Raw genomic sequence first — 144,179 nt, 5'->3', positions numbered from 1 at the left:
AGGTCCCATTTGTTTATTTTTGTTTGTATTTCCATTTCTCTAGGAGGTGGGTCAAAAAGGATCTTGCCGTGATTTACGTCAAAGAGTGTTCCTCCTATGATTTTCTGTAAGAGTTTTATAGTGTCTGGCCTTACATTTAGGTCTTTAATCCATTATGAGTTTATTTTTGTGTAGGGTGTTAGGAAGTGTTCTAATTTCATTCTTTTACATGTAGCTGTCTAGTTCTCCCAGCACCACTTATGGAAGAAGCTGTCTTTTCTCCATTGTATATTCTTGCCTCCTTTGTCAAAGATAAGGTGACCATATATGCATAGGTTTATCTCTGGGCTTTCTATCCTGTTCCATTGATCTATATTTCTGTTTTTGTGCCAGTACCATACTGTCTTGATTACTGTAGCTTTGTAGTATAGTCTGAAGTCCAGAAGCCTGATTCCTCCAGCTCCGTTTTTCTTTCTCAAGGTTGCTTTGGCTATTCAGGGTCTTTTGTGTTTCCATACAAATTGTGAGAAATTTTTTGTTCTAGTTCTGTGAAAAATGCCTAGAGGGGTGGGATGGGGAGGGTGGGAGGGAGACTCAAGATGGAGAGGATATGGGGATATATGTATACATACAGCTGATTCACTCTGTTGTACAGCAGAAACTAACACAGCATTGTAAAGCAATTATATTACAATAAAGATGTTGAAAAAAACAGCTGTCTCTTCTTCTTATGATAAGGGTACCCTCATTGGCTTTGCAGCATCACCAGTGTCCCTGCTTCCTTTCCCATTCCAACTGCCTCCTGGATGCATAGCCATTTGGCAGTACCCCCTCCGCTGAAGATGAGATCTCTTCTCCCCAGAAGGACTGACATGTCACTTTGGAGTTGAAATTAAATTTTTTTAAAAATCTCTATCTCAGCCTTCTGGGCCAAAAGGAAAAAGAAAAATAATAAGGATACTTAATTTAGCTACACCATATTTGACTAAATTTTAAGAGAAAAGAAGTGGAAGAGGAAAGCAGTATGAAGGACATGTACAGGAAGATAAGACAATAGACACACAAAAACAGAGAGATAAATACAAAGGAGACAGAGGTTCATCAGATCCTGCAGTATATGTTAATTAGTTTTTAAGTCACCCTCTGGTAGTTCTTTAGCTCTGAGTCACAGAATATTTAGCCCCTCAACACACTCCTCTTTGAAACTGCTAATCAATCAATTAGCCATTGTTCACAACTCTTTAGCTCCTAGTTACATGCTAGAAAGTAATTTTTCCAGAAGAGCTTCTACCCTTTTTCTGTTTGTCACTGCATCCTTGTGCTCACTACAATGTCTGGCATATGGTAGGCAGGCATTTAAAACAACTGTTTTGAATTAATAAATGAAGTAATGTACCCTTCAACCTAAAGGGAAGGAAGTTACACTCTGATCACTGTGATGGAGGTACAATAATATCACCAGATGAAATAAGTTAGAGGTAATATCTTGCCCACAAGCTAAAGGTATATTCATTCCTTTTAATTCCCCACACTTATACTGTGCACCCATTAAATAAACCTGAATTTCAAAATCCACCTTTGCCTTGGGGGAAAAACTAGTATCACAGTAATACTCCCACAAAGTACAGAAATTCTAGTAGTTTTAACAAGTACAAGTCTAAAAAATATAGAGTCATACTGCCTTGCTTCTAATCCCAGCCAGCTCTATAATATGGGATTATTATAATGTTAATTGTTAAGAACTTAGCCTTGTGCCTAATACATATTAGGTATTTCACATGTATTATCTATAAACATTATTTCACTTTACCATCTGCACAATCCCTAGGGATTGTTTCATGTGTTTGCAAAAACATGACCCTCATAAGCACAAAATGAACTCTATCCTTTCTTCCATTTCTTCTGTGTACCTGTATTAAGTCAGAGTTTAGGTTTTCATTGCCCCCAAACACCCCCACTGGTGTCTACCAGAAATGCCAACACTGCCTGGTAATGTATGCACCAAGACTGCCAAAGTCCAATGTTAGCTTATGTCAATATTAAGGGGGCTAATGACCTTCATTTATAAAACCCAAATGTTCTTATAACCATGGGGCAAAGGTCTAGCATAGTTCCCTTTCAGAGTAGAAGCCATAGGCATCAATGTTATTACACAATTTTTTTCCCAAGAAAAATACAAATATAGGACATTTGATGTTCTTGTTCTCTTTTTATAGTCCTTTATCCTAGAGTTCAAAAATAAATTCATGATGAGAGGATATTTGAGAAAGTGATATTATTCTTTGCTCAGTTACTTCATTGGCAGGATTTCATTTATTGACCTTGAATCAAACTTATGAATTTTAGTTCTTTCTTCCATTAGGAAGTGTTCCCCTTGAACTTGAAGTCTCAGAAAGAGTCAACGTTCTAAGCAACATCCTGGCCCAAAAATTCCCCATAGAAACTGTTACCCAGACAAATGTCTTGATTTCTAAAAGACAGACAGATGTAAACGACCTCAAAAAAGATGGCTTTGGGCCAGTGACTTAGACTGTCCATCTCTCTTAACTTTTTCCAACTATCCTATAAAAGTCATATATGTGTAGCAAAGCTTTCTTAAAGAAATAAAGTTTGGCAAATCTTCAATACTATAGTACTATACTCTCAAGTAAAAGATTCATTCCCTGAGAAAGTAGCTAGAAGACAAATGCAATTTTTAGAAAATTACTGTGGAGTAGATATGGATATGAATTTATTCTTTTGAGTAATATTTGCTCTCATCTTTAAAACTGGTCACAAGGCTGCCTGTCAATAGTTTAAACTATAAAACAATTAAAAGGCATTAATATTTATTCCTCATGATACTCCTAGGGGAATTTTATAATCCTTTTGAGGCTGTTTTCATACCTAGAGTTTATTTATTTGTTTGATTCATAAGTGGATACACTTATATAGCCTCAGGCTTTACAACATGGATATAAACCCATAGAAAAATGCAGCATCAATGTCAGCAGCATAAGGTACAAGTTGAGATTTTAGCATGATCTATCAGTTAAGAGGCATTCATTTACAAGCAACAGAAAACCCAGCTCAAAGTGGCTTCAAAAATAAAGGGCATTAATTGGCTTTAATAAGTAGAAGCAAAAAGAGACAAACCTTTGGAGTTGAGTTGATTCAGGGGTAACAGAAGGTCAATAAAGACACAGCTTTGCTTCATCCTTCTTCTTTACCTTCAGTGGTGTTGTTTATCCCCAAACTGCCACTCATCTTAATGACAGTTTCAAGAACTATACACTTCTTTCTTCACAACAGTGGAGGGCGCGACACTCACTGACAGAAAATTACTGATAGAGCTTTTCAGAAGATGGCAAAGAGTAAGATGCGGAGATCACCTTCCTCCCCACAGATACACCAGAAATACATCTACACGTGGAACAACTCCTACAGAACACCTACTGAACGCTGGCAGAAGACCTCAGACCTCCCAAAAGGCAAGAAAGTCCCCACGTACCTGGGTAGGGCAAAAGAAAAAAGAAAAAACAGAGACAAAAGAATAAGGACAGGACCTGCACCAGTGGGAGGGAGCCGTGAAGGAGGAAAGATTTCCACACACTAGGAAGGACCTTCGCGGGCAGAGACTGCGGGTGGCGGAGGGAGGAAGCTTTGGAGCCACAGAGGAGAGCACAGCAACAGGGGTGTGGAGGGCAAAGCGGAGAGATTCCCTCACAGAGGATCAGGGCCGACCGGCGCTCAGCAGCCCGCGAGGCTTGTCTGCTCCCCCGCCGGGACGGGCGGGGCTGGGAGCTGAGGCTCGGGCTTCGGTCGGAGCACCGGGAGAGGACTGGGATTGGCGGCGTGAACACAGCCTGCAGGGGTTAGTGCGCCACGGCTGGCCGGGACGGAGTCCGGGGAAAAGTCTGGAGCTGCCGAAGAGGCAAGAGACTTTTTCTTACCTCTTTGTTTCCTGGTGCGCGAGGAGAGGGGATTAAGAGCGCTGCTTAAAGGAGCTCCCTCTGGAGCGCGAGCTGCGGCTAAAAGCGCAGACCCCAGAAACGGGCATGAGACGCTAAGGCTGCTGCTGCCGCCACCAGGAAGTCTGTGTGCGAGCACAGGTAACTATCCATAACCCCCTTCCGGGGAGCCTGTGCAGCCCGCCACCGCCAGGGTCCCGGGATCCAGGGACAACTTCCCCGGGAGAACGCACGGCTCGCCTCAGGCTGGTGCAACGTCACACCGGCCTCTGCAGCTGCAGGCCCGCCCCGCACTCCGAGCTCCTCCCTCTGCCCGGCCTGAGTGAGGCAGAGCCCCGGAATCAGCGGCTCCTTTAACCCCGTCCTGTCTGAGCGAAGAACAGATGCCCTCCGGCGACCTACACGTAGAGGCGGGGCCAAATCCAAAGCTGAGCCCCTGGGAGCTGTGAGAACAAAGAAGAGAAAGGGAAATCTCTCCCAGCAGCCTCAGAAGCAGCGGATTAAAGCTCCACAATCAATTTGATGTACCCTGCATCTCTGGAATACATGAATAGACAACCAATCATCCGGAATTAAGGAGGTGGACTTTGAGAGCAAGATTTATGATTTTTTCCCCTTTTCCTCTTTTTGTGAGGGTGTATATGTATGCTTCTGTGTGAGATTTTGTGGAAGCTTTGCTTCCACAATTTGTCCTAGGGTTTTTTATTTTATGTCCTTTCTTTATTTCCTTCCTTCTTTCCTCCCTCCCTCCCTCCCTCCCTCCTTTCTTCCTTCCTTCCTTCCTTTCTTTCTTTCTTTCCTTTCTTTCTTTCTTTCTTTCTTTCTTTCTTTCTTTCTTTCTTTCTTTCTTTCTTTCTTTCTTTCTTTCTTTCTTTCTTTCTACTTTTTCTCCCTTTTATTCTGAGCCGAGTGGATGAAAGGCTTTTGGTGCTGCAGCCAGGAGTCACTGCTCTGCCTCTGAGGTGGGAGAGCCAACTTCAGAACACTGGTCCACAAGAGACTTCACAGCTCCACATAATATCAAACAGTGAAAATCTCCCAGAGATCTCCATCTCAACACCAGCACCCAGCTTCACTCAACGTCCAGCAAGCTACAGTGCTGGACACCCTATGCCAAACAACTAGCAAGACAGGAACACAGCCCCACCCATTAGCAGAGAGGCTGCCTAAAATCATAATAAGGCCACAGACACCCCAGAACACACCACCAGACGTGGACCTGCGCACCAGAAAGACAATATCGAGCCTCATCCATCAAAACACAGGCACTAGTCCCCTCCACCAGGAAGCCTTCACAACCCACGGAACCAAGTTTAGCCACTGGGGACAGACACCAAAAACAACGGGAACTGCGAATCTGCAGCCTGCGAAAAGACCCCAAACACAGTAAGATAAGCAAAATGAGAAGACAGAAAAACACACAGCAGATAAAGGAGCAAGATAAAAATGCACCAGACCTAACAAATGAAGAGGAAATAGGCAGTCTACCTGAAAAAGAATTCAGAATAATGATAGTAAGGATGATCCGAAATCTTGGAAACAGAATGGACAAAATGCAAGAAACAGTTAACAAGGACCTAGAAGAAGTAAAGATGAAACAAGCAACAATGAACAACACAATAAATGAAATTAAAAATACTCTAGATGGGATCAATAGCAGAATAACTGAGGCAGAAGAATGGATAAGTGACCTGGAAGATAAAATAGTGGAAATAACTACTGCAGAGCAGAATAAAGAAAAAAGAATGAAAAGAACTGACGACAGTCTCAGAGACTTTTGGGACAATGTTAAACTCACCAACATTCGAATTATAGGGGTTCCAGAAGAAGAAGAGAAAAAGAAAGGGACTGAGAAAATATTTGAAGAGATTATAGTTGAAAACTTCCCTAATATGGGAAAGGAAATAGTTAATCAAGTCCAGGAAGCACAGAGAGTCCCATACAGGATAAATCCAAGGAGAAATACCCCAAGGCATATATTAATCAAATTGTCAAAAATTAAATACAAAGAAAACATATTAAAAGCAGCAAGGGAAAAACAACAAATAACACAAAAGGGAATCCCCATAAGGTTAACAGTTGATCTTTCAGCAGAAACTCTGCAAGCCAGAAGGGACTGGCAGGACATATTTAAAGTGATGAAGGAGAAAAACCTACAACCAACATTACTCTACCCAGCAAGGATCTCATTAAGGTTTGATGGAGAGATTAAAACCTTTACAGACAAGCAAAAGCTGAGAGAGTTCGGCACCACCAAACCAGCTTTACACCAAATGCTAAAGGATCTCTAGGCAAGAAACACAAGAGAAGGGAAAGACCTACAATAGCAAACCGAAAACAGTTAAGAAAATGGTAATAGGAATGAACATATCAATAATTACCTTAAATGTAAATGGATTAAATGCTCCCACCAAAAGACACAGACTGTATGAATGGATACAAAAACAAGACCTATATATATGCTGTCTACAAGAGACCCACTTCAGACCTAGAGACACATACAGTCTGAGAGTGAGGGGATGGAAAAAGATATTCCATGCAAATGGAAACCAAAAGAAAACTGGAGTAGCAATTCTCATATCAGACAAAATAGACTTTAAAATACAGACTATTACGAGAGACAAAGAAGGACACTACATAATGATCAAGGGATTGATCCAAGAAGAAGATATAACAATTGTAAATATATATGCACCCAACATAGGAGCACCTCAATACATAAGGCAAATACTAACAGCCATAAAAGGGGAAATCAACAGTAACACAATCATAGTAGGGGTTTAACACCCCACTTTCACCCATGGACAGATCATCCAAAATGAAAATAAATAAGGAAACACAAGCTTTAAATGATACATTAAACAAGATGGACTTAATTGATATTTATAGGACACTCCATCCAAAAACAATAGAATACACATTTTTCTCAAGTGCTCATGGAACATTCTCCACGATAGATCATATCTTGGATCGCAAATCAAGCCTTGGTAAATTTTAGAAAATTGAAATTATATCAAGTATCTTTTCCAACCAAAATGCTATGAGTCTATATATCAATTAAAGGGATAGATCTGTAAAAAATACAAATACATGGACGCTAAACAATACACTACTTAATAACGAAGTGATCACTGAAGAAATCAAAGAGGAAATTAAAAAATACCTAGAAACAAATGACATTGGAGATACGACAACCCAAAACCTATGGGATGCAGCAAAAGCAGTTCTAAGAGGGAAGTTTACAGCAATACAATCCTACCTTAAGAAACAGGAAACATCTTGAATAAACAACCTAACCTTGGACCTAAAGCAATTAGAGAAAGAAGAACAAAAATACCCCAGAGTTAGCAGAAGGAAAGAAATCATAAAGATCTGATCAGAAATAAATGGAAAAGAAATGAAGGAAACGATAGCAAAGATCAATAAAACTAAAAGCTTGTTCTTTGAGAAGATAAACAAAATTGATAAACCATTAGCCAGACTCATCAAGTAAAAAAGGGAGAAGACTCAGATCAATAGAATTAGAAATAAAAAAGGAGAAGTAACAACTGACATGGCAGAAATACAAAAGATCATGAGAGATTACTACAAGCAACTCTATGACAATAAAGTGGACAACCTTGAAGAAATGGACAAATTCTTATAAATGCACAACCTGCCAAGACTGAATCAGGAAGAAATAGAAAATATGAACAGACCAATCACAAGCACTGAAATTGAAACTGTGATTAAAATTCTTCCAACAAACAAAAGCCCAGGAACAGATGGCTTCACAGGCAAATTCTATCAAACATTTAGAGAAGAGCTAATACCTATCCTTCTCAAACTCTTCCAAAATATAGCAGAGGGAGTAACACTCCCCAACTCATTCTACGAGGCCACCATCACCCTGATACTAAAACCCGACAAGGATGTCAGAAAGAAAACTACAGGCCAATATCACTGATGAACATAGATGCAAAAATTCTCAACAAAATACTAGCAAACAGAATCCAACAGCACATTAAAAGGATCATACAGCATGATCAAGTGGGCTTTATTCCAGGAATGTAAGGATTCTTCAATATATGCAAATCAATTAACGTGATACACCATATTAACAAATTGAAGGAGAAAAACCATATGATCATCTCAATAGATGCAGAGAAAGCTTTCAACAAAATACAACACCCATTTATAATAAAAACCCTGCAGAAAGTAGGCATAGAGGGAACTTTCCTCAACATAATAAAGGCCATATATGACAAACTCACAGCCAACATCATCCTCAATGGTGAAAACCTGAAAGTATTTCTACTAACATCAGGAAGAAGACAAGGTTGCCCACTCTCACCACTCTTATTCAACATACTTTTGGAAGTTTTAGCCACAGCAATCAGAGAAGAAAAGGAAATAAAAGGAATACAAATTGTAAAAGAAGAAGTAAAACTGTCACTCTTTGCAGATGACATGATACTATACATAGAGAATCCTAAAGATGCTACCAGAAAACTACTAGAGCTAATCAATGAATTTGGTAAAGTAGTAGGATTCAAACTTAATGCACAAAAATCTCTGGCATTCCTAAACACTAATGATGAAAAATCTGAAAGTGAAATCAAGAAAACACTCCCATTTACCATTGCACCAAAAGGAATAAAATATCTCGGATTAAACCTACCTAAGGAGAGAAAAGACCTGTATGCAGAAAATTGTAAGACACTGATGAAAGAAATGAAAAATGATACAAATAGATGGAGAGATATACCATGTTCTTGGATTGGAAGAATCAACATTGTGAAAATGACTCTACGACCCAAAGAAATCTGCAGATTCAATGCAATCCCTATCAAACTACCACTGGCATTTTTCACAGACCAGAAGAAAAAATTTCATAATTTGTATGGAAACACAAAAGACCCCGAAGAGCCAAAGGAATCTTGAGAATGAAAAACAGAGCTGGAAGAATCAGTCTCCTGACTTCAGACTATACTACAAAGCTACAGTAATCAAGACAGTATGGTACTGGCACAAAAACAGAAATATAGATCAAGGGAACAGGATAGAAAGCCCAGATATAAACCCACACATATATGGTCACCTTATCTTTGATAAAGAAGGCAGGAATGTACAGTGGAGAAAAGGACAGCCTCTTCAATAAGTGGTGCTGGGAAAACTGGACAGGTACATGTAAAAGTATGAGATTAGATCACTCCCTAACACCATACACAAAAATAAGCTCAAAATGGATTAAAGACCTAAATGTAAGGCCAGTAACTATCAAACTCTTAGAGGAAAGCTTAGTCAGAACACTCTGTGACATAAATCACAGCAAGATCCTTTTTGACCCACCTCCTAGAGAAATGGAAATAAAAACAAAAATAAACAAATGGGACCTAATGAAACTTCAAAGCTTTTGCACAGCAAAGGAAACCGTAAACAAGACCAAAGACAACCCTCAGAATGGGAGAAAATATTTTCAAATGAAGCAACTGACAAAGGATTAATCTCCAAAATTTACAAGCAGCTCATGCAGCTCAATAACAAAAAACCAAATAACCCAATCCAAAAATGGGCAGAGGACCTAAATAGACATTTCTCCAAAGGAGTATACAGACTGCCAACAAACACATGAAAGAATTCTCAACATCATTAATCATTAGGGAAATGCAAATCAAAACTACAATGAGATATCATCTCACACTGGTCAGAATGGCCATCATCAAAAAATCTACAAACAATAAATGCTGGAGAGGGTGTGGAGAAAAGGGAACACTCTTGCACTGCTGGTGGGAATGTGAATTGGTACAGCCACTATGGAGAATAGTATGGAGGTTCCTTAAAGAACTAAAACTAGAACTACCATATGACCCAGCAATCCCACTACCGGGCATATACCCTGAGAACACCATAATGCAGAAAGAGTCATGTACCAAAATGTTCATTGCAGCTCTATTTACGATAGCCCGGAGATGGAAACAACCTAAGTGTTCATCATTGGATGAATGGATAAAGAAGATGTGGCACATATATACAATGGAATGTTACTCAGCCATAAAAAGAAATGAAATTGAGCTATTTGTAATGAGGTGGATGGACCTAGAGTCTGTCATACAGAGTGAAGTAAGTCAGAAAGAGAAAGACAAATACCGTATGCTAACACATATATATGGAATTTAAGAAAAAAAAATGTCATGAAGAATCTAGGGGTAAGACAGGAATAAAGACACAGACCTACTAGAGAATGGACTTGAGGATATGGGGAGGGTGAATGGTAAGGTGTGACGGAGCGAGAGAGTGGCATGGACATATATACAGTACCATACGTAAAATAGATAGTGGGAAGCAGCCACATAGCACAGGAAAATCAGCTCGGTGCTTTGTGACCACCTAGAGGGGTGGAACAGGAAGGGTGGGAGGGAGGGAGATGCAAGAGGGAAGAGATATGGGAATATATGTATATGTATAACTGATTCACTTTTTTATAAAGCAGAAACTAACAAAAAAAATAAGGAAAAGAAAATTCCTGATAAGACAGAATAAACTTGTTTCCCATTAGACCATAACAAACATTTTATCCAGTGTTGTTGCACCTGAATCAATGGTGTCAATTTTTTTCCCATGTTTTCAGATTATTGTCACTGAAAATATTTGATAAACTATTATGATATATGTCCATTTTAACATCTTAAGGTAAGAATTTCACTGTGCTGGAAAATAATGACCTTTAAGTATGAAGATAGTATTTTGATTATAAAGGAGAACATTTCTGCTACCTCAGCCTTTAAAATGTTGCCACATTCATTAACTTCTCAGGTTATAGAAAGCACATAGAATCCAGTTCTTATCCTTAAATATGTTTATATCTACAATGCATGAATCAGATATTGATGAATGTAATAACTTGTGGAGTTATTTAAACATTAAAAATTTCGAGTAGCACAATGATTTAAAATCAACCAGAATACTCCCTCAAAATATTGTTTTATGTAATTTTCTGGCCAGTTCCATAATAGCAAAGTAAAAATGCTTATACTTTATTAAGAAATTAAAAGAAAATATTTCACTTTTGCTGCTCCTTTGAAAACACCATTATTAGTGCTCAAATAAAGAGGGAAAACTTTTAATTTGGGTGGGGGTGAAATCCCTTATGAGTAAAATTATCAACTATATCTCAGTTTTATAATAACTTATTTTGAAGATAAAGAGATTACTTTGGTTTAAAGTATTACAAAATATATTATGTTACAGGAAAAGTGAAATTTAAAGTTAACATTATTAGCAAATTGAACTAACATAAATCACTCACCAATGTATTTTACTCTTTTTAACAAATCCATAATATGGAACATAGTTTAGGAGAGATGTCCTTTTTCCAAAAATTGGTCAGGTTTAGTTTTGAATCACTAGGCAAACCACACAAATCTTTGAGCCTTAGGGTCTTCATCTACAAAATGAGAAAACTAGACTAAATGCACTTTAATATCCCTTCCAGCCTACAAATTTATGTAGCAATGTTATCTTATGTAATCCTTTAAGGAATGAAGATTTCTAGATATATAAAGCTCCCCTTTAAGTTGCAAACTTTACCTGAAGCATTTACAATAAATGAATTATAATACTTAACTGTCACCCTAAAATAATATGAGATGACAGACAATCTCCTAAGTTCTGCCTCTCGAAGTGGCTGGTTGATTGATCAGCACACAGGGATTTCTGGGCCTTGGTTCCAATTCTCTGCAATATTGGGAAGAACTCTCTGAAAATGAGGACACCAGAACTTTCCCTGTCCCTGTTTCACTGTTTTGAAGACAAAAGAGATACTATGCATCGAGGTATATACAAAAAAACAACAAATCACTGTAAGAATGCAAAGAATTATTATTGTGGTGACCAATTTTGACTTTCTCTTGATGAAAATATCTGGATATTATATAAAATATATCTTTTTTTAGAAGATTTGTACATTTATGGCTCAAATCTTTCAATTAATTTGACTATTCTGTAGTCATTTTGTTTCATTTCTAATTTGCTGCTTTATTTCCTAATTATATAGGGCTTGATACTCTGTTTCTCCCAGAGTCTAGAAGTTTGAACTTTTAACAGTTAAAGACATACACCTACAGATCTCTCTGTCACTCTGGCAAATTTGGTATCACCATTCACTTTAAAACAATGGCCCCCTAAACTGGGAAAGGTTTTTTTGTTTATTTTTGTTTTTTTGAGATTTCTAGGCTCCAGCCTGAGGTATTCTGATTCAATATGTCTGGGCAAGACAGGAAAGCTCTGCTTCTCAAAATCCCCCCCAGGTAATTCTGAAAAGAGTTAGTTTGGCAACTACAATTTTGTCCTCAATTTGTAGCTGCTGCTTATGTTTTATAACAAATATAAAATTTTCCTCTGACATTGGTCACAAGCACATTCAGAGAAAATTTATAAATATCTGTAGAGAACTACCTGTAACAATTTTCTGCAAGAAATTTTGAAACATTATATCAATGGTAGAGCTAAGACACTTCAAGAAGATGGTGAAAAGTGAGTGGAGTTACCCTTAGGAGGAAATTGTTTTCTGTTTTGTTTATAATCATTCACTGGTCAACAGAAACTATCTCAGAACAGTTGTCATCACTAAATAAAACATGGAAGATCTCTATATAACAAAAAGGTGGCTACATAGTTAATCAGCATTATTGAGAAAATGTTTCTCACAGGCTTAAATGAAAAGTATAAAATAAACTGCACAGTTTCCTGTAGAAATTCAAAGATTTTCATGCCTCTGGAGTTTACCACAAATAAGATAAGTTAACCAAAACTACTATTATAGAAAAATAAATTATATTAACTCCAAAAGTTTATAAATTATATTAACTCCAAAAGTATAAGTGTAAAATAGGTACAACTTCATCTTTTGGGGGGGTTAAAGCATATATAGATTTTACATTCTATTCATTCTACGCAGAATAGTTAATTATGACAATGAGCTATAAAATGTTCAGTACCAAGAATCAACACCACTTCTTCCAAACTTAATGCAAAACCACATTTGTTTTTTCTGGGAGTCCTAGAGTCCGTAGCCACTGCAGAATGTCTTTATGTGCTTTGGTTATCTTCTTGGCAGACACCTATCATGAGCTTGATGGTTGGTGTTGACATGCTTGCAGGCAACTGTGTTATATGCTGGGAAGTCTTATATAGATGAATATAACTGTTCCATTACATTCTAGGAGACATAGCTTAAGTTCTCCTTGAAATATTGTGCAAGATATCATATGGGCAGTCTATAACGTAAATCAGCCAGGGTGCTACTCCAAGTATCACCACAGGAGGCTGGAATGTAATTAAATACAATATCTAATTACTTAATGAACTTGAAAAGAAGGGTAAACTACCTTTGTCAGTAAGGAGTTTCATGATTGCTCCCATGCCTTCTTGAAAAGTTCAAACCCCATGTGAGAGAGATGGGTGATATATAAACCACTTGTATTGGCTGTTCTGGTGATTTTATGTTTGGTTCAAGTTTGTTTCAGAAGAGGTAATATAATACAAACCACACAGATTCTAGCAGTTTCATAGCCATCTTTAATAATGTTATCTATTTTGCAATTTGCATTAAAGCTTCCATTTCAAAGATATGAAATTATTTTTCTGTTGCTACCATACAATTAAGAATAGTGAATTGAGTAACATCCAAAGTAAAATACAACTTATGCAGAAATATCCAAAAAGTACTGAACATTCTGGCTAGTGATGGGGATCTTCCCGAAGCTCTCCCTACATTTAATCACACTTGGAGCCATGCCTACTTCCTGTTATCTCTTCTAGATCCTTATCACCTTGACTGTAAAAAGATAAACGTTTGCATCTTCAGCATTTTCAGCCTTGAAAAATCAGGCAATTCCTGAAGACTCGATTATAGTAGCTCTGTAACTGTTGAGCTGATGGTGTTCTGAGATTATCTAAAAGAAAACATTTCTGTAATTATCTTCTCCCGTCTATCAGGCAGCCCTTGCCTCAGAAATGGGAATGAAGTCTCACCTTCCATGGATCTGACGGTCAGAGAAGAAGCATGAGTACAAGTCCAATGGACTGGATAGTACACTGGGTACAGGGCCAGAAGGAAGAATACAAGTTGCTGGGGCCATCTCTTGAGCAGAGAGATTCAGAAGGCACAGCCTGGCGGCACCTCCAAGGTCCCTGCAGCTGCCATGTGAGCACTGAAACCTGCCCCTGCAGCCCAAGCCCCAGAGGTTTGGTTGCTGTCCATTTTCAACTAAGAATGTGTCCAGGAGATGAGCTTATGCTGAAGTATTTTGGCGTGAGCTATATGCCTCATTTTCAGAGTCAGGGAAGGTGTTTATTTTCCCCAAAACGTGAATTCTTAGCAGAGAGAATCCTAAAATGAAAACCAGTACTATTGCCAAAAGACAAGGGAATAGATGAGAGGTTAAAACAATTTATGCCAAAATGAGGAACTGATTTGCAATTGGGCTGAATATAGAGTAGGGGCTAATCATAAAACAGTTTTATTTTTCTCCTACCAGTGCCTGAAAACACACTCTGTAGTATCTAGCTTATCTACCTCTGGAGAGCATCTTGGTCAGACCTCCATCCACTCTGTTACTGTATCAGGGCAGTCCAAGTCAAAGGTTCAACTTCAGCCTGACCTACTGCTCTTCCCCTCTTGATCTGCTTAGGCCTGACAATGGCTTGTAGAATTACCTGTGGGAGAGGGAGGTATCATCTTGATTTTATTTTCCATTTAATTAAGTTTTCTACTCCTTCCCCCACTGCTCTTATGCTTCTGACCGTCTGGAATTGGGAGCATTGGAAAAAGGTCTTGGAGGAAGAAAGGCAAATGCTTTATGTGTCTAGTTTGTTTGTTTGTTTAATGTGGCTCTTGTTGCCCTTCATCATGGGCACTATCGAAAAGTTGACTTTCTTTTTCAAAGTCCATTTTTGTGTTTGGAACATCCTCCTTCCCTGCTCCCCTGCAGGGATCTTCACACTGTCCTCTTCCTTGACTCTTTGATATATCCCCTGCACAGTCACATACACCCTCTTCCATCTCTTGTCCAGCAAACAAGAGATGGCAGAAAAACCTAGCATCTTTTTGCTAAAGCCCTTCACCTCATTGGCCAGCCCTCTTGGGTGAGTTGCTTTTAAGACTGCCAAGTCTCTGATAGTACTTAGTCCTTGCTAAGTTTTCTTGCCTTATCTGGCTGTAATAAGATGACTTCAGCCAATCTTCTACCTTTAAATTATGCAGGCAGGAGATAGCCACCAACTTCTTGGTTGGCTTAAAACTCACATTTCTGGGATTTTGCATTTATTTAGAACTCTTTTGCATTTATCTCCAGTGGCAGCATAAGGACTAAGATTTGCAGCTCAACAAGCATCCAGTCCAGAAATAGGATGCCTTCCCTCCTTCTTGTAGGCAGTCCAAGTTTTGGGAGTGATTCTCTTGGGATCCCTTTACTCAGCTTTAGTTAATGGGAAGGGAAAGGAGCATTCGCCTCCCCTACCTGGAAGGAGGGGAAAATTCACAACCTCTTATTCCTGTAAGTATCTTCCAAAGCAGGTTTTCTCAGTGTCTCCAGTCGAATCCAAATATTGTTTGGAGATAAGTAGTGATAGTGCCTACACTTGTTGTAGCAGTCTTTAGAATGCAGATGTTCATGCTACACATTCTCAGCTAAAGAATTTTAGGCTAAATTCTGAGACAATAGCAGTTTAAATAAGAAAAGTAGAATAGGGGATAAATTTTCTGATTTATTCTGCCACCCACTTAGTATTACAATAGCCAAACTAGACAGCTTAATATTCTTTTCCCTACCATGCCCATTTTTCTATTGGCAGATTTTAAAAAAAGGTGGACCGAGAGAAGGCTAAAAGGAATGAGGAGTACTAAATATATAACTGCTCCTATTATCCTACCTTCTGAGATTCAAGACTCTTGGTTCATGAAAGGTTAACCACATTCTGTGATAGCAGTATAGAACATGTGTGATTCCCTTTTATCTAAAAATAGAGTATTCTAAAGAATGTAGAACTATATTATTATTTTACTATTTAATCCTGTGCTCAGTGAGATTCTAAAAACCTGAGAACTTTCTCAACACAGGAAACATAAATCAAGGGCTTACATTTAATATCCCACAAAGCAGAAATAATCCCCCCCCCACACACACACAAAAGAAAAAGCACTCTTATAGATGTAGAACATTAAGCAGATGCACGTAGTATTTCTCTTCAATGTGAGCCATTGAACGAGTGGGAACCATGATTTAATAAGCTTTGTTTTAAATCATCATTAGATAGAAGACACCAAAAGCAAATGTGCAATCTTATCAAATACAGCAACAGAACTTGAGCTTAGCCATTCAATACTAGAGGCACTGAAACTCATAGAATATAATTCCATTTTGATTATGTGCACAGATAAACCAATGTAAAATTATTTTCAATTTATACAGATAAAATAGATTTTCTTTTAGGTGGAACTCATCCCAATGATGAAATAACATTTAATAAAGAAGAGAAAGGGCTTCGCTGGTGGCGCAGTGGTTAAGAACCCGCCTGCCAATGCAGGGGACACGGGTTCGAGCCCTGGTTCAGAAAGATCCCACATGCTGTGGAGCAACAAAGCTCGTGCGCCACAACTACTGAAGCCCGGTGCCTAGAGCCTGTGCTCTACAGCAAGAGAAGTCACAACAATGAAAAGCCCGTGCACCGCAGCGAAGAGTAGCCCCCGCTTGTCACAACTAGAGAAAGCCCGCATGCAACAACAAAGACCCAACACAGCCAAAAGTAAATAAATTAAATAAATAATTTTTTAAAAAAAAAGGAAAGAAAGAAAGATTTAAATACTATTATGCCTGAATAGAGGAACTAAATGTAATCTAATAAATTATTTATTAAGAAGAAACTGGTAATTAAAATAAAATTCCAAACCCGATATGCTTTTTAAATATTAGCTGCTTTTAAAATAGTGTGTGTCCTGGGAATATTGCATTCAGATATTTTTAATATTCAATTATTTTTTAAGATCATTGACTATTATGACAAGAAAAATGATATGATTCACATTACAGTGTTTATGAAAATTAAAAATATAGTGATTACTGGAACACATCCTTTATTTTTATGGAGAAATTCATTATTCCCTAATGCATCTGGAATGCAAAAAAAAAAAAAGCTTTTTCTTTTAAATTAATTAAGTCAAGGGTTAGAATTTCTTTACTTTGCTCAGTTTGTAGAGATGGAATAAGGCTCTTAAATTAAATGTCCCCAGAAATAGAAAAAGAGTTGAATTATCAGATAATCATAAAAACAAACTCCAAAAAGAGATTGTACAGTTAATAGTCTAATCATTTTGATGAAGAGTGCACTTAATTCTTAACCACATTTCTACAGTGATGACAACTAATGGAAAAGCAATTACCGTGTTAGAATTATTCCTTCACTTGCTGAATCTGACCCTTTATGTTTCCATAGGGAATCCAATGGGGTTTGTGATAAATTGAGGTGGGAAAGTACACTAACTTTCTTTGAAGCTAATTGTATTGCCTCATTTACCAGCATCTAGCACAATAATTATCTGACCAAGCATTCTTTGTTATGAGCAATATGTACAAAATGTGGGCAATCAATAATAACTAGAAAACTGAGCTGGCAAAAAGAAATCATTATACATGAGTTGGAGTTATACTCAATTGCATAATAAAGTATTTCTACAAGAAAACTTGTGTTAGTACAAAGTTCTGTACAAATATGAAGTTGTACTGTAGTGATAACATTTCAGAAAATCAGAAGAAAATGTATCATTATTTTTTAATGTTAAATAATAAAGCAACCCTCCCCATGTAATGATATGAGTTTTCAAACACATATGGAATCAATTCCTCCTTAACACTGTGTAGAACATTTCTTGAATAGTAACTGTTCCTAAAGAACAGTTCATAAGACAGAAAATCAGAAATCAAATTACCATATATATGGAATATAAAAGACTTGCTTGCTCTCTCCTTTTTCCGTATTTCTGGGGAATTTGAGTGGGGATGAGGGTACCTATGTATGAAGCTTGAAAATGAAGAGGGGGATTTTCCATAATCCAGGCTGACTCCATCTTAGAATAATAGATGTGAACTTTTGTAATAAATTAAAAGAAGGAAGGATAAAGTTATATTTTGTTAGCATAAAAACATAAACAATCATCCCAACCAATGTCATCAGGCAGTATGAAACTCACATTATTTGGGGGATATTTGATCCTATGACTAAACTCATTTTTTATCCCCCTTATCCATTCATTGAGATTCTAAACTCTCCTGGGAAACATCCAAAACTAGGAAATAAAACAAGACAGATACGTAATAGAACAAAACGATTGACAGTCTCAAAAGCCTGGAGGGCAGGAGGCAGATTCCAGACCAAGATGCCTAGGGCAGAATGGGAAGAAAGAAGTGATTGGAAAGAGGGTGATTTGAGGTGCTGTGCCAGTGATGGTGACTGTAAATCTGTCATGCCCACTGAGGAACAACTGGGCTGAGAAATAGGATATTTCTCTCATCCTTCACGTTTTCTACCCAAAGTGGATTCTTTTTAAACTGCACAAAGCAATGTGAAACGGAAACAATGAATAGTGAATGAATACTGAATAAATAAATAGAATAATGTATTTTTCTAGAATCCGTGTGTGACAGTATATTAAGAACTCTCACATTAAGGAATTACCTGTGATTGGAAACATAATTTATTATTTTTCTCTTTCTATCCGTATAAAAGCAGCTCAAGGTTGTTCTTACTGGAACTCTTAGCACCAGTGTGTGTGTGTGCGTGTGTGTGTGTGTGTGCGCGCGTGCGCGCGCGCACATCAAGAGAAACAGGATGCCATAAACTATTGTCAAGTCACTTCACATGAATTATTCTCAGGCCTTTCTTTCTCTCCCAAACCCACTGACTTGAGGCTGTGAACAGCCTTTATTTACACCCCTAAAAACGTGAGGAAAGTCACCCTCTAGGAGTTGAACCAAAACCTAGTGAAGCATCTGGAGACTGAGATATTGAATTAACTTCTGATTTTCTAGTTCAAAACATTTTTTATGATTTCATTTGGCCAGCTCCAAATGGCACATCAAACACTATACCTTTATTTTTACTTTAGCTTAGAAACATTTTTTTTTTTTTGTCAATTACTAGTCCATGAGCTCTTTGTGAAATTGTTGGGTTAATGTTCTGATTACTTCACATATAATTCAGTGACTTTTTATGGATGGAGAAGGGAAAAATAACCCCACTCAACAAAGGGTTCTTTTTTTTTTTTTTTTTTTAGTGATTAGCTTTCACATGGCAGCATCCTTCTTGAGTTATACCAAAACTAACAAACAAAAAAAGGTTTTTGTTTGTTAGTTTTGGAGTCTCACTCTTCTGTTAAAAATTTTAAAACTGTCAACATTAATTCATAATGCATATGAATCTATTATTGGTGAGTACCTGAACAGTCTCAGAGTATAAGACACAGCTAGCTCTGTCTCTGAAGAATCAGTTACCCATGGTTAAGACAAGTACCTTGGGGTCAAGTGAACCTGGATTCAAGTGAAATTTTCACCATTAACATCAAGTACAATGTTGGGTAAACTCTAAGCCTCATTTTTTTTTTCACTTGTAAAATGAGAATACAACATCAACATTGTCAAGATGTTGTAAAGGCAAAAAAAAAAGTCTTTTAATTAATTTCTCTGGTAACTTTTGAAAGGTCACCTGCTCTTTTTCGTACAGACTCTTAGCTCAAAACATGGTAAATAGAAAATGCTCTCTGAAAGAGTGTGTGAAGGGAAAGAAATTTAGTGTATGAACTTGAGAAGTTGGTGATGGAATTTTTATATGTGTTTGTGTTACCAGTTCTCTGGATTGTCTTTCTTCATTAAAACAGTTTCATTTCCATTATGTCTTAAAGCATTTCCTTAGAATTTCTAATCTAAGCCAGGCACAATTTGCTAGCCTTATATTCATTTTTGCCTTTATTTTCCTCATTTTTTGTGGAAACTTGGGAGAAGAAGGGGGATATTTGGGTAATATTACTCTGCCATGTTGAGCTAGAAATCTCAATTTATTTTCTAAATTAGGTGACATATATCTGTCCATTTCCTTGGATTTTGAGTACAGTTGTAATTTCAATTATTCCCTGCCCTTGAAAGCTATCAGAGCTTGCAAACAAGATGACAAGACTTCACAAAGAAGACCCTCTGTGGTAGGCTCCTATGTTTCATGAAATTTACCCATCTTGCCAGAAATAAATTGTGGGATTTTTTTTCAAAAATGGAATCCAATGCATATATAAGGATATACTTTAGCAGTTAAACCTCCAATTGATAAAATATGGATGTTTGATCATTAAAAGTTGAATGATGGACATGCATTCCAAGAGGAGATTTACCAGGTAAAAAACAAATCTTTAACGATAATAATAATAATATCAGTAGCCTTAATTATCCCTTCGTAATCAACTATATTCCAATAAAACTTTTTTTAAATTCCTTTTTTTTAGTTCTGGAATTCTATCCTTTCAGATTCTAATAAGTAATCAATACAATTGATCAGCAGTCCAAATTTCCATAAATGTATTTAATGCCTCATATGTCTAAGTCTTTGTGCTAGACAGTATGAAGAATATAAATAGGAAAGGATGTAGCTCTTGTGTGTATAGAGTTTACAGTCAAAGTCATAGAGCTGGGTATACCAAATGCAGTACTTCATAAAAGGAGGAATTAATAAATACTGAATGCATATTTACTCCCAAAGCCATTGTTCTCTCTCTATTTCACTGAAATGAATATAGGGGAAGAAATGAGCCAAGAATTCATGGAAAATGAGACAAATGCAATAGGTAGAGATGCAAGACACAGAAGTGTGTAGAGAAATAGGTTGTATAAGTGTATCCGGGCAGGAATCTGAAGACCATTATAGAATGAGAGGGACACCTGCTGACTGTAGGCCAATCAGGCTTGTCTTTGAACTGTTTCTAACTTCTAACTTCCTTCCCTGTGAAAGGGAATATACACTCTTTAAAAGATCAATGTTACACCTTAAATATACATATATGTAGCATTTGAGCTCTAGGAATAATACCTTAGTGTGCCATTTTATGCTGTAAGAGCCATAAATGTTTTGAACTTGACTCAGAGGTGAAAAGGCTCTCCAGAGAAGCTTTTAAATGTTCAGAGTTGAAGACATATTTTTCCTCTCTCTAAAAGTGAACAAAAATCCCTAGGGAGAGAAACCAAAATAAACAAATCAGTAGGAGGGTGGGAAAAATAGTGGACCAGCTGGTAAGATGGTGTTAGGAACCTGGCAGTTTGATAAATTCAATTTTCTGAGCAGACACAAGAGAGAGTAAGAACGAAAGGAGCAGGCCAGGGAGAGCAAGCTTCAAGAGCTATCATAAAAAAAACATATAAGCAGAGTAGTGTTTATTATAAAACTAATGGAGCTTAATTTTAAAGGTTCTTTTTTTCTGTTGTCACCTTCCAGGGGCCTGGGAGGGTCTCTAACGATGTGTTCATGTGATAATATATCTTGAAAAATTTAGAAAGCAAAATAAGTTATTTTAACCAAAGTTAGTTAAGATCACTGTCTCTTTCCTCTCCAATTTATGCTCTGTGACAGGTCCCTTCCTATCAATTCAGGCAGCTTCAGTATGGCCTCAATTGTTACTGGGATCTAGCTAGAGGTAGGCTGAGTTGCAGATTTTTATTTTAGGAGGATAGTATCTGATTCTCAGTTACTTCTTTGTAATCAGTTAACTTATTTCTAGCCCTCTTGCTATAGCAATTACATCCAGCATCTTCAACCACCTATTGAACCAACTGAGTTTTGTTTCCAATTTTTTTTTATAATTTTTATTGGAGTATAGTTGATTTACAATGTTGTGTTAGCTTCAGGTGTACAGTAAAGTGAATCAGTTATACATATACATATATCCACTCTTTTTTAGATTCTTTTCCCATATAGGTCATTACAGAGTATTGAGTAGAGTTCCCTGTGTTATACAATATGTCCTTATTAGTTATCTATTTTATATATAGTAGTGTGTGTATCTGAATCCCATTCTCCCAATTTATCCCTCCTTCCCCACAGTTCCCCCCTGGTAACCATAAGTTTGTTTTCTACATCTGTGACTCTATTTCTGTTTTGTAAATAAGTTCATTTGTACCATTATTTTTAGATTCCACATATAAGCGATATCATATGGTATTTGTCTTTCTCTGTCTGACTTACTTCACTCAATATGACAATCTCTAGGTCTATCTATGTTGCTGCAAATGGCATTGTTTCATTCTTTTTTATGCCCAAGTAATATGGTATTTAAAATTTTATTTTATTTTGCTTGAAATGGGTCCCCAGAATTGTATAAGCTTCATGACCCACAAAACCCTGGATGAAACATAATTTTTGTAATGGAGATGTTGATCACTGACTTGGAGGCAGAAAAGAGATCCCAAGAAATACATGTGGTAAATAAACTGATATAACATGAGAGTATTAATAACTCTGGGTTGGGAATGAGGAGACCTAATCTCCTACCTCAGAACTGTTGAATAGTCATAATAATTTCATATAACAGGAATAATAATTTCATCTCTTCTGTAGTATCTGTAAAAAGGAAATGGTTAATCCAACTCATGATTCCCAAACACCCGTCCTTGAATTGGTAATAAAGTTTGAATTCATAATAACGTTTTTAAGGACAACTCATTCATTCACACCTGACTAGAATGGTCATTGAATATCTACAATATGTCAGAGACTGCTAGGTACCAGGAACACATGGACTCTGCCTTCCTGTAGCCGAGAGCCTAGTTTTTTTGTTTTGTTTTGTTCTTTGTTGGTGGGGCTGGAGTGTGGAATCATTAAACAAATAATCATGGAAATCCATACAAAATTACATATTGTGTTTAAGTACTGTGACAATAACATAGATGCAGGAGTGTAAAATAATTAACTTCTGAAAGAGATTATTTAAAGCTTCTCTAAGAAAGTGTCATTTAAACTGAGATATGGATAAGCAGGAGGTAAGTAATGACAATGAGATTAACAGAGGAGACGGAGAGTTTATCAGGCAACTGGCAAAGCACAAACAACATCTTGAAGTGGGACAGAAACACAGCTCAAGAAAGCAGTGGTCTCCACATTTTATTTTGACCATGTATAATCGGATTAAAAAATTTGACTACACTACGATATATGTTTGTTATTTATTTATTCATAAATAGTATACACATACTATAGTTTTTATATTTTGTGTATAATACAAAAATAACAAAAATATAAATGTTTAAATATCAACATGAATGGTAGAGAAACCTTTCCACCTTAGCACTACTAATTTGTAATTTAATTAAGCGCTGTTAATCAAGTGATATGACTAGATTATGCACCTTTACTTTTGAAAATCTTGGCTTAATGCTTTGTAATATAGTAATTAAAAGTCTCTGTTCTATGGCCAGTTTATTTTGATGACTAATTTTAATGGCTTTAAATTATAGCTTTAAAACGTAATAATCCACAAAAGAGCAAATCTAAATAAGAAAATTGCATGGTTAGCTAAATTTACCAAATTATGACTTTGGTTTTTCAACACATTAACCAAGTAAGCAAAAGTTTTTATTAAAAATTGCCCAGCAAATTACAATTTTTTGGCATCAGTTCTGGGTAAACTAATCAGAGTGTTTTTCAGTTTTTAACAAAGGAATCTGATATCCACAGAATTCTTTATTAAAAAATTCTAAGAGATATGAAACCTTGTTTCCATGGACATGAAGTGTGCAGAGATGAGAACATTTATAGATGATGCAATCACACAACTTTCAGCCTGTATATCGTAATGACGGAAAGAAACACTTCCACATATTTGTCTTCCAAAAAGCTCTATCCATAAAAAGAGTTTCTTTAAAAGAAAGTATCATTAGCTCTTTCACTTGTTAAAGTTATCACGGTTACCTCAAATAGATTAGGCAATTTTAGTTCCAAAAAAATAACTAGTAGGTTTGAAATTGAAAAGAGCCATAGGACAGAAAAGATAAGCTCATTTTCTGAAAAGGAAAACTTCAGAATTTGTCTTTAAGTACAACAATTCTTCTAAGAATTTTACCATTGTTAACCAGCAAAACTTTGGACATTAGAGATTTTTATAGTTGTGGCTCATCTTATTTCCAAAGGATTATAAACACTCTATCCTATAAAGCATTGTTTTTAAAAGCCACTTCAGTTTAACCTTAGTAAAAGAGTAAAACTATTTTTAAAAGAAAGCCTGTGTTACATGAACTGCAGTGCTTTAAAATACTCTGAAAGGTGACAGAATAGCAAGGGTGAACCCATTTAACAATCCAAGTTTTCAAGCACCCACTCTTTCCCAGAGAGCTCCTCCATTCTCTGTGATGGTTCACCTTCTGACAAAAGTAACAAGCAAGTAATTCTTATTGAAAATAGCAGTGAAGTCCACTTTTATAATTTTGTACACAAATATTAAAATAAATCATAATACTTTCTCTATTACCTCAATGTAATATTATCTTGGGACCCCCTTTGTCTTTCTTTACCTCACTTTGTAAACTCCTACTTTAGAGGAACCAAAACAAAGTCAAGGAGGCTGGAGGGCAAAAAGCAAGGTGAGTGAGAGACAATGCAGGGGCCAGATCCTGCAGGACCTTGGAGAGCATGTTCAAGGTCACCTCATGAACAATAGAAACCGCAATCAACTATATGGTGGAATTTTTTGGAAGTGGAAATGTATTTACCAGATCATTCTCTATTCTCTGGTTGTATCATCATTAGTATTAGAGTTTGGTGTTAACTTTTTCAAATAGGTTATAATCATGGTATTTTCTTTTAAATTTTATTTTATTGTGATAAAAACACAACATTAGACCTACTCTCTCCATAAATTTTTAAGTGTCATTATTGTTGACTATAGGTATAAAGTTATAAGGCAGAGCTCTATAGCTTATTCATCTTACTGACTGAAATTTTATGCCGCATTGATTAGTAACTCCCTAATTCTCCCTTCCCACAGCCCCTGGCAACCACCATGCCACTCTTCGATTCTATGAATTTGACTATTTTAGATACCTCATGTAAGTGGGATCATGCCATATTTGCTTTTTGGTAACTGGCTTATTTCACTTAGCATAATGTCCATACACCACATTTTCTTTATTCATTCAACTCTTTTTAATGTGTTTGATTCCATGAAAAGCTGTCCAGTCTTGTTTTCTTCCACCTCAATGATTGTTGCTATTGTTTTAAAATTTTAACGGTCTGTGTAATCCAAATGTCTGAGAACCACGGGCCTATATAAGATCTATGATCCCTTTACATAAAATCTATGGTCCCTTTAGTCTCTAGAATTCTGGGATTATATACTTGAAGAAAAAGATGGAAGTCCATTATGAAAACAAGCCAGGGCATTTTTGTTATTGTTTAAGAATAGAAATAAACTGTCTTTGTATAAAATGGTTACCTATAATTAAAGATGCCACAGAGATGTGTCCCAAGGGTTTGGACAACCCATAGATTATATAGCTCTTTCCAGTCAGTTTCCTACCAGCTATTATACTGGATATATTATTAAGCATCCTTCAGCAAGTGTGCTGATAATTACTGGAAGATTTTAGAAAACCATAAAGTAACTATATACAGGCACTCTTCAGAGATATTGCAGTTTAAGTTCCAGACCACCACATAAAAGCAAGCATCGCAATAAAGTGAGTCACCAAATTACTTTTTTGTTTCCCAATGCATTTAAAAGTTATGTTTTACACTATATTGTAATCTATGAGTGTGCAATAGAATCATATCTAAAAAATGATGTGCATACCTTAATTTAGACATATGTTATTACAAACAATGCTAACCATTATCTGAGCTTTCAGCAGGTCATATTCTTTTTGCTGGTAGAGGGTCTTGGCTCATTGTAGATGGCTACTGACTGATCAGGGTGGTGGCTACTGAAGGTTGAGGTGGCCGTGGTAATTTCTTAAAATAAGACAACAAAAACTTTGCCACATGGATTTGACTCTTCCATTCACGAATGATTTCGCTCTAGCATTCAATGCTGTTTGATAACATTTTATCCACAGCAGAAGTTCTTTCAAAATTGGAATCAGTCTTCTCAAGCCCTGCCACTGCTTTATCAACTAAGTTTATATAATATCCTAAATCCTTTGTTGTCATTTCAATAATCTACACAGCATCTTTATGAGTAGTCTCCATCTCAAGAAACCATTTTCTTTGCTCATGCATAAAAAGCAACTCCTCATTCCTTAAAGCATTATCATGAGATTGCAGCAATTCAGTCACACTGAGTTAGACTCCACTTCTAATTCTAGGTCTCTTGCTATGTCTACCACATCTGCAGTTACTTCCTTCACTGAAGTCTTAAACCCTTCAAAGTCACCCATGAGGGTTGGAATATACTTCTTCTAAACTCTCGTTAATGTTGTTATTTTGAGCTCTCCCTATGAATCACAAATGTTCTTAATGGCATCTAGAATGGTAAATCCTTTACTTTTCAATGACTCTGCCCCGATCCATCAGAGGAATCACTATCTGTGGCAGCTGCAGCCTTATGAAGTGTATTTCTTCAATAAAAAGTCATGAAGTCAAAATGACTCTGATCCATGGGCTGCAGAATGGCTGTTGTGTTAGCAGGCATGAAAACAACATTAATCTCATTGATCTCATTGTAATTTCCATCAGAGGTCTTGGGTGACTGGTACATTGTCAATGGGCAGTAATATTTTGAAAGGAATCTTTTTTTCTGAGCGGTAGGTCTCTCAAGAGTAGGCTTAAAATATTCATTAAACCATGCTGTCAACATGTATGCTGTCATCCAGGCTTTGTTGTTCTTTATAGAGGACAGTCAGAATTCAGATTCAACATCATTCTTAAAGGCCCTAGGATTTTCAGGATGGTAAGTGAACACTGGCTTCAATTTAAAGTCGCCAGCTGCATTAGCCCTTAACAATAGAGTCAGTCTGTCCTTTGAAGCTTTGAAGCCAGGCATTGACTTTGCTAGCTATCAAAGTCCTAGATAGCATCTTATTCCAATACAAGGCTGTTTTGTCTACAAGATGTTGTTTAGTGCAGCCACCTTCAGTAACACTCTTAGCTGGATCTTCTGTATAATTTGCTGTAGCTTCTACATCAGCACTTGCTGCTTCACCTTGCACTTTCATGTTCTGGAGATGGCTTCTTCCCTTAAACCTCATGAACCAAACTCTGCTGGCTTCAAACTCTTCTTCTGCAGCTTCCTCACCTCTCTTACCCTTGAATTGAAGAGTCAAGGCCTTGCTCTGGATTAGGCTTGGCTTAAGGGAATGTGGCTTGTTTAATCTTCTAGCCACACCACTAAAACTTTCTCCGTATCACTAATAAGCCGATCTCACTTTCTTATCATTCCTGTGTTCACTGGAGTAGCACTTTTAATTTCCTTCAAGAACTTTTCCTTTGCATTCACAACTTGGCTTACTGTTTGGAGCAAGAAGCTTAGCTTTCAGCCTGTCTCAGCTTTTGACATGCCTTCCTCAATAAGCTTAGTCATTTCTACCTTTTGATTTAAAGTGAGAGACATGCAACCCTTCCTTTCACTTGAACACTTAGAGGCCATTGTAGGGTTATTAATTGACCCAATTTCAATACTGTTGTGCTTCAGGGAATGGGAGACCCCAGGAGAGGGAGAGAGTTGGGGCAATGGCTGGTTGGTGAAGCATTCAGAATACACATATTTGTTGATATAGTTCATGCTTGTGGCACCCCACCCCGAACAATTACAATAGTAACATCAAAGATCACTGATCACAGATCACTATAACAAATACAAAAATTTAGAAATATTGCAAGAATTACCAAAATGTGACATGAAGACATGAAGTGAGCAAACTGTTGGAAAAATGGTGCCAATAGATTTGCTAGACACAGAGTTGCCACAAACCTTCAATTAGTATAAAACACAATATCTGCAAAGTACAATAAAGTGAAGCACAATAAAACAAGGTATGCCTGTAACATACTCTAGAAAAAAAATTGAAACATCAAATACATTTTTCAGGTTTCCAAAAATGTATTATTTTAGAAGTGAGAAATCCTTAGAATTGAATGAAAGCTAGACTTTTTTTTTGCACATTTATTGTCATATAGACACATCCTAAATGGTAATGATTTTGTAAAATATAAATCTGTAAATGGCAATCATTCTGTAAAATATAGATCTTATTCTCTGGTTTTATCCATGAAAATAAAATCGCAAACTTGCATGAAACTTGTTTTTATCATAGCTGATACTTATCAAATTGCCAAGAAAAGCAAAAAAATTAAAATAAACATAAATAAAAAACTAAAATGTTAGACTGGTTTTTGTTTCAATAAATCCACAAATATGGTACTTCTCAGTTTTCTTCCATCTCTCAGGCAGGAAAGATTTCATTTACACAAAGCTAGAATGAGGTCTCATGCTATTCAGACCTCATTATTTTTACCAAGTTATCTGTGACATCTGTGATATGTACTTATCTAAATGATATCAGAGATAATTAAAAGCAAGCTTCACTTGTCAGAAAAGATATTCAAGGTAAAGTGTTTCATGACGTCATTTTCATTTTACAGAAACAAATATAGGAACCAATATGAACTGTCTTTTTTTTTTTTATGAGTGACTATGTTTATATTAAACTGTGATTTTCACAAAGCTTTTCACAGTTCCCATCACAGATTTTCCACAAACTGTGTCATGACTAAAGTATAAACCCTTAAAATTTTAGAAGGGGCACAAATCTGTGGTGCAAAAATTTTTTAAAAAGATAAAGGTGTGTATTATTACCAGGTACACTAATAAAGACATGATAGGCCATATCTGGACAAATAGCTAAAAACCCAGAGTAAGTTGTGAGCCCTACTAATGCCTTCCATTCCAACTTTCATTTTTTAAAAAGCCATAAAAGAGAAAAACACTTTTTGTCTCCTATCCAATTATGGACTCAGAAAACAGTATTTGTTAACTTTAGTAATAAAATACTTTAAACAGGTTAAATAAAAATTCCTTTAAAATATTTAGTATTTTAGAAGTAGTAATATGTGTTTGATTGGCATACATTTGAAAATCTTAAATTCTGTTACAAAAAAGTCCTTGAATGCTATACTTTTTCCAATGAGTTTGTAAACACAATAGAATATAAGCATTAGTTTTTAGGGGAAATGAATACATTTTTTTCTTAACATCACTAATGCAACTAACTAAATTCAAATTACCCAGTTCATGGATTATCCTCAGTGTTAAATGTTCCATTTCACAGGGAGATGAATTATTAATCTACCCAGTGGTAAACTCCATAGTTCTCTTTAACCTAAATTTCCCTTTTTAATTGAATGTTTCAAGACATTATAAATATATGGCTAAATATGTGGATATGAACAAGTATATCTATGAAAAATTATCTAATAAGCAAATCTCAAATTCTGTAGCATTTCATATTTTACATTTTTAAAAATTCAGATCCACAATGGCAAAGTCTTACAATTATATGAAGCTGGGACTGGTACTAGTTATGGAAATTAAAGAACAGAAATAATTTTTACCAAGGAGAACAGACATTTAACTGCTGAGTTTTTAAATAGTTTTTATAGTCTTAATATAAAATTGATCTTGTCCTGAGATCATCATATTTTTCCCAAATGTTTAGGGATATTCTCCATCTAGTTCCAAACAATACTAAAGTTTTCCTTCCATTTGGTTATATTGATCTTCATTGCTTCTGAGGACAGTATTTTGAAGTACAATTGAGTGAGCAATGCTGCTTGAGGACTAGAAAATTGCTTAGTAGTAAATTAAGTCTTATTCAAAGCCAAGGAATTTTAGCAATAAGTAGGTTAAATTTCCATTCTTGATTATGCAGGCATTTGAAACAACCAATATTGATGCCTGTAAATTAATGTATTACCAGTAATTGTTAATGAAGTTGGACATGCAGGCTATATAATTTATAATAATATAATCTTGGAATTCAATCCCAGTAGAGAAATACTGAGGGCACTTACCAACAGATGTATGATGCCTCTCTTGTTCTGGGAATCGAAGAGCCTGTTAAATGCGGTCCATGTTTTAAAGAATAAGTCTCACCACTTAAATGTAACTCTCTCCTTAAAATCAAGAACAATATTTTAATTGCTAAATCTAGTGACTTCTTATCGATTTTCCTCTTTTTTGGTCTCTCTAAAGGCTCTGGCCCTGTTGATCGTTTCCTCCTTCTGGAAATTCTCCTGTCTTCCAGGATGTTACTGTCTTCTATTCCTTTTGCTTCTTTGATCATTCTTTCTCACTTTCCTTCATTATCACCTTTTCATCTATATCCCTATTGAATTACATTTTCCCTATTTTTCTTCCTTAGGCCTTAGTTTATGTGAGCTCTATACATTCCACTTGGTGTGTACATAAATGTGGAACTTTTAAGTTATAGGTACACATTTTATAGAATATACTACCTGAATATATTATAGGTAATTCTAATTCAATAGACCCAAATCTTGCCACATTATGTGTTCTCAACAGCTCTTCTTCCTGAGAATTGATTAAAGACATTGCATCTAACAGGGTTTTATTACCTCTTTTTCTAGTTAATTGAAAAAAAATATCTATGCTGTTTATCTCTAATCTTCCCAGACAATCTTATTTCCTGCAAACAAAGTGATTTTTCTGGAATACAAATCTGACATTGTCACACATCTATTTAAAATATTTCAACTGTTCATCAAAATATAAAGGTGATTTCTGAAATCTTTAGCATGGAATTCAAGACTTTTCATAATGTAGGTCTACTTCTCTCCATTTCATTCATTCATTCATTTTTGCCATGTCTGTCATTCTGATAGGCACTAAAAATATGAGGTCATAAATAATATACTCAGTCCTTTCCCTCCTAGATCTTTTAGTGTCCCCCACTTCCAGTCTCCACTGTACCCACAGACTGTTCTACCTTTTAAAATGTCTTGATTTTTCATACATCATGCCTTTGTTCCTGAAACGTTTTCTTACTTGAGTGTCCTTTTATTCTTTGCCCATCTCACAGTATCTTACCTATCTTTAAAACTAACTGAAATTGCAGCATCTTGTTTCAAGCTATAATTTCTCTTATGTATAAGTTCCAATAGAATGTTCTCTAAACTATTGATTAACTGTAATTATTTAATATCATAGAGAAGCTAATATATACTATTACTTTAATGTATAGTACTATGTATCATAGGAATTAATAGAAGGTCTTTGAAGTTAGTAAACTTCAGTCTCACATCCCGACTCTGTCCTTTATGATACGTGTGATCCATTGTAGGAAAATTACTTAGGCTGTCTGTGCTTCTCTTTCTTGGTATATGAAAATGGCTCACTAGATCTAGTTATATATCTTGATCTAGATGCTTAATCTATGCCTCCATCTCTACAAATCCATTTACTTCTCTAATATGTCATTGGTCAATTCATTCTAATTAAGAAAGTAATTCTGATATGTAGATAATGTATACACTGTTGATTCAATGTATTTTATAAAATGCATACCAATACCCATATATGATTATACCCAGGGCCCTGTCTTCAACATTGTCCACTTTTCTTTATTAAGGTACAGACATTCATAAGAATGGTTTGGTTAAATAACTGGCAGTCTTTATAATTAAATAGAACATGTGCTTATAAAACATTTTAATCAATGACTACCTGACATTAGGCAAGTTATTTAGCTGTTCAGAATTTTAGTATCCTAACTTCGAGAATGAGAAAGTAGTGTCATAGTGCTTTCCAGTTCTGAACACTCATTTCTGATTTTCCATAATCTATAGAACTCTGGTTACAAAAGCAGTACTGTATACTAGCAACTTTAATAGTGCTTCATTGATTTTAAAATTTGTATATGCTTTATCTATTTTACTCTAATGGTTTTGTGAGATGAGCAAGTCGTTACTATATCTTTTAAGGTGAGAAAACCAGTGATAATGCTTAAATGACACTGGCATGACACATAGTTAAAATTAGTTCTTCTGTTTTCCAGTCTAATGTTCCCTTTGCTACACTAGTAGTTCCCAGCCAGTGGGCTCAGGACTCCCTGTAGGTCTCAGAGCCCTGAGTTTTAGATTTCATAAGCCTTAGTAGAAGCATTCACTCAAATTGCAGTCATGTTATACAAGGGCCTAGGAATGTTTGTTTTAACATTTTGTTCTTTTCAATCATAAAAAATCTATCTATCCATCTATTTATCTACCATGGATATTTGCTTTATAATTTTATGACAAGTGTTATAATGCAATTTGATACAAAATCAACAGACCGAGCATCCAAGCAGTTGAATAACCATCCCTCTGTTCTTCCTTCTACTTAGATATTCTGCCTCTTATCTATATCAAATTCCCCATGTGTAGAACAGAAAATAACAGCTACTCAATCAATTCTCCATGTTGAAATATACATATAAAAAAGGAAAATAGAACAATCCCAAAGTCCTATTTGGCCATTAATTTCAATCCTGTAATTTTTTTTTCAAACCTTATCTTATGCTGCTTAAAGCAGTAAGGATGGTATTTCATTATGTAAATTAAGGTTCTTACAGATTCTGAAAGTGCCAAAACCAGGCAAAGAACTGAAATGAGAGAAGCCGTGGCAGGAAATTGAGCAGCCATGGGTTGTTAGTTAAACTGCAGAATGAGGCCATGCCAGGAGCATGCCTTCATGATGTTCTCATGTTCTCATGAATAAGGATTTTCTGAGCTGTTACACTATATTATAATTTCCTTCAGTAAGAATCTGCTTTTAATTTATCTTTATGTCCATTATATTCCATTACAGGACCTAGAGTAGGTACGTAATAAATGTTTTGGAGAAGCAGGGAGAATAGGGAATTACAGCTCTGCTGTTTACATGTGCGAATTTGGGCAAAATACTTAATTGTATCCATTGTAACATGATACTAATAATAGTTAATTCACAGGATTATTTTAATTATTAAATGTGCTTGGCATTTATTTAAAGCTGAGTAAATGTTAATTTCCCTTTCATTAACCTTGAATGAATTAAGGAATAATTGCTATTTTAGGCAGGATGAAACTACAGGAATAGAGTGAGGTCATGCTTTTAAAGACCTCAGATTACATACTTAAGAATTTCAACTTTTTTTTCTAAGAAATGAGAAAGTATTGTAATTGAACAGTGTCATACTTAAACTTATGATTTAGAAATAGTCCTTGGGCCTCAGTTAAAATTCATCTTGGAGAGTATCTACCCTCATAAAAATTCAGATAAGAGATTATGTGAGTTCTGGTTGGTGCAAGAGCACTGGAGATGGAACACGTGGAGTGGATGGATAAGAAGCAAATTTTGGGTGCTATCTTGATAAGACTTGACAATGGATTAAATGTAGAGACTGCTAGAAAAGAAGGATGTGAAGATGGCTCCAATATTTCTAGTTTGAAAAGCTAGATGAATAAATGTTATTTATATTCACAAAGATAAGAATGATTTATATGACTACATAATTAATGAAGGTTCATTGGAGAACAAATGATAATAATTAAGTATAAAAATATAACTATCATTCATTAGCACCTAAACTGCTACAAACTTTATCTCATTTAACCTTCATACTGCTCCTCTGAGATAGATGTTATTTCCATTTTACATGTGAGGAAAATGAGGCTCTGAGATACTGAGTGAGTAGTTCAAATTCACTGAGCTGAGCCAGAATTTGAGTACATGTCTTATTCTAAAGACTATGTCATTAAATTATATGCTACATTATGTGTCACTAAAGATTTGGGTAATTATCCTAATGAGGGAAAGCAAAGCATTTGGCATTATTTAGCCTAGGGAAGTAAAGACATGTTAATAGCACAAAGCATGTTTATAGAATACCAAAAAATGTCAATATTTTGGAGTTAGGTTGAGGTCAAAGCAATACAAGTAAGTTATTAAAAGAACTCACTAGGTCAGAGGACTGTAAGAAACTAGAATTAGAATTAAAATTAGAGAGGATGCAAAACATATCTTTGGGGAATGATGTATAAAAATGTAAAAAGTGTCCTAGCGGACTCACATGCTACGAATACTGCTCTGTAGGAAAATATAGGAGGAAATATACGGCTATTTTTTTCTTAGAAATTGTTTAATGCTATGTACATTTTGCTTAAACATATGCAAACCTTGTTGTCCTATTAGACAGCAAAGAAGCAGTGCTTAGTAAAGAAAAAATTGAAGCAGCAAAATAAGTCAAAAGTGTTATGACTGGGGGGGATGTTCAAGATAGTGGAGGAGTAAGACATGGAAGTCACCATCCTCCCCACAGATACATCAGAAATACATCTACATGTGGAACAACCCCTGCAGAACACCTACTGAATGCTGGCAGAAGACCTCAGACCTCCCAAAAGGCAAAAAACTCCCCACGTACCTGGGTAGGGCAAAAGAAAAAAGAAAAAACAGAGACAAAAGGATAGGGACGGGACTTGCACCAGTGGGAGAGAGTGGTGAAGGAGGAAAATTTTCCACACACTAGGAAGTGCCTTCACTGGTGGAGATGGGGGCGTGGTGGAGGGGGAAACTTTGGAGCCATGGAGGAGAGCACAGCAACAGGGGTGCGGAGGGCAAAGCGGAGAGATTCCCGCACAGAGGATCAGTGCTGACCAGCACTCACCAGCCCGAGAGGCTTGTCTGCTCCCCCGCCAGGACGGGTGGGGGCTGGGAGCTGAGGCTCGGGCTTGAGAGGTCAAATCCCAGGGACAGGACTGGGGTTGGCTGCGTGAACACAGCCAGAAGGGGGCTAGTGGGCCACAGCTAGCAGAGAGGGAGTCCAGGAAAAAGCCTGGAACTGCCTAAGAGGCAAGAGACCGTTGTTTCGGGGTGCGTGAAGAGAGGGGATTCAGAGCACCGCCTAAACATGCTACAGAGAAGGGCACGAGCCGCAACTATCAGCGCAGACACCAGAGACAGGCATGAAACACTAAAGCTGCTGCTGCAGCCACCAAAAAGCCTGTGTCCAAGCACAGGTCACTATCAAAACCTCCCATCCCAGGAGGCTGTACAGCCTGCCACTGCCACGGTCCCGTGATCCAGGGACAAGTTCCTTGGGAGAACACACAGTGCGCCTCAGGGTGCTGCAATGTAACACTGGCCTCTGTTGCCACAGGCTAGCCCCGCATTCCGGACCCATCCCTCCCTCCCAGCCTGAGTGAGCCAGAGCCCCCTGGTCAGCTGCACCTTAAACACCGTCCTGTCTGAGCAAAGAACAGACGCCCTCAGGCGACCTACACGCAGAGGCGGGGCCAAATCCAAAGCTGAACCCCAGGAGCTGTGCAAACAAAAAAGAAAAAGGGAAATTTCCCCCAGCAGGCTTAGGAGCACCTGATTAAATCTCCACAATCAACTTGATGTTCCCTGCATCTGTGGAATACCTGAATAGACAATGAATCATCCCAAAAATGAGGCAGTAAATTTGGGAGAAACTGTAGACTTGGGGTTGGCTTTCTGTATCTAATTTGTTTCTGATTTTTTGTTTATCTTAGTTTAGTATGTAGAGCTTATTATCATTGGTAGATTTGTTTATTAATTTGGTTACTCTCTTCTTTTATATATATATATATTTTTTTTCCTTTTCGTGAGTTTCTATGTGTATGCTTCTTTGTGTGATTTTGTCTGTATAGCTTTGCTTTTACCATTTGTACTAGGGTTCCGTCTCTCCATTTTTTGTTTGTTTGTTTGTTTTTCTATGGTTTTTACTGCTTGTTATCATTGCTGCATTTGTTTTTACGTTTGTTTGCTCTCTTCATTCTTTCTTTCTTTTTTTATGACTATTTTTTTTTACTTTCAATAATTTTTAATAGTTTTTTTTACTTTTTATTTTAATAACTTTATTTTATTTTACTTTTTCCTTTCTTTTTTCTCCCTTTTCTTCTGAGCTGTGTGGCTGACAGGGTTTTGGTGCTCCAGCCTGGTGTCAGGCCTGAGCCTATGAGATGGAAGAGCTGAGATCAGAACACTGCTCCACCAGAGACCTCCTGGCTCCATGGAACATGAAATGGCAAAAGCCCTCCCAGAGATCACCATCTCAACACAAAGACCAAGCTCCACTCAAAGAATAGCAAGCTCCAGTGCTGGACACCCCATGCCAAACAACTAGCAAGACAGGAACACAACACCACCCATTAGCAGAGAGGCTGCTTAAAATCAAAATAAGTTCACAGACATCCCAAAACACACCACCGAATGTGGTCCTGCACACCAGAGACAAGATCCAGTCTCATCCACTAGAACACAGGCACCAGTCCCCTCCACCGGGAAGCCTACACAGCCCACTGAACCAACCTTAGCCACTGGAGGCACACACCAAAAACAACAGGAACCATGAACCTGCAGCCTGCAAAAAGACCCCAAACAACATAAGTTCGGCCAAATGAGAAGACAGACAAAGAAACAGCAGATGAAGGAGCAAGGTAAAAACCCCACAGACAAAATAAATGAAGAGGAAATAGGCAGTCTATCTGAAAGAGAATTCAGAGTAATGATAGTAAGGATGATCTGAAATCTTGGAAATAGAATGGAGAAAATACAAGAAACGTTTAACAAGGACCTAGCAGAACTAAAGAGCAAACAATGATGAACAACACAATATATGAAATTAAAAGTTCTCTAGAACGAATCAATAGCAGAATAACTGAGGAAGAAGAATGGATAACTAACCTGGAAGATAAAATAGTGTAAATAACTACTTCAGAGCAGAATAAAGAAAAAGGAATAAAAAGAACTGAGGGCAGTCTCAGAGACTTCTGGGACAACATTAAATGCACCAACATTTGAATTATAGGGGTCCCAGAAGCAGAAGGGAAAAAGAAATGGACTGAGAAAATATTTGAGGAGATTATATTAGAAAATTTCCCTAATACGGGACAGGAAATAGTCAATCAAGCACAGGAAGCACAGAGTCCCATACAGGATAAATCCAGGAGAAAGATGCCAGACACATATTAATCAAACTATCAAAAATTAAATACAAAGAAAAAATATTAAAAACAGCAAGGGAGAAGCAGCAAATAACATACAAGGGAATACCCATAATGTTAACAGCTGATCTTTCAACAGAAACTCTGCAAGCCAAAAGGGAGTGGCAGAAATATTTAAAATGATGAAAGAGAAAAACCTACAACCAAACTCTACCCAGGAAGGATGTCATGCAGATTTGATGGAGAAATTAAACCTTTACAGACAAGCAAAAGCTAATAGAATTCAGCACCATCAAACCAGCTTTACACCAAATGCTAAAGGAACTTCTCTAGGCAGGAAACACAAGAGAAGGAAAAGACCTACAATAACAAACCTAAAACAATTAAGAAAATGGTAATAGGAACATACATATCGATAATTACCTTAAATGTAAATGGATTAAATGCTCAAACCAGAAGACATAGACTGGCTGAATGGATACAAAAACAAGACCCATATATATGCTGTCTACAAGAGACCCACTTCAGATCTAGGGACAAATACAGACTGAGAGTGAGGGAATAGAAAAAGATATTCCATGCAAATGGAAATCAAAAGAAAGCTGGAGTAGCAATTCTCATATCAGACAAAATAGACTTTAAAATAAAAACTATTACAAGAGACAAAGAAGGACACTACATAATGATCAAGGATCGATCCAGGAAGAAGATATAAAAATTGTAAATATTTACGCATCCAACATAGGAGCACCTCAATAAATAAGGCAAATACTAACAGCCATAAAGGGGGAAATCGACAGTAACAGAATCATAGTAGGGGACTTTAGCACCCCCTTTTCACCAATGAAGAGATCATCCAAAATGAAAATAAATAAGGACACAACTTTAAATGATACATTAAACAAGATGGACTTAATTGATATTTATAGGACATTCCATCTCAAAACAACAGAATACACATTCTTCTCAAGTGCTCATGGAACATTCTCCAGGATAGATCATATCTTGGGTCACAAATCAAGCCTTGGTAAATTTAAAAAACTTGATATCGTATGAAGTATCTTTTCCGACCACAACGCTTTGAGACTAGATAACAATTACAGGAAAAAATCTGTAAAAAATACAAACACATGGAGGCTAAACAATACACTACTAAATAACCTAGAAAACACTGAAGAAATCAAAGAGGAAATCAAAAAATACCTAGAAATAAATGACAATGAAAACATGCTGACTCAGAACCTATTGGATGCAGCAAAAGCAGTTCTAAGATGGAAGTTTATGCCAATACACTCCTACGTCAAGAAACAAGAAAAATCTCAAATAACAACCTAACTTTACACCTAAAGCAATTAGACAAAGAAGAACAAAAAACACCCCAAATTTAGCAGAAGGAAAGAAATCATAAGGAAAGATGATTGAAATCATCTTTTTCAATCATAAATTGAAAAAGAAATGAAGGAAATGATAGCAAAGATCAATAAAACTAAAAGCTGCTTCTTTGATAAGATAAACAAAATTGATAAATCATTAGCCACACTCATCAAAAAAACAAGAGAGAAGACTCAAATCAATAGAATTAGAAATGAAAAGGGAGAAGTAACAACAGACACTGCAGAAATACAAAGGATCATGAAAGATTACAACAAGCAACTATATGCCAATAAAGTGGACAACCTGGTAGAAATGCACAAATTCTTAGAAATGCACAACCTTCCGAGACTGAACCAGGAAGAAATAGAAAATGTGAACAGACCAATCACAAGCACTGAAATTGAAACTGTGATTAAAAATCTTCCAACAAACAAAAGTCCAGGAACAGATGGCTTCACAGGCGAATTCTATTAAACATTTAGAGAAGAGCTAACATGTATCCTTCTCAAACTCCTCCAAAATATAGCAGAGGGAGGAATATTCCCAAACTCATTCTACGAGGTCACCATCACCCTGATACCAAAACCAGACAAAGATGTCACATAAAAAGAAAACTACAGGCCAATTTCACTGATGAACAAAGATGCCAAAATCCTCAACAAAAAAACTAGCAAACAGAATCCAACAGCACATTAAAAGGATCATACACCATGATCAAGTGCAGTTTATCCCAGGAATACAAGGATTCTTTAATATATGCAAATCAATCAATGTGATAAAACATATTAACAAATTGAAGGAGAAAAATCATATGATCATCTCAATAGAGGCAGAAAAAGCTTTTGACAAAATTCAACACCCATTTATGATAAAAACCCTGCAGGAAGTAGGCATAGAGGGAACCTACCTCAACATAATAAAGGCCATATATGACCAACCCTCAGCCAACATCATTCTCAATGGTGAAAAACTGGAACCATTTCCACTAAGATCAGGAAAAAGACAAGTTTTCCCACTCTCACCACTATTATTCAACATAGTGTTGGAAGTCTTAGCCCCAGCATTAGAGAAGAAAAAGAAATAAAAGGAATACAAATTGGAAAAGAAGAAGTAAGACTGTCACTGTTTGCAGATGACATGATACTGTACATAGAGAATCCTAAAGATGCTACCAGAAAACTACTAGAGCTAATCAATGAATTTGGTAAAATAGTAGGATACAAAATTAATGCACAGAAATCTCTCTTGCATTCCTATACACTAATGATGAAAACTCTGAAAGAGAAATTAAGGAAACACTCCCATTTACCATTGCAACAAAAAGAATAAAGTATCTAGGAATAAACATACCTAAGGAGACAAAAGACCTGTATGCAGAAAACTGTAAGACACTGATGAAAGAAATTAAAGATGATACAAACAGACGAAGAGATATACCATGTTCTTGGATTGGAATAATCAACATTGTGAAAATGACTATACTACCGAAAGCAATCTACAGAGTCAATGCACTCCCTATCAAACTACCACTGACATTTTTCACAGAACTAGAAAAAAAATTTCACAATTTGTATGGAAACACAAAAGACCCCAATAGCCAAAGGAATCTTGAGACAGAAAAACGGAGCTGGAGGAATCAAGTTCCCTGACTTCAGACTGTACTACAAAGCTACAGTAATCAAGACAATATGGTACTGTCACAAAAACAGAAAGATACCTCAATGGAACAGGATAGAAAGCCCAGAGGTAAACCCATGCACATATGGCCACCTTATCTTTGATAAAGGAGGCAAGAATATACAATGGAGAAAACACAGCCTCTTCAATAAGTGGTGCTGTGGAAACGGGACAGCTACATGTAAAAAATGAAGTTAGAACACTCCCTAACACCATACACAAAAATAAACTGAAAATGGACTAAAGACCTGAATGTAAGGCCAGACAGTATAAAACTCTTAGAGGAAAAAATAGGCCGAACACTCTATAACATAAATCACAGCAAGATCCTTTTTGACCCACCTCCTAGAGAAATGGAAATAAAAACAAAAATAAAGAAATGAGACCTAATGTAACTTAAAAGCTTTTGCACAGCAAAGGAAACCATAAACCAGACGTAAAGACAGCCCTCAGAATAGGTGAAAGCATTTGCAAACGAAGCAACTGACAGAGGATTCATCTCTAAAATTTACAGGCAGCTCATGCAGCTCAATATCAAAAAAACAAACAACCCAATCCAAAACTGGGCAGAAGACCTAAATAGACCTTTCTCCAAAGAAGATATACAGATGGCCAACAAACACATGAAAGGATACTCAACATCACTAATCATTAGAGAAATGCAAATCAAAACTACAATGAGGTATCACCTCACACCAGTCAGAATGGCCATCATCCAAAAATCTACAAACAATAAATGCTGGAGAGGGTGTGGAGAAAAAAAGGGAACCCTCTTGCACTGTTGGTGGGAATGTAAATTGATACATTCACTATGGAAAACAGTATGGATGTTCCTTAAAAAACTGAAAATAGAACTACCCTGCGACCCAGCAATCCCACTATTGGGCATATACCCTGAGAACACCATAATTCAAAAAAGAGCCACATACCACAATGTTCATTGCAGCTCTATTTACAATAGCCAGGACATGGAAGCAACCTAAGTGTCCATCGACAGATGAATGGATAATGAAGATGTGGCACATATATACAATGGAATATTACACAGCCATAAAAAGTAATGAAATTGAGTTATTTGTAGTGAGTTGGATGAACCTAGAGACTGTCATACAGAGTGAAGTAAGTCAGAAAGAGAGAAACAAATACTGTATAGTAACACATGTATATGGAATCTAAAAGAAAAAATGGTTCTGAAAAACCCAGGGGTGGGACAGGAATAAAGACGCAGACATAGAGAATGGACTTGAGGAGATGGGGAGGGGGAAGGGTAAGCTGGGATGAAGTAAGAGAGTGGCATGGACATATATACACTACCAAACGTAAAATAGATAGCTAGTGGGAAGCAGCTGCATAGCACAGGGAGATCAGCTCTGTGCTTTGTGTCCACCTAGAGGGCTGGGATAGGGAGTTTGGGAGGGAGGCGCCAGAGGGAGGAAATATGGGGATATATGTATGTGTATATCTGATTCACTTTGTTGTAAAGTAGAAACTAACACACCATTGTAAAGCAATTATACTCCAATAAAGATGTTAAGAAAAAAAAACAAAAGAAGTACTATGACCAAGCAGGGCACAAAGGAAAAAATACAAATGACTGATAAACATATGATAAACATCTTACCTGTTATTAATCAAAGAAAGAAAAATTAAAACAATAATAAGATAACATTATTTGTTAAATTTGTAAATGTTTGTGATATACTGTCCTGTACGGTGAGGGAAAATAGTTTTTGATTGGAATGTTAATTGGAAATAATAATGACAATAATAATAATAATAAACATCTCTGAACGTTTCCTCTCTGGCAGATTCTATTATGATAATTTGCATATTTTACCTATTAAATCTTTATAGTGATCACATGAAGTAGTTTCAAGAATTCCATTGTACAATTGAGGAAACTGAGCCACATAGAATCAGCCTCTGGTCCCGTAGGCCGACTGACTACAGAGCCTGCATTCTACCTTTTCCAGAAAGGTACACTATTTGGAAAGTACTTAAATAATTAATTTAATGTCCAAACCCTTTGACATGGCAATTCAAGAATTTCTAGTAAGTGTTTAAAACTATGACAAAAAAATGGTGTAAATGGGTAGACAGTGTAGCATTATATATAACAGTAAGAACTCAGAAACAACCTAGTGTCCAGCAATTGGGAATTAATGGTGATACATCAATACTGTGTATATTATCTGTATTTTTTTTTTTTGCGGTACACGGGCCTCTCACTGTTGTGGCCTCTCCCGCTGTGGAGAACAGGCTCCGGACCGCAGGCTCAGCGGCCATGGCTCATGGGCCCAGCCGCTCCGCGGCATGTGGGATCCTCCCGGACCAGGGATGAACCCATGTCCCCTGCATCGGCAGGCGGACTCTCAACCGCCGCTCCACTAGGGAAGTCCTGATCTGTATTATTATACTTAGAAGATTATTTGATTACATGAGGAATGACTATATTCAACTAGTAAGCAAGTTGCAGAAGAGTATATATTGTATAATTATGATCTTCATAAACACAAACATATATAAACACACACATCTGTGAAGTATTGGGAAGTTTGTTCATGAAAATATTAGTTTATCCCTGAGTGGTTAGGATATTAGTGATATTTAATTGCATGTCTGTCTATTCTAATTTTTTCCCATAGAGAGTATGTTAAAGTGAACAGTCTCTTTGTCACAATCACAAGTTCAACACTTGTGACTCTTTATGACACAGGAGAAAGAATTGAGCAAGTCCAGTAGAAACGGTGCCTGTAGGACAAAAGAAGCATAACTCAGTCAACGTGGTGAAAATCTGCATCTTTTAACAAACATCTGAAATGTTACTCAAGGACACAGAAGGCTTCCTCTAAGTTGTAACTGAAAGGAGTAAACAATAAGGGAAAGGCTGCTCTCTTCATTTCCCACTAATGTTATCTGCTCACACTTGCTTTTAGTGGTTCTGAGAGTTTAATCCCTGTGTCCTAAACAATGTCAGTTTCACAGCTTCCTGTGGTAGATAGATTGTTCTAAAAACTCACAGTTTTAGTAGTCAGAGAGCTCTTTCCTGATTATCCATTCTAAACATTCTCCCTCAGTTTCCTCCTAGTCAGTCTTCTTTGCATCTTGGTAATTATCGATTGTTCCAAAAGTCTGCAGACTGACTCATTCTTTTAGGGTTTTTTGGCAGCAACATGTATTCTCAGATATTTTACTTGTAGTTTAACTCATTCGTATCCCCTAGTGTGACTTCTCTATATTTTCTACAATTGATTCATATTTATGTGGTTTTCTACCAAGGTACCGTGCTTAAAGCTCCCATTCCTGGCTAAGATAATTAAAAATGTATTTTCAGAAAACGTGATAGCTGGTCAGACTATGATTTATAGATTGGTAACTTTTGGATCTGGAGAAAATTTACCCAAAATGTGAATGCAGTAAGTTAGCCTTCAGTTCGTTTAGTAAGCAGAAATATGAGCAATTTATTTTCCATGGACGATTAGGATGCTTTACTGTGAAGCTTATTGACCTTTTAAGCTGATGTTCTGCCAGACAACGTGACATTCTGCCCAAGTCCATGATCCGTGAGATTTTCCCCATAAGTCATTGTTAGGAATAGTGTGATGATGGCACTCAGGGATTGTTTTGCCTGTTTTGCCAGACTGATTTTGAAATCAGCCTTCCTAGGAAATACAGCACAGGCTTTGGAACCAGACCCCCCTGGGTGTAAGGCCAAATCAGCCGCTTACCAGCTGTATGACCATAGGCACGGGGCTTAAAGTCTTCAAACCTTTGTTTTTTATTTATAAGAGGACACTAATATTTACCTAATAGTGTTTCTGTGAAGATTAAATACAATAATAAAGAATTTTTATTCAGAAGATGCTCCATGAAAGTTTTTTGAGTAAATTAAGGAAGTAATTAATGTTTACTCTTCATACCCTTCTCAAGGGTAGAATGATAGCCCTTAGGCACGGACGGAGATCTTGCTGATAAATGTTCCAATGATTCTCAGTTTCTTCCTATGCTTTCTATGGTTTTAAATGTTCATTTCAATCTAAATGAACAGTATTTCTCAACCAGAAATGATATTAACATATCGTTTCTTTTAGCATTGATCATGGCAATAATTACCATCCAATAATCCTTACTGAAAAAATGATTCCTTATAAACGAAAAAGGGAGTGTAACCAAGGACTCAGTTATCCATCTAAATCAGTAAGCATATGTCACTGTATGTAAATCTGCCACTTGGTACTCTCCCCCTGCCCTTTAACACAGATGCATCTGTTTGCTTTCTTAATGCTGCCATTATAATGTTGAGCTGTACAAAAGTATCTATCTCGACAGTGTTCCCTCACTTTCCTTAGACTTTCTTATTTTAGGTCATAGTTGGCCACTTGGTGACTTTTAGAGTATTGTCTACTAGTTACATCCACAGTCTTTGTGTCAGGCAGACCTGGGATCTATTGCTAGAGTTATCATATGTGTTGTGTCCTTAGGTAAGTTACTTACCCTGTCTAGATTTACATTCTTCACTCCTGAGAAGGTCATAATAATAGTCTCTATATTAAGTGGTTATTTTAAGTATTTGTTTAGATAATGTTGATAAAGCATTAGCACTGACTTTATCACTTTTTAAATACTCAATTTAACTATTTTAATATTACAGTAAGTCCCCTACATACGAACCTTCAAGTTGTGAACTTTAAAAGATGTGAACATGGAACTTACTAATGAAGACCTGTTGGAATTGGAGGCCCAGAAAAAGGACAAAGAGAGACAAGAGGAAGAAGAAGTAACTGAAGAACCGAAGAGATTCATGACACAGGGAATGGCAAGAGGATTTTCTTTATTTGAGGAGGCACTGTTAGTTTTTGAGGCACAGGACCCAAACGCTGAACAGTACACGAAGGTCGCAGCAGCCGTTCAGTGCTACCTTGTCATCCATGACAAGAAAAAAAGAGCTACAACCCAGACATCACTGAATTGTTTTTTCAAGAGGGTAGATAGAATTGAATCCAGCAAGGAACTAGAACCTGTGCCATCAACACCAGGCGTGAGTGCAATTGCAGCTTGCCCTCCATCTCCTATTGCTGACGATCCTTCAGCTCTACCATCTCCCACCTCCTTTCCCTCCTCCAGTCAGTAACTCTTCTTGCCTGTTCACTCGATGTATGCCAGCTGTTGTACTGTACTACTGTACTTTTCAAGGTACTGTACTGCAAGATTAAAAATGTTTTCTTTATTTTTTGTGCTTGTTTTTAATGTATTATTTGTGTGAAAAGTATTATAAACCTATTACAGTACAGTATTATATAGCCAGTTGTGTTAGTTGGGTACCTACGCTAACTTTGTTGGACTTATGAACAAATTGAACTTACGAATGCACTCTCAGAACAGGACTCGTTCATATGTAGGGGACTTACTGTATTGAAATTCAGTTTAAAAAGTCATAGTGCATGTAACCAGTTTTTGGATATGACACCAAAAGCTCAAGAAATCCTGCCATTTGCAACAATGTGGATGGACCTGGAGGACATTATGCTAAGCAAACTAGGCCAAACACAGAAAGACAAATACCATATGATCTCAAAGGTGCAATCTAAAATAAACAAACTCATAGAAACAGAGAGCAAAACTGTGGTTCCTGAGAGTTTGGGGAAGGGGGAAAGGGAAGATGATCAAAGGGTACAAAGTTTTAGTAATGCAAGATAAATACATTCTAGAGATCTACTCTTAGCATAGTGTCTATAGCAAATGATACTGTATTGTATACTTAGAAGTTGCTTTGCTCATAGACCTCACTTAACAAAGCCTTAGCAGTATTAGTCTAAGTTGCTAACCATACCAGTGCTTCACAGACTCTATGGCATTCTCGGCTCCCTCAAGAGCATCTAAGACTCCCACATTACCATATCTCTTTCTCCTTATTTCTAATACTAGTTCCCAGCCTGGTGCCAGGCTGGTACTACAAATTCCCTCTTCCACTTTCTCTCCATCTGCTTTGAGTTTACAAGTTCCAACTGCAGAGTTGTTTTTTTTATTTACAAACAAAACAAAAAGAAAAACAAACAAACAAAAAACCCCTTTCTTCCCAATGATACAGTCTAGACTTTCCCCATGATTGACAGCTGCTCCCTCAAATATGAGACCATGTCATTCCAGATTCTCTTTTCCTCTCTTACTAGCTGTTTGTTACAAATATCAACACATTCCATTTTGTTGTTGTTGTTGTTTAAGTTTTCTCTTCTCTTAGCAAATAACCTGGATTCTCTGTAACAAAAGTGACAGTAGGTAGCTAACTAAAGAAGCAAACATTTTTTATCCTTGAGACTCTGGATGGATGTTGAGGGGACTGTGTATGTCCACCCATTAAAAAATATTATTCCTTGTCCTGAATACATCCATTCTCTTGTGTGTGTTTTCCATTATCCTATAATTATTCCATTCGATTCTAGTGGATTCCATATGATTCCTCACGGAGGATCCAACTCAGTTTCTCCTTTTTCCTCAAGCCTTCAATCTTCTCAAATCCTCTCTTGTTTACTGATTTGCATCTTCAGGATTTTCATTCTTGAGAATCAAGCAATTCCTGAAGACTCAATTACAGCAGCTCTGTACGTAACTGTTGGGCTTGCTTACTAATTCAGAGAATAAGGCTATTTAATATGATACTGTAATTTAATTTATACCAATTTCAACACATAATTAAATATATTTTTCAGTACTTTCTCTAGCCTCAGAGGAAACGTGTTTTCTTTACACTTATATCCTCCGATGAATTAGTTCTCAGCCTCAGCCTCAACAAAAATGATTGAGAAGAGAAATAGGGAATGAAGAGGTTGTTTGATTTTCTTCCCCAGAAAGTGTTTTGAAGTCAAATAAGTATTTTTATTACATTACATGGTTCCTTTATGCACTTCTAATCTCCCCAAAATAAAGCATATTGTTTAATTAACTATATAATTATATTATGCAAGATCAATATTTTCATGAAATACCATTATGACCACCTAGGTATATCATTATTCAAGGTAGTGTCTAGGTACTATAGAAAAAGGGATGATTTTGATATAAGCACAGTTCTCAAGGAGGTTTGAAGAGAATTAACAAAAGTTATGGTGAGATAGGTGGCACTGAGAAGAAACACCAGTTAAAATGGAGAGAGGTGGACAGAGGCAAGGAAGTATTTTTTGGAGATAATTGTACCTAAGACTTTGCCCCTTTTAAAGTCTTAAAATATGGGCAAAAGTTAGTCAGGTCATCTTAGCTTTTGGAGCCACCAAAAGCAGAGTCTGAGACTGAGCCTAATGAGCAGGTAGATTGTTTGGAAATTGATCCTAAGCAGCATAAGGGAAGGTGGGGGCAAAAAAAGGAAGGAGGGAAAGCCAAGATATCTACGTGTTTTGGGGAAGGTCACCAAGACTGGGGTGGGTGCTTGATTATGCGGAACACTCTCAGGAAATGTAGACAGTAGTCTCAAAGCAATCCACTCAGAGGATGAAAGGGAAACATTTATTTATGTCCCCTGTTTAGTCAAGAATGACCCCACAGGCATCAACTTCCCCCGTATCCACACATCACATGGCTACAGGCACATATCCACAAGCATCTCACACCACAATAGCATAGAAACCCATGGCAGGATATGAAATGTACACATACAGGTCCACACCTGTGTGCAACTCTTTGAAGCCAGCACAAAACTATTCACATATAGTGTCTGAAGTCAGAAGTGAAGCCAAGAGGATATAAAGCGACACATAAGAAATACCTCATTCACAGGTCAAAGGAAGAATGGTAGCAGATACATAATGAAAAACAATACAGTTTGTGTGTGGGCCGAGACTAATAAGAATGATACTGCAGCAGGAGTATTCATGTGAAGCAAGGTAGGGTGAGACAAGAGATTGGAGAAGGAGATGAAGCTTTAAATGCCATGTTAAGAAACTTGGAATTAATTCTATAATTAATGGGAAATAATTTAAAGGAATGTACTCACAAAGGTTTCAATCTGTAATAATGCTGTTGGCAAGAATCAGGATAAAAAATAATGTTTGAAAACAGTAAATGAAATGGGAGGAAGAAAAGAATTATTTGAAAGGTGAGATTTTTACTCCAGGAAATGATGTACTATATTATTGTTTCTAAACTGGGCAATTTTACCTCCCAATGGACATTTGGCAATGACTAGACACATTTTGTTTGTAGCAATTGGGAGGATGTTACCATATGGGTAGAGGATGACGATGCTGCTAGATAGGCAACACACAGTACAGCCTCTGATAACAAAGAACTACCCAGCCCTCAATGTCAGTAGTACCAAGGTGGACAAACTACCTCAGTATCCGCAGTTCCCAACATCAGTTGATTGAATCCGTGGATGCTGCAGAACCCACAGAAATGGAAGGCCTATTGTACTATACCATTTTATATAAGGGACTTGCCCATCCTCAGATTTTGGTATCTGTAGGGGTTCCTAGATTCAATCCCAGCTGGATATCAAGGGATGACTGTGCTTTGGTTCAGCTAAAGATGTATGTATGTATATACATATATATAGATTGAAGGCATTGAAGAAATAAAGCAGTAAGGAACTGTCAGAGCAAGATGAGCAGCATAAGAAAATCCAGAGACAGTAGGATTTTTATTGTGAAAGTGTTGAAATAAATTTGGTGAGAACATATATCTTAATAATGATGAGGGGCTTCCCTGGTGGAGCAGTGGTTGAGTCCACCTGCCGATGCAGGGGACACGGGTTCGTGCCCCGGTCCAGGAAGATCCCACATGGCGTGGAGCAGCTGGGCCCGTGAGCCACGGCCGCTGAGCCTGCGTGTCCGGAGCCTGTGCTCCGCAACGGGTGAGGCCACAACAGTGAGAGGCCCGCGTACCGCAAAAAAATAATAATAATAATGATCAATTTTTCACCCCATGAACATGATACAGCTCTCAATTTAGGCTTTTAAAAATCTGTTAGCAATTATTTGTTGTTTTCAGTACAGAAGTTTTGGATGTATTTTTAGAACTATCTTCCTAAGTCTTTTAGGTTTTATAATGCTCTTATAAATATTATTTTACCTTCCAATTGTTTGTTATTAGCATATAAATAAAATTGACTATCAGAATTGATCTTACTAAATTCACTTATTAATTCTAGAATTTAAAATTTTGTAAATTTAATTTTCTCTGGTGGATTTTTAAATAATCTTATATTTGGGTAACTGAAAGCACTCTGTTGTACCCTAAAACTACTCACTCTGACTGTCCGGTAATTTTCAAACATTTTTAGTGGCAAAAACTTTTATTAAAATGAAATTTTAACTGAAAGCCCAACGAATGTATCAGATAAATCAGAGGTTTCTCTGGCTGAAGCTGGCGTGAGGAACTAGTATGGGGTTGGGGAAACAAAATCTTGCCTGGTTAACCCAGTGACCCCCCCCCCACGTGGATTGTGTGGGAACTCGATGGAGCCCCAAGGGCTCCATGGAACATAGCTAGCAAATTGATGCAGGTTCTGGGGGCTCTACATTTCTAATTAAAATTTGAACTTCAGAAAGTTGTCAAATTTCTATATTTCCTGAATAAAACATTTTTATTGAAAGAGAATGTGATGTAAACAAAGAGAGAGAAGCTTAATTCTGCATAGGAGACTGACCATTTTGAAAACATGAAGCTGAAGCAGGACCCCACGAGGCCTTCCCAGGGATAGAACCCCTTTTTCCCCTGCCTCTTGTTTATAGAAAAGCTTTAGTCTCCTAGGCCTTCTTCGAGTTCCAAAGAGCAAATTTAATCAGAGAAGTGAGAAAATGCAGAAACGAAGGAAAAACAAGCAAGATAAAATAAAAATAGTTTAGCCATAAAACAAAGTTAAGGACTTTTAGTTCCTCCTCAAGGGCTGTAGATAATATTCTGAGGCAAATCTTTGAGTTGTTGTGCAGATACTAAAACCCCCACCAGGGGGCGTCCAGTAGTTAAGACTCTGCGCTTCCAACGCAGGGGGCTCGGGTTCAATCCCTGGTCAGGAACTAAGATCCCACATGCTGCAGGGTGCGGCCAAAAGAAAGGAGCAAACATATGAAACCCCCACCAGGTGGAAAAAGGTAATTGCACCCGATGACAAGCACATAGACTCCAGATTGGTTGGAACCAGAAGGTCGATGAAGTCCCAAAACACCATCGGGTTACCTCACCACCAACCAATCAGATGAGTATCCACAGCTGATCAGGCACCCTATAACCCTCACCGTTAATGTTGCCTTTAAACACCCTTCCCTGAAAGCCATCAAGGAGTTCAGATCTTTTGAGCATGAGCTCCTCATTCTCCTCTCTTGGCCCCGTGTTGGACACCTTGCATTAAACCTGGTGTCAGCAGATTGGCTTTGCTGCCTATTGGGTGAGCAAACCCAAGTTTGGTTCTGTAACAAACATAAGAAAATATTTATAAGGAAAGTGGAGTAACTGAGTATAGGCGAAAGTCAGAATGGGAATCAGAGATCGTTTATGATCCCAGGAAAATCCGAATTTCAAATTAAAGACACGGAAAAGCAAAGGAAATACGAAGGGAACACACACACACACACACACACACACACACACACACACACACACCTCTATGCCTAGAAAGACTGTAGCAGAAGTGTTACCCATACTATGAAGCCCAGGCATAGAAACTGTTTTTAATCATACAGGCTAGTTGTTCTTTATCAACCACAAAGCCCCCCAACAAAATCAGACTGAACAGGCTAGATCCAAGACAGCAGGCAAAGCAGGCTAAAGGTCGTTGTTTTCCTGCCCTGATTTATCTCTGTGTTGGTTTCCAAGTACCTGGTGTTTGGCAGAGACGTTTGGCGGCTGTACTTTGAGAGATATGCAGTGGTCAACCGTCTGGAACCAGCTCGGACTTGACCACGGGAAGGCGCCTGCGCGGGTGAAACCTGGGTATCGAGAGTTACCTTTGCTTCATTACTGTGCCAAGATCTCTGCCCAAAGCCGGGATTTGTACTGTGCTAGGCACAATTCATGCCCAGTGGAATGCAAGGGAGCCTGAAGGACTGCGCATGCCTCGGCTGTTCCTAGAACTCTCCGCCCTTTTCCCCAGTTTCTGAAGATGCAGCTGCCTCTTACCCCTTAAAAGTCCCCCACTTTCCTCCCTTTGTGAAGAAGGTGCCTTTAGGGCGTGAGTTCCCCTTCTCCATTCTCTGGCCATTGAATAAAAGCCTGTCTTGCTTGAACCAAACTCAGTTTTGTTACTGGCAGCGTGAACCTGGGGGTGCGGGGGGAGAGCACCCTGACCCACCAGGGGGGCTTCGGGTTAGTTTAGGCCCTGAGAGAGGAGGCTTTGCATCTAATTTGGTAATAGAAGCTTTTGAATTAAACGGTAAAAATTTGAATCCTCGCTCAAATTGATATTACTGTGTGACCTTGGCCAATCACCTCAAACTCTCTGTTAATTGGTTTATCTATAAAATCAGTTTTTTTGAGGTTAAGTAAAACACTTCCGATTGTGTCTGAAATCAGTAAGAGCTTAATTACTGGTTTCTTTATAGAAAAGGCGTTTCCCCAGATTCAGCATTATTCTACATCAGGCTACATTTCCCCAAACTGTAGATATGAAAACTAAACGGTAACAGTGACCTTGTATATATTTGATTTTCAGAAATTATGCCATAATAGCAAGAGCATTCATGCCATATAAAAAATTCAATTCCAGGTAGATTTAAAACCTGCAGTGACCATGAAGAAAAATATTAATAAATTCAACTATGTGAAAATTACAATCATAATTTTGCCATCTTCAAAAGACACCATTAAAAAAAAAAAAGTGAAGAGCCATAGGATGGAAGGAGGTATTTGCAATACGTGTAGCTGATAAAGGACTTTTAACCAGATTATTTCTGGTAAGGAAGAAAATGCATAAAAAAATCAGACAACCAATAGAAAAATAGGTTAAAGATTTAAAGGAGTATTTCACAAAAAAGAAACCCAAATTACTAACAAACATAGGCAAAAGCACTAAACTTTAGAAGTCAGGAAAATGCTAAATCATAACATTTTTCTTAATACTAAGATGTGTTGACGAGCATGTAGAAGCTGCAAGAATTTTCATATATGGCTAGAGGGATTGTAAACTGGTGCAATCTCTTTGGTAAACAATATACCATAATCTAGAAATATTGAAGATGTATTTATTCCCTTTGATTCAGAAATTTCACCCCGTGCATAGGTCATAGAGATAAAAATACTTATTTGCAATAGGTACAAGAACGTTTAGAGCACAATTGTTCATAGTTGTCAAATACTGGAAACAATCCAAATGCCCAACAATATGAGAATGGGAAATACATAGGCTGTATATAAATAGAGCAGATCTCAGAGATAGCAACATTAGTGTATCTAAAAGACATCATTTTGAACAAAAGAAAGTAACAAAAGATTATAGATACTGTGTTTATATGAAGTTCTAAAAAAGGCACAATGAAACTATGTTTAAAAATGTGATGAAACCCAACATCAAGCCTTCCCCACCAAGAGAATGGAAACTCCTCACCCAGCAAGCCTCAGCTGGAGTCAAAAGTTGGAGTCCTTCCCATGAAGTGTACAAGCGCATGTGTGCCCAGCTGCCCTCTGGCTCTGCAGGCATCTACTCATGTAACACACATGTTTATTGCCAGCATATTTGCATATGCAAACCCCTCATACCCACTTGAACTATTTGAAAGATACTAGCAGGGTATCTTTCATTTTTAGCATTGAAAAAATATTTATACATTTTTTCCTTTGTAGCAAAGCTACATGGAACTCAAGAAAACAATTATAAATGAATTAGGAAATTACGTGCCTCTGGGGCTAAATGAGGGATCTGTGCTTTGTAAGGTATATCAGCCAGGGTCCAAAACAACTCTAACAGAGGAATAGTTACAAACACGTAACTAGAATTCTGAAGAAAACTGTAGGGCTAAGGGAGGTGTACAGGAAGACAAACTTGGCAGGGGATGCCCCTCCCCAAGACTGGGGTTCAGACTTCATTCAGAAAGTGTAGTTGTAGTCACTGGGCAAGCAGGACACACCCCTCTGGGGTGCAAGAGGGCAGAGGATGGCTAGTAGACACAGAGGGAGTTGGGACACCACGTTGAGAACCCAGCATCAGCAAGGCAGCACCTATGTACAGACCATAATAAACACACCAGGAGAAAGATGCCAGTCAGCACCCTGGAATCAGAAAGAGAAGGCCCTTCCTCCCACAAGGTCCCTCTAGGGCCCTGTACCGAAAATGCTTAATATTGCGCTGACAACAAAGAAGAAAAGTGCTTAAAGCTCCATCATCTCAGAGCAGATAAAAAAAGGTGGGTTTTGGGGGCTTCCCTGGTGGCACAGTGGTTGAGAGTCTGCCTGCCAATGCAGGGGATGTGGGTTTGTGCCCCGGTTCAGGAGGATCCCACATGCCAGGGAGCAGCTGGGCCCATGAGCCATGGCCACTGAGCCTGCGCATCTGGAGCCTGTGCTCTGCAGCGGGAGAGGCCACAGCAGTGAGAGGCCCGAGTACCGCACAAAAAAAAAAAAAAAAAAAAGAGTCATGTACCACAATGTTCATTGCAACTCTATTTACAATAGCCTGGATGTGGAAGCAACATAAGTGTCCATCAACTGATGAATGGATAAAAAAGATGTGGCATATATATGCAATGGAATATTACTCAGCCATTAAAAGAAACAAAATTGAGTTATTTGTAGTGAGGTGGATGCACCTAGAGTCTGTCATACAGAGTGAAGTAAGTCAGAAAGAGAAAAACAAATACTGTATGCTAACACATATATGTGGAATCTAAAAAAAAAAAAAATGGTCATGAAGAACCCTAGGGGCAAGACAGGAATAAAGACACAGACCTACTGGAAAATGGACTTGAGGATATGGAGAAGGGGAAGGGTAAGCTGTGACAAAGTGAGAGAGTGGCATGGACATATATACACTACCAAATGTAAAATAGATAGCTAGTGGGGAGTAGCTGCATAGCACAGGGAGATCAGCTCGGTGCTTTGTGACCACCCAGAGGGGTGGGATAGGGAGTGTGGGAGGGAGGGAGATTCAAGAGGGAAGAGATATGGGAACATCTGTATATGTATAACTGATTCACTTTGTTATAAAGCAGAAACTAACACATCTTTGTAAAGCAATTATACTCCAATAAAGATGTTAAAAATAAATAAATAAATACAAATAGATAACAACAACAACAAAAAAACCCAATAGATAACAATTCCAAACGTTGGTGAAGATGTAGAGCAACTGGAACTCTCACACATTGTTGGTGGAACTATACACTGGAAAAATGCTTGACAGTATCTACTAAAGCTAAGCATATACACATTCTTGATCCAGGTATTCCATTCCTTGGTAGAAACTCTATAGAAATGTGTAAGTGTATGCCCCAAGAGACATATACAGGAATGTTTACAATGGCACTGTCATAATATCCCCAAATTGTAAGCTACCCAACAATCTAATAGTAGACTGGATAAATAAATAGTTGTATATGTATACAATAAATACTATTTAGCAGTGAGGATGAACAAATTATAACTTTATACAACAACATGGATAAACCTAATGGACAGTAAAAGAAACTAGACCCGAAAGAGTGCAAATGTTATGATTTTACTGATAAAAGTTTCCAAAACAGACAAACTTAGCCTATGGTGTCAGAAGTCAGGAGAGTGGTTACTCTTAGAGGCTTAATAACTATAAGGGCACAAAAGAGGGCTTCTGGGATCTGGACAGTGCTTTGTTTTTAATCTGGGTGATGGTCACATGGGTTTGTTCACTTTATAAAATTTATTCTGATACACGCTTTTATTCTACACTTTTTGAAGATATATTTAAATTAAAAGTTTGCATCAAAATCTATATTCATATAGAAAGAGGAGCTGCCATTAGCTAGATTAAGATAACTGTCTTAGACTGAGATCAGTATCAACACCCCAGTGTGTATTAAATTCTTCTGTTAGACGCAATTGATTTCTACATTTGTGACTATCAAACTACTGAACAAATATTACTTAAATGCTTAATTGCTATGTTAGTGGTAAAAACTTAAGTCGAAGATATGATATGATCCCCAACTTCATTTTACAAAATACTTTGTATTTACAAAGTATTTACAGTCATTTTGGGGAGATAAGATTAAAGACAAAATTAGCAAATAGAATTTGAAGTCTAAACTCCTCTTGAATCCCGGGAGTTTTCAGCTGATTGAGTTTGGGAAATTGCTCCAGCCACCAAGATATCCTTTGAGGATCACATTTTCTGCTTGCAGAATATGATGTTTATTTTTAAGGTTTTTTGCATCTATGTTTACGAGGAATATTGACTTATAGTTTTCTTGTAATATCTTTGAATAACAGTGGCCTCATAACCTAGGAAGTATTTCTCCTTCAAATATCTGGAGGAGTTTTTGTAGCATGGTACAAACATTTGATAGAATTAGTAAGTGAAGACATCTCACTTGGAATGTTCTTTGTGCATAGGTTATCTTTAATAGATAGTGGACTATTTAAGTTATCTAATTATTGTTTTTCCAGTTTTATTGAAAAATAATTGACATATATCACTGTAAAAGTTTAAGGTATACATAATGATCGTTTGATTTATATAAATTGTGAAATGATTACCACAATGGATTCAGCTAACATTTATCTTCTCATATAGATACAATAAAAAGAAAAGAAAGAAAAAAAAGGAAAACAAACAAAAAAGCACGTATTTATTTTTAAAGCAATATTACTATCAAAACGTACCAAGAGGGGCTTCCCAGGTGGCACAGTGGTTGAGAGTCCGCTTGACGATGCAGGGGACACGGGTTCGCGCCCCAGTCCAGGAAGATCCCACATGCCGCGGAGCGGCTGGGCCCGTGAGCCATGGCTGCTGAGCCTGCGCGTCTGGAGCCTGTGCTCCGCAACGGGAGAGGCCACAACAGTGAGAGGCCCGCATACCGCAAAAAAAAAAAAAAAAAAAGTACCAAGAGCTAAAAAGTCTGTTATTCTTCTACTAATTGAGAATCAAGAGCATGTACACAGTGATTTACTCAAAAGTAAATGTTTCTTCTCTCATTGTTTGAAGGTATATTTTTCAAACAGAAAGTGACAGAAATTATCTGGTCTATTTTTAATTTATAAATATGGACATATTAATACCAGAAATGTTAATGTTTTCAGTTAGTGAATTCCAGGGTCAGAAATAGAATCCAAGTCTCTTTGCAACTAGAGATTATCATGCTAAGTGAAGTAAGTCAGAAAGAGAAAGACAAATACTATATGATATCACTTATACGTGAAATCTAAAATACGACACAAATGAACTACCTATGAAACAGAAACAGAATCACAAACATAGAGAACACACTGGTGGTTGCCAAGGGAGAGAGTTTGGAGGAGGGATGGAGTGGGAGGTTGGGGTTAGCAGATGTAAGCTTTTATATATAGACTAGATAAACAACAACATCTTACTGTACAGCACAGAGAACTATACTCAATATCCTATGATAAAACATAATGGAAAAGAATATAAAAAAGAGTGTATATATATGTATAACTGAATCATATGCTGTACAGCAGTAATTAACACAACATTGTAAATCAACTATACTTCAAAAAAATTTTTTTTTAATTTTTTAAAATCCAAGTCTCCTTACATACAATTCATGGTTATCCTTAAATGGTACACATAGGACCTTAACAAATCCCCTAAGTTTGCAGAAAATCTATGAGTGTGAATGGAGGCAGTGGCTATGGTCTACTTTCTTTTTTACTCATTTGATTTCTCCTCTTTTGAGTGGGTTGGAAGCTGAGATTTATTACCAATTGGTAGCCTCTGGTAGTGTGAAAGGAGGATGAGCCTGCCATGGTGGAATAAAAAATGTAAAGTGTGATAAGATGTAATGAAGTGAAATAAAATCTCTGCTCAAAGCCCAAATAAAACTGTCAGTGTTTGGATGCTGCAGCCTGTTAGGCTGGGCTTTAGCTAAGAGCAAGTGGGATCAGTGCAGTCTTGAGTGAGCATGCTATAACTTAATTTCTGAAACCACGTATACTAATAGGTTGATATAAAGAATGAAAGGCAACACAACATGCTTCTTATAATGATATTTAATCTTGGTTCAAATCCAGTTTAAAGCAAATATTTGAAGCAAAGTTTGTGCCTGTCCTATAATTACTTACAAATGTACATACTAAATCCTGATCTCATTCTACCATAGAGTTCATTAATAGGTTAATGAAATGCACTCACAGACAATAATTACTATATTCCCATTGAAAATCAAGCGTAGGTTATTTGAGTGACTTGCGCAGAAAAAGTCTTTCTTACTAAAATCAGAAACCCTGAGTCCTCAGTTAACTTCTGACTTGTATAGGAGTTGAAATAGCTCTGACATCCTCCATTACCTGTGGAATGTAAAATGCAGCCATTCAGCAGCTGGATGACAGTGACAAAGTGCAGGCTAATGGTGATCACCCTCTGCACTGACCCTGATGTACCTGGCCTTTTCAAAACAGGGAGGCTAATGTCTAACAAGTCATGTAAAAGTCACTGTGAATGAACCTTAAAGTAAATGCAACCTAGCGTCCTTTGCATTTCAGTGTTCCCTGAAATATCACCACTTTAAGTTCAGTGTCAAAGCCAAAAGGCAAAAATTCTGGATAAGTTTTGAAATAGGTGTTAACTTAACCAGAAAACAATCCAGTAAAAAGGAGTTGATTCACTTGCCATCACCTGATAGTTCTAGAACTCAGTTTTTGCTTTGGTAATCAAGGTGCTGGAATTGGATTTAAGATACTTTCCTTAAAATTGGAATTTAATTATTTTCAGTCAAAAGCTAAAACAGTGGTTTATGAAAATATAAATTAGTTTCATCATAGAAAATCCTGGAAATGGGAGACTTACTTTTAGAATACCAGATATTTTTGCATATATTATTTGCAAAATGAGTATACGTAATCTTACCAAGTAAATATATTTAGATTTTTTTCTCATTTTACCAACATGGCAACTGAAGTTCAGAAAAGTAAAAGAACTGTTCAAAGTCATAAATTCAGTAAATGGTGGCTCATAATAAAACCCCAGATTTGTTTACGATGTTTTGTTTTAAATATATAACACAACTCCTGGTGCAAAGTGAGATATTCTGTTAATCGCTATTTTAGAGCAGTAAAAAATGCATAGTATATATGTTCAACTGTCTAGTTTAACCTGTCTGTATATTCTTCTTTAATAGAATACTGGATCTGCATCACCCTTCTAAGCCTGGAAGGGGAGGTGGAAGGAGGCAGGGGAATCAGAGATGTTGTACTATAGAAAAAAGGTGATCAAAAATGGCATATAAAATTAGTAAATCAGAATTTCGGTGATCTGAAGACCAAGGCACAGCACCCTAAGAAGATAAAACTAGGAGAAAAAGGTTAGGATTTGAGAAAGGAAATAGAATGCTTCCTCAGCTTGGTCTTAATCAGCCTCAGGGCTTTAAGTTGTGATTTGTGTCTTTCTGCTTCCTTCTTTTAGAGACATCTTAAATATTTAAAAGCCTTGTGATTCTCCTTTAAACAAAAACTTCAATATAGAAAGGCTAAGGCTTGATCTTTCAATAATTGTAAATTATGGTTTGTGGCCCTATTTTTTCTAGCTTTATTAAGATATAATTGACAAATAAAAATTATATGTATTTAAGCTGTACAGTTGATATTTTGATATATGCACACATTGTGTAATGATTACCACATATCCATTATCTCACCTAGTTATGTGTGCGTGCGTGTGTGTGTGTGTGTGTGTGTGTGTGGCAAGAACACTTAAGATACAATCTCCTAGAAAATTTCAAGCACACAATACAGTATTATTACCTATAATCAGCATGCTGTGCGTTAGATTCCCCAGAAGACCCTGTTCTCATAGAAAAGGCCATCACTGAATTGCCTGTAGGACAGTTTGACTTAAATAAGAAGAGTAAACCTTGAAGCTCCTGGTCCTGACTGGCAATGAGATTCAACTAATTAAACAAAGAAGCAAAACTAAGACTAAGAATGTAATTGTGTAATCTATAGCTATATATCAGCAGTGACCAACTAACTGTCAAAGAGAGATCATATAGATTCAGAAAATAATCAATTTAATATCAGGATGTGAGCTTCTTAGAAAGCTGCCTCCCTCTTGCTACTTCTCTAATAGGAAAAAAAATTGTTTTCTCATTGTAATTATTTTGCACAATAAAATAGGTAGTGCAAGTTGTATAAACATACCCTTTCCTCTTGGAATTCAATGAAGTAAAATACAATTAATGTGTTTTTGTCGCTGTTTCTGGGTGTTGGTGATTTTTATTGTAGTTGGAAGTATATAGTTTGGATGTTTTTAAGTGAACATTTATCATTTTTTTAAAAGATACATTTTTAAGACTACTTTCATTTGTAAATATCATTTTAAATGACTTTGTTTTCCATAAATTGGTTCTCATGCCAAAACAATGCTGACTAAGGGTATATATAACTGCGTCATGTATAATCAGCATTACTCTCTTAAGTAGACCATATAGGATGGTAGGACATTCCAGCTCTGGATAATAAAACTTATTCTGTTTAGTGATGGTAATAAATCAGCATCATCTGGAAAGTCCCAACACTCTAAAATTTCTTGTAATATTCCCTAACCCTTGGTCAATGCTCTTTTTCTTTAGAATCACAGATACTGGTATGGAAGAAAACTTTCTGGTTATATCATGATATACAAGAACATGTTCCAAGCTGTTTTTGTTTGGGAGGGGAATGCTTGTATTGTTCTGTTTAGTTTAATTTAGCTTACTTTAATTTAGTTCAGTTTTGTTTTTAACTGAAAAGAAGGAAAATACATAGATGCCATTCCAAAATTGCACAGGGAACAAAAATAGAGAGAGATAAGAAGTGCCTGTCAAATGGAGATCTGAGTGATCTGAGTAAATCACCAGCCCCAGCCTACCACATTTTCTTCTGCTTGACAAGAATAGACAGAGTATTAGTGAGAATGATCAGAGTTACACTCAGGGCTGGTGATACCTCTTCAAGAAATAAAAACAAGCTTGTTCTTTCTTCAGTTAATCATTTTCAGTTTGAGATATAGGTTTCCAAACACATGTGGGTCCACTGAGAATCTATTTCTACAGGTTATTTTCTAAAGTGAGAAGGATCTTGAATCCAGCCTCTTTTGGGTAGAAAATTCGTCTTTCAGGACAAACTGGTTGAACAAAATCTCACTACATAAACATTTTCTTGGAACAAAAATATTTAAAATACATTCTTTATAGCTGTCATATGTTGAGCTCTAAAAGTGCCTGCATATATTAATTCATTAAACACTATAAAGATATAAAAACCTTTCCAAAATTTATTGTTCTTACTATTATTCTCTTGATATTACAAATGAGGGAAACAGGGCATAGAAAAGTTGTCACATTCTCAATGTCAAATAGTTACTAAGTGAAGAGTTAGAATATAAACCCAGGTCTATCTGAGTCCTGAACTTGCACCTTCAGTGTTTGCCTTCTACTACCTCTCAAGCAAGAAGCATGGCCATGGATGTCAGTACAGGAAACAATCTGGATGATATCTGAGAACTAATTAATGGGTTGGAGCCATAGTATAATTGTCTCTATTAATCGGCAGTGTCAGAGAAATTATAGTGTTTGCTATGTGGATTTCTTAGGAAATGATGTCTATATAATTGCATAAAGTCCAGACATTTTCAGAGAAACTAGCAATTTCAAGTTCCAACCATGTTCTCTATTCTTTGTATATTAGGGAAACTTCTATCTCCTATTTTTTTTTTAAAAAAGGCTGTAGTTTAGGCTGGGATCAAGGATTATCCATCTGAATTTTTAGAGAAATAAGTGGAATCTAACCAATGAAAGATGGTTACATGAGTTGGCATTCTGACTTCCTTCTGCTTCAGACCTTTGGCACATCAAGCTTCAGCTTCTATGCTGAATTCCAGCAAAGAGAGTATCTGACCCTTCCTTGCCCTTCCCTGTTCCTCCACCCCTGGTTCCACCTTACAGCTCCAGAGAACTAGGATCGGACATGACTTCTGTCTGCAAACAAATTATCCACTGTTTTTCTCAATACACTAATAGCAGATAGCAGCTGAAGAGTCATGTAATTTTCTTTGTATCTCTAATAAGTTTTCAAATATCAAGGAAATAATAACACATGTTCCTATCAAAGATATTCTAAACACATATCAATTCTCAGACATGCCAATAAAGTTTTATTTAAACTTTCTAAAAGGCATTGAGAGTGCATGGGCAGATGTGTTTCTTTTCGAAATTTTAAAGGATCTCAAGTGTCCAGACTAGGATCGATCATAATCCAACTGTACATTTGTGACCTTCCATTGTGTAGGTATATATTTACTAAATTTATGTGATTAGATTGTTTGTTTAGTTTAACATAATACATATTTGTGAACATACCACCCAGAATGAAGGTGATATTTTTTTTGTCAATTTTACTGGAGTACAATTTATAGAAAAGAAAATGTACTCATTGTAAGTATACAGTTCAATGAATTTTGACAAATATGTAGACTTGGATAACCATTATTACAACCTAGACATAGAAGACCATCATCATCCCAAAGAGAGCTCCCTGATCCTCTTTTGCAAGGCAATACACCTCCCTCAGCTCCAGGCCCTGGCAACCACTTAGCTACTCTCTCACTGTAGTTTAGATGCTTTAAGAATTTCATGTAAATTGAATCACATAGTATGTACTTTTTTTCTGATTTATTTCATCAAAATTCTTTTGAAATTCAGTCATGTTGTTGCAGGTATCAACAGTTAATTTTTTTAGGTAGTATTCCATTACATGGATGTACTACAATTTATTTACTTGTTGGCAGACAGTTGGTTTGTTTCTGCTTTTTTGGCTATTCTAAATAAAATTTCTGTGAATATTTATGAACCAGTATTTGCACATTTTTCTTTTTTTCATTTCTCTTGGGTAAATACTTGGGAGTGAAATGGGTGGGCTGAAAAGTAAGTGCATTTATTTTTAGATAGCACAATGTGATGACTTAATATATGATAACATTGTGAAATAATTACCACAATCAAGTTAATTAACACATCCATAAACTCATATAGTTATCATTTTTTGTTTGTGCAATGAGAACACTTTAGATTTACTCTCTTAGCAAGTTTTAAGTATACAGTACTGTATAATTAACTATAATCACCAGGCTGTATATTAGATCCCCAGAGCTGATTCATCTTATAACTGAAAGTGTTTACCCTTTGACCAATATCTCCCCATTTCCCCCAACACCCAGCCTCTGGCCATCACCATTCTACTCACTGGTTCTATGAGTTTGACTTTTTTAGGCTCCACATATAAATGAGACCATACTGTATTTGTCTTTCCGTGTATGGCTTATTTCACTTAGGATAATGTCCCCCAGGTTCATTCATGTTGCAAAGAGAAGAATTTCCTTCTTTTTATGGGTGATTAATATTCTATTGTATATTATATATATATATATATACACATGTACATATGCATATATATACAAATACATATATGTATATTCACACACACACGCCACAGTTTCTTTATCTGTTGACAGACACTTAGGTTGTTTCCATACCTTAGCTATTGTGAATGATGCTGCAGTGAAATTAGGGGTACAGATATCTCTTCAAGACACTGATTTCATTTCCTTTCGATACATACCCAGAAGTGGGATTGCTGGGCCATGTGTAGTTATATTTTTGATTTTTGAGGAACTTCCATATTTTTTTCCCATTATGGCTGTACCAATTTACATTCCCACCAAAAGTGTACAAGAGTTTGCTTTTTTCCACACCCTCATCAATATTTATCTCCTGTCTTTTCGATAACAGCCATACTAACAGGTATGAGGAGATATCTCATTTGATTTGCATTTTCCTGATGATTAGTGATTTTCAGCACCTTTTCATATAACTGTTGGCCATGTGTATGTCTTATTTGGATAAATGTCTGTAAGGTCCTTTGCTCACTTTTTAACTGTATCGTTTAGTTTGCTATTGAATTATATGAGGTCCTTATATATTTTGGACTGTAACCTCTTATCAAAAATATACGATTTGCAAATATCTTCTCCCATGCCATACATTGCCTTTCCATTTTTCTGATTGTTTCCTTTGCTGTACAGAGGTTTTTAGCTTGATGTATTCCCACTTTTTAATTTTTGCTTTTCTTGTCTGCTTTTGGTGCCATATCAAAATATATATATATATTGTTGCCAAGACCAGTGTCAAGGAGATTTTCCCCTATGTTTTCTTTAAGGAGTTCCATGGTTTCAGATCTTACATGTATGTCTTTAATCCATTTCAAGTTAATTTTTATTTACGGTGTAAGATTAGGTTTCAATTTCATTCTTTTGCATATGAGTATCCAGTTTTCCCAGCACCATATATTGAAGAGACCATACTTCCCCTATTGTGTATTCTTGAAACCTTTGTTGTTGGCTGTATACGTATGAGTTTATTTCTGGTCTCTCTATTTTGTTTCATTGGTCTATGTGTCTGTTTTTATGCCAGTGTCATACTGTTTTGATTCCTATATCTTTCTTTTATCAGTGTTTTATAGCAGTGGTCCCCAACCTTTTTGGCACCAGGTACCAGTTTCATGGAAGGCAATTTTTCCACAAGTGGGGGGGAATTGTTCAGGTGGTAATGCGAGCAATGGGGAGTGGCCAATGAAGTTTTGCTCACTCGCCTGCCCGTGGCTCACCTCCTGCGGCCCGGTTCCTAATAGGCCACAGACTGGTACCAGTCCGCAGCCTGGAGGTTAGGGACCCCTGTTTTAGAGTTTTCAGTTGTACAAATTTTCCACTTCCTTGGTTAAATGTATTCTTAAGTATTTTATTCTTTTTGATGCTATTGTAATTGGCATTGTATCCTTAATTTCTTTTTCAGATAGTTCATTGTTAGTGTATAAAAATGTAACTAATTTTTGTATATTAATTTTTTTTCCTTCAACTTTACTGAATTCATTTATTAGTTGTAATAGTTTTTGGTTGGAGTCTCTGGCCAGAGCAATTAATCAATAAACAGAAATAAAATATATCTGATTCAGAAAGGAATAAGTTAAATTGTCTCTGCAGATGATACAATCTTTTACATAAACAAACACTAAAAGCAGATTTTTCATGGTAACTCATTTCTAGCTCTATGGCTTTCCCCCCTGTTTTTCTCCTATTTCTTTCATCCTTTTCACCCAAAGAAACTGTCACCTGATTCTTATGTTCATCATTCTCTTGCTTTCCATTTCATATGTTCTTTTTAACTATTTCATGTTTCCATAAAGTGTATATGATTTTAGTTTTTTTAACACTAGTAAGGAGGATATTGTACTATAATGTAATAATTTAGTATATTTTTTCACTAAATAGCATGCAATTAACAGTCATATACAGTGTTGCTATAATTTGTTCAATTTGAATGTTGTTCTATAGTCCATCATGTAAGTACACAATTAATTCATCTACCCTCTTGCCAATGAACATTTGAGTTTTTTCTATGGTTTTGCTATTATGAACAGTTTTGCTATGAACATTCTTGTACATGTCTTCTGATATATATATGTATAAACATACATATAAACATATGTTTCTCTTGACTTTATATACAGGATTAGTATTACTAGTCTAAACTTACAAGGTAATACCATGGTGCTTTTAACACTTAGCACTCCTACCAGAAATGCATAAGAGATTTAAGGTGTATATCACTTCCAACACAGATGTTGACTTTAAAAAAAATGCATAAAGTGAGAGTTGCGAGTTAAGTTTTATTTGAGGCAAAATGAGGACTGCAGCCTGGGAGACAGGGCTTCAGATATCTCTGAGAAACTGCTCCAAGGAGGCGAAGGCGGCGGGGGGGGGGGGGCGGGGGGGTGGGGGGGTGGGGGGAGCCAGGCTATATAGAAATTTTGTAACAAAGGGCAGGTAGTCTGTACATCAAAAGATTATTGTTAATTAAAGAAAACCAGATATCTCAAGTTAAGGAATTGAGCGCTTTTCTACGTATGGGAAGATGCAAGAGTCTGGGCTCACTGAAATCATTCCTTTGATATGAACCTCAGCTATCTGGGGCCAGTATTCTGTGTTTTCACATCCTGTGTTTCCTGAGAGCTCACTGTAGGGAGTGGCTGCAGTCTGATGGCTGCTAGATGGCAGGTATTCTTTTCAGCCCTGAGTTTGCTCAGGGCTCACCAGCTCATGTTGGAGGGCTGCAATCGTTGATGACTGTGACATCCTTTGTTTACTGATATGGCCAGAAATATTCCATTTATCACAGGGTTCTTCCAAGCTTTTAAAATATCTGCTCATTTAATGAGCGTTACACTGGTATCTTATAGCAGTCTTGATTTACATTGCCCTGACAATGGATGAAGTTCATTTATTAGCGATATGTATTTCCTCTGCTGTGAAATGCTTTTTCATGTCCTTTGCCCCATTGTTTTCTTTGAGTTGTAGCTTTACTTACTAATTTGTAGGAGTTCTTTAACTAGCCTTGATAAAATTTATTTGTTGGCTGTGTTTATTGCTGATAGCTTCTTCTCATTCATAACTTATGTTTCACTTAGGAGTATTTGTTGATGAACCAATTTGCTTAATTTTAATATTATCAAATATTGTCAATAATTTTTGTGCCTAAAATATGTTCACCAATATGTTCTACTAAGATGCTCACAGTTTTGTTTTTAATATTCAAATCCTTAATCTTTCTGGAAATGATTTTATTTTTGTGGATAGCCGGTTTTTCAGTTTCACTTATTGAATCCTCCCACCCTTCCTTACTGATGAGACAGGACATCTCTGACGTAGTTAAAGTTCTATGAATGGGTGAGTCTAGTTCTTGGTTCTCTATTCCATTGGCCAGTTTTCTATTCCTGTGCCAGCTACATACTATCTTTATTACTATAGCTTACAAAAAGTTCTGATAATTGATATGAACAAACATACAATAAATTATTTACTTACACAATGAAATATGAAACAGTCAAAATGAATGAATGTGATAATATACATAAACCTAAACAATAAATTTTTAGTAAAAAGTCCTAAATTACTACAAATAGCATGGTATACTTTATAATAAATTTTAGAAGAACTGAAAAGTATGTTACCAAACCAAACACATGTCAGTTCGCCCACACGCAGTAGAGCCAATCTACTGACACTGAGTTGTGGTGAAGGAAAGTGCAGCGTTTATTGCAGCGTGCCAAACTAGTAGTCCAGGGTAGCTAGTGTTCAAAATACCAGAAATCCCTGCTATGTTTCAGGAAAGTGTTTTTAAAGGCCAGGTGAGGGAGGGGAGTCCCAGGTTATGTAACCAGCATAGTCCTGTGATTGGTTGATGGTGAGGTAGCAGGGCAGTGCCACAGGGGCTAACGTTATCAATCCTTGGTCTCCAGGAGGCCTGCAGGCTATGTGCCCATGGTCATCAAGTAGTTAATGTCTTCCCTTTGGTGGGGGTTTTAGTAACTGTAAAACAACTCTCGAAATGTGCATCAGATACTGTTACCTAAATACTTAAGAGAGGAACTAAACCAGAGAATATGGGGGAGGGGTCTGTCCCAGGAAGGCCCAGTAGGGCCCTGCTTGGTTACAATTAAACTTGTATGGGTACATATAACAAAGAAAATAAATTATATGAAAAGAAAATGCATAAAACTGCTCTTCCTCAGGCTTATGATTCAACAATCCATGACTATAATTCACCACATTAAGATATTAAAAGAGAAAAACAATATGGTTATTTCAGTTAGGTGCAGGGAAAGTATTTGATAAAGTTCAACCTAAATTCATGTCTTAAAAAAGAAAACCTCTTAGTAATTCAGGAATAGATGAGAACATCATTAATCTGATAAAAGTATCTTTGAAAACAAAAAGTCAGACACTGCTGAGCCCCCATCCATCTTCCACCAGCCACTTTGGACATAAACATCCAGTCATGAATGAAAATAAGCTGGATCAGAAACAAAACTGGCTGAGCAGGCTGAGCAGTGTGATGTCACGTCAGCCTGCATGAAGTCTGTAACTAAGCAAGGAGCTGAATTATCCAATGGGGAGGGTAATCTTCTCTCAGTTCCTTATAAAAATGTTGTAAGAATTTGTAGGCCATTTTGGAGAGTCATCTCAAGTACTGAGTTAAAGACAGAAGATGCTGAACAAAACAACAGATGACTTGTGAAGAGAGGAGGTTGAGACCAAGGTTAGAGTACATCCGCAGTGATGTACTGTCTCTTTTGGAAGAGTTCTTGATCCCAGTGCTGCACAAGCAGAGAGCAAACACTTCTATTTGAAAATGAAAGGTGACTGCTACCGTTACATGTCTGAGGTTGCCACTGGTGACAAGAAAGGGCTTGTGGATCAGTCACAACAAGCGTACCAAGAGGCTTTTGAAATCAGCAAAAAGGATATGTAATGGACTCCTCCTATCACATTGGATCTGTCCTTAATTTCCCTGTATTCTATTTTGAGATCTGAACTCCTCTGAGAAAGCCTGCTTTCTTTCAAAGACAACTTTGGATGAAACCATTGCTACATTAAGTGAAGAGTCATACAAAGACAGGAGGCTAATAATGCAGTGACTGAGAGACAACGTAACATTGTGCACATCGGATACCCAAGAAGACAAAGCCAACGCAGGAGAAAGTTGGGAACATTAATCAGCCTTTCAACTTTTGTCTGCATCACCGTAAAATTTACAAAAGACCATTCTCATCCAAGCTGTTTTTTATGCTTTGTGACAGTTTTATATTACTTCTATTTGAATTTCTTTCTCATGTGGTTTTTATGTTTAATACTAGAAGAGAAGGGTCAGTTAGCATTTAGGGACTTACCTGTTTTCATTATGAGGTACTCAATATGGTGATGTGGAATTTTTATGCAAGTTATTAATGCTTGGCATAGTACTTTTGGTACATTGTGGCTTGACAAGGGCCAGTGTGAAAACTGTTTCCATGTCTAAGCAAACAAAACTGCCTGGTGGGAGATAGAAGGGGTAATTGGTTCTAGACAGAGGTGTCGTTACTGTGGGTCCTTTAAGATTTAGAGTTTAAGGCTGTAGTACAAATATATATATACCAATGGATAGTGTATGTTGAACCAAGTGTATCTGTGGAATACACAACCTCAATTTGCACACTTTTGACTACATCTACAGAAGTGTTCCTTTAGAGAAGGTTGTGTCCCAGTTTGCTTTGGATAAAGGCACAAATGGTTCATATTCCATAATTTGTAAAGTTGCCTGCTTTTTACTTTCATTATTTTTGCTACACTTATTTGTATCTAAATGTTTTAGGCAACCTAAGAGCAAATGTACAATTAAAGATGCAGTAAAAATGTATTTCCTAATATCCATCACTTTATAAATGTCAATCACAGTAGTAAAACAAAGTTGTATTTAACTTTTTTTAGGTTTTTTTCATTTTCGTGCTGTACTTGAATGACTGTAAAAGTAGTTAACAGAGAAATAAGTTGACATGATGGATAGGTTTACTTAATTTCTTATAAAGTTTTCAACATCAATTAAATTTTTAAGAACGCATGTATTAAGTTAATGTAAGTAGAATAAAAGTTTTATGAATGGACTTTCAGAAAGAAAAGATTGCCCACTATTGTCCCTTTATTCACTTTTATTTGACATTATAGCCAGTGTAATAAGGTGAACAATTAGAGATACGGGGATCAGAGAGGAGGAAATAAAACTGTTTCTTTATCAATCATGTTACCATTTACAGAAAATTCAAAATAATCTACAAATTATTAGAAGGCAGAAAAGTTTTCTCAAGATAGCTGGATAACAGTATACAAAAGCCAACTACATTTCCATACTCTATCAACAAATAAGTGGGAAGTATAGTAAAAATATTTTTATAATAGTATTAGAAAATATCTACTACCTTAGAGATAATTTTAGTAAAACCAGGCAGGCCTTTTACTGTGCAAAATTTACAACTTTTATTAAGAAACATTGAAGAAGAGACTACAAAAATGGAGAGATACACCATATACATTCATAGGAAGACAAATTGATTTGTAAATTCAATGCAAACTTCAATAAAAAATCTGAAAATTTTCCAGAGAACTTGATATATTTATTTCAAGATTTGGTCAGAAGAGTAACATGCCAAGTATAGTAAGGCAAATACCATATATTTTCACTTATATGCAGAATCTAAAAAATAAAACAAATGAATAATATAACAAAACAAAAACAGACTCACAGATATAGAGAAAAAAACAGTGGTTACCAGCGGGAAAAGGGATGAGGAAGGGGCAAGATAGGGGTAGAGAATGAAGAGGTATATACTACTATGATGTATAAAATAGATAAGATATGAAGATATATTGTACAGCACAGAGAATATTGCCAATATTTTATAATAACCCTAAATGGAGTATAATCTATAAAAATACTGAATCATTATATTGTACACTTGAAACTAGTACAATGCTATAAATCAATTATATTTTAATAATAGTCATAATATAATAATAATAATAATACTCATATTTCTCTGGGGATATTTACTTCTTTGGTCAAGCAAAGATGAAAAGATGATTTGGCTATAGACCAGACCCTCGTTTGTATCAAGCCCTGTGAGTTCAAGAATAGTGGGAGATAGATGCACGCTAGTGTGAAGAACCTCAAGCACCAGAAACCTTACCTTTCAGGTCAAGGCTCTACCCTCTACAACCAGAGAGAAGCAGCCTTGGGAGGAGTCACTGCTTAGGTTGGAGTTCATCATCCATGGGGATTTAGAAAGGCAGAGGCCAATTCATCTTTACCTATTTTTCTCAGCTCTTTGTCTCTGCAGTACTGCTATATGTTGTGTTAAAGTCCTGAAGACACTGATACCAGCAAGTGTGTCACCAGAGGAGGGAGTAGGCATTGATTATCTCAAGACAACTAGTGAGGAGAAGGACGGGCAGAATTCCAAGGACCTCTCCCTTATTTTATCCTGCCACAGTTGTCTCATGCTTCCTTCCCTCTCAGGTTTAGACAGACAAATAGGCTAAGGTTGACGGGAATTTAAGAGATTCCTAATGCAAGAAGAATCAACATTTTCCACCCTGTCTCTGATGGCAAATGATATAGAGTGCAACACACAAAATTTATGGGGACTTCCCAGGTTAAGAACAATTCCTAATAAAGTGCCTGTAACACTACTACTTTCTTTCACTTGAGAAGCCTTATCAAAATACAAGAAAAGGTGAAGATAGTTAAGGTATAATCTAGACTGCACTGTATTTTTAAGTAGTAAATTATACACAAACTCAAGAACTTGAACGATTTTTAGTGTATTAGGGTCAAAATTTACACACAAAAATTCAGACATGAGAAAAAATTAATTTGTTTTCAAAAACTGGTTTCATCTTTAATCCGGAGCTTCCATTCTCATCTGATAGTAACAAAGAAAACTTCCATTCAAGGTAACAATCTCTTCCAGTTTAAAAAACATACCATAGTTGTGTTTAAACATGTTTTTAACTTCGATCCACCCACAGTAAGAAATACTTTTTTTCTCACTGTGATGTAGTACAACAGAAGTATAAATATGTATGTGTGAGGATATAGATAGGTTTAGAGATAGAAATATTTGACTATTGATATAAAACTGAACCTCATATTTCGCCAAACAACACTTAACACCATGTGGGATACACTTGCATTTTTTTTACTTTATGCTATTTTTAACCCACAAATTGATTTCAAGATTCACCAATATGTTACGGCTACAGTTTAAAAGATACTGACGTAAAAACACCAATCAACAGCAATTTATTTTAATTTCAATTAACTCTGGATTTTCTCTCTTTTTATCTTTTTTTTTTCTTCCTTGAATAAATTCAAATTCTCCAGCTGTTGGAACAGGGAAAGGTGAGTGCTGAGCTTCTCTACAACATTACCAGACTATACCTGAGAAGCAAGGTATCACCCCCAAACTTATCATGCTCTTTCTAGCCCTCCCTCCCTAAAATTTAACTCCAATGAATGGTGGAGTATCAGTTACGTAAGATGTTGGGTCTAGCCACTTGGCTCTCTCTCATTCCCTCTCCTCCAATTTCTTTCCCCAGTACAAAAAGAGTATTCTGTTTTCCATTCTTTTCCAGTAGAAATTCCCCTTAAGTATCATTCTTTTCCTTATCTTGGTAGTATTTGTTCCTCCCTTTGCTGAGAAAACAAATCTCAGCCTCAAGAACTAGTCATCAGAGCAGAAGAAAAATATGAATAAGGGAAAATCTTGTAATGTTTCCAAATATTATCCAACTAATTAGGGAACAAATTTCTTGCAGTGTGTTTCCTAATGCATTATGCTGTGCTGCTATGCAGAAACCTTAGAGTTGAAAAATCACTAAAGTCCAACATCTTCTTTTCCAAATGAGTTAGTGGGAACCCTCAGAGAGTGGGAGTGATTTTCTCAAGATTGTGCCCTTGATTCTGTATAGTTTCTTCTCCCCTCCACTGTGTTCTGATTTTCAAAAGATGTGTCCAGATATACGTCTTTTGGACCAATTAATGGCAAAATGATAAAACAGATAAAAGAAAATATAAATATGACCAGTCTTCCCATTCCATTATCTCTGCATCTTCTCCTACTTTTGCATCTCTACAACAACCTGTGCCCTCAACCTCCAACACTTTGATTCCCATCAGATTGCCTTCAAAACTTTACACTATGGTGGTTCTATTTTCAGTGGGTTTTTTTTTGCAGTACGCGGGCCTCCCACTGTTGCGGCCTCTCCCGTTGCGGAGCACAGGCTCCGGACGCACAGGCTCAGCGGCTATGGCTCACAGGCCCGGCCGCCCCGCGGCATGTGGGATCCTCCCTGACCGGGGCACGAACCCGCGTCCCCTGCATCGGCAGGCGGACTCTCAACCACTGCGCCACCAGGGAGGAAGCCCTATTTTTACTTTTTTAAGGAACCTCCATACTGTTCTCCATAGTGGCTGTATCAATTTACACTCCCACCAACAGTGCAAGAGGGTTCCCTTTTCTCCACACCCTCTCCAGCATTTATTGTTTGTAGATTTCTTGATGATGGCCATTCTGACTGGTGTGAGGTGATACCTCATTGTAGTTTTGATTTGCATTTCTCTAATTGTAAGGTCGGATCTTAACAAACGGCACCGCGAAACAGAGGAAAGCTTCAAGTGAGCTTTATTAGGGAGCGCTCCCGGGAGAGGTTCACTGGTCTGAGAGAAAGGGGCCAGAGAAGTCGCACCCGGGCGAGGGTTGGGCAAGATTTTATAGGGGAAGAAGGGAAAGTGGTGTGGTGAATCTGGGAGGGCGCAGGGTATTCCTTATTTGGTGGTCTTTTCGGGTATCCTGGGGGACCGTTAGTCCCGCCCCTCGAAAGGCGGGAAGGCTGGGCTGGGTTCAAAGTCCCCAGGTCAGTTCCTGGAACTGGGTGGTCCGGAATGTCTCCAGGGCAGTTTCTGGAACTGGGTGGTCCGGAGAATTTCGGTCTGATGCAACCTGTGCATCTGATTGTGTTCCCCTGCCTCGGGCCAGTTGGCCTTACACTAATGATTAGTGATGTTGAGCATCCTTTCATGTGTTTGTTGGTGATCTGTATATCTTCTTTGGCAAAAGGTCTATTTAGGTCCTCTGCCCATTTTTGGATTGGATTGTTTTTTTGATATTGAGCTGCATGAGCTGCTTGTAAATTTTGGAGATTATAATAAAGATGCAGACGTAGAGAATGGACTTGAGGACACGGGGAGGGGGAAGGGTAAGATGGGACAAAGAGAGAGGCATGGACATACATACACTACCAAATGTAAAATCGATAGCTAGTGGGAAGCAGCCGCATAGCACAGGGAGATCAGCTCAGTGCTTTGTGACCACCTAGAGGGGTGGGATAGGGAGGGTGGGAGGGAGGGAGACACAAGAGATATGGGAACATATGTATATGTATAACTGATTCACTTTGTTATAAAGCAGAAACTAACACACCATTGTAAAGCAGTTATACTCCAATAAATGTGTTAAAAAAAAAAAGAAAACTTTACACTAATCTCATAATATGACATATCATTTCCTCAACCTAGAATATTTTTGTCAACACCCTGTACCATAAAATTCAAATTAAATATCTAGGTCTGGCTCAAAATTGAAGGCAGTGCTAAAAAAAAAAAACACTGAAAGAGAGACTTTTGTGTCAGTTTTCTAGTTATACTCACATTTCTAACATGATATATTAGCACTGCAGAGTCATCATAGCCAATTCTAATACAATAGGAAGTTTTGTTATATATTTAATTATAATATTAATCACATTAATAACTGTTCCAATTAAAATAATATTATTCTTGAGATATGAGAAAAGTTCACTTAGATAAAAAATATGTCTGATCTTGAGGTAATAGGAAATACTCCAAATTCTTATACATTGTTTTTTAAATTAATATAATATATGTAAACAAGAAATTAAGTGGATCTGATTTTATCATAATTATACTAATGAACAAAGCATCTCTCCCATCTTAAACATCCACATGTTTAGGAAATAATTATTTGGTAAAGGGTTGTGTGTTAATCAGAGAATTAGAGCACATTAAACACGGTGCCTTATAAACATGTTTCAATTTCTCCTTTTCTCACTTTGTCATGTTAATATGATAATAACCCAAAGTCATCTCATAGGAAGCTGAGAGTCATCTCATAACCAAAGTCAAATTAGGTTAAATCTATCATCAAATATATTCCTAATTTTTAAAAAATATGATTTATGCTGCCTTGTATTTTAAAATATGAGTTAAAAACAGTTGCCCATTGCTTTTTCACCTATTGCCCTTCTCTTCCTTCCCATCATTAGAAATCAGGCCCAGTCACTGTGATTTGGTGATTGCTCTTGTAAAAGTTGCAAGGGGATAAGAGCACTTGACCTACATTTTCCCTTAGGCTTTTCGTTCTGCAACCTAAAAGAAAAAAATCAGAGTTCACAGTGAGAACAATAGTCTTTCCTGCACCACCTACACCTTTATTCTCAGGGTTCTGTAATCAACTGTGACAGCATTTGAAAACGCTAATCAGTCAGACTCTGAGATTATTGATCCCAGAAATAAGTGTATGAACTATTTCCTTTCCATTTCTTCATATCTGTGGGTAGCTCCAGATAGAAAACTCAGTAACATCAATGACTCAAAACCTCCTACAAATTGATGTGTTAAGTCATAACACATACAAAATTAAAAGACATGATAGGATTTGTGTGATACTGTTTATATCTGCTTGATTTTGAGAGAGGTTCTGGTTCAAGGCATACTATGCACAACTGCTCTTTCCTATGAAGGACTAAGGAGTTGCGGGTAGAGGGGACTTGGTTACAAACACTCCCACAGTTCTCTTCTGATTAGAGTCTTTGATACGTTATAGCTTGAGCCCTAAGAGAGTGAGCCTTTAGCTCTACAGAGACAATAGGGATTCATGTTTGATCGTGTATACAAGGATAATGTACAAGGATCAGCTTAAGATAAAGAGAATCCAGATAATGATGTTTTGTTGCTCCTTCCATATACATCTCCTAAGGAAAGAGGCTCAGGGTGTAATTTACACCCCTTACAAGCTAAAAGCCCATTTTAATCTCACACATTGCATCCCTTTGAGCAGCTAATAGTGTATTTTCCACATCTTATTTATCTGTGTTTTCCCAGCACCTAATATAATGCCTACCACATAGAAATTACAAAAGCATTGGGGCTGAACTGAACAAAATAGAGGCACTCTCACATACTATTGCATCATGAAGAGTTAAAAATCACAAATATCCCTGTATTACAAAATGTCATCTAATCGATGAAATTATATTTATAAAACTCAAAGTAAAGCTTCTTGACTTCCAGTATCCTCCCTGCGGGGAGGGATGGTTATGATTTTGGAAATATTTGGAAGTAAATATCAAATATGAACCAATAATATACAACATCTGAGACTAAATTCTGAAACAGAAATATAGGAAACCACATGGAAATTCATCACATCTACCATTTTAAGTCAAATTGTTTGGGAGGTTTTGACATTTTCTCTGCACAAAATCCGTGTTGCATTTGGTAGGGCCATTACCTATCTTTAAGGCAAGAACTTTGCAGTGTTCTTCAAAGAAAGATTATCTCTAGGCACACTTAGTGCTTGGCTTGCTAGACGGCCGCCCTAACAATAAGAGTCTGGTGAATTACACTCACAGTGTATTCAGCCATATAATTCTCTGCATCGTCAGGGAGGAAAAATAAGTGTTTTCAGTACAGCCTCCCCAAAAGTTGCTTTCTTTAACCTAGCGTACTTTTAGCCAGCAGAGTTTTGAAATAAAACGTTATAGGGGCGCTTTATACTTTCCTTTAGTAAGGTCTTTCAAAGTTAAGATAGTTTCTTATCTGTCTGGCTGTATATAAAGATAAAGAAGGAAGGTAATATTTCCTTTAGAGAATTTTTTCCACCTCTGTGGTAGACATGATCCTCCTTCAAGGTAACAGAGTGCATATACAGAGTGCAGTTGGCAGATGATTTCCAGCTGTCTGCTCCTTCAGGGTCTACTTCAGCAGCAGTGAGCCACTTCAATCTGATGTGGAACAGCTCAGACAGGCACTCCTCACTCCAGTGCTCCACAGTGGGTTAACCAAGGCTTTTGTGCTCACCTCCCCCATCACACTTCCTCCCTCTGTCCAATACAGTTCCTTCCTCCTTCCTTTCACAGGTATTGCTCAGCAATAAACTTGCACTGTATATTTTCTTAGCATCCATTTCATAGGAATCCAAACTGAGGCAGTAGGTACCAGGACTGGTTCAAGAATGTGGGCAATAAGATGGAGTTGTGGATTACTGACTGTCCTGTTAGATAAAGACCCCAGCCCTGGTGGTGGTGATGGGGGTAGGGGTGGAACAAAAGGGCACAAATTGTCCTTGACGTAGGTGGCAGTTCAGTTGTTAACATTTTTACCAGAAATGAATGGGACGGTGTCCCAGTAGAAGGGGATGGACTAATGATTTTGAGTATTGGATGTATGAGTGACCTAACTGCAAAGAAAATTAAATGCCAGACCAAGGAGAGTCTGCTATGCCAAGGTCAAGGCCCTACTTGGAAAAATTTGAGGCTTCGACATCTAGGTCTATCCTCTAGATGAACTGATCATATCTGAGTGCATGCCCCTCTGTATTTTGACTCCCCAGCCTCCTCCTAAACTTCTGAGCTTGAAAAATCTCCCTGCCTTTCCCTACACTCCCCATACACATACTACAAACAATATATCCTACTCCCATAGTAGAAGAAACTGCAGAGGCTTCTATCTTTAAAAGTCAAGTTACCTTCTCAGGATTTAATCTCACCTCTCCTCATGGCCACAATGCCAATAACTGGGGTTAGTTTACAATGTAATCTTGCTGGGGGCGTTGGTAGGCCTGACATAGGAGAAACAAGATTATACCACAAAATAGTTGCAAGACCTAGCCAGCACGCAATGGTAGGAGCTAAGAGAGTAAAGACAGTACCAGGTTCAGAAGGTGCTAAAGAATTTGGGAGTATACTCACAAGACACTATGTTTACACTTTGGCAAAGAGTAGGAGCTGCAAACTTGCAGCTAGGATGAAACTTACTTAGAAGCATAGAAAAAGTGATGCCTGTATTGAAGAAAGTTGAAAGGACAGAATTGCCATGGTAAATGGTAAGGGAAGGGATTAAAAGTATTAGGGAAGTGGGCATTTGGGAATAGCTATACAATGTATTCCCTAAAAAGCCTCCAGATGATTGTATTCCACAGAAAAACCCAGAGGACACACCACATACCAAGGCCATAAAGAATGCAAAGTCAAGAGGAACATAAGTACCACTAAAAGTTTTAGTTGTGGCTTCGTCTCTGGATGGTGAGAGAGGCTGTTGATGATGATGATAAGAGAGGTTGTTACAGAACTTGGCTCACTGATATCAGTGAAGATGCTATAATACTGAAAAAGTAGAGAGGTCAAATGGTGTTGTTTAAGCACCAGAAGGCAAGGGGTTACTATTATTGTAATGACCTATACGTTTGGAATGGCAGCCAAGGGGGCCTGATCTGTAGAGAGTTACTGACATGATCAAAAGAGAACATTTTACTTAGGGGCAAAATAGATGGGTACCTTTAACATCAGAGGAAATAAGAATGGGTGACTGAGTAGCTGATAGCAGCCATTCCATAAAAGTCATGGTTCCTTGTTTTATTTTAGAACAGAACCAGTTTTCAGATGTGGGAACGCATTGACTGTAATGTGTCCATGTTTCTAGGAAGAAGGACCCTGAAACATCATGGCAAGTACACATGGTAATGTGTGTAATTTTTCCAGTACTTTTCCAAAGTGGCCTATGACTGTTTGTTCAAGTAACTGTACATCTGAAAAAGGGAGAAATCTAGAAATTCTGAGGAATGTTGGACACAGTGTCTGGGTTGGCACTGGTACCCAGAGCCCTCACTAGCATTAGGGCCCTTATAAAAGAGATATCATCTGCAGGCCAAGTGGTAAATAGTCAGCTTAGTGGTCCCACTGGGTCTACAGACCCCCCAGTGGCACTTACCTGGTCGCCATATATATACTTTGGAGTGACATATTTGGCATCTGGTACAAGCCCCACATTGATATTCTGGAGAGTGGAAGATAATCCTCCACAGAGTGAAAATTCCAACAACATTCATACAACTTTTTAAAGACCCAGTGGTCATGTGTCTGCTGGATCATCTCCACAGTAGAAGAAAAACAATTTCATTGTGCATATCCTACCATGAAAACAAACGCACAATACCCAGTTCATTTCTTCAGATTCTGGTGGCAGCATATTACACACCTCAGAATACTTCTCAGGCCCTTATACTGAATGAAGTGAGATGCTGCCAACTTTGAAAGGATCCCAGAGCAGGAAAGGGCTCTGCAGCAGATCCAGGTTACAGTGTAAGAAGCCCTGATACTTGAGTTGCATGATTTGGCAGCACCTACATTACTGGAGATGTCGTGGCTGGAAACGATGAAGTGTGGAATTTGTGGCAAGCCCCAGAGGAAAAATCACAATGCAGGACCCTGGGATTCTGGATCAAGACAATAGCATTCAACCAGAGAAAATAATATGTCTTCCCAAGAAACCCCAAGGATTCTGGAGCAAGATCATGCCAAATAAAGCAAACAATCACACACCTTTTATAAAACAACCTGTGGAATGCTGTTTGGGGGCCTAGTAGGGACAGAACACCTGGCCACAGAGAGTCAATGACCCTGGATCTACAACTACCCTTCCAGAGCTAAGTCTGTCAGCCCAAGTCATTAGTTTAGGTGGGCCAGCAGTAATTTGGCATAAAATGAAAAAAATATATCCCAAATTGACCATGAGAAGGACCATAGGGTACAAGAAATCTGCATAAATAGGAAACCCAGACCACAGCGGTATCCATCACTTTGCACCAGTGCCCACTCCTGAGCTTACAACTATGGTTATTTCAGGGCTCCCACATGACAAGCTAAAGAAGAACAACAAGGCCCAAACTTGGATTATGAGTATGTTGGCTCACTATAGTGGTGAAAGTCAAAAATGGATGTTAGTTGCATCACAACCTCACTTCGCGGGGGCCTTGCAAGACTGCCATGAGGAAAAATCCTTCCCATGGGCAGAGTTTTGGGCAGTGCCACTGGTCATTTACTCTGTGTTGAAAAAGAAATAACCCAAGGTTAGACTACATAAGGATGTTCGGGATAATAGTAAATGGCCTGGTCAGCTGATCAGGGTCCAGAGAGGGAAAAAATACAAGATTAGGGAATAGACAGATCTTGAGTAGAGGAATACAGCTGAACACATGGAGGTGGGCATTGTGTGAAGATCTTTATAGTACATACTAACAGCCACCAGAGAACATTTATCAGGGAAGAAGTAAATAAACACCTGACATTGTCAGTGATTTCTGTCAATAGCCACTTCAAAGTAAGGTATGATGGGAATATAAATGAAGTGGTCAAGGTGACAGACATAGAAGCTCCATTCTGGCTGCTATAACAAAATACCATAGACAAGGGAGCTTATTAACAATAGAAGTGTATTTCTCAGAGTTCTGTAGGCTGGAAGTCTGAGATCAGGGTACCAGCATGGTCAGGTGAGGGTCCTCTTCTGGGTGGCAGACTTCTCAGTGTATCTTCACAGAGTGAGCTAACTCTCCATAAGAGCACTAATCCCATTCATGAGGGTTCTGCCCTCATGATCTAATCACCTCCCAAAGCCCGCTCCCCTAATACCATCACTTTGGGCACTAATTTTTCAACATATGAATTTGGGGGGATACATTCAGACCATAGCAGAAGCTATACGTATACTCAACAACATGGGCTTCCAATCACCAAGGCTGCTCTAGCTATTGTTAAGACCCATTGTACAACATACTGGCAATAGAAAACAGGTCTTAGTTCCCAATATGGTACCATTTTCAAGGAGACCAACTTTGCTCCTTCCACGCTGGAAGGTGTAGACATTGGTTCTCATAACAATAGACAGATATTCTGGGAGTGTGTTTTCCTTACTTACTCCCAGAATTTAGCACAGCTGTGTGAGGTCTTACAGAGTGTTTGTCCCTTGGCATGGAGTCCCACAGCATCTCATGGAGACCAGGGGAACATTTTACAGGAGACAAAGTGTGGGAATAGGCTCATGACCACACTATCCACGTACGCCACTACCCAGAAGCTGCTGGCCTGACAGAGCACTGAAATGGCTGTGAAGGTACAGATGAAGCACCAGCTCAGAGGCATTATTTTCTAAAGACAGAGAACCTCCTCCAGAGTGCATTGAAAGAAAAAATTTTATACGGCACAGTGTCACCAAATATGGATGAATACGTAAGTCCAGAAATCAAGTGGTGGAAGTAGGAGCGGTCTCGTTTACCTTCACTTCTGATGACCCCCTGGGAGACTTTGTGCTTTCTGTAACTACAGTTTGTGCTCTGAAGGGTCCTGCTCTACAAAGGGAGTTCACTTTCACCAGTAAATACAGCAAGCGCCCAACTTGAATTATAAACCGTAGGTGCTTTGATTTGGCCAATGCATTCATTTCTACTCCAATCTGAAAAGGAGCACACATTCTGAGTTGTCTGTTTCCAAGGACCATCACTCTCCTTAGGAGAAGAAGCCTATAGAAATCCTGTAGGAGCTGCTCTCAGGATGTATATGTAGAAGTGGAACTTAGCACCAGTGAGGACTATGGTAGACACAAAGATGAATGAACTTCCCAAATTCCTTTCCAAGGAAGGACTTGCTACCCAGGTGTAGGGAGCACTGTCAGTAGACAGCCACCTGTTGTCATCTACTTCAGTGTCTGCTGCTACTACAGAGAACCATCTGAAGTCACACTGTTTTCCCTAGCAACCACCTGGTAACTGAGCAAGGTAGACATGTAAAGGCCCAGCAGTTCTGACTCAACGTGGGACAGTTCTGATGGCATTGCTCGGAGTTCTTCATCATTTTGGTTAGGGCTTTGTCAGACCCGGTTCATAATTCAACAACTCCCTTTGCCTATTCCTACTTCCTCCCCTTCTTTCACAGGCACTGATGACCTAATAAACACCTAGCACCCCAAAATGTCTCAGCTTCTGCTTAGGAGATTCAGCTTTTCAAAACTTTTAGCTCAAATCCTCCATTTCTGATTATTAATATTTTTATTTCCCCATTTTCTAACTCAGCATTTCCCCAAGTATTTTCCTAGGAAACAAGATCCCATCAAGATATTAACTTTTAGTCCACCATAATAGAAATCCATGATCAAATAACTTGATAAATGCTGGGTAAGACTAAGTTAAATGAGTTTTCTTACAGCACGACCAATGGTTTGACCTGCAAAGGAACCTGTCACAAAAAAATATTTTCCCTCTTGTGAATCCCTAAGACATCAATCCTCCACCCACTGGCAGTGATAACTTTTCAGGAAAATACGTAGTCATATACTGATTTTTTTTCAATGTTTTTCCAGGAGCAGAAATAATTCTTCATAAGTATTGTAAATCATGAAACTAAAAATTAAAAACACCATTTGTAACAAGAGTTATAAGGCTACTTTATGGCAACTGTGATTTTTACCCTTTGGAAACTGGACAGAGAATTAATGAGCATAAAATATGCTTAAAGGATACTTAAATGTTTAGTTTTTCATAACTGTTTTTCTCATCTAGCTCCATTAATATTATTATATAATTTCTTTTAAAAGCTGATTAGATATCCAATCAAATCTAATTCAATAAAAGATTTTAAAATCACATTGTTTCAGAATATGAATAACAATTTTTCAGTCAAAGATTACTGCTTTGCATATACTTTAAAAATTATGGAGGTTGGATAATTTGTGTATATATATATTTTTTTTGCCCAAATGAAAGCCATTTTTTCTTTAGCTTTGAAGAACTTATAGATGTAAATTTTTATACTTTTTTTTCAAAAATGTCTGTCCCTATACATACATTTTGCAAACAAAATATTCTTTGGTTGACTAAATTATTATTCTAAGCCAATCACATCCTCCTTGCCACATTCTCCTTACTCTGGACGTGTAATCAAATGCAGGACAATGAGACATGAGAAAATTTTCTGTATGACATATAGGAAATAGGTCCTTGCTGCTTAGATGAAGACACGAAAAAAAGACGGACTTCCTTCCAATGGACATTGCTAACTCTAGATATAATGCCTGGAAATTCCAGAGTTGTGTGTCTACTAGTCTGGGTGTGAAGTCAAGACATGGAGGGTAGAGGCAAGAGAAAGTGAGCCACAGCCTCCACATTTCCATCTTGCACCTAGACTTCTTTTTACATGAGATAAAACTTATTAAGACTGTTCGCACTGAGGTCTTCAGTTACACGAATGTAAGGCATCCTTGCTTACAGGAGATTTCAAATTCCTTAAGAAAAATCTTAAGAAACAGAGAACAGTTACCTTCCCATTGTAAAAACTAGTACATTCCATTACAAAGAATAGAATTACTGAATTGTGAGTTAAACATACTAAATAAATTAATGATTAAGAAATGCAGCTTGGGCTTCCCTGGTGGCACAGTGGTTGAGAGTCCGCCTGCCGATGCAGGGGACACGGGTTCATGCCCTGGTCCGGGAAGATCCCACATGCCATGGAGCAGCTGGGCCCGTGAGCCATGGCCGCTGAGCCTGTGCGTCCGGAGCCTGTGCTCCACAACGGGAGAGGCCACAGCAGTGAGAGGCCCGAGTACCGCAAAAAAAAAAAAAAAAGAAAAAAAAAAAAAGAAATGCAGCTTTCATAAGAAGTAATCAAACTTGAATAAGTGACCCTTTTCTGGTGTTCTTTCCCCTGCAGAAAAAAAAATATTTTATATACAGATTGATAAATATATATATTAAAAAATATATATGTATATATAGACAAAGAGAAGAGAGCAAATTTTGAATATTTATATTTTTACGAAGTCATCGGTGAGGTCCTACGGGACATTATTATTTTGTTTTATTTATTTATTTTTAGATATTAAGGTATGATTGACACAGTTTCTGAGCTAGCCTCTTGATAAATTGTGGATGATTGGAAAGCAGTGGCTGTTCATTGAAGATGATGGCTGAATAGGGATTTTAGAGTGGTCAGCAACACTACCCCTTATTGAACCTGGCTTTCTAACACAATCCCGCATCCCATTCCTGAACCCCAGCTCTTGATTCCAATTTAAGAATATTTTCAAGAAGGAAAGGCATGATGAGAGAGACAGAGACAGAAAGGCATATATAAAATGTACTTCTTCAAGTGGAAGAATGTGACTTAACATTGCCCTGTATAATGAATCTGAACAAGAAGTACAGATGTTGAAATCTTCAAACTAGTAGAAGGCTATATCTCTTCTTTGAGGAGTGAAATGTCAGACTGATGGGTCAAAGTTCTCAGGAGACTATATGGGTAGCCAGAGGCATAGTAGGTGAATTGTACTGCAGTAGAGATAGTTCAAGGTAATGCATTAAAATAAAAGTAATCCAAAATTTACTTAGGAGAAAATGGTCTCAATTTATCTATTAAAAATACAGAAAATAGATCCTACTGCTCTGATTTGGCATTTATTCTTGAAGAGCAGCTGGACTGCAGAACCACAGCAATCGCTGAGGCTGACATGAATCTACAAACTTACAGCCTTCGTTAAAAAGAAACTACTGGAGTTAGTTCAGAAGTCAGACAACTGAAATTAGTTTTATAAAGGGACCAATGAGACCTTCTAAAAAGACATCTCCAAAATCATCATGATGGCCACAGATGCACTGGAGATAACTCTACACATTCAGCTGTTTGGAAAGACAAGAATGCTCCCTATGAGTTTGTATGTTCCAAACAGGCTTTGAGGTAGACCTGTGGCATCTCTAGGATGATCAGAGCATGCTCTCTTACCATCAATAAAAAAGACTTTGCAGCTGAATCAGCAGATTCATTCCAACAGCTCATTGAGAGGTTCTTGGTCTAAACCTGTGATCTCTACTAAATTCCTCCTTTTGACCCTTCCCCCAGAGGGATTAAGTTTTTATCTCTTCTCACCTTCCCCTTTGAAACTGAGCAGAGAGTGGTGGCCACATTCAGAATCAGGAAAGAGACAGAAGAAAGTGCGCAAAGCCATGATACAGAAATTCTCTGTGCTTTCCTCAGACATCTCCTACTGGCCACCAGTATGCAGAGTACATTATACAGAAGTACATGAGGGCACACTACAGTATTTCTTAGTCTGTGTATTTCATCTAAAATGTGAGTCATTTGAAAGTAAATGACTTCAACTTTGTATCCCTTGTCCCCGCACACAGAGATATTCTACACATGCATAAATTAATGAGTCATTTTCTTTACTCTCTATGAGGTATTAGATCATTTGAGAAGGAAACGTGCTCTGTATGGTTATCACATATATGTCCATGTATACAGTTACTAATAAATATCCTTACCGGTTTTCTGTGTTGATGTTATTTCACACTCTTTCCTCTGTCTTTACTTCTGAGGTTGGTGGCAGGCACACAGAACAAGAATTCAGAATTTCTTGCTACAGAATTTCAGAGGGGTCTGAGTTAGTAAGACACAGAAATGATTAACCTAGGCCCCCAAGGAAGGGTGGGATCTAGACAGCAGAAGTATGGGCAAAGGCCATTAGGTCTCTGGGGAGGTGTCAGCTGATGCTGGGTTGAAATATTCTGGGAATTCATGGAAAACCAGCTGGAGACCTCAGCAGAAATTATTCAATCTGAAGAAATATCTTCTGGGTGAGGATTTTCTTCAGTGGACATTTTGTACTGAGAACTTAAACCCCGTCTTGCATTAATATGTCATTCATTTTTGTGAGCAACTTAATAAAATATAAATTCATATTCCAAATTTAAAGAGTATGGGAAATAAAAGATATGCATTCTATTTTTTCCCCAAATTAGGATTCATATGCACTTAAAATATCATATTAAATTCAGATCATTGAATCTCTAAAATGACTAACACTGTGATAACACTTTTCTTCATATTGTAAAATTAATAAACAGAACCCTCAATTAAATAGAGTCAGGAGACCAGAAGGGGGAGCTCTCACTCTCTACGATGATGGCTGTGCCGGACAGAAAGAAGAAAGACTCCTCTTCTTTCCTGGCAAGGACTCAGCCAATGAAAAGCCATGGACTCTTTGTTTACTACAGCCGTCCCAAATTCCTTTTCTCCACCATAAAAGCAGTTTCCTTCCCTTGCCATGCAGGCACTTGCACATGGCTTGCCATTGTTGCAGATCCAAAATTGAAAGTCTTTGCTGGAGAAATCTCAGCAGTCTTTGTTTCAGGTCAACATTTTGGTGGCCTGTACAGTGCCCAGAGAAGACCCCTGACAGCTCTGGGGTTGGTGAGCAAACAGGTGCAGTACCCAAAAGCAAGCCCTTTGCTGATCAGTGCTTTTCTGGCTACCGTGGAGTTTGAAGATATGTCTTTCTCCTTGATCTGATGTCCCTACCCACCCACCCACCCACTTTGCTTTTGAAGCTCTCCAGGCTTTATCTGAGATCTAGTTTAAGGTTTCATCCTTTCTGATTAAGACTTTCGACTGTATGTGAGTATTTTTCGCACGTTGGTCTGGCTTTGAGATTAGACTCTTTCAACTAAAACTGGCTGAGAAGCCTTCAGCCCATCCTTTGGAAATAAGTGCTGTTTCACTGAAACTGTGCCTGTTCAGCAGTCGGCCCATTCCTTTGGAATAGGGGCTGTTCTATGGGAAGTGGCTAAAAAGCCTTTGGCTTAGATACTCTAGGACCAAACTGTTCCCTTAGAATAGGTTGTTTTAAAGGGCTTCACGCTATTTGAGTTGCAAGCTATTTGAATTGAGCTGTTTGAGCTATAAACTGTTTAAGTTGTTTGAAAATCGTTCTTTTAGTCAAGAGAAAAGCCTCTGACAAAGGAGATCCCAGTTTTCTAAGTATTTTGAGGGCTGGCCCACCCCATAGGAACTCCAGCCAATTGTATGTTGATAAATCAAGATCTTTCCTCATGCACATTTCTAACTAAATGGACCGACCTGACCAAAGACAATTTAGAATATCAATGGCCCTTATGGGGAATTCTTGAAATCCCCAAACTCAATTTTCTTGAAACTGAATTGGACTACAGTTGCTCTAAAATTTCCAGAAATGAATGGCATGACTATTTCATTGGTATTTCAAGGCTTCCAAATATTATCACGAGCCAAAAATTGACAATGTGCAAAATAAGATTAGCTGAGGCAAACAAATGATTAAACTTTAAAATGATTAAAGAAAGACGAGTTGGCTTCCTTGGCTTCTTTGTCTCAGGCTCCACCTCTGATGCCATCTTGACTTTCTTGGCTCCCCATGGTCAGATTTTGCCTCTGACACCATATTTCTCCTTCCCTTCTATGCCACCTACATCTCCTCTCTACCTTCAGTTCACCCATCCTAATTCTCTCACCAAACGTCCCTTTTCTCTGAAACTCTCCCCACTCACTTTTCCTCTGATCTTATCAGAACCTGTCCACTTAAAAATAAATCTTTTAAGGATGCAGAAGCTAAACCTTTAATTTCTTATTTTCCCTGAACTAAAGCTGAAATATGAGCCATAGTCAAAGATTTTCCCAAAGTAACCGAAGATCCTCACAGATTTGCTGAGGAATTTTAATATAGTCATTCAAACTTATCAACCTGGTTTCTCTGACTTACGTCAGCTAGTTCATATGCCTGTCTGTTAAGGACAGGGCCAGCATTGGATAAAAACTGGTAATTGGGAAAATCCTAAAGGTCCCTAGAATTACAACCAGGAATCAGCCCCATAGCTTGTTATGTAATCAGCCTCAGGCAATTGCTAGGCAACTTCATTGAGCAACTCCTAAAGCTTTTCCAAAGCTTGTTGATTGGAACACAATTCAGGCTTGCACACAAAAATCTGCTGAACCTGTTCTTAACTAATACAATCGACTTCAGATTTTTAAAAAAATTCTGTCCTTACTTCAGATATTGAGTCCACCTGAGTAGCTTTTAATTCTATATTTGTTAATGGGCTGAACTGGGACCTTTTTCTTCTATAGTAAAAAGTACCAGGATGAAATGGAAAACCATGTCGACTCTGGATTTAGTCAATCTGGCAAACCAGCTCTCTCATACTCTAGATGAGTCGTCTCAAAGGAAGACCACCAAAATTCTCAATCTTCAGCTCCAGAAATTGAAGGCACCTAAATGAACAAAACCCCTCCTACTTTCTAATACTATTGCAAAAAGCCAGGACACTGGAAAAGAGATTATTATAAATTTAATTGCTTCTGACACCTTCAGCCCTCTAACCAGCCTTTCCAGTGTCCTCCCATTTCTCAATGATGGAGCTCTAAGGAATTTCACAAGTCTTTTCTAATTCTTTTTCTCAATTGGCTTGGAAATATTTCTCCAGATTAGGGATGAATCTTTTCCAATCATAATTGACACCAGAGCCATATTCTTGGTGCTCAAATCCACAACTATAAAGCAGCCCCTGCCTTGGAGTACTCAAACAGTTCAAATAGCAGGGATTTCTAATGAACCTCAAGAGTTCCTGTCTCTGAACCTATTCCCTTTCTTTAAGTCATTTAAGAGATACACATCCTTTTCTCTTTGGCTCCTTTGCCCCTACCCACTTATTAGGCTGAGACTTCTTAGAGAAGTATTAGGCCAGAATTTCTTTCCAAAAGTGGGAAATAATTCTAGAAATTGACAGTAGTCACCATGCAGGCCCTCAACAATAAATGACCCTTTGATATCTTTTCTTTGCTCTGTCTGGTGGTTCTGCTGCTACTGGAACTGATTCTGGAAACACTGAAGATTTATCCCTGTTGAATCAGCTACTACCCTTATTATGGGCAAAATCTCCAATTGATATTGGCAAAATTCACAGTACACTTCCCCTTAAGATTCAAATAGACTCCTCAAAATCTCTTCCCAGAATTAATCAATATCCTATAAACAAAGAAGCCCTTCAAGACATAAAGCTCATAATAGATCACAACACTCAAGGCCTCACTCTCCCTTGTATTAGTTCCTGTGATACTCCCATTTACCAGTGAGAAAACCTTAGGGACAAAGGTGAAACATTGGCCAGGACCTCTGAGCAATAAACAAAAATGTTATCCTTTGACATCCTTTTGTTCCTAACCCTCATATGTTACTAACATTCATTCCCATGAGAAGTCAATTTTTTACTGTAATTGACTTATGCGGGGCATTCCTTAGCATTCCAATTGATGATGCTAGTCAATACTGTTTTGCTTTCACTTGGGAAGAAAAACAATTCCCATGGACAGTAATTTCACAGGGTTTTACTGAGAGTCCATATTTCTCATAAATCTGAAGACTAATCTGGATGGCATAAGTTCCCCAGAGGTTCTACTTTGTTGCAATAGGTGGATGATTTGCCTGTTTGCTCTCCTTCTCAAGCTTCCTCAAAGGAAGACAGCATTCATTTGCTAAAGCTTTTAGCCTTAAAGGGACATAAGGTCTCCAAAGAAAAATTGCAGTTTGTCCAAACCCTGGTTCAATATTTAAGGCACCTGATATCAGAACAAGGGCCATATCTAGATCCAGATAGAATTTATTGTGCCCTAAGTTTTTCAAAATCCAAAAGTAAGTACCAATTGGGAATTTTCTTGGGCTAGTCATTATTACTGAAATTAAATTACAAATTTCTCTCTTATGACCAAACCTCTGTATATTGTTACTAAACAAGAACAACCCCAACCCAATTTAATGGGAAGAACTGGATGACATAGAAGGCCTTAAAGATGAGTTTGATGAACCCACCTGCCCTTGGGCATCCCAGTTATCAGATTCCCCTTTTCCCTTTCGTATATAAAAAAGAAGGGAATGCCTTTGGGGTACTCACCCCAAAACATGGGTCCACTATCAATCCATAGGTTATTTAGGCAGCAACTGGACCCTGTGACACAAGGATACCCTCCTTGCCTTAGAGCCATTATGGCCACTGCCCTTTTGGTTAAGACCACTGGGAAAATCCACGTGGAATCCCCTTTAACCATTTTTATACCTCATGCAGTAGAAGCTTTCATGAACTTTTGTCACACTCAACATTTCTCAGTCAGCTGCCTCACCTTCTATGAAGTCTTTATGTCAACTTCTCCTCACATAACTCTTTTATGTTGCAATAATCTTAACCCTGCTACTCTTCTCCCCTCCATCACCAATGAAGTCACTCACAACTGCTTAATCACCTCCTGACTCCTCATGAAAATCTGCAGGAAATTCCTTCAGGTAATGCTGACTTCCCATGGTTCATTGATGGTTCTTATTTAAAAGGTGACAATGGCAAATATTGTGCTAGGTATGCTATTGCAACTCCTTTTAATGTTATTGTGGCAGCATATATTACCTATGGCTACTTGGGCCATAGGTAATTCTGAATTATAAGCTCTTACATGGGCTTGCACTTTAGCCAAGGGCAGAATTGCTAATATTTATGCTGATAATATATGTGCTTTCAGAGTAGCTCATGATTTTGGAATGTTGAGGAAGCACTATAGCTTTCTTACTTCCAGTGGGAATAAAATTTTAAATGGCCTTTATGTATAGGAATTATGGGATGCAATAATTTTACCTGTTGCTTTAGCTATTATTAAGATTCTCAGGCTCTAAACTTGACTTCCTGGAAGCTAAAGGAAATCAGCTTGCTGATGTTTCTGCAAGGAATACTGCCCTTAACAGAACCAGAAGCAGCCAAACCTCCATCATGGTCAAAAGAGATATTTCTCCAAAATGATAACTTAGGAAAGCTGGCTATAGATGCTCAAAATTTGGCCTCAGAAAAGGAAAAACAAGATTGGAAATTCAACAATTCTTGGTTTAATAAAAAAAGAAAGCTCTGGTTTGGACCAAATTACAACCTGGTTTTACCAGAGACTCTAAAATTCACACTCCTCACCACTGTACATGCATTACACCATTGGTCTACTGAAAAAATTATAGCATTCATGAATCAAAATTGGTAGATAAACATTAACAAGGCTGCAAAAAGTGCCTACTTCACTTGTCCCACTTGTCTGAAGTGCAACCTAGGGAAGCCTCTTCATACTGCTCCTGGACATGTTAAACTGCCTGTTGGACCATATGAGGTCTAGAAAATGTATTTCATACAACTTTATTTCATGGCTATAAATATGTTTTAGTCACGGTCTGTATGTTTTCACACTGGACTGAAGTCTTCCCTTGCAGACAGGCTACTGTCTCTTCTGTGCCTAAAGCCCTTTTGGAAAAGATTATCCCTACCTGGGGAACTACTCTAGAACTTTATAAAGATTGAGGATTTCATTTTACTGGTCAGATACTTCAAAATGTCTGCACTGTTTGGCTGGTTTTACAGCACTTTCACTGAGCTTACCACACTAAATCTTCTGCTTTATCCAAATGCACTAGCAGCATTATTAAGGCTTAATTGGCAAAATTAATTGAGGTCTTCCAAATATCTTGGCCAAAAGCGTTGCTGTTGGTTCTTCTAACCCTCAGTCCTACCCCCTTTGCAACTCATGAACTCTTACCCTTTGAGATAGTCACAGGATGCCCAATGTGTTTGGTTCCTGCCTCATTTGACCTACAACTGATAAAAGGAGAGATACTTCAATATTGCAAAGGCCCAATTACTTCAATCAAAAATACCATATTTTGGCCATAGATCAAGATGGCAAAGTAGGAGGACTCTGAGCTCACTTTCCCCAACAAACAAATCAAAAATATATCTACATGTGTAGCAATTCTCACTGAAAATATCCTGGAGAGTTGCAGAAAGAGTCTTCTACAGCCACAGCTGTAAAGAAAGGTCCACACAGAGTAGTGTAGGAAGGGAGGTGAAGTGATCAGGTCAGGACACATTCTCATAGGAGGGGACACAGAATAGGAGAGGGATATCATGGACTTGGAGATCCTTCCTGGTGAGTGAGGGGTTCAAACCAAATATTGGGCACCCCAGCACTAAGGTCCAACACAGGGAAGACAAGTCCCTCTGGCTGGTTTGAAACCCATTGGAGCTTAGAGGAGGGCTGTAAGAAACCTAGATTCCACTCATGAAGAGCTTGCTTACTCCCAGGAGCAAGACAGAGGAATCAGATTGAAACTGCCTGAGGCTCTGGCCAGTTTCCCACAACCACACTAGGGAACATCCTCACCCACACTGAGTGCCTACCCCAGCCCCTCTAGCTCTGACACAGCTCCACACTAGGGTGAAGGCTGCACAAGAAGAGTGCACACTTGAGGGAACAGAGCTGGCTCAGACCCCTCAATGCATCTGAACAGATGGGGCAGTCATTGCTGATGCTCCCTGAGATGTCAGATTGAGAGCTGTCTCAAGCTCTGTCATGCCAGAATCATCCTAGTGTGTGCCCCAACCCACACTGACACCTGCTCTGGTCCATCTTGCTTCAGTCCTTCTCCTCTCTGGGGCAAAGGTGCTATTCCTGGGAATGGGGAGAATGCACACCTAGAGGGAATGAAACCATCTTGGACCTGAGGGCAGGGCTTCTGCTCCAGAACCTTGGAACCTGACAGCACCCTTCATAGGGTAGTGACTACAACTCAGCACAGGAGAAGCTCTGGCTCACATGTAGCTCTGGCTCTAGCCACTCCAGCTCCAGCCCAAACTCCGACCAAGGTGATAGCTGCCAGCACACCCTGTGGAGGGAAGACTTGACCTAAGCTCACTTCAGATCCAGCTCTCCCATCAAAGAAACCAGGCACATGCAGCTGCATAGGGACACTCTCAAATAAGGACACTCCTTCAAGATGGGGATAGGTAACTGTTTCACCTAGGCAATGCACACCTAACATCATACTCAACATTGAAAAGCTGTAAGCTTTCCCTCTAAAATCTGGAACAAGAGAAGGATTGTCCTCTCACCACTTCTATTTAACAGAGTGTTCAAAGTCCTAGTCACAGCAATCAGATAAGAAAAAGGGGAAAAAAGGCATCCAAATTTGAAGGGAAGAAATAAAGCTATCATTATTTGCAGATGACAAGATACTATATAAAGGAAACCCTAAAGTCTCCACCTAAAAACTATTAGAATAGATGAATTTAGTAAAGTTGCAGAATGCAAGATAAATGAATCTGTTGCTTTTCTATACATTAGTTATGAATCATCAGAAAGAGAAAGCAAGAAACAATCCCATTTAAAATCACATCAAAAAGAATAAAATACCAAGGAATAAACTTAACCTAGGTGGTGAAAGACCTGTAATCTTAAAACTATAAAACTTTGATGGAGGAAATTGAAGGTGATACAAAGAAATGGAAAGCTACCCCGTGTTCATGAACTGCAAGGATTAATATTGTTAAATGTCCATATTACCCAAAGTATTCTACAAATTTAATTCCATCTCTATCATAATATTCATAGCATTTTCTCAGAACTAGAAGAAATAATCCTAAAATTTATATGGAATCACAAAAGACCCTGATTCAACAAAACAATCTTCAGAAAACAGAACAAAGCTAGATGAATCATGCATCCTTACTTCAGACTATATTACAAAGCTACAGTCATCAAAACTAGTGCAAAAACAGACATATAGATCAATGGAACAGAATAGAGAGCCCCAAAATAAACCTACACACTTATGGTCGATTACTCTATGACAAAAGAGGCAAGAACATAAAATGTGGAAAAAACAGTCTCTTCAATAAGGGGTGCTGGGAAAACTGGACACCTACACGTCAAAGAATAAAACTAGAACATTTTCTCACATCGTATACAAAAATAAACTCAAAACGAATTAAAGACCTAAATATAGGGGAAACCAGAAAACTCTTAGAAGAGAATGTAGGCAGAACACTCTTTGACATAAATCATAGCAATATTTTTTGGACCTGTCTCCTAAGACAAAGGAAACAAAGCAAAAATAAACAAATGGGACCTAATTAAACTTAAAGCCTTCTGCACAGCAAAGGAAACCATCAACAAAACAAAAAGACAACCTACTGAAGTGGGAGAAAACATTTTCAAATAATATCACTGATAAAGGTTTAATATCAAAAATATATAAATAGTTCATAGAACTCCATATCAGAAAAGCATACAACCTGATTAAAAAATGGGCAGAAGACCTGAATAGACATTTTTCCAAAGAAGACATACACATGGCCAACATTAGAAGGTGCTCAACATCACTGGTCATCAGAGAAATGTAAGTCAAAACCACAATGCGATATCACCTCACACTTGTCAGAATGACTATTGGCAAGGATGTGGAAAAAAGGGAACCAACCCTAGTGCACTATTGGTAGGAAAGTAAATTGATGTAGCCACAGTGGAAAACGGTATAGAGTCCCCTCAAAAAAGTAAAAATAGATCTAACATATGATTCAGCAATTTCACTGCTGGGTATGTATTTCAAATTTCACTAATTTGAAAAGATACATGCAGCCCAATGTTCATAGCAGCATTATGTAGAGAGCTAAGATATGGAAGTAAAGTGTCCATCAACAGATGAATGGATAAAGAAGTTGGGGTGTACAGACACAATGGAATGTTACCCCACAATAGGAAAAAAAAAATGAAATTTTGCCATTTGCAACAACATGGATGGAACTGAAGGGTATTATGCTTAGTGAAATAAGTCAGACTGAGAAAGACAAGTACTGTATGTGTTCACTTATATGTGGAATCTGAAAAATAAAAAGAATGAATATAGCAAAAAAGAAACAGACTTGCAGATATAAAGAACAAACTAGTGGTTACCATTGGGGAGAAGGAAGTGGGACGTGGCATGCTGAGGTTAGGGATTAAGAGGTACAAACTACTATATATACAATAAATAAGCTACAAGGATATATTGTACAGCACAGGGAATATAGTCAATATTTTATAATAAATTTAAATGGAATATAATCTATAAAAATATTGAATCACTATGTTGTACACCTGACACAAATATAATATTGTAAATCAACTATACTTCAATAAAATAAATAGATAATAAGCATATTTCAGTATAGCAATATTTTTACAACACACTCTCAGTGACTGCAAAGAAATCTTTGTGCCCCCAAACTTCAAGGAATAGACTCTTAGAGTCATGTGACACTCATAAAGAAAACACCAAACCCTGACTGGATCTGCACATCAAATGGTGACCTGAAAGTAAAGATTTCCCAGAATTGAAGCAGACAACATCTGATGAGACAGTTTTCCCAAGATATCCCGACTAGACCTGTTGGAAGTTTGTCACCAAACCTTTGATGATGACATAAAACTTCAGTTTATCCCCAATGTCTTTGATCTTGATACTATATATGAATTTTAGATAAAAAGTGTCTGAGAGTTCTCCTTCCTACACAACACTGTTACTCACATGTGACTTCAATAAGTTTCCAATCTGTGCATGTTTCCTCTGATACAAGACACTATACCCAGAAAAGGGTCTTTCTGACATTGAAGGACAAAAAGCCACTGAAACCAGAAAATTTGAGTTTTGATCAGAGATATCTTCAGAAAAAGATCTTGATCAAAAGGGGGAAATATAAAAAATTAATAAATAGAAACCTCAATTAAATAGAGTGAAGAGACCAGAAGGAGGAGCTCTCACTCCCTGCAATGATAGCAGAGCCCAACAGGAAGAAAGATTCCTCTTCTTTCCTGGCAAGGACTCAGCCAATGAAAAGCTATGGACTCTTTGTTTTCTATAGCCTCCCAACTTCCCTTTCTTCTTTGTTAAAGTGTTCTCCTTCTCTTGCCAAGTGGGGAGTTGCACATGGCTCACTATGGTTGCAGATCCTGAATTGCAGATCTCTGCTATCCCAAATAAACCCGTTTTATTCTGGAGAAATAACTGGCAGTCTATTTGTTTTAGGTCAACAATATTGAGTAAAATATAGTCTATTAACAGCTGTCAGCCACCAGTTTTTGTTCTGTGAGTTACTTCACTATCTCATTTGCTTTCTTTATACAAATTTTAGTTTAATGGGATTCTTTTAAAACTGTAAGCAGAATTGAAGGTAATATGTATACTTTTTCTAATTGGTACACTATATTAAAGGGATTATTCTCTCTCAGAATCAGAACTATCTATCTATCTATCTATCTATCTATCAATCTATATTTTTAGCAACTTTTTTGGGGTATAATTGCTTTACAATGGTGCGTTAGTTTCTGCTTTATAACAAAGTGAATCAGTTATACATAAACATATGTTCCCATATCTCTTCCCTCTTGCGTCTCCCTCTCTCTCACCCTCCCTATCCCACCATTCCAGGTGGTCACAAAGCACCGAGCAGATTTTCCTGTGCTATGTGGCTGCTTCCCATTAGCTATCTACCTTAGGTTTGGTAGTGTATATATGTCCATGCCTCTCTCTCGCTTTGTCACAGCTCACCCTTCCCCCTCCCCATATCCTCAAGTCCGTTTTCTAGTAGGTCTGTGTCTTTATTCCTGTCTTACCCCTGGGTTCTTCATGACATTTTTTCCCCTTAAATTCCATATATATGTGTTAGCACACAGTATTTGTCTTTCTCTTTCTGACTTACTTCACTCTGTATGACAGACTCTAGGTCTATCCACCTCATTACAAATAGCTCAATTTCATTTCTTTTTATGGCTGAGTAATATTCCATTGTATATATGTGCCACTTCTTCTTTATCCATTCATCCGATTATGGGCACTTAGGTTGTTTCCATCTCCGGGCTATTGTAAATAGAGCTGCAATGAACATTTTGGTACGTGACTCTTTTTGAATTACGGTTTTCTCAGGGTATATGTCCAGTGTGGGATTGCTGGGTCGTATGGTAGTTCTATTTGTAGTTTTTTAAGGAACCTCCATACTGTTCTCCATAGTGGCTGTACCAATTCACATTCCCACCAGCACTGCAAGAGTGTTCCCTTTTCTCCACACCCTCTCCAGCATTTATTGTTTCTAGATTTTTTGATGATGGCCATTCTGACTGGTGTGAGATGATATCTCATTGTAGTTTTGATTTTCATTTCTCTAATGATTAATGATGTTGAGCATTCTTTCATGTGTATGTTGGCAGTCTGTATATCTTCTTTGGGTAAATGTCTATTTAGGTCTTCTGCCCATTTTTGGATTGGGTTGTTTGTTTTTTTGATATTGAGCTGCATGAGCTGCTTGTAAATTTTGGAAATTAATCCTTTGTCAGTTGCTTCATTTGCAAATATTTTCTCCCATTCTGAGGGTTGTCTTTTCATCTTGTCTATGGTTTCCTTTGCTGTGTAAAAGCTTTGAAGTTTCATTAGGTCCCATTTGTTTATTTTTGTTTTTATTTCCCTTTCTCTAGGAGGTGGGTCAAAAAGGATCTTTCTGTGATTTATGTCACAGAGTGTTCTGCCTATGTTTTCCTCTAAAAGTATGATAGTTTCTGGCCTTACATTTAGGTCTTTAATCTATTTTGAGCTTATTTTTGTGTATGGAGTTAGGGAGTGATCTAATCTCATACTTTTTTGTGTACCTGTCCAGTTTTCCCAGCACCACTTATTGAAGAGGCTGGCCTTTCTCCACTGTACATTCCTGCCTCTTTTATCAAAGATAAGGTGACCATATGTGCATGGGTTTATCTCTGGGCTTTCTATCCTGTTCCATTGATCTATATTTCTGTTTTTGTGCCAGTACCATACTGTCTTGATTACTGTAGCTTTGTAGTATAGTCTGAAGTCAGGGAGCCTGATTCCTCCAGCTCTGTTTTTCTTTCTCAAGGTTGCTTTGGCTATTCGGGGTCCTTTGTGTTTCCATACAAATTGTGAAATTTTTTGTTCTAGTTCTGTGAAAAATGCCAGTGGTAGTTTGATAGGGATTGCATTGAATCTGTAGATTGCTTTGGGTAGTAGAGTCATTTTCACAATGTTGATTCTTCCAATCCAAGAACATGGTATATCTCTCCATCTGTTTGTATCATCTTTAATATCTTTCATCAGTGTCTTATAATTTTCTGCATACAGGTCTTTTGTCTCCTTAGGTAGGTTTATTCCTAGATATTTTATTCTTTTTGTTGCAATGGTAAATGGGAGTGTTTTCTTGATTTCACTTTCAGATTTTTCATCATTTGTGTATAGGAATGCCAGAGATTTCTGTGCATTAATTTTGTATCCTGCTGCTTTACCAAATTCATTGATTAGCTCTAGTAGTTTTCTGGTAGCATCTTTAGGATTCTCTATGTATACTATCATGTCATCTGCAAACAGTGACAGCTTTACTTCTTTTCTGATTTGGATTCCTTTTATTTCCTTTTCTTCTCTGATTGCTGTGGCTAAAATTTCCAAAACTATGTTGCATGATAGTGGTGAGAGTAGGCAACCTTGTCTTGTTCCTGATCTTAGTGGAAATGCTATCAGTTTTTCACCAATGAGGACGATGTTGGCTGTGGGTTTGTCATATATGGCCTTTATTATGTTGAGGAAAGTTCCCTCTATGCCTACTTTTTGCAGGGTTTGCATAATAAATGGGTGTTGAATTTTGTCAAAAGCTTTCTCTGCATCTATTCAGATGATCATATGACTTTTCTCCTTCAATTTGTTAATATGGTGTATCACGTTGATTGATTTGCGTATATTAAAGAATCCTTGCATTCCTGGAATAAACCCCACTTGATCATGGTGTATGATCCATTTAATTTGCTGTTGGATTCTGTTTACTAGTATTTTGTTGAGGATTTTTGTATCTATGTTCATCAGTGATATTGGCCTGTAGTTTTCTTTCTTTGTGACATCCTTGTCTGGTTTTGGTATCAGGGTGATAGTGGCCTCGTAGAATAAGTTTGGGAGTGTTCCTCCCTCTGCAATATTTTGGAAGAGTTTGAGAAGAACAGATATTAGCTCTTCTGTAAATGTTTGACAGAATTTGCCTGTGAAGCCATCTCGTCCTGGGCTTTTGTTTGTTGGAAGATTTTTAATCACAGTTTGAATTTCAGTGCTTGTGATTGGTCTGTTCATATTTTCTATTTCTTCCTGATTCAGTCTTGGCAGGTTGTGCATTTCTAAGAATTTGTCCATTTCTTCCAAGTTGTCCATTTTATTGTCATAGAGTTGCTTGTAGTAATCTCTCATGATCTTTTGTATTTCTGCCGTGTCTGTTGTTACTTCTCCTTTTTCATTTCTAATTCTATTGATTTGAGTCTTCTCCCTTTTTTTCTTGATGAGTCTGGCTGATGGCTTATCAATTTTGTTTATCTTCTCAAAGAACCAGCTTTTAGTTTTATTGATCTTTGCTATTGTTTCCTTCATTTCTTTTTCATTTATTTCTGATATGATCTTTATGATTTCTTTCCTTCTGCTAACTTTGGGGTTTTTTTTGTTCTTTTTCTCTAATTGCTTTAGGTGCAAGGTTAGGTTGTTTATTCGAGATGTTTCCTGTTTCTTAAGATAGGATTGTATTGCTATAAAATTCCCTCTTAGAACTGCTTTTGCTGCATCCCATAGATTTTGAGTCATCGTGTCTCCATTGTCATTTGTTTCTAGGTATTTTTTGATTTCCTCTTTGATTTCTTCAGTGATCACTTCATTATTAAGTAGTGTATTGTTTAGCCTCCATGTGTTTGTACTTTTTACAGATCTTTTCCTGTAATTGATATCTAGTCTCACAGCGTTGTGGACGGAAAAGATACTTGATACAATTTCTTAATTGTTTTGGGTTCGTTATTGTAGGTCTTTTCCTTCTCTTGTGTTTCTTGCCTAGAGAAGTTCCTTTGGCAGTTGTTGTAGAGCTGGTTTGGTGGTGCTGAACTCTCTCAGCTTTTGCTTGTCTCTAAAGGTTTTAATTTCTCCATCAAATCTGAATGAGATCCTTGCTGGGTAATCTTGGTTGCAGGTTTTTCTCCTTCATCACTTTAAATATATCCTGCCAGTCCCTTCTGGCTTGCAGAGTTTCTCCTGAAAGATCAGCTGTTAACCTTTGGGGATTCCCTTCTGTGTTATGTGTTGTTTTTCCCTTGTTGGTTTTAATATGTTTTCTTTGTATTTAATTTTTGACAGTTTGATTAATATGTGTCTTGGCGTATTTCTCCTTGGATTTATCCTGTATGGGACTCTCTGTGCTTTCTGGACTTGATTAACTATCTCCTTTCCCATATTAGGGAAGTTTTCAAACATAATCTCTTCAAATATTTTCTCAGTCCCTTTCTTTTTCTCTTCTTATTCTGGAACCCCTATAATTCGAATGTTGGTGCACTTAATGTTGTCCCAGAGGTCTCTGAGACTGTCCTCAGTTCTTATCATTCTTTTTTCTTTATTCTGCTCTGCAGTAGTTATTTCCACTATTTTATGTTCCAGGTCACTTATCCATTCCTCTGCCTCAGTTATTCTGCTATTGATCCCTTCTAGAGTATTTTTAATTTCATTTATTGTGTTGTTCATCATTGTTTGTTTCATCTTTTGTTCTTCTAGGTCCTTGTTAAATGTTTCTTGCATTTTGTCTATTCTATTTCCAAGATTTTGGATCATCTTTACTATCATTATTCTGAATTCTTTCTCAGGTAGACTGACTATTTCCTTTTCATTTGTTAGGTCTGGTGGGTTTTTATCTTGCTCCTTCATCTGCTGTGTGTTTTTCTGTCTTCTCTTTGCTTATCTTACTGTGTTTGGGGTCTCCTTTTTGCAGGCTGCAGGTTTGTAGTTCCCGTTGTTTTTGGTCTCTGTCCCCAGTGGCTAAGGTTGGTTCAGTGGATTGTGTAGGTGTCCTGGTGGAGCGGACTAGTGCCTGTGTTCTGGTGGATGAGACTGGATCTTGTCTTTCTGGTGGGCATGTCCACGTTTCGTGGTGTGTTTTGGGGTGTCTGTGGACTTATTATGATTTTAGGCAGCCTCTCTGCTAATGGGTGGGGTTGTGTTCCTGTCTTGCTAGTTGTTTGGCATAGGATGTCCAGCACTGTAGCTTGCTGGTCGTTGAGTGACCCTGGGTGCTGGTGTTGAGATGGAGATCTCTGGGAGATTTTTGCTGTTTGATATTATGTGGAGCTGGGAGGTCTCTTGTGGACCAGTGTCCTGAAGTTGGCTCTCCCACCTCAGAGGCATAGCACTGACTCCTGGCTGCAGCACCAAGAGCCTTTCATCCACACGGCTCAGAATAAAAGGGAGAAAAAGTAGAAAGAAACAAAGAAAGAAAGAAGGGAGGGAGGGAGAAAGGAAGGAAGGAGGGAAGGAAGGAAGAAAAGAAAGAAAGAAGATAAAGTAAAATAAAGATAAAATATAATTAAGTTATTAAAATAAAATAATAATTATTAAGAGAAAAAATTAAAAAAACGGACAGATAGAACCCTAGGACAAATGGTGGAGGCAAAGCTATACAGATAAAATCTCACACAGAAGCATACATATACACACTCACAAATAGAGGAAAAGGGCAAAAAATCATAAATCTTGCTCTCAAAGTCCACCTCCTTAATTTGGGATGATTCATTGTCTATTCATGTATTCCACAGCTGCAGGGTACATCAAGTTGATTGTGGAGCTTTAATACGCTGCTTCTGTGGCTGCTGGGACAGAATTCGCTTTCTCTTCTTTGTTCTCACAGCTCCCAGGGGCTCAGCTTTGGATTTGGCCCCGCCTCTGCTTGTAGGTCGCTGGAGGGCGTTTGTTTTCACTCAGACAGGACGGGGTTAAAGGAGCCGCTGATTCGGGGGCTCTGGCTCACGCAGGCCGGGGGGAGGGAGGGGCGCGGAGTGCGGGGCGAGCCTGCTGCGGCAGAGGCCGGCGTGACGTTGCACCAGCCTGAGGCGCACTGTGCGTTCTCCCGGTGGAGTTGTCCCTGGATCCCGGGACCCTGGCAGTGGCGGGCTGCACAGGCTCCCGGGATGGGAGGTGTGGAGAGTGACCTGTGCTCGCACACAGGCTTCTTGGTGGCGGCAGCAGCAGTCTTAGCGTCTCATGCCCGTCTCTGGGGTCTGCGCTTTTAGCCGTGGCTCGTGCCCGTCTCCAGAGCTCCTTTAAGCAGCATTCTTAATCCCCTCCCTTCTTGCACCAGGAAACAAAGAGGGAAGAAAAAGTCTCTTGCCTCTTCGGCAGGTCCAGACTTTTCCCCGGACTCCCTCCCGGCCAGCCGTGGCGCACTAACCCCGTGCAGGCTGTGTTCACGCTGCCAGTCCTCTCCCGGTGCTCCGACCGAAGCCAGAGCCTCAGCTCCCAGCCCCGCCCACCCCGGCGGATGAGCAGACAAGCCTCTCGGACTGGTGAGTGTCGATCAGCCCTGATTCTCTGTGAGGGAATCTCTCCGCTTTGCCCCCGCACCCCTGTTGCTGTGCTCTCCTCCACGGCTCCGAAGCTTTCCCTCTCCGCCACCCGCAGTCTCTGCCCGCGAAGGGGCTTCCTAGTGTGTGGAAACGTTTCCTCCTTCACAGCTCCCTCCCACTGGTGCAGGTCCCGTCCCTATCCTTTTGTCTCTGTTTTTTCTTTTTTCTTTTGCCCTACCCGGGTACGTGGGGGGTTTCTTACCTTTTGTGAGGTCTGAGGTCTTCTGCCAGCGTTCAGTAGGTGTTCTGTAGGAGTTGTTTCACGTGTTAGATGTATTTCTGATGTATCTGTGGGGAGGAAGGTGATCTCCGTGTCTTACTCTTCCGCCATCTTCCCGGTAGCCAGAACAATATATTTTTATCTTAATTTATTCTAATGTTGCTACACTGCAGGTTGTATACTTATGTGGGAACTTATGTAAATCTGACAGCATCAATGTCTTCAAATAATTTAAATAAATTAGTGTTTAATAGATTTATAACACATTATTTTACACAAGGATTCTTGGGAATTCTTAGTTTTGAAGAATAATACCCCTAGTCATTTCACATCACATCATTTGGTGCATTTTTTTTTGTTGTTGTTACTACTTGGCAAACTCAATAAAGTGCTTCTTAAGAACTGAAAATGTTATGGTTTACGATACATATTTGATTAGAACAGAAATATACAAATCCACATAAAACACTTAAATCAGTAGAACTAAAATGAAATATGATTAAATATATTTTCAAACACACTGATGACCAAAAGAGGATATGACAATCATACAAGACAACGTGGGCCCTATGAAAGAGACAGCCAAGGAAGATTAGCAGGAAAATCCTTCAGTGGTCATGTAGTTCTAAGAAAGTTGTGGTCAGGCCAAAGGGGAATCTGTCAGAGGAGTCCTTTATCTCATGGACTTACCCTAGGATCCTCCACAATGATTCAATGACTACTTAAAATGGGTTGGTGTGAACAGTGTGGTAGAATCAGAGTGTAACAGCTAAGGTCATCCGTCAATTATGGTCCCTTAAATAGGAGATCTGAAAGGTGTATTTTCATGGCCACCACCACAAGCCATGTGGATTGGAGTATATATGTGGTGTTTGCTTTTCAACTTAAATGGACACATTGGCATCTTTAAGTTAACTCACAGGAAGAGCACACGTTGGCCATGCACTCTTCAGTAATCTGGTTCCTCTTATATGTATCAATACTAATTAATTAATCTGGTTTTATAAATGTCATTTGAACTTGTTCAATGTGAGTGTGCTTTTAAAAGATCTATCTGTACTGACAAAATATATTATCTGGGTGTGAAAAGCTAAGAAATAGATCATAGATGATGATTTATCAATTTACTAAGATTATTTTTACTATCCTGTGAGGCCTCCTGGAATAGATACTGATGACCTTTTCCCGTACACACCTTGGCTTGATATTGGCCAAATGTGAGGATTGTTTGCTTTTCTTCTTAGAATTTCTATACCCCAGAAATCAACCATAGAATCATTATATTAACTTTAGAAAATGCCAAATATGTCATTGATCCTGGTCTCCTAGTTGTAGAGGAAAGACATAGTTTTGCTTATTCAAAATACAAAAGGCAGAATGCTTATTCAAAATAATATGAATTACAGACAGAAATGTCATTAAAACTCCTAATTCATTTCTCCTGCTCTAATACTCTTTCCGTACAGATCTTATGGAAATTCCTTTATCATTCTTATTATCTTTCTCAGTTTGTGAGTTTTGAATACTGTTAGCTCATAATTCTTAAACTTTCATTCTTCATTGATGAATTCATTTAACAAGCTTTTCAATAAGCAGTTATTTGTTACATAGGCTTTCACTGCCCAATATGGCAGCCACTAGCCACATGAGTAATTATGCTCTTGAAATATGGATAGTCCAAATTAAGATGTGCTCTACATGTAAAATGTTAAACATGAAGGCTTAACACCCAAAAAATGTAAAATATCTCACAAAAAATTTTATGTTTATTGCTCAACTGATAATATTTTTGATATAGTGGATTAAGCAAAATGTATTATTAAAATCAGTTCACTTGCTTTATGTTTAAAGTGACTACTGGAAAAGTTTTAAATATATATGTGTCTCATACTTTTATTAGACAGAGCTGTTATAGAATATTGTAGTTGGACACCTCTTCATCAATTCAATGAATATTTTTTACATTCCTGCAAGTTTGTTTCTTTAACATCTTTATTGGAATATAATTGCTTTACAATGGTGTGTTATTTTCTGCTTTATAACAAAGTGAATCAGTTAAACATATACACATATCCGCATATCTCTTCCCTCTTGCGTCTCCCTCCCTCCCACCCTCCATATCCCACCCCTCTAGGTGGTCATAAAGCGCTGAGCTTATCTCCCTGTGCTATGTGACTGCTTCCCACTAGCTACCTATTTTACTTTTGGTAGTGTATATATATCCATGCCACTCTCTCACTTTGTCCCAGCTTACACTTCCCCCTCTGCACATCCTCAAGTACATTCTATAGTAGGTTGGCATCTTTATTCCAGTCTTGCCCCTAAGTTCTTCATGACAATTTTTTGTTTGTTTGTTTTTTAGATTCCGTATATATGTGTTAGCATACGGTATTTGTTTTTCTCTTTCTGACTTACTTTACTGTGTATGACAGACTCTAGGTCCATCCACCTCACTACAAATAGCTCAATTTCGTTTCTTTTTATGGCTGAGTAACATTCCATTGTATATATGTGCCACATCTTCTTTATCCATTCATCTGTTGATGGACACTAAGGTTGCTTCCATATCCTGGCTATTGTAATTAGAGCTGCAATGAACATTGTGGCACATGATTCTTTGTCATTTATGATTTGCTCAGGGTATATGCCCAGTAGTGGGATTGCTGGGGCATATGGTAGTTCTGTTTTTAGTTTTTGAAGGACCCTCCGTACTGTTCTCCATAGTGGCTGCATCAATTTATATTCTCATCAACAAGGCAAGAGGGTTCCCTTTTCTCCACACCCTCTCCAGTATTTATTGTTTGTAGATATTATGATGATGGCCATTCTGACCGATGTGAGATGATATCTCATTGTAGTTTTGATTTGCATTTCTCTAATGATTAGTGATGTTGAGCATCCTTTCATGTGTTTGTTGGCCATCTGTATATCTTCTTTGGAGAAATGTCTATTTAGGTCTTCTGCCCATGTTTGGATAGGGTGGTTTGGTTTTTTGTTATTGAGCTGCATGAGCTGCTTGTAAATATGGAGATTAATCCTTTGTCAGTTGCTTCATTTGCAAATATTTTCTCCTATTCTTAGGGCTGTTTTTTTATCTTGTTTATGGTTTCCTTTGCTGTGCAAAAGCTTTTAAGTTTCATTAGGTCCCATTAGTTTATTTTGTTTTTATTTCCATTTCGCTAGGAGGTGGGTCAAAAAGGATCTTGCTGTGATTCATGTCATAGAGTGTTCTGCCTATGTTTTTCTCTAAGAGTTTGATAGTTTCTGGCCTTACATTTAGGTCTTTAATCCATTTTGAGTTTATTTTTATGTATGGTGTTAGGGAATGTTCTAATTTCATTCTTTTACATGTAGCTGTCCAGTTTTCCAAGCACCACTTATTGAAGAGGCTGTCTATTCTCCATTATATATTGTTGCCTCCTTTATCAAAGATAAGGTGACCATATGTGTGTGGGTTTATCTCTGGGCTTTCTACCCTGTTCCATTGATCTATATTTCTGTTTTTGTGCCAGTACCATACTGTCTTTTTTTTTTTTTAACATCTTTATTGGACTATAATTGCTTTACAATGGTGTGTTAGTTTCTGCTTTATAACAAAGTGAATCAGTTATACATATATATATGTTCCCATATCTCTTCCCTCTTGTATCTCCCTCCCTCCCACCCTCCATATCCCACCCCTCTAGGTGGTCACAAAGCAGCAAACGGATCTCCCTGTGCTATGCAGCTGCTTCCCACTAGCTATCTATTTTATGTTTGGTAGTGTATATATGTCTATGCCACTCTGTCACTTTGTCACAGCTTACCCTTCCCCCTCCCCATATCCTCAAGTCCATTCTCTAGTAGGTCTTTGTCTTTATTCCAGTCTTGCCCCTAGGTTTTTCATGACAATTTTTTGTTTGTTTGTTTTTTAGATTCCATATATATGTGTTAGCATACGGTATTTGTTTTTCTCATTCTGACTTACTTCACTCTGTATGACAGACTCTAGGTCCATCCACCTCACTACAAATGACTCAATTTCATTTCTTTTTATGGCTGAGTAATATTCCATTGTATGCATGTGCCACACCTTCTTTATCCATTAATCTGTTGATGGACACTTAGTTTGCTTCCATTTCTTGGTTATTGTAAATACAGCTGCAATGAACATTGTGGTACATGACTCTTTTTGATTTATGGTTTTCTCAGCGTATATGCCCAGTAGTGGGATTGCTGGGTTGTATGGTAGTTCTATTTTTAGTTTTTGAAGGAACCTCCATACTGTTCTCCATAGTGGCTGTATCAATTTACATTCCCACCAACAGTGCAAGAGTGTTCCCTTTTTCCCACACCCTCTCCAGCATTTTTTTTTTTTTTTTTTGTGGTATACAGGCCTCTCACATTGTGGCTTATCCCACTGAGGAGCAAAGGCTGCGGATGCGCAGGTTCAGTGGCCATGGCTCACGGGCCCAGCCACTCCACGGCATGTGTGATCCTCCCGGACCAGGGCACGAACCCGTGTCCCCTGCATCGGCAGGAGGACTCTCAACCACTGCGCCACCAGGGAAGCCCTACAGCATTTATTGTTTCTAGATTTTTTGATAATGACCATTTTGACTGGTGTGAGATGATATCTCATTGTAGTTTTGATTTGCATTTCTCTAATGATTAATGATATTGAGCATTCTTTCATGTGTTTGTTGGCAATCTGTATATCTTCTTTGGAGAAATGTCCATTTAGGTCTTCTGCCCATTTTTGGATTGGGTTGTTTGATTTTTTGATATGGAGCTGCATGAGCTGCTTGTAAATTTTGGAGATTGATCCTTTTTCAGTTGCTTCATTTGCAAATATTTTCTCCTATTCATTGGGCTGTCTTTTTGTCTTGTTTATGGTTTCCTTTGCTGTGCAAAAGCTTTTAAGTCTCATTAGGTCCCATTAGTTTATTTTTGTTTTTATTTCCTTTTCTCTAGGAAGTGGGTCAAAAATGATCTTGCTGTGATTTATGTCATAGAGTGTTCTGCCTATGTTTTCCTCTAAGAGTTTGATAGTTTCTCGCCTTACATTTAGGTCTTTAATCCATTTTGAGTTTATTTTTGTGTATGGTGTTAGGGAGTGTTCTAATTTCATACTTTTACATGTACCAGTCCAGTTTTTCCAGCAACATTTATTGGAGAGGTTGTCTTTTCTCCAATGTATATTCTTGCCTCCTTTATCAAAGGTAAGGTGACCATATGTGCGTGGGTTTATATCTGGGCTTTCTATCCTGCTCCATTCATATATATTTCTGGTTTTGTGCCAGTACCATATTGTCTTGATTACTGTAGCCTTGTAGTATAGTGTGAAGTCCAGAAGCCGGATCCCTCCAGCTCCGTTTTTCTTTCTCAAGATTACGTTGGCTGTTCGGGGTCTTTTGTGTTTCCATACAAATTGTGAAATTATTTGTCCTAGTTTTGTGAAAAATGCCAGTGGTAATTTGATAGGGATTGCATTGAATCTGTAGATTGCTTTGGGTAGTAGAGTCATTTTCACAATGTTGATTTTTCCAATCCAAGAACATGGTATTTCTCTCCATCTGTTTGTATCATCTTGAATTTCTTTCCTCATTGTCTTACAATTTCCTGCATACAGGTCTTTTGTCTCCTTCAGAAGGTTTATTCCTAGATATTTTATTCTTTTTGTTGCAATGGTAAATGGGAGTGTTTTCTTAATTTCACTTTCAGATTTTTCATCATTAGTGTATTGGAATGTAAGAGATTTCTGTGCATTAATTTTGTATCCTGCTACTTTACCAAATTCATTGATTGGCTCTAGTAGTTTTCTGGTAGTATCTTTAGGCATCTCTATGTATAGTATCATGTGATCTGCAAACAGTGACAGCTTTACTTCTTCTTTTCCGATTTGGATTCTTTTATTTCTGTTCCTTCTCTGATTGCCATGGCTAAAACTTCCAAAACTATGTTGCATGATAGTGATGAGAGTGGGCTACCTTGTCTTGTTCCTGATCTTAGTGGAAATGGTTTCAGTTTTTCAACATTGAGGATGATGTTGGCTGTGGGTTTGTCATATATGGCCTTTGTTATGTTGAGGAAATTCCCTCTATGCCTGCATTCTGGAGTGTTTTTATCATAAATCGGTGTTGAATTTTTTCAAAAGTTTTTCTGCATCTATTGAGATGATCATATGGTTTTTCTCCTTCAATTTGTTAATATGGTGTGTCACATTGATTGATTTGTGTATATTGAAGAATCCTTGCGTTCCTGGGATAAACCCCACTTGATCATGGTGTATGATCCTTTTAATGTGCTGTTGGATTCTGTTTGCTAGTATTTTGTTGAGGGTTTTTGCATCTATGTTCATCAGTGATATTGGCCTGTAGTTATCTTTACCTGTGACATCTTTGTCTGGTTTTGGTATAAGTGTGATGGTGGCCTCATAGAATGAGTTTGGGAGTGTTCCTCCCTCTGCTATATTTTGGAAGAGTTTGCGATGGATAGGTGTTAGCTCTTCTCTAAAAGTTTGATAGAATTCACTTGTGAAGCCATCTGTTCCTGGGCTTTTGTTTGTTGGAAGATTTTTAATCACAGTTTCAATTTCAGTGCTTGTGACTGGTCTGTTCATATTTTCTATTTCTTCCTAGTTCAGTCTCAGAAGGTTGTGTATTTTTAAGAATTTGTCCATTTCTTCCAGGTTGTCCATTTTATTGGCATACAGTTGCTTTTAGTAATCTCTCATAATCTTTTGTATTTCTGCAGTTGTTACCTCCCCTTTTTCATTTCTAATTCTATTGATTTGAGTCTTCTCCCTTTTTTTCTTGATGAGTCTGGCTAATGGTATATCAATTTTGTTTATCTTCTCAAAGAACCAGCTTTTAGTTTTATTGATCCTTCCTATCATTTCCTTCATTTCTTTTTCATTTATTTCTGATCTGATCTTTATGATTTCTTTCTTTCTGGTAACTTTGGCATTTTTTTGTTCCTCTTTCTCTAATTGCTTTAGGTGTAAGCTTAGGTTTTTTATTTGAGATGTTTCCTGTTTCTTAAGGTCGGATTTTATTGCTATAAACTTCCCTCTTACAACTGCTTTTGCTGTATCCCATAGTTTTGGGTCGTCGTGTTTTCATTGTCATTTGTTTCTAGGTATTTTTTGATTTTCTTTTTGATTTCTTCAGTGATCACTTGGTTATTAGGTAGTGTATTGTATAGCTTCCATGTATTTGTATTTTGTACAGATGTTTTCCTGTAATTGATATCCAGTCTTATAGCGTTGTGGTCAGAAAAGATAATAGATACAATTTCAATGTTCTTAAATTTACCAATGCTTGATTTCTTACCCAAGATATGATCTATTCTGGAGAATGTTCCATGAGCCCTTGAGAAAAATGTGTATTCTGTTGTTTTTGGATGGAATGTCCTATAAATATCAATTAAGTCCATCTTGTTTAACGTATTGTTTAAAGCTTGTGTTTCCTTATTTATTTTCATTTTGGATGATCTGTCCATTGGTGAAAGTGGGGTGTTAAAGTCCCGTACTATGATTGTGTTACTGTCGATTTCCCCTTTTATGGCTGTTAGCATTTGCCTTGTGTATTGAGGTGCTCGTATGTTGGTTGCGTAAATATTTTCAATTGTTATATCTTCTTCTTGGATTGATTCCTTGATTATTATGTAGTGTCTTTCTTTGTCTCTTGTAATAGTCTTTGTTTTAAAGTCTATTTTGTCTGATATGAGAATTGCTACTCCAGCTTTCTTTTGGTTTCCATTTGCATGGAATATCTTTTTCCATCCCCTCACTTTCAGTCTGTATGTGCCCCTAGGTCTGTCGTGGGTCTCTTGTAGACAGCGAATATATGGGTCTTGTTTTTGCATCCATTCAGCCTGTCTTTGTCTTTTGGTTGGAGCATTTAATTCATTTACATTTAAGTAATTATCGATATGTATGTTCCTATTACCATTTTCTTAATTGTTTTGGGTTTGTTATTGTAGGTCTTTTCCTTCACCTGTGTTTTCTGCCTAGAGAAGTCCCTTTAGCATTTTTTGTAAAGCTGGTTTGGTGGTGCTGAATTCTCTTAGCTTTTGCTTGTCTGTAAAGGTTTTAATTTCTCTGTCAAATCTGAATGGGATCCTTCCTGGTTAGAGTAATCTTGGTTGTAGGTTTTCCCCCTTCATCACTTTAAATATGTCCTGCCACTCCCTTTTGGCTTGCAGAGTTTCTGCTGAAAGATCAGCTGTTAACCTTATGGGAATTCCCTTGTCTGTTATTTGTTGTTCTTCCCTTGCTGCTTTTAATATGTTTTCTTTGTATGTAATTTTTGATAGTTTGATTAATATGTGTCTTGGCGTGTTGCTCCTTGGATTTATCCTGTTTGGGACTCTCTGTGCTTCCTGGACTTGATTAACTATTTCCTTTCCCATATTAGGGAAGTTTTCAAACATAATCTCTTCAAATATTTTCTCAGTCCGTTTCTTTTTCTCTTCTTCTGGGACCCCTATAACTCGAATGCTGGTGGCTTTAGTGTTGGCTCAGAGGTCTCTGAGGCTGTCCCCAATTGTTTTCATTCTTTTTTCTTTATTCTGCTCTGCAGTAGTTATTTCCACTATTTTATCTTCCACGTCACATATCCATTCTTCTGCCTCAGTTATTCTGCTATTGATCCCTTCTAGAGAGTTTTTAATTTCATTTATTGTGTTGTTCATCATTGTTTGTTTGCCCTTTAGTTCTTCTAGGTCCTTTTTATACATTTCTTGTATTTTCTCCATTCTCTTTCCAAGATTTTGGATCATCTTTACCATGATTATTCTGAATTCTTTTTCAGGTAGACTGCCTTTTTCCTCTTCATTTGTTAGGTGTGGTGGGTTTTTACCTTGCTCCTTCATCTGCTGTGTGTTTCTCTGTCTTCTCATTTTCTTATCTTACTGTGTTTGGGGTCTCTTTTTCGCAGACTGTGGGTTCATAGTTTCCATTGTTTTTGGTTTCTGTCCCCAGTGGCTAAGATTGTTTCAATGGGTTGTGTAGGCTTCCTGGTGAAGGGGACTAGTGCCTGTGTTCTGGTGGATGAGCCTGGATCTTGCCTTTCTGGTGGGCAGGTCACGTTTGGTGGTGTGTTCTGGGGTGTCTGTGGCCTTATTTTGATTTTAGGCAGCCTCTCTGCTAATGGGTGGGGTTGTGTTCCTGTCTTGCTAGTTGTTTGGCATAGGGTGTCCAGCACTGTAGCTTGATGGTCGATGAGTGGAGCTGGTTCTTGGTGTTGAGATGGAGATCTCTGAGAGATTTTCTCCATTTGATATTACGTGGAGCTGGGAGGCCTCTGGTGGGCCCATGTCCTTAAGTTGGCTCTCCCACCTCAGAGGCACAGCCCTGACCCCTGCCTGGAGCACCAAGAGCCTGTCATCCACACAGGTCAGAATAAAAGGGAGACAAAAAAGAAATAAAAAAATAAGAAGATAAAGTAAAGTAAATAAAAGTTATTAAAATAAAAAATAATTATTAAAAAAATTTAATAATGAAAAAGAGAAAGAAAGAAAGAGAGAAGGAAGAGAGCAACCAAACCAAAAAACAAATCCACCAATGATAACATGTGCTAAAAACTATACTAAAATTTAAAAAATAATGGGAGGGGTGGACAGACAGAACCCTAGGACAAATGGTAATAGCAAAGCTATACAGGCAAAACTTCACAGACAAGTATACACATACACACTCAGAAAAAGAGAAAAAGTGAAAAATATATACATATCGTTGCTTCCAAAGTCCACCTCCTCAATTTGGGATGATTCGTTGTCTATTCAGGTATTCCACAGATGCAGGGTACATGAAGTTGATTTTGGGGATTTAATCCACTGCTCCTGAGGCTGCTGGGAGAGATTTCCCTTTCTCTTCTTTGTTTCCACAGCTCCCAGGGTTCAGCTTTGGATGTGGACCTGCCTCCGCGTGTAGGTCTCCTGAGGGCATCTGTTCTTCGCTCAGACAGGACGGGGTTAAAGGAGCAGCTGATTCGGGGGCCCTGGCTCACTCAGGCCGGGGGTGGGTGGGGGGAGGGGTACAGCTGCAGGGCGAGCCTGCAGCAGTAGCGGCTGGCGTGACGTTGCACCAGCCTGAGGCGCGCCGTGTGTTCTCCTGGGGAAATTGTCCCTGGATCATGGGGCCCTGGCAGTGGCGGCCTGCACAGCCTTCTGGGAGGGGAGGTGTGGATAGTGACCTGTGCTTGCACACAGGCTTCTTGGTGGCTGCAGCAGCAGCCTTAGTGTCTCATGCCCGTCTCTGGGGTCCACGCTGATAGCCGCGGCTGGCGCCCGTCTCTGGAGCTCCTTTAAGCGGTGCTGTCAATCCCGTCTCCTCGCGCACCGGGAAACCAAGAGGCAAGAAAAGTCTCTTGCCTCTTCGGCAGCTCCAGACTTTGTCCCGGACTCCCTCCCGGCTAGCTGTGGCGCACTAGCCCCCTTCAGGCTGTGTTCACGCCGCCAGTCCTCTCCCTGCGCTCTGACCGAAGCCTGAGCCTCAGCTCGCAGCCCCGCCCACCCCGGCCGGTGAGCAGACAAGCCTCTCGGGCTGGTGAGTGCCAGTTGGCACCAATCCTCTGTGCGGGAATCTCTCCGCTTTGCCCTCCACACCCCTGTTGCTGTGCTCTCCGCTGCTCCAAAGCTTCCCGCCTCCGCCACCCGCAGTCTCCGCCCGCGAAGGGGCTTCCTAGTGTGTGGAAACCTTTCCTCCTTCACAGCTCCCTCCCACTGGTGCAGGGCCTGTTCCTATCCTTTTGTCTCTGTTTATTCTTTTTTCTTTTGCCCTACCCAGGTACGTGGGGAGTTTCTTGCCTTTTGGCAGGTCTGAGGTCTTTTGCCAGCGTTCAGTAGGTGTTCTGTAGGAGTTGTTACATGTGTAGATGTATTTCTGGTGTATCTGTGGGTAACAAGGTGATCTTGGCGTCTTACTCTTCTGCCATCTTGAAGCTCCTCCGTCCTACAGGTTTTTAAACATTGTTCATATACAAAATGTCTTCTTTTGTCTAAGGTGGTGTATATTTTAAGTGAGGTGATTTAGGATATTCTAAAATAGGAAAAAATTACTTGCATTGACATTAATTATACTTTAGATAAGTTTGGAACCTGAAGGCATGCTATCATCCCACTTGAAGTCAAAGTTATCTGGGGAATAAGATCAGGTTTATATAACAGTATTGAACTTCTTTTTTGAGCAAGGTGGGTCAGCTAAGTTTACAAAAGCCTGACCTTTTATTTGTTAATTAAAAACAGTTTCATTGTTTCTCTGATACCAACTCAAGCCACAAGTGCTCTTTAGATTATCATCTTGTTTGTACTTGCTGTGTAACTTGTTCTCATTCTTTCCTTTCTTTCCAGCTGATGTGTCCTTCTAAAAGAGACATCACTTTTAGGAAGAAGAACTAGGGCTGAAGTCAGCACAACTAAGTTTTCCAAATGGAGGAGATAATAGAAACTGTTCCTGTACTATCCTTTTATCATCTGAATGCTTCCCTAACTTTTTTTGTGATTAAGTGTATGAAATCCTAAGCATACAGTTATGCTTGGGAGGACATTAAACTAACCTTTAAGGACAGTAAAACAAAGAAATTGCCTGATGTAGAAATTCGTAATAAACTATAAGTTATTGATATTAAGTGTCCTGCAAAGGGAGAAAATGTTGAGGGAAAATCAAGATATAATGCAATTTTCTCCATAAAGTTAGAGAATAGCGTATTAAATTTTGAAACTAAATTAAAGAAATTGCCACTTCTGGAGGAAAGGACCCTATGCAGCAGCTCTTCTTATCTTTTTGAATGTATGACAACAAGCTTATAAACAACCAGCAGATGACATGAAAAAGTACTTATTTGTTTCTTACAGAAACGGCTTCAGAAGAAGAATCCGGAAACTTTATGCTCATAAATATGATAAATTGGAAGACAAAATAACCTTGACCAAAATAAATGAATGTTAAACAAGTGACAAAATTCCCTTCTTGGCTACTTAGTGAATGGATATTTGCAGAGGTCACCTTTGTGACACTGAAGAGACAATTTTATTTTTGTAACAATGGGTTAATTGAATTTATCTCTGTTATATGAGCTTTATAACTCATGTAGCTCACTGACAGAGAAAACCAAAAGTCATAAGTCTCTTTCGTTTTTTTTTTTGAAACCCAAAAGTCATAAGTCTCTTAAGAGAAGTTCCATGGCTGTTCTATTTATTAGGTACTTTAAGTGGTTAGAAATACTTCTTCGTGAGAGTTTTACATTCTGCAATTTTCAAAAATACAGGAAAAAAAGAACGGAAAGGTGTGCTGCTAGTTTTGTGATCATAGTGATATAAATCATATCAAGTTTTCTTTTTCCTTTCTCCTTGTTATTCAGTATTACTTTACTTGTGGGCTTATGCTAGAAGCTTGTCTTGCAAATGTCAAAACAGAATAGTTCATTCACTGCACATATGTTACTGAAGCTCTGTCTTTAAGTCTACAAAAATTAATATAGTCTCTTCTTGTCCTACCAACACTGCTGAGAATGACCTAAACATTCGAATGAATCACTATCATCAGGGATGGTGCCACCTAGTGCATGGAGTTTGGATTGAAGAAGGTACTATTTCTTCCACAAATGGTGATGGAGGAAGTGGACACTGATATGTGAAAAAAAAAAAAAAAAGAAAAGAAAAGAAAGGAAAAGGAAAACAAATCTAGACACAGGCAAAAATTAACTCAAAATGGATCATAGATCTAAACTTAAAATGCAAAACTATAGAACTCCTAGGAGATAACATAGGAGAAAACCTAGATAACTGGATATAATGATGCGTTTTTACATACAATACGAAGGACATGATCCATGAAAAAAAATTTGATAAACTGATCTTCATTAAAATTAAAAATTTCTGCTCTGCAAAAGACAATATAGAGAGAAATTGAAGACAAGACACAGACTGGGAGAATATACTTGCAAAAGACACATCTGATAAAGAACTGTTGTACAAAATATACAAAGAACACTTAACACTCAACAGTAAGAAAACAAACAACCTGATTTTAAAATGGGCCAAAGACCTAAACAGACATCTCACCAAAGAAGATAGAAAGGTGGCAAATACATACATGAAAAGATATTCCACAACATATGTCATCGGGGAAACGAAAATGAAAACAATGAGATTCCACTGCAGACCTATTGGGATGGCCCAAAACTGGAATACTGACAACATCAGATACTAGTGAGGATGTGAAGCAACAGAAGCCCTCATTCATTGCTGATGGGAATGCAGAATGATACAGCCACTTTGGAAGACAGTTCAGCAGTTTCTTATAAAACTAAACATACTCTTTCCATATAATCCAGCAATCATTCTCCTTGGTATTTACCCAAAGGAGTTAGAAAATTAAGCTGCACAAGTATATTAATAGCAGCTTCATTCATAATTGCCAAAATTTGGAAGCAACCAAGGTGCCCTTTAGTAAATAAATAAATAAACTCGTGCCTCCAGACAATGGAATATTATTCAGCACTAAAAAGAAATTAGCTATTAAGTCATGAAGCAAAGAATATTAAATGCATATTACTAAGAAGAAGCCAATCAAAAAGGCTACATAGTATATGATTTCAACTATATGAAATTCTGGAAAAGCTAAAAATATGGAGACAATAAAAGTTCAGTGGTTGCCAAGGCTAAGAGGAAGCTGGGACAGATGAAAAGGAAAATCACAGAGGATTTTTAGGGCAATTAACATGCTCTGTATAATATTATAATAATGGATATATGTCATTATATATTTGTCCAAACACATGGAATGTACAACACCAAGAGTGAACCCTAAGGTAAACTATGGACTTTGGGTGATTGTGATGTGTCAATGTAGATTTATCATTGGTTTAAAAAAAAAATACCACTCTAGTGAATGATGCTGATACTAGGGGAGATTATGCATGTGTGGGGACATAGAGTGTACGGGAAATCTCTGTACCTCCCTTTCACTTTTGTTGTAAACCAAAATCTGCTCTATAACTGTAGTCTTTAAAATTAATAATAAAAATAAATTAGTAGATAAATAAAATGCAAAGAAGATTCCATTAAAAGCTTAAAGCCCAATTCTGGAAGTTAACCCATTCTCTAATATCTAGCTCATTACAGAAACTAATAATAAAGATACAGAACCTCTCACTGTTCAACTTTTCTCAAGTTCCAGAAAAATTTTGAGGAGTAGGGGTAAGGCTAATGTTGAGAGAATCATAAATAAATGTCAGCTAAAGAGGCATAATTAACAAAAATGGACCTTGCTGCAGATTAGTGTGGCCCTCTTTTGTGAACAAAATATAAACTATTTTTTTCTTACTCATTAAGGGAAATTGAGCTTTACCAAATTCCTGGCTAGGAGGGAGGCAGGGAAATCAAGAGTTTATTATTTCTCCAATATCAGGGGTTGACTTCTCCGAAGAAAAGATTGGTTTCTCCAAAAGGAACCCTGTGTCGGAAGTGCTGGCTGTAGCTTGCCTAGGTTTTGAGTTTGCTTGGAATATATTGCTCTACTGTTAGGATTAAGGTAGTGAAGTGGGGTGAGAAGTGGGGTGAGAAGACCAATTATGTGCCACCTCTGGCACATGAATATTGAAAATGACATTTGGCTACTCTAGTCAATATGATCAATACAATAGTTTACCCACATAATTGGTAAAATAGCTTTTGTGCCTTACCCTTCCAACAATCTGAGATCTAACCAATAAGCTAAGGGGAACTTTTAGGAAATTTGCTTATTTGTAAATTGGGGCCTGCCTGTAATCCTAATGTGGAGATGCATAGTGCTGGTATTGACATAGCTGAAGTGTGGACCCTAGTATCAAACTTAAAGTCTCAGCACTGCCACGTCAGGATTTGTAAACTTGCTGAGTTTATATAACATTAGTTTGTTCATCTGAAAATTGGTCATAAGAATAGTACACAATCCAATGAATTACCGTGAGAACTAAATCAGGTAAGAAGATACTAATTATGTAAGTCCTTCTATAAAAAGCAATTTTCCTGAAAGGAAAAGACAGTGTCTACTTTTATTATTATTTGTATTGTCTACAGCTGTATTCTGCATACAGAGATTTTCAATGAACATTTGTTTGCTCTTAGTTACTTTTTAATCCATATATCCACAGAGGCAGTCACAGTGGTCAAAACATTACTCTGACTTTGAGGAATCTATTTATGAGGCAACAGGTAGCATGGGCTTCTTCGTAGAAATGAAAATACCTTGAATTAAATTACCTGGCAACAACAGGAAGCTCACTAATGATGAGTTTAATATGGCCATAGTATCAATATGAGATTTTAAATTGAAGCATTTAATCTTGCATTTGTTATCAAGTGGGGTAGCGATGTAAATAATACATACTTAAATTTTATAACAATACTTCCCTGATAGAAGACAGCCCCAATCAGATGCTTGTTGCATGCCAAATTTTCAAAATAGTTTACGTAAAAAGAGGGCATACAATTTTTTTGTTTTGTTTTGTTTTGTTTTTTTAAGTTCCAGTTACCTGCCAGACTTCAAAAATGCAGTAAGCCTGTTCATGGAATCTGCAAGCAATTTCCTTCTGCTGAGTTCTCCCACACATCATTTTGTAAAGCACTTAATGTGAAACAAAGTCAGAATTCTTTTAATAATGCTTTAAAAAAATTTGAAAGAACCTGGAAAACGTTTAGGTAGGTTTTATATTTTTTTTTTCTTGTATGCTTAGAGATGAGGTGACCATATTTTCCTCTTGCCTTTCTAGGTACCAAGAACTATGTCCCCACCACCAGAAAGAATGAGAATTTTCTTTCCATATTCCTCGCTGAAGTGCAAAGAGTTTTTTTGAAGTGATTCCAGGGATAAATCATAATCTTAAACTTTTTTTTAAAGGTAATCAATTTGAATGTGTTACCCTAGAAAAAAGTATCTGTCAATGGATATAATCCACAGCCTACCTATCCTTGTGAGGCCATGAGGATGAAATGCCTAGAAGTCTATCTTGGTAATGTGTGGCACACTTTTACAGATCCACTTTAACTGTTTTAGCTTAGAGAAATTTCAGCACTACTCCATCTTGAAAGAAAAGATATGATAAAACCTCACACTTCAGACTGCTTTCTTCCCATAAGATTTGATGATATGCCACAAATATGACCTGGTTTTGCTTCACAGAGTTATTGAGCTTTAAGTATCAAATACTATATTCCCATATTACATATGGAGAAGAACCATAAAGTTAATAAACTCTCCTAAGCGGACATAGTAAGCTGACGGAGAAACTTAAAACTGAACTCAGATGAGACCAGACGTTCTGATTTCTCCTTTGCATCATAAAAATGCCTTAATGTATATTTAAGAATTCTGCTTTAAATACTTGGCATTGTTGATCCCTTTGCTTTTTTGTAAACAAAAAGAAAAAGAAGCACAGTATTCCAAGAAATCAAGTACAATATTATATGCATGTTTCACCATTCCACTTTGTAAGCTCTACTTACTTAGACTTTCAATTATGAGAGCTGAGTTCCCTTAGCTACAAATACCTCTCATTTCATAGTGCTTTTAGTGTGAGGGTGTGTGTATGGATGGAAGAGAAATATTTCAATTGAACACAACTGTTACAGTTTTGTTTGAATTATAGCAGCATTAATATCTCATAATTATTTTAATAAACTTTTGAAATCTATGAAAATCACCCTATGTAAGGGAATTTACATTAAATGAGCTTATTTATGTTAATATACCAAACAATCACAATTCTGGGGCGAAAGAGAAAAGAAAAAATTTCAGTGTGTTTAACAATTAAAACATTTATTACATGCTACTTTTTGTGTATATAGCATACTCAATTCACATTCTGTTAAAGTAGATTTTTCTTCATGAGCTTGGTCAAATTCTATGTATATGAAATATTTCTGATTCCTAATTCTGGAAAGAAGGACAGCGTAAGAAAAGTAGCCCAACCTCTGTGACTTACAGAGGGTCTTGGAATTATTTTTGTAGGCAGGGACTGTGATTGGTTTCTTCAGTCCAAAGGACAATGGATCATTTAGCTCCCAAAGCCTTTTTAGAGACTAACTGGTTCAGAGAAACTCAAGACTAAGGGTTGCTAATGTATTTCTATTAGTTTTGATATTTTAAAAGTATTTCCTTGTTTGTATAACAATGTGGAAAAAATAGTCCCCATATTGTATTTCATCACCTTAAGTTTTAAATATCTATATTTTAAAATATTATTCTGCACACAAACATAAATTTTCTGGAACAGAACAGATAATTATTTACTGATAGCAAATATTGCTCCAGTTCCACATGCATCAACTTCTTCCTTCTAGAACAATGTAATGAGACCCAGATGAGCTGTCACTGAACCTGCAAAGGAGATTGTATCGTAGGCAAGGAACTCCAGGCATATAAATTTGTGTGGTTATACAAGGAAGGGAGCAGGGACAGTTGTCCCTTCTCCCTTCCTGTATTCAGTATGCAACTTTCAAAGACAAGGGATGAAATACAATTACTAAATTAAGGACATTAAAACCAGTATTTATCTTATTATTTCTAGATTCATCTTCTTTCTTGCTTTCTCCTTCTCTCTCTCTCTTTCTTTAATTTTGGAAGGTATTTTTGGTAAAATACTCAGATATTTTTGATACGTATCTTTTATATAAGTAAATATGTGTTTACTGTAACTTATATGTTCCAGTATGCAAATTCAATTATATAGCTAAAGATATGAATTAGAGTTCCTAAACATGAAGATAATAAGTTTCAAAACCAATTTGAGGTGCTATAAGGTACCATCAAGGATAGGTTCACAAACCCACAGAAAATATTCATGATATTATTCTTACCTATCGTCACCACAAAGTATGGAGTCCTAGATTAGAGGACGAATGCACTAATGCACAAGCCTTATGCACTAATATTTGTATCCTGGGGAAAATTTAGCCTTCTTTTGTGATTTTGATTTAGATCAGAGTTTTCCTGTCTAATCATAACTCTCCCCAGGTTTTCATTTCATTCCCTACAATTACCCTCACAGCTTCTCTAAAGTAATCCATGAACTGTTCAAAGTACACTCTCAATCCTTAGGCTCTTAAAATAGAAACCAGTTTATTTGGGGTTACAGCAGTCAAACAGGGCAACATAGTTACCTCCTCACTATATCTTTCTAAAGTAGGATATCTTTAACCAACCAAACAGCGTGGGACTATGGGTTCTACGAAGCAGAAAGCAGCAGATGTGAAGGCATATGCTCTTTGCCAGACACATCCTGGATTTCTGGACTTATCAAGGCAGCAATTGCTCTCTCAGTGAAAGCAGAAAAAGCCTGACCCCTAAGTCTTCCATGGTCTAGAGATGTTCTCTGCAGCAGATCTATCAGCTGATTTGGCACTTTAAATGTGTACTTGTAACTATTAGAAGTTGAAGAAGTTCAGCAATTGGTCAACTCCCAGCATGATATGAATACATGAATAGATTAGCAATGACAATTGGGAAGTTTCTTTCTTATTCTTAATGAGAAATTGTCTTTTGTAGATTGTTTCAGTTAGGAGTCTATCAAAGAAGCAGAACCACCGTGAGTGATATGAAATATGGGAGTTATTGGACCATAAACAGTTCATGAAAGGTGCTTGCCTCTACATATAGTGATAGACTTGAAATACTTATAAGTTATAAGGTACAATAATCAGGAAAACAAAGATGAGCGTGAGGCAGCAGAAAGTAATAACAAACTGGTACCCAAAGGACAAACTGAAACTACCTTCAATCTCAATGACACGGGTGACCTGTAGAAAACCTGGAGACCTCACCATAGAGCTTAACAGGTATGGGGCCCAGAGTTGAGGAAACCTGTAGGAAGTAAAGGAAGCTGCACAGCTGGCAGCTGCCCCACCAGATAAAGTGAGTCAGTAGCTCAGTGACAATTTGCACAAGTTACAGTGGTGTCTGGTGTCCTACACTAACCTTCAGTATGTAATGGTTGATGCTTCACTTCTACCTTTGAAACTCATGGAAAGTTTTCCTTTGGAGTTTGTTACAATGACATAAGGAATTTAATCTCTCATTTAGCGAGTTATATTTTTAGCTGTATAAGGATGGTTACATCAAGCTAGGCAGAATCAACATTTTATTGATGTCTCTATTTGGAAGTTAAATCTAGATAAAAGATGTTTGCATAGATGTCAATTTGACAAAGTTGGACTCTGGTTGTTTTATACTGAGTCAGCCTAGGTAAGCCAAAACTTTTCTTAAAATCCCCTTCTCTTTATGGTCTTAGGTTATTGCTGGCCAAAAGAAAAACTTACATGGGTTTCAAAGGTGGAAGTGAAGGATCAACCATAGACCTTGCATTTGGTTCTCATTATAATTTCAAACTTTGGCCTTGCAGCTAAAAGAGATAAGAGTTTGTTGTTGCTGTTGTTTTAAGAACAGTCATAGGAGATTCCTGCTCATTTACCTCCATCTTGTGCTGGGAAGTGAAAGCCTTGAGCTGACCATTTTCTTTCCCCGAGTACTTCAACACATTTTTTTTTTTTTTTTTTTTTACTAAAATGGTCTTTGGCAGCAAATACTTGGTCATTCAGAGATTTTTCTTCTGTAGGCACTTAATTAATGGTATCTGTGGGTTACAATTTAAATAATTCTTGTCTTGGTGGGCCATAAACTCTCAGTTTCCTCTTTATCAGTGGCAACAGGGTTACCGATACCTTTAAATCTAATCAGATCAAAAAGCAGTTTCAGATAACCCAGAATTAATTCACATAACCCATCCATAAATTTTCTTTCCCCTGGAACAACTTTGCCTACCAATTTCTGTACCAGTTAAGATTTGATCAGGGGAGCACAACCGCTAGAATGGTGTGCAGTAAGTGATTTATTATCGAAGTTAGACTTTACACAGGTGTGGGCATCAGTGAAGAATGCTATTCTCTGTGTGTCTGGTTGTGGGCCTGAAATCACTGAAGGTCTGTGGGGCCGGAGCTCAGCAAACAAACCTGGACAGAAAGCATGAAGGAGAGCAAAGACAGAATAAAACCCACAGAGACTTACAAAGACTCATGTCTGTCTCTCCCCAGCTCCAACCACAACGACACAGGTGATCTGCAAAAAACTTGAAGCTTTTGCCACAGAACTGCAGTCAAGCCTGGACCATGACTCAAAGAAGCTGCAAGAAAGAATCCAGGTAGGAGCTGAATTTTGCCTTCCTTCCTTTTCTCCTTTCTATTCCCATTGTCTTTTCTCTTGAGAACTGCTCTTAGAGGATTGCATAGACAGCAGAGAGTCTAAGCCCTTAAGCTATCTTCTCTTCACTGAAGTTGTCTGTTTCAAATCCAAATTCAAATAGCCCATCTGCCTTTTCAAAACATCTTTTAGGAAAACAAGACCTTGAATTGGTTTGGATGGTTGTGAATCTGAGATTCTGTTATTTACATACTGAAACGTCAAAGGAATATAAGCTAAAACACACTTGTAGAGAAATGCCGCCTCTTCTTGCCAATGTAACAAAAATAATAATAATAATTTTACCTTTTTCATTATTTACAGAGCACAGGTATTAGCTTGAAAAAAGAAGGGGCTTCTAAGATGTTTAAATAAACTAATAAAGTTCATTTTCATAGGATTTGAAGTAATTTGATGATCTGCAAGGGTCCTGAAAGTTAAGTTGTTAAAACTTCATTACAAGGGGTCTGGGCACAAGCTGAATGCTAGAATTATCATCGAGTGGAATTGCAGACATGATGTAAAATATAATAAATTACTATGATTAAAGTCATATTTGAAGGATTCATCTACTAAAAGGGAAAAATAAATCAAGAAATTAGCAATGCAGTTCAATTTAATAGGATCAATTAGTAAATTAAACAACTGAGGTATTAATTTAACACTGGACTTATGAATATATAGCATTGCGTGAGAATTTACAGAAGTCCTGGAGATAGTTCTTGTCCTCATCTTGCTCCAATCCACATAGGAAGTAATAGCCTGGATATAGCAATAAAGTATACTTTGTAATGTATTCCTTTCTTGAACATCCCACTTTGTTTGCTAGCTGGATGATTCCCTGGTCTGCCTTTGAATTGATGTAATTTTCACTGAAGAGAAGGTATCTCTTTTATGCTAGGTCAAAACAAAGTCTTAGTTTTGTTTGCTCTTTGCAATAAAGAAGTGAGGAATCAACTGTGTGAAACACCACAGACTTGAGATTGTATTTTTAAAAAAAGATTTTCCTTTTTTCTTAAAGAGATGGAAGGACCTCAAGATAAAAAGAAGTGGTTTCTGTATAAATAGTTGTGTCTCAGAGCAGCATAGTAAGACTTGGCCTCTTCGATCTCAGCACTAACAAAGTGACACCACTGGCCTTTGATGATTTGTGACAGTCATTGCATTTCAATTGTCTGCAACAAGCACTATCCTCCAGCATCCTCCTCTTGAACATGAAAAGCCATTTATCAGCTCTGCCTGATGAGGCCTGAGATGACTCAAAGCTTCAGCTGGCTTGTAGACCTCTTTGTGCTTGGACCTGTTGCCAGCGCTTATACCGAGCAAATTTTCAGCACAGTTTAGTGTTAGGTACACACTCTCATTCTTTGCACAATTTAGATGATAATTTTTAGTGTGCTTATGTTTATGTATATATGAACCAAACCAATGTTGAATGCAAACTGCTAGCTTAACAAGTTATGTGTGGCACATGTATTTCCTAAGCATGGCACAATAAAGCAGCAGTGGGAAACTGAGAAAGAAAGAAAACTGCACTGTGTTAAAACATAAGGATGGTGTCAGAGATTAGAGGCCCAAAGACTCACGTAAGTGGTAGACACTGCTTTTGTGTGTGCTTGGAGAATAGCAGGTGGTATCCTTCAGATGTTTACTATTTGTGCTGCTTGGAGTTGATTTATGTTTACATGTTACTTCAGTGTGGTTATAATTATTATTATTTTTTTGAGCAGAGAAGTGAAAAAACTCCTAATAAAATCAAAGAAATCAATTTAGCAAGTTTTTTTTTAGAGTATACACTATTTTTCCAACATTGTGATAGATTCTTAAGGAGAATATAAACACAGCCTACATGTAAGAAACCTCCTGGTCTTTAAAGAGCCTGCAAACTTGGTAGATGATCAAGGTTAATAAACATCAAAGTGCAGATTTAAAAATAATCAAGGACCAAATAATGTGGTTCTAAGAAGATATATGCTTTTCTCAGGAGAGGTTTCCATTAGGACAAGGGCCTTGAAGCTTATACAGACTCTGTAGCTGTGAGGAGGCCAGATTAAGGATGACTGAGATCTATGTGTTAAATTCCCTTTTGGAGTTGTCCTACCACAGGTGTCAAGAGTGAACACGAGCAGAGGAAGAGGCAGGCAGGAGAGTGTTGCAGCAATAGGACAGAACACGATATCAAGGTGTAGGTCTCTTTCATTGCTATGGCTTTCAGTTTTTATGGTGCCTCCCACTTTGGGCCCACATCCTCTTAGGCCACCGGTCTGCTCCCCACAGTCATGGGACCAATTCCTGGAAGTTGTCCTTCTATCAGTGTAATTCCTCAGGAGGCCTCCCCCAGACCTTCTTCCCTTCCCCAGTAGGGAACTACTAATGACCCTTTTCATTCCCTCTTCTCTGTCCTCTCCCCGATAACTCTAAATAGAGGATTTTCCCCCAGCACTCAGGTGACAATAAATATTTACTGAATAATGTGTTTAAAGGAACCAGGAGTCTCAGCTATTCTGGTTAGTTTTTACTCTGTTTTCTTCCCTTGTGGGTCCACAGTGCCCTAGGCTTGAATTTTGTACTTTAGATTAGAGTTCAGAATGCTGGTTAGAAAAAAGGATAAAGTGAGGAAGTAGTGGACACCAAAGTTAGAGTCTTTGATGCCTTGAAGATTCCCTAGAGCTCTGGGTCTCAGATTATGACAAAACCTCTTCTATCTACAAAACCCCATTTGACAGAAAACAAGGCTAGATTAGATGCTCTTGGTGTCTCAGTTAGATGCCCTTAACCGGACTGGTGCATCCACCCCCAGTTACTAAGAATGTCAGCGGCCAAGAATCCACAGCTGCAACTTCCCTTGAACTGTCCATGGTAGCTCAGAAATGCCTGAGAAGCTTCGGCGTCCTCCCCAGAGGAGGTCTGCAACCAATAACTAACTCACAGAGAGGGCAAACACTGCCCCTGTTGCTCAAAGAGGAAAAAGTCTGCACTGCCATTCGTGCTCCAGGGTTCTCTGCAAGATCAGGATGAGGCAGGACTTCAGGTGGACCTGTGATTCTCAAATTTTAGTGTGTACCGGAATCACCTAGAGGACTTGTTAAAATACAGATTACTGGACCCCACACACAGAGTTTCTGATTCAGTAGATCTGGACCTGAGAATCTGCATTTTAACAGGTTCTCACCTGATGCTGACGCTACTGATCTTGGGACCACATTTTGAAAACCACTGAGCTGGACCCACATCTTTCCCTACATCTTTCCCTTATTCTTATCTGCTTCACTTTCTTTTTTGTTTTCTCCTGAGAGCACCCTCCCAAGGATCCATTAGCATAGGAGTCCCCATCTCAGGCGCTACTTCCAAGGAACCTGACCTAAAATAATAGTCCATCCTGAATTAGACCTACAGGACTTTAAAAAATGTCCTTTTGCATATGTATGTATGCATACATGATGGAAAGCTGGATCACGAACTGGAAAAACATGTGCCACCTAAATTTATTGAGGGCTACGTGGGCTCTTTGTACACATGAAGTCACTTTAACAATAATAACCAAGGTTTCCCTAGCTTAATAGTTCCTCCTAGAATTGCTTCTGTGACTCTTTCTCAGTAGGCATCAGCACCAGTGCACTGAAGCATCCGTAGTTGCTAAGGGACATGAAGCTTAAGGAACAGTATGGGAAGAAGAGATAGGAGCGAAAGCCTCTCTCCCATTCGTGTTAACACTGGTAGAAGAATCACAAAGCACTGTTATAGATCATTCCATATTTCACAGAGCTTATTGAAACTGTTCTTGCAGAAATGAATGTCAGCCTCCCTCTTCCTCAAACCTGGAAATCAGTCAGTGCAGGAACATAGAAAAGTCATCACAGGCTTCTCAAAATCCTTCTTCCCTCTCACAACTAAACCTTCCTTCCTGGGTCATGCTTATTTGACTCTCTTCTTTTAATCTCAAGTTGAGTTTTCCCAGGAGTCCTTCATTGCTCATGTAAATGTATTTCTTAAGGACTAACTCTTATGATTTCTCTAAGTCCCCCTGAGACTCAGGTGGGGAAACAGTAAATACATTTTGTTTGTAACAGAAATTGGACTTCAAAACTTTATCTCTGTAAAGTATTGACTTAAGCTGATGTGCTGTATTAAAAAAGTCTTGATATGAAATACTGAGAAGGTAGAATTTATTATGTTAAATATATATGTGCATATATATACACATACATGTATGGTATATATACCTCCCACAAGACCAGAACTAGTTTTCCATCAACCTCCTGGTTATCCATACCATATTTATTTAGAGACTGCAACATGAGTTTCCAAGCCCCAAAGCCAGCTCACTATTTCTTTTTCCTTTCTATATGACTACAAGTCTCTGTATACACTCCAAGAGTTCAGTGGCTGAGACAGCAAATCTCTTACTCCTCACGTATCAGTGACTCTTACAGATTATTGCCCTACATTAAGGAGAGGCACAAGGCAGCAGAAACATGTCCTGGGTTCATATGGAGCATTGAGGAATCACTGAAATCTTACAAAGGAGGGTATAAATCCTCATACATTGGTGTGTTTTATTAGTTTGTTACTGTCGTTTACTTCACTTTTTGCAACTTACTATAAACTCGCCTCATGACAATCATTTGGGTACCAAAACATGGCATCAGCTAAACTCCAAATTAATTCACATATATTTGGTTGCAGAACTTTCCGAGTTGCAAACCACTTTCCCTGGGGGAGAAAAGCAGTCTCTCATTCCGCTCCAAGAAATTCACTGAAGTCAACAAGGTATGCTTGCTACCAGACAAAAGGGGCCTCAGGATTGATGTAATGATATAATTCAGACTTGATTACATACAATTTTGTTTCCACCATCTTTAAGCCTTAGCCAGGATTGGAAGATGCAGGCATTCTGTGACATTTGAAGTCTCTAATAAGGTAACAAATAGACTACCCCACCTGAGCAACCTGCTACATAAAGAAGAACAATGACATTTAGCAGTTTTTATGTCTTCACCACCTTCAGGATTCCTTTCCTCACTGTTTAAAAGTAATTTGTGATCACATAATCCATTTATATGGTGAATATTGTATACTATCACTAGTTGAATATGCACGAACACAGATTAAAAGCCTCCATAATTTAGGATTTGGGGGGAGTGATGTTACAGTGTCATGAATTAATTAGTTCATAAGATAAAAGTAAATATTTGATAAAATATTATATTGACAGATAAATCTTTTTCATAGCTTCACAAAGTCTGTGAAAACCTCAGCGTCTCCCAACAATGTGCATAAACACAACGGTGTGACTTTTATTCCTCACAATCTCAGACTTCTTAGGTGTTACGTACAAATTCAAACCATGCTGCCTTACCTTGTTTTGTCTTTCAGAGGCTGGCTTGAAGGGACCATGACTTGTTTAATTGAATTAAATTCTAAATCCAGTTTTTATATAATCTCCTGATAGATTATGATGTCCTACTCTATGGATTTTACTTGAGAAGAAACAAGAATAAATTATGAACAGTATGAGGGAGTAACTGAAAATAGTTGGTTTGGGATATACTTTGATGTTTTAGTTTATTGGTTCAATGAAAATATATTTGACATTCATCATGACTGTTGATGAGCACAAGTGCGGGAAAACATGAATATTCCCTTTTACAGAATGAGATCAAGGAATAAGATCTCTGGGCTGGGCAGGTGGTGGTGAGACATTATTATCCCATGGCACGCAACCAGTGTAGTCTGAATTTCACCAGGGGTGGCAAAAAATATTCCCTAAACTTGGAAACTAATTTTGCTTAATCTTGTTTTGTACGTGTTTCTACTTAAGTACATGGGACAAAGACTCTTCATTACCTCTCTTCTCCAATGGATTTATCTACAAGTGGACTTGGGAAATCTCACAAGTGCATGAAAGGCCTTTGAAACACTTCTCTTAGAGTGTGCAAGTATATAATAAGCAGGATTCTCACTACAGACTTGAAAACACATCTTTTTAGATAGGATTCTGTAAAGATTAGTGAACAATTGTTTGTATCAGGGAGTCTGATGAAGTGCATAAAAGAGGAAAGTTCCGTCTATTTATAATGTTTTCATAGAACCCAGAGCCATGGAGACTTAGCTGTGGGACTTAGCACACAATACCAGGATTCCTATCTTTCTCCCCCTTCTATAGCCACCCATCTTATTGGAGGAAAGGAATGAATGGAGTGAAGAGCATCTGAATTTCACTTTTCTTTTTTGTACTGGTTGGGCACATTGTTATTCTTTCAGCAACATTTCAACATTTCAACAACATCATCACCTATGATGATGCTTCTTTACATAATGGATGCAATTCATGTAGAGAAACTTCAATAATATCATATTGAATATGATAGAGTATCAATACTATTTAATTGTATCTATCTTTTATTGTATTTAATTGTATCTATCTTTTAGGCACATAGTTAACAAAATGGAACACAATGAGCGTGTTTGAAGAAAATATTTCCTTTATTTTAATTGTCTAAAACTCTGAACGGCTATTTAAAATGCTAGTTTTCAAGCCATATGTAATGCCAAAAATAACACTGTGAATCTGATGACTTTATATTGCAGCTCATAACTTTGTTATTTCAGGAGATGTTTGAATATTTTCAAGATAACAAATATGTCACCCTTCTGAAAAGACTATTATTTTATAAATAGAAGAATATATTTTATTTAATTTTAAGGATAACTTGTAATTGATGAAAAGAAATATCATTAACCTATATTATTTTTTCCCTCTCATTGCACTAGTATTTATTTCCTTGGTAAATATAGTTTAGCTATATTTAAAATAGTTTAATAAAGATGATAAATCATATAATGATTTCAAGGATTTTGATTCTGATTTTTTTCAAAGAAAAAATGTAAAGTATTTTAATATATCTACAAACTGTTAAAATAATCTTATTTAACAGTCATGTATTCAATATTGGTCATATTCTAATCATGATACAGGGATAAAATGGTGAAAATTTGTGGTCTCTGCTATCAAGGAGTTTGCAGAAAGGGCATAAGTGTTGTTTCATAATGCTTCAAACTAAAACATTTAAAGGAAGACATATTAGTCAGCCCAGGCTGCCAAAAATAAAATACCATAGACTGGGTGGCTTAACAGAAATTTACTTGCTCGCAGTTCTGGAGGCTGGAAAGTCCAAGATCAAAGTTCTGGCTGATTTGGTTTCTGCTGAGGCCTCTCTTCCCAGCTTGCAGACTGCTGGCTGCCTTCTCAGTATGTCCTCACTTAAGCAGAGATAGAGCAAGATTTTACCTTATGTTTCATTGTTTCGTTCTCTTCTTATAAGGGCACCAGTCCTATTGGATTAAGGCCCCACCTTTTTGACCTCATTCAACCTTTATCACTGCCCTTTTCCCAAAAACAGTAACGTTGGAGGTTAGGGTTTTAACATATGAATTTCAGGGAGTTGCAATTCAGTTCATAGCAGAAGGCTTGACTGAATTACCTTGTTAAAATGAGGCTTCTTTACTTAGTTGTTAGTATTTGGGAAACGAGATTGCCTTAGATGGAAACTTTATCATGGAACCAAATCTAACTTATGTAACTTAATAGTTTCCCCATATTCATTTGCATGAGCTCAATTACATAAATTGAAAAAATTGTACAAGTTATTATATTGCACCATTGGGATATTGCAAAGAGAGTTTAAAATGTTTCTTTATAAATTCAAAAAATTTTAAGCTAGCTGCAAAGAAAGAATTTGTCAGGAAACCATGATTCAAACATTTAGGGTATTTTGAATTAGGAAGAACAATTAAATGTGTTGATTCAAATTCACTCCCTACCATTTTACAACAGAAGAAAGGGAAGCACAGACAGGTTAGGTCATGATCTAATCACACAGTTAGTTTGTGGGAACCATAGAACCAACCCTAGAACCAGAATTCATTTTCTCCTAGTCCAGTGTTTTGACCAGCACATGTCATGAAGCTCTAGCTATATTATGGGTACTTTGTTATGAAATTGATATTTCCTGCTAATCAGCATTTCAAGTACTAACTAAAATATTTGTTCTCAATGTTCTAAAAACCTCAATTCACCTGCTGTTTCAGTGTTTTAGAAATCAAGTAAAATCATTATAATGTTGATTTCATGATTTCCTTTTTATTGAAGCATAGTTGATTGACAATATTGTGCTAGTTTCAGGTGTACAGCAAAGTGGTTCAGTTCTATATATATATATATAGTTTTCAGATTAATTCCCGTTACAGGTTATTATAAGATATTGAATATACTTCCTTGTGCTATACAGTAATCCTTGTTGCTTATCTCTTTTATATATTGTAGTTTGTATCTATTAATCCCATATTTTTTTAAACATCATTATCAGGGGAATCTACCTTTCTCTTATAAAGGGAGCTATTAGACTTTCTCCTCTCATATGACAAGTGACATTGATATGGTTCATATTTATAGGCTTTGGGAAGTAACAAGATATGCTGCTTCATGCTGTTTTCATCTGTCATGGGAATAGAATGAAGCTTATGCTATATGTAGTCTGTACAGTTGCTGGCACAACCCATTGGGAATTAACTTTCCCCAGTAAAGAATCCACAGTGAAAACTGAGACAGTCTTCTATCATTCAGTGCTTTCTTTCTTGAACAATCTTAGAACTAGAATGACAGTCAAATCAATTATTTGGTATTTCTTTAGGGACAGAGGAAAGAGGAAAAGGTAATTATGTTTTGAACTCAAAAACATTTTAACTTGGTAGCATTGAATTTTTTATTTTTCCTGTCAAATATAAGTGAAAAAAATACGTGAAATTTCTGATATAAATCAAATATTATACAAGCCTGTGGAAATGCAGGCAAAGTATAAGCACCTCTAAGATTTTTTTTTTTAATGTGCTTAAACTTACCAGATACCAGAACAAATGTCCATGGCCCTAAATCAGGGGTTAGTTGGAGCCAATGGCTTGCACTGGCTTGAAGAGTTGATTTTTCTTTTTCTTTTTATATATGTACCACATCTTCTTTATCTATTCCTCTGTCGATGGACATTTAGGTTGTTTCCATGTCCTGGCTATTGTAAATGGTGCTGCAATGAACATTCAGGGTGCATGTATTCAAATTATGGTTTTCTCCAGATATGATTTTTCTGTCTCCTCCTCTCAACTCCTCTCTTCCAGATTGCACTATCACTGATGTCACCTTGGTACCTGAGATTGGTTATAGTGGGAATATTTATACATTTGCAGTTACTATAAATCATGATTTTATTATTATTATTATATTTTGGGGGGGCTGGTTTAACCAGCACACAACTATCCCCGATCCACAGTACCTGAGGTAGCGCTGTGCATAGTCTGTCTCTGTGTGACAGTGGGCTCAGAATTCTGTCACTTGACACAACATGGGTGTTAAAGGCATAAAAGAGGAAGGTTCCATCTTACTTATAAAGCTTTCATGGAAACCAGAGCCATGGAGACTTAGCTGTGGGACTTAGCAAACAATACCAGGGTTCCCATTTTCTCCTCCTTCTATAGCCATCCATGTTATTGGAGTAAAGGAATGAATGAAGAGACTGAAGAGCAGTTGAATTTCACTTTCTTTTTTTCCTTTAAAGAGGAGCTTTTAAAGGAGTTTCACAAGTCTTATTTATGACTATCGTGTCCATATTAAGAATAACACCCAGTATTTTCAGGTAGCTTTGTCCTCCACAATAATGAATCTAAACTTTTTTCTGTTTAATACCAGAAGAGCCTTGTAGGACAGATATCACTGTTCCTATTCTATACATGATGTATAGAGAGACACATAAAATGTATACACAGCATCAGATTCAGGATTTCTATCTCCATGATCAATGTTTATTTTCCAGTATACCAAAAATGTTGATTCCATATGTTATATGGAATTAAACTATGCTATTCTGGGTATACAAAAAGACTGATCAAAAATCTAATAGCCAGCACTCCCCTTCTGGCTTAACAATATCATTGCAGAGTAAAACAAAACACATGAAATGAGCAGGTCTTCCCAAAAAGTCCTCCTGAGAGCAAAATTTATTCTTCCTAAAATTTCATATAAAGTATTGGCACTGTCAAGGTAGGCAGAGCATAGCTGAAATGTTGGGTGTGTGTATTTGTGTGTGTATGTGTATGTGTGTATGTAGGGAATGACATATGTAGGCATTACTTGGACATGTTAGAAATAGGACTTATAGTTTAATTTTCATTTCTAAATTGATGAAATATTTCATATTTTTATAGTTTAACCTGTTAACTCAAAGACCCTTTGTGTTCTGCCATAAGGCATATAAAGGATATATGCCTCTTATTCTTCTGTTTATACTCAACTGTTATATAATATTTTATAGACTAACCTATGTCACCGCAGATTTGCATTCCTTGGGCATCAACCAATAAATGGCCAGTATTCCTATTTATACTCTCTCTGCTTTTAATCAAAATCAAAGAAGAAAATTCTCATGTCTAAGCAAAAGAAAAAAAAAGATGAATCAAATTAGGTCATCAAAATGTAAGCAAATATAAAAATTTCTCACCGCAAAAATATAATGACTATAGTCTCTTAATAGAGAACAATTCTTGCTACTGTACAGTTATGCAAAACAATTTAAACCAGCTATTATGACCCTGGAAAGTCTGAAAATATGAGACACAGTCTTTGAGAAAATAAGAACTTCCAGCATTCAGAAAATTTTTAGCATACCTGACATAGAAAGACATTAAGCTATAAAATGTACAACATTCCCAAAAACCTATTTGATGATTTACACCACAATTTAAAAGTAGACCATTAATGACTTTGGAGATTCCTTGGCCCTACCTTCACATTTTATGGTTGAGAATACTGAGGCCATGAGTGGCTGAGAGTTACAAAAGTTAGTTACTAAAGTGGGCTCCATTCTTTCTTAACCCAGGGCCCCTTCTTCATCATCAAATGTGACAAGAGTGTCATATTCATGATGTATCTGACATAAGAAATACAGATATATTGATTACTCAGTTGTCACTTAAATCAGATAACGTCTCTAGCTAATAAAAGATTGGTCAAGTGAGTATACATGTTTTGGAACTACAGTGAAATTCTAGAGACATAGAGGCTTGCCAATCAGAAAATGTGAATTCTGTCTTGGCCTTCCCACTTATAGCTAGGCTCTGTGTCTATTTTCTCCTGGGTAAAAATGTCATTTAGAAACTTGAGAATTGTGAAAATCCAAAACAAAGTTGGATATTACTATTTTGGAAAATTGTTAAGTGCTTTCTAGAAAATGGATTATTGCTGGTTTGATTATTTTAAAATATTAGATATTGGTGAAATATTAACACCTACAAAGATGCTTGCTAGAGATGCCATTTTTGTAGGTGTTAGGTGTGGGCCTATCTGGTGGTCGCCAGCTTCAGGGCAGAGTATCTCAGGATGCTCATGAAAATTTAAGTTGCTGTACAAGGTTTTCAAGACATTTCAAATGATAGGCGTTCAGAGAGGTTTCTTCTGAGTTTGAGAAACTTTTCACTAAAAATAGAAAGTCCTGTATTTACTCTCCTTTTAGACAAGCAATGAATTATGATCAAGAAATTAAATATCAGTCCAAATGAGCTGGTAAGGGGAAGAATACCGATAATCACTTTTGGACATTTTGTCCCTGAAAATAGATATCTAAATACCACATTTGTCCAAATCCTGTATTTAATTACCATTTATAAGATAAATGCTGCTGCTATTGGTGCTGTTTTAATCAATTTGTGGAAAGGAAATTGTAAAATAAGATGGATAATCTAGGTCCCTAGCTTCAGCTTCTCAGGTGATGGTCCTCAGTCTCCTAGGGAACTGAATAACTCAAATTGGGACTTGGATTTCTTGATCAGAGTGAGGACACATGAAAAAAGGAGAACAGGAGATTTTCAGGATGGTGGAGGAATAAGACGTGGAGAACAACTTCCTCCCCACAAATACATCAGAAATACATCTACATGTGGAACAACTCCCACAGAGTACCTACTGAACACTGGCAGAAGACCTCAGACCTCCCAAAAGGCAAGAAACTCCCCACGTACCTGAGTAGGGAAAAAGAAAAAAGAAAAAACAGAGACAAAAGAATACAGATGGGACCTGCACTTTGCGGAGGGAGCTGTGAAGGAAGAAAAGTTTCCACACACTAGGAAGCCCCTTTACTGGTGGAGACAGGCGTGGCAGAGGGGAAGCTTTGGAGTCACGGAGGCGAGCACAGCAAGAGGGGTGCAGAGTGCAAAGTGGAGAGATTCTCGCACAGAGGATTGGTGCCGACCAGCACTCACGAGCCCAAGAGGCTTGTATGCTCACCCGCTGGGACAGGTAGGGGCTGGGAGCTGAGGCTTCGACTTCTGAGGTCAAACTGCCAATGTCATTTTTCACAGAACTAGAACAAAAAATTTCACAATTTGCATGGAAACACAAAAGACCCTGAATAGCCAACGCAATCTTGAGAAAGAAAAACGGAGCTGGAGGAATCAGGCTCCCAGACTTCAGGCTATACTACAAAGCTACAGTAATCAAGACTGTATGGTACTGGCACATAAACAGAAATATAAATCAATGGAGCAGGAGAGAAATCCCAGAGTTAAACCCACACACATATGGTCACCTTATTTTTGATAAAGGAGGCAAGAATATACAATGGAGAAAAGATAGCATCTTCAATAAGTGGTGCTGGGAAAACTGGACAGCTACATGGAAAAGAATGAAATTAGAACACTCCCTAACACCATACACAAAAATAAAATCAAAACGGATTAAAGACCTAAATGTAGAGCAGGACACTGTAAAACTCTCAGAGGAAAACATAGGGAGAACACTCTATGACATAAATCACAGCAAGATCCTTTTTGACCCCCCTCCTGGAGAAATGGAAATAAAAACAAAAATTAAAAAATGGGACCTAATGAAACTTAAAAGCTTTTGCACAGCAAAGGAAAACATAAACAAGACGAAAAGACAACCCTCAGAATGGGAGAAGATATTTGCAAATAAAGCAACTGACAAAGGATTAATCTCCAAAATTCACAAGCAGCTCATGCAGCTCAATATCAAATAAACAAACAACCCAGTCCAAAAATGGGCAGAAGATCTAAATAGACATTTCTCTAAAGAAGATATGCAGATTGTCAACAAACACATGAAAGAATGCTCAACATCATTAATCATTAGAGAAATGCAAATCAAAACTACAATGAGGGCTTCCTTGGTGGCACAGTGGTTGAGAGTCCGCCTGTCGATGCAGGGAACATGGGTTCGGGCCCCGGTCCGGGAAGATCCCACATGCCGCAGAGCTGCTAGGCCTGTGATCCGTGGCCGCTGAGCCTGCGCATCCGGAGCCTGTGCTCCGCAATGGGAGAGGCCACAGCAGTGAGAGGCCTGCGTACCGCAAAAAAAAAAACAAAAAACAAAACAAAACAAAAAAAACTACAATGAGGTATCACCTCACACCGGTTAGAATGGCCATCATCAAAAAATTTAGAAAAAATAAATGCTGGAGAGGGTGTGGAGAGATTTGAACCCTCTTGCACTGTTGGTGGGAATGTAAATTGATACAGCCACTATGGAGAACAGTATGAAGGTTCCTTAAAACTAAAAATAGAACTACCATATGACCCAGCAATCCCACTACTGGGCATATACCCTGATAAAACCGTAATCAAAAAAAGTCATGTACCACAATATTCATTGCAGCTCTATTTACAATAGCCAGGACATGGAAGCAATCTATGTGTCCATCGACAGATGAATGGATAAAGAAGATGTGGCACGTATATAGAATGGAATATCACTTAGCCATAAAGAGAAATGAAATTGAGTTATTTGTAGTGAGGTGGATGGACCTAGAGTCTGTCATACAGAGAGAAGTAAGGCAGAGAGGGTTAAACAAATACCATATGCTAACACATATATATGGAATCTAAAAAAAAAAAAAAGTTTCTGAAGAACCTAGGGGCAGGACAGGAATAAAGACACAGAAGTAGAGAATGGACTTGATGACATGGGGTGGGGGAAGGGTGAGCTGGGATGTAGTGAGAGAGTGGCCTGGACATATATACTCTACCAAATGTAAAGAGATAGCTAGTGGGAAGCAGCCACATAGCACAGGGTGATCAGCTCTGTGCTTTGTGTCCACCTAGAGGGGTGGGATAGGGAGGATGGGAGGGAGACTCAAGAGGGAGGAGATGTGGGGATATATGTTTATGTATAGCTGATTAACTTTGTTATACAGCAGAGAGTAACACACCATTGTAAAGCAATTATACTCCAATAAAGATGTTAAAAAAAAAAAGCCATCAGTCACCTTAGCAAAAATTTGAGATGTCCTCCAGTAAAGAAACCTTTTCTATTTTGATTAACACTACCTTCTTAAAGCTTTTCTACCATGGAACATTTACATTCTTTCTTTTTTTAACATGCGACTCATTCATATTTCAGAAAATTAGTGAGTCATATTCATTATGATTGACAATATACGTTAAAAAATGTGGCATATAATTTAACAAAACAATTCTGATGTGGTCTGAGTAGCAGCGTATTCTCTGCGGCTATTACTTCATGTAAACCTGAATCCATGTTCCTTTTGAAGCAATTTAAGATTATGGTAAATGTGTTGTAAGCATATCGCATCATCAGTCAGAATAAACACATATGTCACTTCCAGTGAAACGGTTGCCAAAGCATTTTCTCCCTGTGTTGTTGATGTTCTTAGCATACAGGCTGGACCTAGAATTCCTGTTGGATTTCAACAGGAATGAAGAGATCAAATCTTTCCCATTCTTGATTTTATTCTTGATTTTACTGTCAGTGTCTTTGTGCCATCCACATCCTTTATGTTTTATTTCCTCTACATCCCATATAGGTTTTGATCCCAGGAAATTATGAAAATTTAATTTAAAAAAGGCAAAGACAAAAACTTAAGTCGGCTCACTAGAGCCCTCTCACCAGTTTGATATTCGGTTGTTAACAAAAACACCTTGAGTATAATTATACCACTAGTTTTGAATCCAAACAAAAGTCACTATCTTATCCCAAAGGAGGTAATCGGGATTGCTTTATTCAAAGTAAAATACATCTTTATATTTTTTCTGCAGGTATATCAGCCTCTCTCCTATTTAAAAACTATGTGTTTACTCTTCCTTAGAAAATAAATGTAGATTCTTACTGCACCCTATACTTTTCTAAATTTTTTATAAATCATTACATAAAAATTAAATGCTATTTTTTCTATGATTGGACTCTCTTATCCAACTTGTATTTCCAGGATTCACCCTTACTGCCTTTTGGCAAAGCGAAACATCTGCTAAGTTTCCTTTTTAATCATTCCTAGGTCCTCCATGATTTCTCAGAGTTTTTCAAGGGTAGCCCTGAAGTCACATTTACAAGTGCTTTGATAATGTAATTCAATGAACTTACACATTTAAATCCCTTTACAACTGTAGCTGGTATTCTTCATGTTGCTATACAAGAAGAGAACAAATAGATGGACACTTTAAAAGAAAGAAGAAACTCATTAATTTGATTGTTCAGATTTTGACTGGGTCAATTTTAAGCAAAATAGGCATATTTCATACAAACTTTACTAAGGTTTGGAAAAATTCTGCCTACAAGATATCATCGTACTTCACCCAAGGTGCAAGAGTACTAGCAATACATTTAAAGATATTATTTTTAGTCCCTGCCATTTTTTTGATCTAACACATGCACAATAAATACAAGAGTAAGGAGTTATAAGTATCAAAGTTGAAGGGGAGTTATCCCAGTTTGAACAGTATTGGAAACCATGAGAAGACTTATCAATTCATAAATTGCTGTGTATAAATCTTTATGTGCCCAAATCATGGCTCATGAGGCTCTTTTAATCATGTGTGGCTCTGATCCTTTCTATCAGGGTAAGCAAGTGATGTGATTGGATACAATGGAGGGAGCTGTGATTATGAAAAAGTATTTATATTAATACAAATAAATATGTCAGCACTTTATATGTTAGCATGCTAAAAACAAATCTAAAACATTTATTTGGTAACTTAGGGAGTTATTTAAATTATTCACCAAGCACCAAACAAGAGTCAAGAATTTTTCTGAGAACTGGAGAAACAAATATAAAAGTATTATTATTCCTGCCTCAGACAGTTAAAGAGCCAGTCTTATCTGGGAGTCAGATGTCTAAGCAAGTATGTCATTTCCAAAAAAATAAAGCAAGAACTGACTTTTTTACTAAATAGTTTTTAAGTTAGAAAATGGATATTATAAATTATTATAGTTAAAATGAAAGAATGGGAAAAATTGTTTTCTTTAACAAATTAGGAATTAATCCTTAAGATAAATGAGATGTAAGTGCTACAGCCAGAGAAATTAGTGTTTGCTAATCTTGAATTTTCATTTAAGATCATAGAACTTATGTGATAAATTCTCTTTCCCACTTAATGTTTCTTCAGAAAAATTTTACTCTTGTTGATATCTGTTATAAATTACTTCCTCAAATTTTAAGATATTGAATAAAGTAAATTAATACAATTCCTAATATTGTCTGTATTAGGAAACCAGAAATTTTATAAGAAGTTGGGATTTCTGATTATCTAGGTTGGTATGAAACCAACAATTGACTTGAAGATGGGGAAAGAGACCTTATGCATGGAAGGAAGTGGAGGTGTGTGAAACAGGTATGGGATTCTTTGAAATGTATGAACAACTGAAAGCTTTGAGAGTAGAATTCTAGTACACTATTTTTCAAATTAGCTCTCAAAACACCTAAAGAGTTAATGCTTCAGAGAGAAATAATTTAAACAGTATAGGTTACATTTCTAAGTCCAAAAGAGTTATAATGCTATGGTTAAGGTAAGTGACACAAAATCATCAATACTGTTTTCAAATATTGCTGTTTAAGATTGCTCTACTTCAGAGGATATAATTAACCATAACAAGCAGTAGTGGAAGCAATGTTTTGTTATGTTATAAAAGCAGTAAAGACATATCCTCTCCAAATATGTTTTATTGGGGGCAAATTTGTCATTTTGGAAGTTAGGGTAGCAGTGGCTATATTCTAAAAATATGAATCCAGTCGTAGAAATTTTTAGTACCTTATACATGTTTCCTGTTTGAGTTGGTAGCTGGCAAAGGTAGATAAATTTCTATTTATTATGGCATGACTCTTCCTTTGATCATCTCTCAGGTAAATAAAATATACAAGGCCACGATATTTGATGTGGCATTTTTAAAGACTGATAAAACAGACTAGGGAGTATCTTATTCATGAGATGCAGAGTGAATTTAATGTTTTTTTCCTTTTTAATAAAGCTTTCATCACTTTATCAAGATCATTTTAGGATAACAAAAGAATAAACAGGAAGAATGGTAGAGTAACAGGTGAGACCAATTACAAATGAGGAGTTTTTTTGTGTGCGCTGAGAAAACAAAACAAAAAATCAGATCTAAGAATATATAGAGAACTCTTACAAATCAATAAGAGAAGTACAAGCAACCCACTAAAAATGGGCAAGAGCCATGAGTAGGCATTTTCCAGAAGAGGAAATAGGAATGCTAACAAACATATAGAGGTAATAAGACTCATAATCGATCCACAGAAATGCAAATAAATACCACACTAAAGTACTATTATATATCATTTGATTGACAAAAATAAAAGTCTGACATTACCTCATATTGGAGGTGCTGTATATCCGCGTGATATCTTATTCTTTGCTGCTAGAAATGTAAATTTGTGCAAACATTTTGGAAAGAAATCTGATATTTCTTTCTATTGTTGAACAAGCGTATCCTCTATGACTCAACAATTGTACTTGTACAAATACAGCAGGACAAATACAAGAATGTTCTTAGTGGAATTATTCACAGTAGCAGAAATGTAGAAATCACCTAAATGCCTTTCATGGGAGACTGGATAAACTGTGGTATATTCATATAAAAAGCAGTCAAAAGAAATGAACTACAGCCAGACTGCAGCATATATACAATATAATAATTCACGGGAAATATAAGCTCCCAAAAAGTAAATATAGCATGAATACATAAATAGATTAAATTATTTTAGAATAGATACAGATTCAGGAAAACAATAAAGAAAGGAAAATGAATGATGAACATGAGATTTAAAATGATACTTGGGGAAGGTAAAAGATTAGGTTAGGTATGGGATGAGAGGACATATGTTTAGATGTAAATTATTTTTAAGATCCCAACTTTTGTTATGCGGCATAGATTTATGGTTGCCTATTACATTCTTAGAGAAAAAAAATCAAGTAATTACATTTTTTAAAGTAGGCCGTACATTGAATAATGGTGAGGGTGTGTCGTGAACCAAAGATTGATACTAATAAAATTATGTGAAATTGTGATCTTGTATACATACAAATCCACGATAATGAAAATATATGAGACTGTGCTGAATATATTAGACTAAGCAAATAAATTGACCTGTTAATTATGCCTGATTATTCTCTTTCCTGATATTCCTGTGGGAGGAGCAGAGTTAAGAATCTTAATCTTGGTTAAGAATTATGGTTAATTCATTTCTGGATAATGTAAATTGTTCTGTATTTCACATAGTTAACCATTACCATCTCTCATTTTGATGGAGGAAAGAAAGAGCAAATTATAATCTCTTTGGTAATAAGGTTACCTAACATTTAAGACTTTGTGGATCATGCTGTAATTCAACAATTTGACGTATAGTGAGAAATGAAGGAATATAAATGGTCTGTAGGATCTTTTTGATCAACTTGGGCACGAGGCTAAAACAAGTATTGATACTACCCTCTCTATATCTATTGTTTATACAACAAAAACTAGTCAGCATTTGTTTAAAGAGATTTAAAAAAAAATTGTATCCCAGTAAAACAAGTAAAATGCACGTACTAAAACTTTACCATGTGTTATTTTCTTCCAAAAAATCACTGCATTGGGCAAGTGGGTCACTGCTTTCTTAAAATTTGTCAACACAGTCAGCAACTGAGTCTACCACTATGTTACTTTATCACCCCTCTAAGAACACTTGTGTGTTGGCACTCTTTCAGAAAGACTCGCATTCATCTTACTGGCAGTACACTTCTTGGAATAGAAGCTTTACTTTGTCTTCCTGATGTTTGCAAAGCTTTAGAAAACCCAACTGGCAGAGGGCTGAGGCATGTTATACAACATTCAATTTAACAGTGAAATTTTTCACTGATTCTTTATGCTGTGTTACTGGCTTTAGAATAAAATTTCAGCAACAATTTCTTCAGAATTATAGTCTATTAAGAGATATAATTCTTTGGATGTGGAACTATGAATAAATTGGTTAGAATGTTTTAGATGCTATAAAATTTCAAGGTGGCAAAAGCTTACTTTTGTGCTACTTTGTAGTATCACCTACTCTATGTGGCATTGTCACATGAAGATTTCATTATTTTAGATTGTAGATTGTATTATTCATAAATCATAACTCATTGACGAAAACATTCCAAAATCTATTTTTTCTTCACTTATGTGTATGCCAAACCAAAAGCCTGCAAACCCAAAATATTCTAATAAATTTTTTTTTAAATTGAGGTATAGTTGCTTTACAGTGTTGTGTTTGTTTCCACTGTACAGCGAAGTCTAATACATTTTTGATACTGCTTAGGCAAGATCAAATTTTAGTGAGAAAAAAAAGATTTGTAATTTGAGACAAAAGAACACAAAAATTAAAAGAATATATCTAGAGAAACTTAAGGGCAATAAGAAGAAGATAGCTATTTAGTAATTCTGTTTAAATGAATTTAAGCCAAAAATAACCAGTGGCCAAGAATGGATAGTTTCTAACTTGAATATTCACTTTGTCTTTAGCTCTCAGTAAGTGATCTCCAATTATCCTTTGGGCAGGTTGCCACATGGCTAAAAGAGCACATTTCCCCTTTATCTGCCTTATAGTTCTGGTCTGGATGAACTAAAGTCTGGATGAAGATATGCTAGCCAAAGTATTGTGTGAGACACTCTTCTTTTTTTGAGGTTAAAGGACATTTTATTTACTGACAGATTAAAAACCGTAACTCCAGGTAGTACAAAATATACCACTGAACCCAATTACAAAGAACTGGTGTTAATACACAATGTTTAAGCAATGCTATGTGTGGGACACTTTGAGGTTGCCTTTTTCCCTTCCTCCATCCCACTCTATTTGATGGTTGGGATTTCAGATGACTTTTCGACCACAAAGAGACTTTGGAAATGGAAACCACATAGAGCACAACAACATAGGGCCTGTGATTCTGACACAGTGGAACCACCACATAAGCTCTGGACTGCCCACCTCCGGATTTCTTTCCTACAGGAGAAATCAAGTACTTTATTGTGTAAGTCGCGACATCATTTACAACCTTACCCTTCCTGATACATGATCCATAGACAATAACATATGCAGCCCCAGTATAATCAGTATATACCATCTCCAAATTCACCGCAGACCTCAAAACTCTATAATCTCATTCAAATTCACTTTCAAAACCGTTTCCAACTATATTCTTCCCTTAATTGTATTGTCCAACCTCTGTTTTACTTCCTGTGTATGAATGTCCTTTTTACAGGTTCACCACATGTTGGTTCATTTTATCTTTACTCATTTCCTCTCTCTTTCTCCAGTTTCACTTGCTCAAGCACGGCATCCTTGGGGAACCAACTCCAACCTTTAGGAATCCTTTTTTGATCCTCCAGTTAAGGAAATCTCACTTCTTTATATTCATAACACCTATTTTTTAAAACAAACATTTGTACTTAATTGCATACTGCCTAAAAACACATCTTACATTGTTTCCTTACCTTTCTATTTAATGTTTGTTTTTGACCTTTTTGTGTGTTCATCTGTAGTTGTCACCCTAACTATGCCTAAATCATCATCTGTGACTATCTACTAGCAAAAATAAACAATTCAAAAAAGACTTTCCTTCCTTTGTTTACTATCTTGGAAAAGGGTAACATTCAGTTCTAGCCTTCTCCCTCTTCACTGCCACATAGCAGGTCAATCCCTAAACCATATTACTTCTACCTTCATTACCTCTCTGAAATCTATACATTTTTCCATATCTGTTTTCACTGCCTTCATTCAGGCCACATCTTTAATTGCTAACTAGCCCAGTCAGCCCTCCTTCCTTCTTTTTTCTCTAAAGTGGCTTTATTAGAATGAGCTTATAAATGTTACCCCCAAGCTTTTAAAAATAATGTATCTAAGCTTTTGCAATATGCTGTTTTTACAACCTAGGTGCAATTGGCGAGTCCCATCAATGGCTGGCTTCAAGCTGACTTCTCCAGTTCCATCTCTTAGTTGATCTTCCCTTCTGTGTTAGCCTGCGAGGGCTTCCACAACAAAATACCACAGAATGGGGGGCTTAAACAACAGAAATGTATTTCCTCATAGTTCTTGAGGCTAAAAGTCCAAGATCAAGGTTTCTTCTGAGACCTCTTCCTTGGCTTCCTGATGGCTGCAATCTTGTGATCATTCGTTTGTACTTATGAGCCCCAATGTTTCTCTGTGTGTCATAATCTCCTCTTCTTATAAGGACACCAGTCAGATTGGATTGGGGTTCATCCTAATAGCTTTGTTTTGACTTAATGACTCTTATCTTCAAATACAGTACATTCTGAGTTACTGGGGTTTAGTCATTCCTTAAACTTTAGTTTAAACATCTGTCTGTGGATACCCCAAAGTCTCTCTCTCTCCCGTTCTTAGTCTCTCTTTTCTCACCTCCTTCCCACATCCAATTTTTGAAAACTTTGCATAGGTTTCTGCCTCCTTGTTTGTATTCATGCTACTGCCAATTCATCCTTTGTGATTCTAGTTGGAATGTATTCCTCTGGGTAGCATTCTCACAATTTCCCTTCCTGATCTTTTCCCCCTCTTCCTGTGTCTGCCTAAATGATTCACAAGGCCCTCCTAAAGGAACCTTTGATTATCCTTGGGAGAATTGAAACAACTAATAAGTGTCAGAGCCAGACTTCAAGTTCAAGGAGTCTAACTCTGGAGTCTGTAGACTAACCATTAAATAGAGTTGCATGAATCTAGGGATAATTGTTTATAAGATGACCATTACTGTCAGCGTGATTTTCAAACTCCTTGGCCTGGTATGTGACCCCTATCGATGTGAGCTGGTCCCTAGATGACAGCTGTGGCTCATGTTTTAACTCCCATTCTAAGCATTGCTTTATGTTAGGATTTAAGGAAAAGGGCAATTTGAATCAGGAAAGATGTAAAGCTTTCTATTGGCTGTTTCCTTTTTCTAATGTGCAGCAGAGAACGCAATTTTGAAATTTTATGTTGTAGCTTTATGAATCTACTGACTGACAGATGGAGAGACAGTTTAAGGAAACAAGCACTACTTTTGTATAAGAAATAAGATGTGCCAAAGTTGTTCTAAAAAGAATGGAACTTTTTTTTTTTTTCTGACCACATTACCTTGTCTGGTTTCTTCCCTCATCAAAAAAAAAAAGTCAGAAATTGTCACACGGGTATCCACTTATCTCAGGAGGATGGCAAGTGGTAAATCACTGACTGTTGGGTAGTTTCTTCAGCAAAACACTCCAACTGCTCTTTACAGAGATATTTATTCCAACTCTATGTTTAGTTTCTGTTTATTTTGCTGTAGCATGTGTTTTGAATTGGAAAAACTAGAATGGTTACTGAATTTTAAGCAAGTGCCTTCGTTTCAAATACAACATTGTGGTTTAAAAAAACAGTTTAAGTTAAAGGCAGTTAAGATGGTTAAAAGCAATGGAGTCTGGGTTTAAATCCTGGTTCTGTACTTAATGGAGGTGAGATTTTGAGGAAATAATTAACCTAATATTGATCATTTGTAGAATGATGGTAATATTGCCTAAATCATGGGGTTGTGAAAATTAAATAATGTATATTATGTAATTAGCACAGTGCTTGGCACACAGAGGATGCTCGGTTAATGTTATTGCCATTTGTTCATCTCCCTCCTCTGTCCTGTTTTTTTTTTTTTCCAGTCAGGAGTCAGGTACTATTTACA

At 37.4% G+C, this 144,179-nt stretch overlaps 1 pseudogene; it reads left to right on the top strand.

Moving 5' to 3' along the window:
* Positions 1 to 26,782: 26,782 nt before the first annotated feature.
* On the top strand, positions 26,783 to 67,694 carry LOC115838993 (14-3-3 protein zeta/delta pseudogene; annotated as a pseudogene).
* Positions 67,695 to 144,179: the final 76,485 nt, after the last annotated feature.

Source organism: Globicephala melas, chromosome 6 (genome assembly GCF_963455315.2).
Source record: "Globicephala melas chromosome 6, mGloMel1.2, whole genome shotgun sequence".
In the NCBI taxonomy this organism is placed as follows: domain Eukaryota; kingdom Metazoa; phylum Chordata; class Mammalia; order Artiodactyla; family Delphinidae; genus Globicephala; species Globicephala melas.
The sequence above is the reverse complement of the archived record's forward strand: the minus strand, read 5'-3'. Positions and strand labels throughout refer to the sequence as shown.